This window comes from Dermacentor andersoni, chromosome 7, assembly GCF_023375885.2.
Source record: "Dermacentor andersoni chromosome 7, qqDerAnde1_hic_scaffold, whole genome shotgun sequence".
In the NCBI taxonomy this organism is placed as follows: domain Eukaryota; kingdom Metazoa; phylum Arthropoda; class Arachnida; order Ixodida; family Ixodidae; genus Dermacentor; species Dermacentor andersoni.
Window position 1 is genome coordinate 116,358,502 of NC_092820.1, and position 144,179 is coordinate 116,502,680.

A 144,179-nucleotide genomic window follows, 5' to 3' on the forward strand; every position below is an offset into this window, starting at 1 on the left:
AATCAGTGATGAATCGGGGGTAGAAATTGACGAATACCAGTAATTGGCGAAGCTTGGTTAGTGTGGTCGGTCAGGGAAGGTTTTCGATGGCGCAAATCATGTACGACAATGGTTGAATGCCGTTAGCGTCGACGATATTACCGAGGAACTCGAGTTCGGGTTGACCGAATTCGCATTTAGCGGCGTCGAAGGCAATTTCTTTACTGGCAAGGCGTGAAAACAACAACCGCAAGCGGCGAAGATGTTCTTCAAGGAAATGCTTGCGACAAGAAGGTCGTAAATGCATGCAAAAATGAAGGGCAAGCGTCGGGTGACGGAATAGATTAAACGCTTAAAGGATTGGCCCGCGTTCCATGAACCGAAAGGCATGCGGAGGAATTGCGGATTGCGGTCTTGGGAATGTCTTCTTCAGCGACCGGTAGTTGATTGGCGCGAACGAGATCAATCTTAGAAAAGATCATCGCACCATGCAACGCTACTGTGAAGTCCTGAATGTTTGTTACAAGGTAGCAATCGGGAACTGTAACGCTGTTTAATGTTCAGTAATCGCCGCATGGACGCCAGTCTCCCGTCTTCTTAGGCACCATGTGAAGGGGCGCAGCCCAATTACTTGAGGAAGGGGGATGATGCCAAGTTGCAGCATGTATTTGAACTCCGCGCGAGCAATATTGCGTTTCTCCGGGGACAAAGGCCAGGGTCGGAAATAGACTGGTAGTCCGGAGGTGGCAATGTGATGGCACACGTCCTGTTGCACCGATTGCGTCCAGTCCGGCAGGCGCGTCAAAGTGGGAAACTTGCGAAGGAGCGCGGCGAAAGGTTCGTCCAACAAGGCAAAAATAGACGCGATCAGCGATGTGCCTGGTGATGGCACGCCGGGAACGGACAGCTGGGTTACGGAGTCGGTGAGACGGCGTCGTGGGACGTCGAAAAGGAGTCCGTAATTGTGCAAGAAGTCTTCGGCAATGACTGCACGACGGACGTCTGCAACCAGAAAAATCCAGCGAAACGCTCGTCGAAGGCCAAGGTTTAGTATGGTAGAGCGTGACGAGAAAACTGGTGCCACTGACGGCTTGCAAAAGCGACACAGGTGTCGTTTTTGGTCGGACTGGTGGGCGGGGAGAATGCTGACGTCAGCTCCTGTGTTGTCCCATAGCTCTGTCCGTCACCTAGACAAGGCGATTTGTGTGTTGGGCCGGACAACTCGTCGCCGTTAGAGGCCGGCCGGCCTGTTTCCCTGCCTGGCGCAGGGACGCCGACAGTGACGAGCGTCTCTACCAAAACGGCGGTGGTGGAAGCAAACGCCAGACGTTGTAGCTGATGTTTCATAGCGGGTCCCCGTGAGTCTTAATTTGCTAGAACTACAGCTGTGTGAGTGACGAGATGGCGTGCGTTGATGTTCCGCTCCACAAATGATGCGTTTCAGGCGCTCACAGAAGGAGTCGAGCTCAGATTGCGCTGCCGCAGGTAGCGAAGGGTTTGCAGGGTGGTTGTATTGTCGCCCGGAGACGATGCCGTGGCTGCGATAGTTGCGGTGGCTACTTCCATCACTTTGTCGGCCAAAGCGGCAAGTCCGGTAAGGTCCATGGTAGAGGCCGTCGCCAGGACCATCTGCACGTCAGCCGAGAGTCGTTGCAAAAACAATTCGCGCAACCATGCGTCATCAATGGATCTCGCTTTGTTTCCGAGCAGCTGCCTCTTTCGGTGAAGAAGTTGACTAGGGCATCGGTAGCCGAGTTCTTCAGCGGACAGAAGCTGCTGGATGCGACAACGCTGTGAAACTGCTGTGCGCTGTAGCAGGGCTGCCTTGAGATCGTCTTCGGCGGCGGTAGACAATGGGGAGGTCAACAAATCTGCAACCTCGTCAATGGCGGCGGGCGAGAGCCCTGCGACGGCGTAATGAAACTTTGAGTCTTAAGAGCACTTACCAGCGACTTGAAATTGCGATTCGGCCTGAAGAAGGAACACCGAGGGATGCTGGTCCTATTACTGTGGTAGGTGTACAGAGATGACCGAACAGGAGGGCTCACCATATTCCTAGGAAGGGTTCTGGTCTTGAGCTCTCGTAGTGTTGGTCTGGTCCATGGTCGTCTCTACCACAAGAGCGTATGGCAGTATCATGTCCGGGTCACCAAACTGTGGCGACGAGCGACCACGTAGACCGGTAAAATCTCGGGCTCTCGCGAAGAGGAAATACCGACACTCCTTTTAGCGTAGCATTCTTTTTAACAATCTTTAGAGCGCTAGCCCGTGCCAGAGCGTGCCAGCCGCTCGTGCCTCGCGTAGACACGACCGTCTACGTAATTCTCATGCGACGCCGATGCTGCTGCCGCTACAACGGAATTATGATATCCACTCTATATAATTCAGGCACACCCATGTGTGACATCGAGAAGTTCATGACCACGCACTTCGCATTGGTTAGCTGCGATGTCACTATCCTCGTGGTCCCCATTCGATACTACAATGTGGGCACTTCAAAACCAGAAAAGAAGTGATTCACTGAGATTGGGCAAAAATAATTTTTGAAGTGCTATAGCTTCCCAAGTAACTCAATTAAGTAATAACGGTCGTGTATAGATTCAACTTTGGCCAAGATTCTGTCTAAGGTTGTAACCGAACCATTTCGTCAATATCACAGTAATCACAAGGCTATCTCCACTACCATTCCAAAATGATGAAAATAAATGCATGTCCCCATGTCTAATCCTGTGTGATGTGCTACAGCTTAGCTAGTCATCCATATTACAAAGTGGAACGGCTCATAATATTTTTTTTCTTCTTGCTTTCGTTTTCTTGATTTCGTTTTCAGAAATTAATAATGCCATAAAAGCACTGCCATTCGTTCTTGTCTCTGTGGATATACATAAGATTCAAGTAAACTCTATCTCCGCGCCATGTTTGCTTAGCATCTGTGGTGTTGGGCTGCAAAGCAAAAGGTCGCAGGATCAAATCTCGGCCACGGCGGCCACATTTCGATGGGGAGCTGAATGCGAAAAGACCCGTGTACTTAGTCTTAGGTACAAGTTAAACAGCCCCAGGTGGTCGAAATTATGTCGGAGTCCCCCACTACGGCGTGCCTCATAATCAGATTGTGATTTTGACACTCAGAAACCCCATAATTTGAAAGTCTATTACCCATTCGTATCTGATAGTAGGTGCAAGTAAGGAAATGCTCGCTTCTTACACACACATATACACACAAACAGGTATTCACCACTCTCTCTCTCCCTCTCAAGCATACGGACACACCGATAACTAGCATCTTCGCCTCAACGCACATTTACACGTGCCCACGCATGTACACAAACAGAAAAATGTGCGCACGCACGCACGCACACGGAAACGCACGCATAGACAAACGTACGTATGCTCGCAGACGCGTACGCACACTCGTGCGCACGCAGATTCAAATATATGAGCATAAAGTAGCATAAGTTCCTCAAATTTTCATGCATGCACTCTGTTGCCCTACCGAGTAATTTGTCGAGGCAACATACCATATGTGAGCTGCGTAGTTTTTTTCCTTCCAACTAAATGCAATTTCAGCTTCATGTCCAGGGAGCGAGAGAGAGAGAATAAAATTTATACAAAAGAGCACACGAGTGTAGAACGCCCATCCGCTCTGCAATGGGTGGTCACCTTAGTCCAGTGGTTTAGCTGCCGTTTTCACTAGGTTGATAAGGTTGAGTTAATTCGTCAAGCCAAAAATCGGCAGTACTGCCTTCCATTGCCGTGCTGCAATGAAATTTGGAAGTCTTGTAGACGGCACAACCAGTTCGCAGCCAGTTGCGCCCTCTGGTGCTTCCCAGAGACAGTACAGCCTCAAAAAGACAATTCTACGTATCACTGCAAATTATTCATGACATTAACGAAAATTTGCTTTCATGTAATCAGTGGCCCTATAACGTAAAACTAGCCCAATATATTTTTATTCCAATCTTTTGACGTCAAATTTGTGTAACCGCCAACGCAAGCATCGGGCAGTAACCCGCAGGGTTATCTGAACCCATCAACCAACCGCTCTCCTCGTTCAGAGGAGGTCACTTTTGTTTGCTTGAAAAACGAATAACATTGCCTACACTGAGTAGCTTGTCTTACCTAATTGGCTGACAAGAGGCAAAGAGCACTCTCAAGGGGAGGGGGATTCTATCGGGCCGAGCCGCTGCACTGAAAATGAATAACCGGGTGAAGAGGGTGGTTCCGACGTCTGCGCTAGGTCCGCTTTCCCTTGCTTAGCTTGTGGTGGCAGGTGGAAAATCGTGGCAGTATGCAACGCAAGCTTAATAATGACGCTAAAACAGCTCCTCAGCAAAGACGAGTTGGCACAACGAGGTCGTAAACGTGCCGAAAGTGCTCGGAAACGCTACAAGGCCACGCAAAAAGCTTTATTATACGCAAATAAACCCATGCTCTCCGGCAGGCGCGAGTAGCCAGTGCGTGAGCGGTCGGCGGCAGCCGTCTTCTATTCCTTTCGGAACGGGGCAGCCTGCAGCTATTCAGAAGAAAATTCAGACTTGTTCCGCATATTATAGCATCTTTGACGCGCACACGTCCCTTTGACGTGGTGACATTTTGCGGTTTCGTAACGTCGAGTGAAGACAGATGAAATTGGTGCAGCCCGAAAGGTTTTGACAAATAGCCGAGGGCTAATGGCAAATGGCATCCAGTCAGAAATAACTATTTTTGTTCGGTCAAATCATGCCTAATATGTGTACACACGTCATATCAGATGGGGAGCTATCGCGATTTTTGTGACGTCGCGTCACGGACAGGTGAAGTGGAGATTGCCCAAAAAGCTTTTGACCAATCGCGGAGGGCTGATTGCAGAATTAGAATAGAAAACTTTGGGATTGTTTTATGCTGTAGCGTCCCAGGTTACCCCATTACCAGCTGTATGCCACTACGTTCTAGTAACAAAATGAAGTCAGTTATTTTTTGTGATAAATATGCGCAAAAAGATCAGGTACGTCCAGTGGCAAAAGTCTGGGCACTGCAAAGAAAATTCTATGGCTTACCTTTGTGTGGATGTAATCTTTAAAGTGAATACAAACAACACATAAGCATGTTCCAGTGAGCCCGAGTAGAATATTTCAGCTTTGTGAAATGCCTAAAGAAGTAAACGTTGTGCCAGCGAACCACAAGAGCTCCTAATACCCACCTCTGATCACCCTCTAAGGAATTGGTGCATGACAAAATACAGCCTGAACTTCTACAGCTTTTTGCTTGTGCAATGAGGTTATCATTACATAAACCATAATTGCGAAAGTGCAAACATATTAGCATGCTTTATGAGATGGCAGAGGAGTTGTACTATGCTTACTAGAAGCAACATAAATTGCAAAAATATTCTAGCTGAAAAGAAAATTTTAAGTTTATCAACACTGACTCACAAGCAACTGAGAAAGTTTGTGCGTTTTCATGTTTACCTTTTGAGTATTAGACAAGGCACAGAAGAGAGGACACAGGACACAAAAGCTAGCAATGTAACATTTAAGTTGCTGCAAGGATTCAAAAAAATCTTTGCACCGTATGTGCACCTTTACTGCATAGTTCTTTCAGAAAGAGACGCAAGTTGGAATGCAAATGCACAAAAGCATAACAATACTTGCATAAAAATCGAATAAATAAGAAAGGAGTTTTTGACATTCCTTGTCATCTAGAGAGTATTTCTCTTTGCCATGCAGTAGTGATGTGGTACTAATCAATGATTTTGTTGGTCAACTAGTTGTCGCAGGTGAACAAAACAGATGAAGCATCTAAATCCAGCGTGCAGCATCAGTCGTGTCAATGCATCATCAAGTGGGACAACTACACTTGTCCCTTGAGTGAATTATGGTGCTACATGTTGAGGCATCAGGAAGTCTGGCCCATGCAGATTTGATCAAACATACAGATGATCGAATGAATAGAACATACTACCTCTGATGGACACAAGAGAAATTGATTGGTACCTATAACTAAGCAAGCCTCACTTGCCTGGGTGCCTTTCTCAATTCACTTGTGGACTGTTATGCACACTTATTACCAGCAAAAGATATTGCAGGCAAAGTTTGCTTTGGTACAGATATCAGCAAATTTGTATAGTTTTTGTCAGAGGCAGTGTACTGTATTTCTTCCACATGTGGTCTAATGCACACAGCGCAAATTGACCAGTAACTAAATATGTGCCAATTAAATCACTATAATTCATTAAAAAGACCAGTAGGCTCTGCTGACTTGGTTGTGTATTGGCACAATGAGATTTCAGGGCGGATAAACATTCTCCATCTGTTTTCACCCAAGGTGAAACATTTACGAGAGAAATCAGTGAGGCGTACCACATGAATATTATATGTGAGCCAGCCCAATTATCAATACACGAAGAAAGGCATCCTTTCGAGAGGACAAGAAACAAATTAGTCTGCCCCTGTTTGCTACTTTTACACAGATACCGTTTGTCGTGACTTTAGAGAATGTGTTACAAATATCGCGGGCGTATAATGCGGTGTAAATCGACATCTTGAAACTAAAGGTTTGCACTGGTTTGTGATGAAGAGTTTGTTGTGCTCCAAGAAACAATATTGTATGAAGGTGAATGCGGCATCGTTGTGCTAGAAGAAAGTGATTTTTCATTTACTTTTCATTTCGCGAAACTCGACCAAGACACGGAGAACCTTCAGCCTGTCAGCACACCTAAATCATTTCTACATTAAAATTCTAAAGTTTTGAATTTGTATATGTGAATTACAAAAGAGTCAATGTGCTAATGCAAATATGTGAATAATTTCTTCCCTGCTAAATATTTCTCACGAGAATTTCGCTATCACCTTATTTATTGCTTCGTTTACGAGAAATACACTTTTGTTAATCAGATACTTTTGCTTTATTATATGCAATTTATAACTGTTCCAAAGGTAGTTCTTCCGATTGCTCAGTCTGATTTATTGGACGGTGTATTCACTAGCCAAAATTGCAATTTCGTTTGTTTACGTGTTTAATATATATGTCAAATTGAAATATTGAATATGATTTATATATTATACGAATATTGCTATTTACAATATGTTTACTTGTGTAAATATATACATATTTCATAAATCATCACACTTTTATTGTTTAGTGCTAAGCTGCCTTGTGTTTAGTGCTGTTGAAATGTTAAGTGTCAGTGGCCTTGTGTTTGCTTCACCAAGGGAAAGCAATTCTATGAGTTTAGAGACCTTTCAACGACGTTGTTTGTAAGGCTTCAGTGCTTAGGTTATTCGTGGAAAGGGACGGTGATTTCTCAGATGTCATTTGTTGAAAGTATTTCACTTCTCGGGAGTGCTGTGACGTACGTTTTCGTCGTGCGTCTCTTTCGACGCACGACGAAACCGTGCGTCACAGCACTCCCGAGAATTGAAATAACCGAAAGGGGTTATTTTATTTATACGTGGCAAAATCGGTTACTGACGTCGAAAATGGAGATTCTGCTGTTCCAACAGTAAAGGATGGTCGAGAAGGAATGTTACCATGGAGAATCGTCGGTAGCACTGCTATCAAGCATCGGCTACAAACGCCTTGAGGAGTGAACGCTTGCGCCAAATTTGTGATAGAATTAATTGATACTTCCGAACTTCATATCAAGTTTTGCACTTGCGTTCGTGAATCATTTGAGTGCAACTTTGCTGCTGTAACAGATTCGACGTAACGAACTATTTTCTTGGGAGCATAAACAAATGAAGTTATTTATCTCATCGCTAACACTTTAATAGAACAGAAAGAGGAACAAGCTGCATTACTTGTTTTAATAACAAACTCACAATTTTCTAATTTTTTCGCATACAAAATACCTGCTTCGTTGTAAGGATGATAATGCGGCGCTTTTATAAGATCCTATAGATTGGTTGACAGCTATCATCATTCTGTTAGCTCCTGACACAGCACTGGCTTCTTTATTTAGATGTGATACATACCATGCAGTATATGCAATTAATTTAACTGCTCCCAGATCACACCTATTGTTGCACAAGGACAGAGAAATCCACAAATTTATGCCACATAGCTGCATGTCCGAACGCAATGTCTACTCTCATACTACCTTCACACAACATCCTCAACCATGTAGGCGGAAAATATGACTCCGTCGAACGACCCCAAATTGATCGGAATGCAACTAATTATTTAAAGCAAGGTGTCACACACGTAGGGAGACACATTCCAACCCGTGCTCGAGACCCTACTTAAGAAAGAGCGCATATTTCGATTGAATTATTGACCCAACAAAGGTCGATGCAACCTAAAAACATAAGGAGAATATGGATTTCGCTCTTCTTACTAGGCTTAGCGTGGCCTATATGATGATCGTAGTTTACTGCCGGAAGGACCAGAAATGGCCAAAGAGTGAGAAGGCTTTAATAACAGACTGCCATTGGCACAGTACAATCGATAAACAAGTGCTTGAAACACGGCTGTATAGGTGCCTACGAATATTCTTTGGAACGTACGCAAATGTATTCGTAATAAAACTAGGCAATGACACAATACATATGATATGCAGAAACGACGTACTACGAAGAGGTTATGTACTAAAACACGTCGCTACAAGTGTACTTACTGCCTCACCAGAGCCCTTAAGTACAAGTGGCCGGAAGCATGTGCCATACAGGTCCGTATCTTCACAGCATCAGCCTCTTGTGAGAGAATGCGGTGCATATATCATGTGCTTAAACGGGGACTCAATTGACATCTTGTAAAAAAAGTTTTACGATGCTTTGTGATCAAACATTTGTTTTGCCCCCCAAAAAAAGCAATACTGGATGAAGGAGAATGCGGCAACGTTATGCTAGAAGAAAGTGCTTTTTTCGTTCAGTTTCTGATTCGCGAAAATACACCAAGACATGTAGGCCGGTCAGCCTCTCACCACACCTGCATCATTTCCACAATGATGTTCTAAAGTTCTACATATGTATATGTGTATTACAAAAGGGTGAATATGTTGACGCAAATATGTGGATAATCTGTTCCCAGCTCAGTTTTTCTCACGGGAATTCCAGTATATATTTATGTATTGTTTTATTTATCAGAATTACACTTTTGTTAATCAGCTGCATCTCCTTTATTAGGCGCTGTTCATAGCTGTTTCAAAGATAGTGCTTCTGATTGTTCAATCCTATTTATTGCACGGTGTAATCACGAGCCAAAATTGCGATTTTGTTTGTTTACGTATATTTTATATATGTTATATTTAAATAATTGTTATAATATATATACTACATGAATATAGTTAGCTTGGGTGCTATGATGCCTTGTGTTTAGTGCTCTTGAAAAGTTAAGTGTCAGTGGCCATCTGTTTGCTTCACCGAGGAAAAGTAACTCTATGAGTTTCGACACCTTACATCGATGTTGCTTGCAAAGCTGTGGCGCTTATGTTATTGGTGGGAAGTGACAACGACTCTTCAGATATCGTTTGCTGAACATATTTCAAATCTCAGAGGTGTTGTGACGTACGTTTTCATCGGGCGTCTGGTTCGGTTCTTTTAGTTCGACATGGGAAAATGAGTTGCTGAAGCTCAAAATTGAGATTCTGCTGTTCCAACCACAAAAAACGCCCGAGTAGGGATGTTGCAATGGCGAATCGTCGGTATCAGTGCTAGCAGGCATCGGCTTTTGCAAACCCTTCGCTTACAAAAATTCTAACAATTGATTGATAAATACTAACATTCCCTTAGCTCCTGGTACAGCACTGGCTGCTTTAATTAGTTGTGATACATACCATGCAGTATATGACCAGAAAGTAATTGCTCCCAGATCAAACCTATTGTTGCACAAGAACACAGAAATGCACCAACTTATACTACATAGCTGCATGTCCGAAGGCAATATCTACGCTCATAAAACATCCTCAAGTACGTAAGTGGAGATGCCTCAGTCGAACGCCCACTAATTGATCGGAATGCAACTAAATAATTTAAAGCAAGGAATCACACAAGTGCGGAGACACATTCTAACCCCTCCTCTTGACACTACTCAGAAAAGAGTGTGGAGGCATGTGCTATAGAGACCGCTACTTTCGCCGCATCAGCCTCTCCTGCGGGAATATGGCACATATGTCGTGGGCTTATAACGCAGAATAGATCGACATCTTGAAAAATAGATATAACGCTGGTTTGTGAACAAAAATCGGTTCTAATCCAAGAGACAGTACCGGGAGAAGGGGAAAGTGCCATCGGTATGCTAGAGGTAAGTGCTTTTTTTCGTTCAGCTTCTGCTTCCCGACACTAAGTTGTCACCTCTCACCACACCTATAAGATTTCTACATTAGAGTTCTAAAGTTCTACTTTTGTATATTTATATTAGACCAGTGTAAATATGCTAATGCTTATCTGTGAATAATTTGTTGTATGATGAATCTTTTTCTCGATAATATTACTATAGATTTATTTATTCCTGTAATGGTTAGCATTAGGCAATTGTTAATTTAGTGTCTCTGCTTTAATATGCGCAATTTATAACGGTTCCAACTTTAGTGTTTGTGATAGCTCAGTCTTATTTATTGGAAGGTGCATTCGCCAGCCCAAATTGCGATTTGGTTTCTTTAAGTAAAAATCTTAATACATAATATTATATATGTAATGTAATTGATACGTTGCATGAAAATAATTATACATATATATATATATATATATATATATATATATATATATATATATATATATATATATATATATATGTATTTATTATCACAATGTTTACCTTCCTTCCTATGCTGCCTTGCTCTTTAAATATTAAGTATCACTGGCCATGCACTTGATTCAGCGAGGCAAATTAACTCTATCAGTTTACAGACTCACAAATTTAGCTTTCACCAATGTTGTTTTCAATGATGTGGCTCTTCCATTATTGGTGGAAAATGACAGCGATTTTTCAGATATCTTTTTTTGTATATATTCCAATTCTAAGGGGTGTATTCATTTACTTTTTCTTCGTGCGTCTCTTTATTTCGACACGGAAGAATTAAAAAAAAAACTGACGTTCAAAGTTTACATTCTGCTGTTCCACCAGCAAAGGACGGTCAAGAAGGAAGGTTGTCATTACGTATCGTCGGTACCCCTGCTACCAGGCTTCGGCTATAGATGCCTTGATGAGTGAACATTTGTGACAGATATACGATAGAAATATTTGATACTTCTGAACTTCTGATCAAATTTCAGACTTGCGTTCGTAAATAATTTGAGTGAAGTTCTTGTGCAGTAACGCATCAGAGGTGATGAAGTATTTTCTTTGGAGCATATTAAGTTCAAGGTACTCATCGCATGGCTACCGCTTTGGATAAGGAGATAAAAAACAAACAGAAAACTTCTGTAATAGCAAACGCAGAATGTCCAAACTTTCCGCTTAGGAAATTTCTTCCGTTTCGCTGCAAAGCTAAAAATGAGGTACTTTGCTAATATTATAATATTTGTTTCATAAATATCAAGGTTTCCTTGGCTCCTGATACAGGAGTGACTTTTTAAGTTAGTTGCAATACGTAAGAAGAAGTATATCCAATAAAACTCACTGCACTCAGGCCAAAGCTATTGTTACGCAAGGACACAGACATCCACAAACTTATACCGCATATCAGTATGTGTGAACGCAGTACCTATCCACCAAACATCCTGAACTATAAAGTGGCAAGATATGACGCCGCCGTACGGCATGTAATTGACCAGAAACCAACTAAATAATTTAAAGCAAGCTCTCACACATGTGGAGAGACACATTCCAATCCCTGCTTCTGACACTACCATAGAAAGAATAAACGGAAAATCAGACATCCACCCATTCGTAGCAAGTGCTACAAAGGAAATCCATACGGGTTCCTCGAAAGAAAAGCCTCATAGTTGAAGAAAAATTCGTCCTGGTCCGGGACTAGAACTCGGGACCACCGCCTTTCCGGGACAGCCGCTCTACCATCTCAGTTAACCAGGCGGCTAGCAGATGGCAGGGCGAAGTCGAATTTGTCGACAACACGAGGCAAAGACAAGTGTTTGACGTAGTAGTTTACGTTGTTCTACTAGTTGATGTAGTAGAACTACTACATCAAGTACTAAAGAAAGAGTGCGCATATTTCGACTGACTTACTGGCCCAACAAAAGTGTATACAACCTAAAAACATCAGCGCAAGACGGATTTTGTTCAACTTACCAGACTTAGTGTGCATTAAGAGTATCACTGCAGTTTATTGGAGGAAGGGCCAGCAGAGGCCAAGGAGTGCCAAGGCTATGAGTATAGACTGGCATTGGGAAATGAATAATTATCAGCAAGACGTAGGTAAAACACCGCTGTATAGAGGCCTAACAATATTCTTTGGAATGTTTGTAAATGTATTTGTAATAAACATATACAATGACACATGACATAAGCTAAACAGAAACGATGTACTACGAAGAGGGCATCTGCTAAAATATGTCGCTACGGGTCCTCAACAAGGCCCTTACTCAGTACAAGGCTCCGGAGGCATGTGCCATACAGGTTGCTACTGTCGCAGCATCAGCATCTCGTGAGAGGATGAGTTTAAAATATCGTGGGCTTATAACGCACAATAAATGGACATCTTAAAAAAATGTAACAGTTATTTGTGATCAAAAATTGGTTCTGCTCCAAGAAACAATACAGGATGAAAGGGTTGGTAGCATCAGTGTGCAAGAGAAAGTAGCGTTTGTTCGTTCAGCTTCCGCTTCCCGCCAATCCACCAAGACGCGAAGAACGGTCAGCCTCTCACCACAGCTACATTTCTACAATCAAGTTCTAAATTTTTAAATTTTTATATGGGCATTACAGCAGTGTAAAGTTACTAATGCAAATATATGAATAATTTATCCAATGTTGAATTTTATTTAGGAAAATTTAGTGTAGATTTATTTAGTGCTTTAATTAACTGCAATATGCTTTCGTTAGTTCTCATAGTCTAATACCAATAGATGTTTTAGTTGTTATTCTGAGAAAATACTGATATTTTCAAGCTTCAAAATATTTTCACCATCTGGCAACTTCGTCACTAAAACAACCACACTACTTCATCAGAGGGCGCAGCTATACTGCGTTAATGCAGGAAAAAAAGTGACTCGCCATTGCGGCCCTACGAAAGCGGATGTCCAACTGAGCTGTTGAAAAGCATCACTAAAACTGCTGAAGAGGTGCATGGATTGCTTAATTGCTCAATTGCACCTGTAGCATATTATCCAGCCCGAGGAGAATGTGAAAGTGCGGATTTCCCCTTTGCTGGAATTCCACTGCAACACGGCCAGAGGCAGCACTCCGCCACTGGTCGTGTTTTACTCTTACCACTTCTTTTATTCCTGCTGCTCTGGGAGTCCTAACCATGAGCTGCCTAACCCCAGCAGGGCTGCAACAGCCCTCAAATCTGTTGCTGGGCTAGTTTCTTTTTTCGTATATGAAAGGCTAGTGACGTCACTCTCCGCATTACGAGGCGCCGTGGCCGCGGCAGCTTGAGCAAGTAATGTTTACAAGGAAACGTATGCGGGAAGGGCTAGGTGCTTGGCATTGTTAGCAAGAACACGTTATTGACAAATATGTGGCTTGGATGCTTGTTTTATTCTTGTTTATTATTAAAAAGAATACTTTGCTTTGTGTTGTATACGTGATACAGAAGAATGCACGCGCTTTTAGGAAAAGTCTCATCAACTAGAGGCTGAGATCTTCACTGTAAAATTATTATTGGGGGGGAGGGATGCGGCTTGTTCTATATCGTGTTTCAGATTCTACAACTGAAGGCTATTGAACCAAATAACATTGTTCGGTTCATCGACCTGTGCGCACGCTCGATGCATTTGCCATGATCATCGTCAGTATATTTTATGTCCACTGCAGGACGAAGGCCTCTCCCTGCTATCTCCAATTACCCTTTCCTGCGCCAACCGATTCCAACTAGCTCCGACGAATTTCCTCATTTCAGCGCTCCACATAGTGTCCTGCCGTTCTTGACTGCGTTTCCCTTCTCTTGGTACCCATTCTGTAAGGCTTATGGTCCACCAGTTATCTAACCTGCGCATTACAAGACCTACACAGCTTCATTTCTTTCTCTTAATATCAATTAGAATATCGGCTATACCCGTTTGCTCTCTGATTTAAACCACTCTCTCTTTCTGTCTTGGCGTTATGCCTAGCATTCTTCGTTCCATCACTCTTTGCGCGGTCCTTCACTTGATCCCAAGCTTCTTTCTCAATCTCCAAGTCTCTACCCCACGTGTCAGCACTGGTAAAATGCATTGATTGTACACCTTCCTTTTCAATGATAATGGTCCGCTTCCAATCAGGACCTGACAATGTCTGCCGTATGCGATCCAAGCCATTTTTATTCTTCCATGAATTTCCTTCTCAGGATCAGGATCTTGAGCATGGAAAACATCATGATCATGATATTTGCAATGCTGTACCTCTCTTTCAGAAAACAAGAGTATCCTATTCGCGCAGTCAAAGAAAGTAATTGTGAGCAATTTTAACGCGACGTATAGAAAGTTATACTCCTTTATTCTAATACAATACAAAATAGAAGATATGTATTCCAAATCTAGAACCTGTCTAAGAAATGCGCTTCCTAATCTTTACATTTTCATTAACACAAAAAAACAACATTATAACTGCGAATATGCGCACGAAAGATGTCCTTTGGTTTAATGGTAAAGCAAAGGCTCAAACACATACACTTGTTTACCTATTGCGAATTTTCGCAATGTCAAAACAAATAAAAAAGCAATGAGACTGTTGAAGTGCCAGAAATGATAACTGAAGACATCTTATTGCTAGCGAAAGCAAAAATGAACAACAAGTACATCGAGAAATGATGAAGCACTTGGCCTCCATGGCGCTCGAAAATCGTTTCTTAGTCTTCAGAACATTTGTGCGCTTGTAGTGACTCACGAAAGGGACAATAAATACGCTCTGTAAAGCTAGTGGAAAAAGCACAGTCAGGTTTGTAGAGTTAAGTCATGGCTCATTATCTGAAAACTTTAGTGCTTGCGCTGAGCATCATTAGTCTGTCTATGGGAGGAGGTACTCGTCAAACGGTAAGTCCACAAGATCTCAGGGACTCTTGCATGCTTGCGATGGATCAGCAATAAACTCTAAATCATTGAGCTTTATAATGCTAAAGGTCAATGTGCATAATTTGGTAGCAATGACGGTTTCTATCGAAATGACCAGGATAGGTTACCACAGAACTTCCATTTATTTTGTCAAGATATGGCTAATAACTCCGGCTTATTGTCTAGCCCCACGTCCGTGAAGCATCAAATAAGTTTATCTGCATTGTATACTATGTGATGATTGCCTTCATCAATAATTACCACACAATTACTTTCATGACTCCGTGGTGTCCAGAAAATGCTCATTCCCTTCTTCCAATCAGTGCTTGACTCTTCTTTCCAAGAGTTAACAACAAACGTTGAACTATTGTATCCGCAAACTGCGAGTAATCCGTGGTTTTAATAATGAAAGCAGTGATGCAAAAACGGAAACGAAGTCACGGGATGACACAATAGTGGTGATATGTCTTCAGAGATTGACGGTAACGTCAATGACAATTTTAGGTTCTCCCATTTAACTAAACTGACGCACGTATGCGATACTGGCTTTAAATACACGAGTACCAAAGCCACTCCATTTCATCACATGCAAGACGCATGAAATTTACATGGGCAACCTATGCTCTTACTTTTCGTCCTAATAAATGTAGGTAATTTTCTAAAGATTTATTACTCTTACAAGTAGGTTTTCTGCTCCTGAGGGGAACATCCCTGAAATAACGTATTTGTTGACGATAAAAGCAGGAAATCGTAAGAGCGCGCAGAACAGGAACGCTGCTTTATATGTGCTACAAATGCTTTTTATGTAAAACGTGCGCGAAATACACGTAGACAGTTATTCACGCTGCCAAACCTTTGTAATGCATTAAAGAGACAAACTGACGACGCATCTTGTTTACTGTGCCAGTAGCCAAATATTTAGTAAGCAAATATTATTATTACATATGTGGTTCTGGTACCGTGGCTTACTTTTGTACAACTGGTAAATTGCGTCGTGAACGTCTTCGAAACGTCTATTTGTTATTTTGAAATTCAGGCGACATGCGCAAATGTACCGATATGTGCCACTTGTACTAGCCGCTCTTTGCATTTATTAGTGCAATATGCACCTCTTTTTATAGGTATGGACGAAATTTAGTCGGTCACTCAGCTACACGGATGTTTAGGTGTTATAGCTGCAAGTACGAAAATTTAAACCCGACTACACCGTCGTGGCGCGATGCGTATTGTCATCAGTCAGACTCGCCTAATTGAGACATGTCAATATCTTTTTTGCTGACACCAATCGCTTCTAATGTCGGTGGCGCAAAAACAAAAGCAAAGAAACATAGCCGCAATTGCTGCTATGAAGGTACATCACCGCAGAGCATCACAAATTAACAAATGCCAAGTGTTTGAGGTGGTGTTAGCAAGCCTGTGAGAAAATGACGATTCCAGCTATGCGCATAAAGTTGTGCAATGGTCTCGATAGATAATTAACGTAGAATATGTCATGTTTTCTACAATATATAGTTATAGAGCAAAATTGTCTTACCACCTTGTGAATAAATATTTTAGTACTGTCGGAGCGTAAAACCGTTTGGTAATAAAAAAATCTAGTTAAGCCCCACTGTATTTTATGAAGTTTTATGAAGTTTTTCCTGAAGTTTATGAAGCTGTTCCCTCTAACAAGGAAGTCAACAAGAGCGAAAAGTTCTACCTTGTTTCCGTGAAACTGCGATGCAGGTGTTCCAGCAAAGCCGAAATATGCAGTTTCGACAGTAATAATACAATTTTCTGGTATAGCAGTCTATAGAGGTGTACGTTTATACCAATCTTATTGCTGCAGAAATACAAATTCAAAGTGCTGGTTGAAGCATCTGCAACCTATTGCAGTGCTGGAATGAAGGCTTGAGCCATGATTACTGAGTGGGAGCCCCTGCAACTTGTTACCAGCTTGCTCGAAAACAGCGCTGGCCGCGACCTTACCTTAGAAAGAGTGCCGCGCCAGCTGGAGCGTGTTTATAACCGAAGCTTTGTTTGGCTGATATAAATGCAATGGAAATTGGAAGATAAAAGCTAAACACCTCATTCGTCAAAGTATTGCTATAATGAATTGGCAATGTTACAGTACTTTGGGCACATTCCGAGAGACAAGTATCTCTCTAAGCATTTTTGTGTCTGTTTTCCCGTCCACCTCGGGCACTGGGTTAGTGGTTGAATTGGTAGTGCATCCGGCTGCTGCGCTGAGGGAAAAGGATTTGAAATCAATCGTCCACCAAATACGATTCCAAACAATTCTGGAAAATCTGTACGCACGTGCCGCTCTTCAAGGAACCTCTTTGATGCCTACGTTGGTCATTGTAGATGTCAGACGGGGCAGGAGCCGCTTTTTGAAGCAACTCTTTAATGCCTGCATGGGTCACCGGCAGTGGCGTGCACTCAGCACGAGAAAAACGCTGACGCATACACCCGAGTGCAGAAATCAGGCTCGGCGAAGGCACGTTTAGCGTGGCGACGTACCTGGCCCCACTTGAGAATTCGTGTAACGGAGTCATAAGAGGAGTCGACGCGGAATTCGGCGAGGCTGAACTCAGAGCGAGAATTGTAAATCGCCGGAATCCGGGCGCTTTGAAGGGCAGGCGGATCAAGAACAACACCACGGTGGTGGTGCTGCTTTTCGAGGGCATGAGTGTGCCCAACCGCGTCGCATGCGGCGCGAGCATATTTCGCTGCATGCTCTACCTACGCCATACGGAAGTCTGCTACGGGTGTGGAGGACTGGGAGACCGGGTTGACATGTGTCCCAACCCGGGAAGCAAGTGGAGTTGCAGCTGCGGGCAACGATCGCCGGCGAAAGATCACCAGTGCTATTCGAAATGCACGTTGTGTCGTGGCCCGCACCCAACAGCGGCGAAGGAGTGCAGGGACAAATTTCAAGTTCCCTATACCGTCAGAAGAAGACGGCGGCAGCGAAGCCGACGCGCCGAGCAGCTGCAGCTGGCGACCGACGTCAACACGGCGGGTGGCTGGAGACGCTCGCGTACGCCAGCTGTGCGTGAGCGCAGCACCGAGAGAAGCCGCTCTCGCACGCCAGCTGCGCGGAAGCGCTGCGCAATAAGCCGCCGCTCTCGATCAAGAGGGCGCTCGGTGTCCAGCGTGGGGATCCAGGAGGAGCCTACCTGGGCGGCTCGTGTCAAAGGGAAGAGGAAGAAGGAGCTACAGAGACCCACGGAGGTAATGCGGTCGGCTTCGCCAGAGCATGGTAGTAAGTCGCACGTGGGCTTATTACTTAAGAAAGTTACGGAGCTTAGACAGAAGTTACGCCGACTCAAAGCCGCCAAGGCAAACCCAAGCCCAGTGAAATAAAGGTGAGCGACCAGACACCACAGGTTGTCGAACATATACATCGTGTAGGACTCACTAAAGCAAAGCGTAAGGCCCCCCCTTCGTAACGACGAGAGCGAATCGGGAACGTCTCAGGGAGAGGCTCAACAAAGAAGACATTAGAGGAACTACTCAGAATAAGTAAAGAAAATCAGGAAAGTATAAACTTTTTCTACAAAGAGTAACGGTACTAAAAGAAAAGCCGGCGATTCGGACCATAGCCAAGGTCCGAGGGCAAAGCAAGGCAGTGAATCACTCCGACATTGCTTCGGGTGTGGAGCAAAACATGTTAATGTAGCATCATGGCGGGCGATCATAAACGGCTGGAAATATGGCAGTGGAACTGCGCTAGTTTTCAAAGGCTCCGCTACGGCAATTTTTGGCGAATGAGGCGGAAAAACCGCAGATTTTAGTTATTACAGGAGACATTATTTAACGACCCTACCCTCTGTGGCTTTAACACTGTGTCGATCAGGAACGAGGGAGGCAGAGGACTAGCCACGATGATAAAAAAAATTCTAGCCTTTATTGAACATCTAATCCTATCTGGACGGGGTGAGATGGAGACCCTTTTCGTGGAGGTTATGCCGGACGGGCGTCTTAAGCAGAGCGTCTTTGTGCTTAGTGGCTATAGCCCACCGTCGGACCAGAGACAGACGTTTAACTCCCTGCTTAGAAAGGTGACGTCGATTGCAAAACACTTTCCCCTCATAGTTGCCGGGGGCTTTAACGCCCCTAATAATCCATGGGGCTACGCCAGAGGGACTGTTAAAGGAGAGAACCTAAAAAAAAAATTAAATTATGGGGTTTTACGTGCCAAAACCACTTTCTGATTATGAGGCACGCCGTAGTGGGGGACTCCTGAAATTTTGACCACCTGGGGTTCTTTAACGTGCACCTAAATCTAAGTATACGGGTGTTTTCGCATTTCGCCCCCATCGAAATGCGGCCGCCGTGGCCGGGATTCCATCCCGCGACCAAAGGAGAGAACCTGGCGAGGACCCTGGATGATATCGCGTTTACGGCAATCAAAAACCCAGGCTTCCCCACTGCGTAGGGCACGTCAGTTGCGCGAACACGTGTGTAAGGAACGTAGGTAACGTCGTCATCATCACCACCATGATCAGCCTGGTTACGCCCATTGTAGGGCAAAGGCCTCTCCCATACTTCTCCACCTACCCCGGTCATGTACTGATTGTGGCCATGTTGTCCCTGCAAACTTCTGAATCTCATCCACCCACCTAACTTTCTGCCGCCCCCTGCTACGCTTCCCTTCCCTTGGAATGCAGTCCGTAACCCTTAATGACCGTCAGTTATCTGCCGTCCTCATTATATTTCCTGCCCATGCCCATTTCTTTTTCTTGATTTCAACTCAGATGTCATTAACTCGTGTTTGTTCCCTCACCCAATCTGCTCTTTTCTTATCCCTTAAGGTTACACCCATCATTATTCTTTCCATAGCTAGTTGCGTCGTCCTCAATTTAAGCATAACGCTTTTCGTAAGCCTGCAGGCTTCTGCTCTATACGTGAGTACTGGTAAGACATAGCTGTTATACACTTTTCTCTTGTGGGACAATGACAACCTGCTGTTCATGATCTGAGAATGCCTGCCAAAAGCGCCCCAGCCCATTCTTATTCTTCTGATTATTACAGTCTCATGATCAGGATCCGCAGTCACTAACTGTCCTAAGTGGATGTATTCCCTTACCACTTCCAGTGCATCGCTACCTATTGTAAACTGCTGTTCTCTTCCGAGACTGATAAACACTGATTTAGTTTTCTGCAGATTAATATTTAGACCCCCCCCCCCTCTGCGTTGCTTCTCCAGGTCAGTGAACATGCATTGCAATCGGTCCCCTGAGTTACTAAGCAATACCATATCATCAGCGAATCGCATGCTACTAATGTATTCTCCATTAACTCTTATCCCCAATTCATCCCAATCCAGGTCTCATAATACCTCCTATAAACATGCTGGGAATAGCATTGGAGAGATCGTATCTCCCTGTCTGACGCCTTTTTTATTGGGATTTTGTTGCTTTCTTTATGGAGGACTACGGTGACTGTGGAGTCGCCATAGATATCTTTCAGTATTTGAACATACGGCTCGTCTACACCCTGATTTCATAATGCCTCCATGACTGCTTAGGTGTCGACTGAATCAAACGCATTTTCGTAATCAATGAAAGCTATATATAAGGGTTGGTTATATTCCCCACATTTCTCTATCACATGATTAATTGTGGGAATATTGTCTATTGTTGAGTAGCCTTTACGGAATCCTACCTGGTCCTTTGGTTGAGAGAAGTCCAAGGTGTTCCTGATTCTATTTTTGATTACCTTAGTAAATACTTTGTAGGAAGTGGACAATAAGCTCACCGGTTTATAATTTTTCAAGTCTTTGGCATCCCCTTTCTTATGGATTAAGATTATGTTAGTGTTCTACAAGATTCAGGTACGCTCGAGGTCATGAAGCATTGCGTATACAGGGTGGCCAGTTTTTCTAGAACAATCTGCCCACCAATCTTCAACAAATCTGCTGTTACCTGATCCTCCCCAACTGCCTTCCCCATTTTATAGCTTCCAAGGCTTTATTTAATTCCTCCGGCGTTACTTGTGGGATTTCAAATTCCTCTAGACTATTATCTCTTTAATTATCGTCGTGGGTACCACTGGTACTGCATAAATCTCTATAGAACTCCTCAGCCACTTGAACTATCTCATCCATATTACTAATGATACTGCCGGCTTTTTCTCTTTACGCATGCATCTGATTCTTGCCTATTCCTAGTTAGTAGGTAACGTAACGTGGCCCAATAAGCAGAAGAAACTCGGCAGTGACCACTTCGTAGCGGCTGTAACATTAAGGGTGGACGCCCGACCGGCCAGAGTATTTAGGGTCATGGACCGGGAGGAGTTGAGGAAACTTAGGAAGGAGCGAACGAGTACGTTTTCCTCGTTTGGCGAGGCTATCGACTCCCTCATGCAGGACGTAGTGAGGGCTACTAAGGTAGTACGAACGGAAGCGGAGGTCCTAAGAATGGACCCCCACCTAGCGCACCGGTTTGAGGCCAAATCCTCAATTATGATGAGGCGGAAAACACAAATGCTAAATAGCCGGCTGAGGAAAAAGGTTCCGGATCTTAATAGAGAGATCGAGAGATATTGCGCGGAGCTCAATGAGCTACAATGGGACGAAGTCTGCGCGGCAGTAGACGGGCTCATGCGCTTAGGACGGAAGTGGAACCTCCTCAAGCACGTCCTGGTTGACGCGCAGACTAAGTGGAATCAAAGGCAAAAACTTAGTAAAGTCATACGTAGGCACAAACAGGAGGGAGGTACTGAACAGACACTTTGGAATGCGGTCGTGGATATATACCTTCCCATGGGGCCGACGAAGGAAGAGGATTGTCCGCCGATCGAGCGTGCGACGGCGGACGAGCTGCACGCTCCCTTCACAGAATCGGCGATCAGGGCGGTGCTCTACAATTTAAACAGGTGAGCGGCTCCGGATCCGGATAAGGTTTCAAACAGGCTATTACGACACCTGGAGGCTAAGGCAGTGGAAACTAGATGATATGGCAGGAGGTCAACAGGGTATGGCAGATAGGACAGGTGCCCGACGGATGGAGGCCGGCTACGGTGATACCCATCCCTAAAACTGGAAAGCCCCTTCCTTTCGACAACATCAGACCAATATCACTAAAATTGTATACAGGCAAGGTAGCGGAGCGCGCGATTTCGAACAAGGTTTCCGGGTACGTAGAGCACAGGAACCTCTTCCCACATATTATAGTTGGCTTTCGGTCCGGCCTATCGACGCAGGAGGTTGTGCTAATGCTGAAGAAGCAAATCTTTGATAGCGGCACCCGGTACGTGAGAGGGATTCTCGGTCTGGCTATAAGTAAAGCGTTCGATACAGCGTCACCTCGGTAAATACTGCAGGCCACTGTAGGGATAGGCCTGGGAGTCAAATTCCAGGTCTATGGCAGGTCCTTTCTCATGAATAGAACCGCTACTATTCAAGCGGGGCAGATTAGGTCGAGCGTGTAGGGACTGGGGGCTCGGGGTACCACGCAGGGATCAGTCATCTCACGAATGCTCTCCAATATAGTCATGGAGGGTTTTCAGACAGGCTGGGGGGCCTCAGGGGCATAGGTCACGCACTCTACGCAGATGACATCACGAGCTGGTGGCCAGGGGGCTCGCTAGCGCAAATGGAGCAAGCTCTACGAGCGGCATTGGGCGAGACGGAGGCTTACCTCGAGGACATGTGTCTCAAGCTGCCTCCGAGTAAGTCGGAGTTGTTACTTTACAGATCTGCAAGGCTGGGGGTTAGGGGTCTGAACCCCCTCAACCAGTTACCCGTGGTATTATACGCGAATAATGGGCAGAAAATTCCTAGCGTCGACTCAGTTAAGATCCTAGGTCTGCTCATAGACGCGAGGGGCTGTAATGCCAGAACAATTACTCACGCTACAGGCAAGATGGAGTATATGCTGCGGTGACTCCCTAGGGTGTCCAACCGAAACAAGGGAAAGGAGTTAGGTGAAGACAACCTCCTTAGTATGTATCCCGCGTTTCTCGTGAGCCATATTAACTATGTGGCGTCAGCTCTAGTATGGACCAAAACGGAAAAGACAAAGTTAAATGTCCTGATGCGCAAGAGCATCAAGAGAGTGCTAGGCTTGCCTATTGCCACGAGCTTCGGCAAGCTATATCAACTTGGAATGCACAATTGCATAGACCAGATCATAAAGCCGCCGGTCACTGCCCAGGTGATTGGGGTATCGTCAACCAAAGCTGGCAGGCGAATTGTTGACGAGGTCTGCATGGCTCTTATGATACTGGAGAACCGGCGCATAACACTCACACGGGAAACAAAAGCGCCGCACCTAGTGAAGCCCTTTCCGCGAAACGTCCATCCACCGCATAACGAGGGTAGACGTAAAGCACGTGCAAGAGCCACATTGAAGAAAGTTAGGGACGACAGAGGCTCTGCGTTCTTTGTCGATGCGGTGCAGTACGGGAACAGGAAAATGTTCGCGTTGTCGGTTGCAGACGGGAGCGAGGGTGCTTCGCTCCTCCGCCTCGGTACGAGCGGCCTCCCGAGTATAGCAGAGAAAATTGTGGTTGCACGGCCTTGTGTGAGCCAGAGCGTTCCCAGATTTATACCAACTCGAGAAACGCAATCAGAGCTTCGAAATCGGGTAATCTCGCTCGAGAGGCGGCCTCTATTCTAGAGAGAAGGGCTTGCCCCGGTTCTCATTGTATCACATGGTTCCCCGCACACATGGTGCGAACGTTCTCGAGGGCTTCCCAAACATCAACAAGCTGGCTCACGACCGTGAGCGAAAACTCACGCGCCGCAACGGTCTGGAGGCACCGGTTGGAAAGGAAGGGACTATGCAGAACGATCCATTTCTCATATTTAATGAAATTACTTAACATTGCCAACTTGGTAGGAGAGTTGATCCTCTTCCTCACCCGAAGCTCAGTACAGGTCAGTCAGCTACTCTCAGAATGTGGCCCACGGGATCTTTCCCGTCGTGGGGATTACTCAGTAGGATATACTCGGATGTGGATCCTAGTTGTCCCGACTGCAGTGAAACCTTTTGCTCTATTGCTCACATGCTCTGGCGATGTCCCGCGTTGCCTAACAACCTTCTCTCGAGCGAAACCGAATGGAAGGAGGCCATCAAAAGCAGAGTATTCCGAAAGCAAGCCCAGGCTATACAGAGGGCCCGGGAAAAGGGCGGATCGTCACGGCCTTCTGTCCTCTACGTTGGCATGGCCAGCGGCTACCATGGCCTCCTGTTATGGGGTCCTGACAGTAGCTTCTCAGGATCAAATAAAGCACGTTGTCTGTCTATTCTTTTCTGTGACATGACGGCAACAATGAACCACCACAATGCTTCGTCTCATCGGACCTCGCTGCGTGCTGATAGTGTGTTGATTTAGCTTGTCTCTTTGTATGGTCCGATGTACGACTTTGAAAAAGTCAGTCCACTTTGGCGTCAAATCTTTATACCAAAGAGACGTTCATTTGAGGTATCGCCAGCGGTTTGTGTCCGCGCGAATAAAAGTCAGAGCAAAAAAAATAAATAAAAACGTAGTTACCTTTGCTGGCTTTAGTATCTTGACGTGGATGCTGACACTACGGAGGAGGTTTTGGGCATGTGTTGTAGGCGTTTGTCCCTTGTAGCCCCTCCCCTGCCCCCTGGCTACGCCTCTGGTCACCGGATATGCTCCAGTAGGTGGGGGCAACTGTGAATGAACGTCTTAATGCCATCTCTGGCAGTTGGGTATATGCCTGTGGAAATGTGCCGTTCTACAATGGCGAAAATGATTCTTTCAATTCCTCCAATGCTGATGGCATCAAACCTACGTCACAAGCGTAGCTGAAGCAAAGCAATACGGCGCTTTAGCGGACTGTGCCAGAAATGCACTAGCTATGCGCTGCTTTGCAAAGAATGTCTTTCACGGCAATGCTTTAGCGAACTGCGCATTGAATACACTATGCGCCACCCTTAAATGAACCTTTCGCCCAATCGGGTCATTGAGCTTGTGTCACAGAGTGTGCCGCGAGTTAGGGCACAATGCCCAGTGTTTGCAGCCGCCGGCCTCGAACCCTTCTCCTTTTGGAGGTCGCGCACGAGCTTCCCGCCAGTGCTACCTCATGGCGCACCGTATCCAAAAAGAAGTGGGTGAGAGGACCCTGGTTAGCATATGACGCATCTCTCAGCATTCGCATGCACCTGCGCGCCATACTTTTCGGACGCCACGTGCATGCTGCGTGGGAGTAATGCTAGATGGCCTCAACAGCTTTTGCGGAATCCTTCTGCACTCCAGCCCTCATAGGAAAATGGGTATGATAGTGGCCATGCGATCTGTGGCTATATTGATCAAACACTAAACGCATCACTGTTGACAGCCATCATCAGATTATTTCGGCCCATTTTTTTTTTATTTCGCTCAAAATTTTCGTCGAAAACCTTAATGTAAACCAATTACAATAAGACATACTTGGGTGCGGAATTCAAGCGTTCAGTTGCCCAATTTAGGCCGGAAGTAATAAAAAAGCACCTCCTATTCTGCTTCCTTCCCTGATGTTTTTTGGTGCCCGGAGTAGAATAGCGGTGGTGGCGTAGTTTATTGTTCAAGGCATAATTTCCACTCCAGAAGGTTTTCTTTAAAAAAACACCTTGTCTGGTATAAGCATAACATAGTCCCAGTAGCGTAGGCAATTTTTTTTTTTTGTAGAAAAAAGACGCCCTTTTGGTAATGTACCAGGCCAGTATATATGAATATACGAGAGGCTTATCGATAATCACCATTGTGATAGATGTCGTTAGCGATATATGGGTGCTTTATACAAGACATAATAGAATTAAGTTGCTCGCTAGGACACGCAACAAATAAAAGTCTAAGCAGAAAAAAATGAAAGGCAGTGGAGTAAGTTCAATACACTACAGTACTTCCAGTATTAGCTATGGTGTCATTCCAATAGTCGGTTTCCAGCGTCGGTAGCAGCTGTCGCCAGGAATGACCATAAATAGACCCAGTTTCTGCGGGGATCGAACCTGGACCGCAACATGCGAGCCAGCTACTCTACCACTGAGCCTGCCAACGCTGTTTTATCAGTATGGTGTTTATTACAATGAATGAAATCATGTATGTACACAAACCATTTACAGTAATATTAGCACCAGGTGGTCGTAAGCGATCTCGCCTGCGCTAGCTGGGAAAAAAAGGTGCCCTATAAACGCGTCCTAGCGGGCGAGGAAACACGCAACGGGACATGCGCGTCGGGTAGAGTTGACACGTTGACATTTTCCTTTGTAGTTGCTGTGTCTGTGCGTGACCAGCGTATGAAAGAATGGTTATTGTCAGATACGGTCCTGCTTATGAAGGGGATATACAAAGCGCGACATGAGCAGTAGGTGCCATCAAGGGGCATGTGTGCATGATGAAGCACCTAGTTGCATCTTGCTTTTTGTCGAAGAGAAATTAATATATACAAAACACAAAAGAAGGTTAGAAGTTATATTCAAGTATCCAGGCACTACCACTGCTTTCTTTGTGGCAGAGGATAGCGATGTGGTGCTTTTTGGACGCGGGTACTCCTACTAAGGGCGTCTGGTTGTAGCAGCGCCGTGTCTGGGTCAGACTGGGAAAGTGGCTCAGCAGAACCAGTCGTAGGGTCGGCCACCAGTCGCATTTCTGTGGAATTCAGGTGCTCCCTGGTGCGCTTCATTTGTTGTCCGCTCTCTGTGACTGGACTGTACGACCATGGTGGGCCTGTAGGGACAATGACCACAGCTGCGGGCCATGTTCTGCGTGTGGTGTCGCATACAGACATTGGAGAACCACTGCCAAGCGCTGGCTCATGCTTGGCAGTCCGGTTATAACAGATTCGTTGCTATTCCTTTATATCTCAAAGACAGTTGCGAAGGGACTCTGGTGGCACATTCAGAGGCTCAAAGTGCTGAGGGAGCACTGGCAGTCGAGTTCGGGTTTGACGTCCCATCAAGCCCTGAGCAGGCGACTTTAGTTCTAAATCCCTTGGCATATTTCTCCATTCAAGTAGAGCTTTGTGAAAATGAAACGTTGCAAAAGGGGCATTCTTTGGCAACTTTTTCACCTCTTGAACTACACGCTCCGCCATGCCGTTACGGCGAGGACAATATGGGCTTGATGTTATGCGGACGATTTCTAGATGGGCCGCAAAAGACCGGAAGGAAGCACTATTGAAAGGCGGTCCATTATCACCGCACAGATTTGTCGGAATCCCATGAGTCGCGAAAACAAGCAAGCAGGCGTTATTTACGGCTTCTGTGGTTGATTGACGTAAGTTTTGAATCTCGAAAAAGAACAAGTAGAAATCAACGATGATTAGGTACGTCTGGCCATCGCGGTAAAATATATCAAGCCCAAGGACTTGCAGTGGCAGACTTGGTATCTCGTGGCTCCGCATAGGCAGCCTAGTGTTTCTACGCTAGTACTTTTGGCAGGCTGTACATGGCTGGAGTAGAGATGTAATGTCCGCGTTCATTCCGGGCCAGAACGTTACCTCTCTGGCTCTCATCTTAATTTGTTCTTCTCCTCTGCGGGCGGCGTGTAGCAGACGGAGAACCTCCGGTCGCTTGGCTGTATCAACGACAATTTTGTTGCTCCTGATAGTACAAAGGCGGGCTCCAATAAAAATTATTGAATTTGCATTTGCGGATACTCACAAAACCGAGCAAGAAGAAGCGCTTCTATTCGACCCGGAGGATTAGTTAGTCAGGACATTTTGCTTGCGGATTTAAAAAATAAGCATAACTGGGAGAAGAAAAAGGAATTACTTTCAGTGCGGTCACACAACATTTGAGAGAACGGTAAGTATTTCTGCGCTTGCTGTAATGCAGGATACTAACTGTAAATACGGTCCGCAATTCTTGGGAACAACGCACAGTAAAGTTTAAAGTGTGATTGTGGCTCATTTTATGAACACTAGCGATTCTGCTGAACCTCATTGGTCTTTGTATTGGGGGCGGACACAACAAGACCAGGCCCACTGCGACAACGATGGTAAGGCCATGGCCATATTAGAGCCTTGAATCAGCAGCAATGTTCAAACTACCACAGGGTAATATATACCACCCATTTATATAATTACGTTTCGTTGACGCTCATGCCAGGTTTTAGCGACGTAACAGAATGTAGCCTATATTTTAACACAACAGTTCATTTTAGAATATCAATCATTGAATAACTTTTGTGTTGGTTGATTGGCCACCTTCCTTAAGCCACTCGGATCTTTTGCAGGACACGCACTATTAGGTGAGCGTTGCGTTTTGCATAAGATATCGCGTAATTTCTTTTTTCTGCCCGTCATGTACACACAATGCGCATTCTGGTCGCCGCTTTACACTTGGCTATAAAATTTACACAAAAACGGTACCTATTTTCGCCGCATAATGTTGCCTAACATTCCGCTTATAATCGAAGATGTTGGAGCCTACTTACGAACAAAAAACAGGATCGTTAAATATTCTGCACAGCGCATACTGATTTCTAATATAACAATAATATAATATAATATATAATAATTTCTGTCAAGAATATAATATTGTATTTCTTTGCAATCAAGCATGCAGATGTGATAAATGACTTTCTGCAATTCGTACTTCTATCCCAACTTGGAAACATTTACGCAAGATACACGGGAAGAAAATATCACATAGCTGACAGAAAAATCTGCCGATAGCGTACCACTCGCATTTGCGCAAGTTGGAAAAACGTTTATTGGACGAAACATTTAAATGCTAAACATCAATTTATTTTACGCGAGTCTAATATGCATGAGCTGGCGCAGGGAAGCGGAGTACTCGATGGTATGTACTGTACATGCTAGAACATCAAAAGAAGCAGCCGTACTCTATAAATTCGATGTTCTCTCTATGTCGAACCACAAGCACTGGATGTGGCGAGCGATTCAAATGATATCAGCAACTTTCGGGTATGTGTTATCTTCGAAAAATGAACTTCAAGTCATGTCGTGGAAGGTAAAATTGCCGCAAACGGACCATTTTTCGGAAATATAGACACTAAATGTGCTATTAAAGAACTGGTGGGTGAAGTTCTCATTTATCAAGTCTTGTCATTTGTCATTTTTATATCCAGGCAAAACCGAAGCCACCGCTCCCTGATATTACCCTGGTAAGTCCATTAACGCTAGTCATCTGGAGCTATCAGTTTATATTAATTGAGTTGAAGTAGGCAATGTCTTGGAATACGTGCTCCCTAATAACGCAATGATAGACAACGAGAAAGCCAATAAAGACCAACAAATAATGTCTAAAATACAAATGATGCCCTGCGATTATCTTCATTTGCTTACTCCTTCCAATATCACGTTTTCTTTGCGTTCCTTCCTAATACCGCCTGTGAAGCCACATTGAAATTGACATTGCTGTGATTCCTTTGAAAACCAGCAGATAATGGGCACACGTGAAATGCCATATGTGCTGTCATAAGTACTTAGGGGTACTTATTACACTGATGTTAATATCTCTTCGCGTCATATGAAGATTCTGACGGTAAAGTAAAAATTTGGTACCACAAAACTGCATCAGAATGTAGCGTTTAAATTCCATGGAAGACTGTCTTTGATGACGTTTTCACAACTCTGGATCGCCAATTCAGTCCTCATATTAACAAGGAAATCAGCGTGGTTGTCTCCTCTCACGTTAATGAACCGTTTTGTTAATGTGCGAATGTTCTCCACGACCTTACCTTCAGCGATAACGCAAGTGATATCGCGGTGCTATAAAGGCTCGTTTCTCAATTTATAGCATTGATAAGCTTTAGGATTGCTTTCCTAACACGGGGTAAATACAGCAAGAAGGAATTTCGCATTTGATGGACCCAATATTAGAAAGCAAATTACTACGGTGTTGATCCGAGTGTCTTCGTAATATAACTTACGACGTGCTTCCCGCACATAATGATACCATTAAATATTGAAAACGCACTGCCCTATTGCTTAAAGAAAATATATTTCCTAATTTTTCGCCATAGCGCATTATCCCTCAAACGCCTCTAGCAAACACAGCAATGTTTGGTGTAATGTCTAAAACAGATTTTGTTTTTATATTGCGACAAGCAGGAGTCAATTAAAGGGCTTCACGTGTTACTCCTCCACCTCTTGTTCGCACGTTTTCCTATAAGTCGTCTGCTCACTGGGGATTGCTAAATATCGCAAGGTAAACAACGGAAAAAAGTAGTAAGCGCTCACGCTAACTCTTTTTTCTGGTATTTAGAAGGCGTGAAGGCAAAATTGATCCTCACACAATATGCAGTTAGCTTAGCTTAGCTTATGGGGTTTTACGTGCCAAAACCACTTTCTGATTATGAGGCACGCCGTAGTGGAAGACTCCGGAAATTTTGACCACCAGGGGTTCTTTAACGTGCACCTAAATCTAAGTACACGGGTGTTTTCGCATTTCGCCGCCATCGAAATGCGGCCGCCGTGGCCGGGATTCGATCCCGCGACCTCGTGCTCAGCAGCCTAACACCATAGCCACACAATATGCAGTGGTCATTATTCCAGGATTTTACAGTCGTCTGCTATGGCACGCTTTGATTATTTCGTACTGCTTGCTCATTTGAATTCCACGCTAAAAGTGAACAGTCGTGGCTCTTGGACGTCAGTAGTAAAGGTAACTCTCAGCGTGAAATTTTCTTAACAAACGGAAGTTATGTCACTTTTGCCGTCAGTGAGACACTTTTCAACCTGCGCTGTATTCTGAATAGATGAAGATATGGGTATGATGAATAGATCATTCTGTGTTGTTCTGTATAGATCTTCCTATATGGGCATATCACAGAAATATAAAGTGGAGAGATAAAATGTATGAAAACGATGACATATATTTTAAGAAAGTCGATTATTTTTTTTTGATTGACTATTATTTATTCATCCTTTTGGCTTTATTCGAATAATTGCGTTTGATATACGGTTTTTCATCAAAGAAGTGATTAATCGAACTTTTTGTCGCGTAGTTTACAAAGGTTGCAGTACATGTATCTACATTTGTAGAAAGCTATTTTAATGTTTGAAAGGTGGAACCAAGCTAGAAATGCAATTTTAGAGCACGGGGAGGGAGCGTAGAGGTTCAAAGGCGTAGTAAGGTGTTCACAAGCGTTTCTTCTTTTCCCCTGTTTTGATCAATATGTTTATTTTTATGCTGATGAAGTGATGTCTTCCGAGTGGTCTCCGGTAGTCCGAAAGTGCGTCGATCAGAAATAGTCCAGGGCTAATTCCAAGAAACTATATTTTTGCATTAGAAAGTAGTAATGAGATTTACTTGCAAGAAAATAGCGTGAAACATTTTTGGCGATTGCCAAACATGATAGAGCATGGTGCAACCTACATTCGAGATAAATTCTTATCGCTGAAAAAAAAGACAGATTTTCTGATCGGAAAAAGCTTTACACGTATATGCATCACCGAGTGACCAGAATTAGGAGCGAAATTTCAAGTTTGTGTTCAACTACAATGCAACTACTTAGCCGACGCGAAAGTTTGTGAACGAGTCTGATGACCGTGCCTTCATTTCAAATCCTGCGTAGACCCATTTACTCGCTAGGCGCGATGTTTTGTGACTGACTCAAGTGATCTTGTCCTTGCCCGCGATTGATGTTATTATATAGGAATTTTCTATTTAATATTAAATTCGGCGATTTTACATTCCAAAACTATCATATGACATTAAGGCACGCCGTAATGGAGTACTCCCCATTCAATTTCACCGCCTGTTGTTCTTTAACGCGCACTTAAATTTCTGTATACGCAAGCATTTTCGCATTTGGCCCCCATCGAAATGTGGCCGCCGCAGTAGGAATTGAACCAGCGACCACGAGCTTAGCAGCGCAATGCCATGGCCGCTGGGCTACCCCATCGGGTGGTGATACAGCGGATACGTCAAATGCACGAGTGTTTTGGTATAGCCATATTTAGACGGGGTTGAAATGCAAAAAAAAAAAAAAACACCAGTCTCCTGTGCACTGAGGGCACGGTAATGGTCTCCTGGGGGTAAAGAATAATCCGGAGTCCGCCACAACGGCGTGCCTCATAATCAAATGGTGCTTTTGGCCTGCAATATCCCAGTATTACGGTATTCGATTATGTTCCTAACGTTCTCATTTATGGAACTAACATTAAAAAAAGATCAGACAGTAATTGGAGAGCGCCGTGTTACGCGAGAGGCAGTTAGAGCATCAGAAAACACGTGAAACTGAAGCTGTTCTGCAGGTGGAGCAGTGTAGCATACGACAGAGTCTGATCCACTGACTTTGGTCATCGGAGCTCAGTTCAGATTGCCGCCATCACTCGAACACGAGGCTAATAAATTGCGACACAGAATAATTTTTCATTTATTAAAGACTGAATAGAGCTGGCACTAGTCACCTTTGAAACGATGCACAATCTGTGTTATAATCTGACAATTAGAGGAGAATTACAAAAGTTACATGGCGCTAGAGAATCCCTGTACTGTACAGTTAAACAATAAATAAAAAAAATGGCAGAAGGTTAAGGTCAAGTCCAACTAACATATACAAGAAATTGCAATATGCTCAGGGGAAAAAAATGTTGCGGCTTTAGGATTTTAAGCCACGTGCTGTTTCCTACAAAGCGGAGGAAATTCAAATTGGCTGGGATGTTTGGGTGAAACCCACACCTTCTCTGAAGGCCCGCACAACCAGCATGCGAGAATAGACGCTCAGAAGCTATAGGTTTGCTGGAATCGACATGGACTCCATCGCTATGTCATATACATGCTGCGAACCGGCGAGAACGCTTTGCCACGTCTTTAGTCAACTCAAGGAGAAACAAGCATCAATGACTGCGTTGCTGTAGTATGCCTTGAATTGCGGTGGCATTTGAGGCCTCCGGCTTCCGCTGACGTGGTGGCGTGTGGTAAAACAGAGGGTAAGCCCGCGGCTCTACTTCACTCGGGACTCATAAAAACAGTCGTCAATCGCTCTACACAGCCGCACAGTCACTGCTCGTGCTCCTCCATTCTAGTGCGATTTCAAAATTTTCGCGCCACTCCTGTCAAACTGTGAACATGTCTGTGGACTGTTAACATGTCTGTGAAACTGTGGACATCGAACATGTCTTATGCATTAAGTCGGTTAAATGAGAGGTGTAAATCGATTAACATTAATCGTTTTGCGGTGAACTTTTAATCAATTATTCGAATAATTGTTGATCGATATTACCAACCCTGTTGCACTCAGCAAATAGCTGCGATAAGCAGGCAACGTAAGCGCTCTTGGCCATTGCCAGAGACACTGACTTTCAGCCGGCACTTTCATTACTTGTTAGTGCTTGTGCGTATTTCTCGCCACGTCACAAAACTCAAGAGACAGACAAACTTGTCATGAGGAACAGCAACAAGACCGGACTGCCTTAATACCGCGCCCCAGACACTGCTTCTTCTTCTTGCTCTTCGTGTTTTTTTTTTGTTTTTTTTTTACAATACTGATATCTCTTCTTATCGGCGGCGTCTTCGACACACTACAGACACTGCAATATCTCAGTATATGCGTCGCTTTGTATGCAATTCCCGCCACGTAGTACGCTTGGCCTTAGGCCCCATACACAACTCTCGCATAAATTAAATAACGTTTGTTTTTCCCACGCGCACTCACTGAAATGCGCAGATGTATAAAACTATCTAGGAACAAATAGGCCGGAGAAATGTTGCGTTGAATTTCGTTGAACAATCTTCTGTTGTGCACCATATGCCGCATATATCGGACAGCGAAATGAAGAGCGCTAAAATGACGGCGAGCTTTATTGCTTCCTTTTGAACATGATACCTTCGACGCTTTTATTTATTCGCAGATGTACAAGCAGGATGTATGGGTACGTCTCCATGCAACTACCTCCAACAACACGCATAAACATCACGATTTTTACTTCGAAGAACGGTGTTATTCTGATTATGTGTACAGATCAAGCAATGACGCTTGTGCCTTTAACAGACCGTAAGGCTGTTGCACATCGTTATATTGTGCTTTCTCTTTAAACAAATCATGTTTTTTATTATTTCAGGGCACATTGGAACCATTGCAATGCAACGTTTACCAGGGATGGAGACAGTGCAAAATACAACGCTATGAATGTCAGTTGCATAGGTATGTAAATGGCCGGTGGCAAATATTTTTACTGCATGTGAACAAACGCTATACAGCAACTGCGTAGAAAGCGAAGGTATTTTTACAGCCAGTTCAACGAGAAAATACACAAGGTGTCGCAAACTTTGTAAAGGAAGGTTGCAAATTCCGATTCAAGGAAACAGTATGAGAAACCTACGATGTAGGTTGATTGTTCGGAGAGAATATTAGTTCAAATGCATCATTTTAATAGTTACAGGACTACAAAAATATACCTGAACTCTTCTATGCTAACTACAGTTTAGGCAGTATAAACGAAAGACGTAAAACTAAAGCGAATAAATTTAGAGCGCGTAAATTTGTACACAGAATTGCACAAAACGGGCAACCCCGATGATAAATTTCTACTAAACTGTTCGAACTTTTCATGATATGCTCCCAAAGAATATGTTCCAATCCAATCTCCACGTCTTCTCTAGAGACTCCGAATTCTCTCATGCATTGTGTATCCTCATATATTACTAAAAATGTTATATCTTGCAGACTTTGACAAAGCAATTCTTATTCAGTGCATTAAAAATCACTTGACACAAGCAGGTTGCCTGGCGGGATTTTCTTTTACGTAAGAAAGTATGGTTACGTCATTCCCTGTTTTGTATGCAGCAGTTAGGTGGGCGTGGCCATGGCAGTTCTCGCCACAGTAATCTTTACCGGCAAGCATGGACTGCGTTGTTATCAACTAGGCGGTTCGGATGCTTGTTGTTAGCTAGCTCTTTATTGAAACATATGCTGCCCTGTATGTTGTATGCGTGATTCCAAGGAATGCATGCACTGTTCGCTTAACTTTCCGTAGTGTTTCTAGCCACTGCTTTAAGGGGGTTTGAGCCATTGATGATGATAGTTTTCTATCGACGTTACGCCACGATGAAATCCCGTGATTTTAGCTATAGACAGCTTTGCTGTAATATTGGGCACGTATTTTGTAATTTTTTTAGAGTGCTTGCGAGTCGGAAAATCAGAATTAGCGGCAGTTCTTGCTTGAAGTCTACAAAGAATATGCGTTTAATTCGTGGATTGGGGCCTTAGAATAAGTATTCGGTATCTGGGAGCAGCAATAGAATTTGGTCTGCATTCGACATGACACCTCCCTAATTTGTATGCAGCTTTTGATAATGTTGTTGTTGCTAGCGGTGTTACATCATTTCGGGAAAGCTTTCCGAAAAGGCGGACAATATAGGGATACAAAATAACACGCACTGGTAGCTAAGCAACAACAATAACCAAATTTCCTTTACTCACGTTACCGTACATTTCACTCTTCAGAATTTAAGCCACGCAATATTGAAGCTTTTCTTGCTTGGCAGAAATAGCAACTCTAGCCCAACTGTCGAGATAACCAGGTAGAAAACGTTTTAGAAAATGCGTCAATGTTTGAGAAAATGTTTAAGAGTCAATGTTAAAACTGCAAAATGAAGCCATTTCATTAGACTTTTGGAATTGTTGCATAAAAATTGGTGCTTGTCTTGATTGTTTCTATACTGAACCTTGACTGCAATATATTCCAGTTGAGATTTTAACAGTTATTCAGTCAATATTCACAATTCTGCGCTTTGTTATTACGTTTTCCTGTGCAGGTTATTTCCAGCTTTACACAAACCCGCATTAAATAGTGATTTGTGCTATGTGGTAGGGGGCCATTAGCGTATTGTAGAACTAAAAAAGCCAGTGCCTTCCAATTTGTTAAGGTGGAAGAGGAGCAAAGCTTAGTATGTGGGCCTGTTAATGTCGAGCTGTGCATAGCCACGCCTCAAGCGCCGTATGCGCACAAATCGAAAGCTAGGCGCGGCTAGTCACTCCTCCACGTTGTTGAGCCTCGGAAGATGGTGAGTCATCGGAGTGTATACGTACCCATGCATTGTTGCAAAACGCGGTGCGACACCTTTTACTAAGGAATTCCAGCGCGTAGAACAGACACGCACGTCATCGCACCCTTAGGGCACACATTGCTTCACCGTAGCAAAAGCGATCGTGCGTTGGTCGACGCCCCACCGTAGACGTCGTGGCGGTGGGACGTAGCAGTGATGAAACCTTCCAAGTTAGTGGGATCGGGGCCACATTAGACAGTTTTAGTTACACGTACGTAGAGGCTTCACGTACGCAAACGTGAAAAGCCTACGTACCTTACGTGCACGCCATCTGAAACGCTTTTAGCTACACGTACGCGACGAACGCCAAGAGGGGCCCCGTAGCTCCATCTATGGGGAAATGTGAACACGGCTGTAGCCAATTCAATCCTGTCGCCGTGTTTCGATGCGAACCGTCTGCGCGCTCGCGGCCCGCTATCGCTTGTTCGTGATCTCGCGGAACTCCCGCGCGAAGCTGTCTACGTGCGCAAGAAACGCACGCAAAGAATTGAATCTCACGTACGTCCGTGAGACGCGCGCGCCCCCGCTAACTTCTATGCATGCGCGCTGCTGACATGTAGAAGCTCTACGTACGCAAAGCCTCTACGTACGTGTAACTAAAACTGTCTATTGACCGCTCACATTTTTTTTCCTTTCGCGGTACTGGGGGGCCGCCCGCTTACGAAACCACCACCACGGGGAGCGGAAGGAAAGGAAAGGGGATACGCAAGCGCTTCGAATGCCGACGAAGACAGGGAGGGCGGTGCGATCGCTGACGCTGGTCGAAGTGTACTATATGTTCTTATGAGCTTAATACCTGATGCTGGTTGTATTTGGACCAAAAGATATTAAACTTATTTTTGCAAGCAGGCGGAGTGCTTAAAGCCTGCTTCACCTCCGTCGCGGGTCGGCCCGGTACTGCTCTTTCTTCGGGATCAGCCCACACGACTCTACAGCAGCATGCAATAGGAGCACCCGACTCATACCAAGGCACACTATAAATTATGAAGAAAACAGCTCATTTCGAAGCATTCCCTCCTTCCCGGGCATTATTTTCTGCACCTTCAGAGCACAAAGGCAAGGGTGACAGCGCGTTTCCAAAATAACTTGGCCTCATAACGACGCGATAGTATGCCACATGCACAGAGGTGGCCACAATACAGGCTCTGAGCCAGACCATGCTAGAAGCTCGAAGAATGCCTTCTACTCGCACTCAAGAGAAATGCTTGGTTGCAAAGCCTGTTTTTAGTCGTTCAGAAGACTGAATTTTCGAGTTCTTGGTTTTTGAGATCGTCGGCGTTATTTTTTGCCATTCTGCCGGCACTAGCAGCACAATCCAGTTGAAACACTCTTTGCAATCGCTCGTCGTGTCTTCGACAAGTGTGAGTACGGAACGAAGGTATATGTTGCGGAGCCGTAGAAAGCGTCCCACAAGCTTGTCCCACTGAGATTCAGTACACGCCAAACTAACTATCATCACGGCCTCTTTGCTTTCTTGCTAACGGCGTCACAACTCCAGGCGCGGCGAGCTTGCCTCAATATTCTCCCAGAAAGTAACGAAAATAATTAAACTAATTTTCTAGATACAGAGAATGCGTCGCTAACTTGTCCTACTAAGATTCTGTACACGCGAATCTAACTGCAGCAAACACCCGAGCTGCTTATACCTTGACTGCGTCACAACGCCGGGCGCGGCCAGTGCGCTTGAAAAGTACCGCAAGAAGTAACGAAATCAGTTGCAACAAAGTTCGGACCCAGAAAAAGTGCCAGAACTTGTCCCGGTAATAATGAGTACGCGCGAAGCTACGTCAGACGACCGAGGTGCTTTTCGCTGACTGCGTCACAAAGCGGGGTGCGGCGAGCGGGCCCTAAAACCTCCTGGAATGAGTTATAATAATGTTGGGGCTCATAGAAAACGTCACAGACATATCCTAGTACGAGTCATTAGGACAATATAACTACGCCAGGACAACCGAGCTGTTTATCGCTGTGTCACAACTCTCGGTTCCGTGCCGTAAAAGCAAAATTGCTTTTAATGTGTCGCAGGCTGTCAAACAACATTTCTCACCTTGTCGTAGTCCAATAGTGCAGTGGTGTCGCGTCGAAGTGCAGATGGAACGCAAGAATACACCGGGAGCCCAAGAAACACGCTATATCCAAAAGAGACGAGTCGACGAACAGGCGAACTACACAACCGCAACCGGCCTCGCTTGCTTTGGAGGCCTGTTTGGCGCATGACGCATGCATCTGTCGCGCCTGGCGTGCCGGTAGCTTGCTGCTAGATAACGCAAGAAAAATAAGTCGCAAAATATAAATTCATTTGTACGCATTCTTTTAGTTTTAGCGGGAAAGAATAAAAAGAAGCGTTGTCTGTAAGCTCGTTTCACATTCTTTTATTGTGATGCTCTCGTCAACTAACGGGTGGGATTAGCACTAGGCGTGACGTGTTCCCTGTTTGCAGTTTTCGCCGAGTGTCTCCTCTCATTGAATCTTTTTTTCTACATGGCGTGCGCGGAAAGCTGCCGCAAACGCGAGAAGCGAAGCCTTGCATCGCAAATCACGGATTTAGATCGCGACTGACAGGAGCTCAATAGCGAACGCCAGGCGTGTCCGGCGCCAAAAGCGGAAGCTAAGCGACCTAGGCGTCAGTAAGACAAAAAAAGCGAGAGGCGGTGGTCAAGCGGCTTTGCGTCAAGGGGGCCTTCCGTTGCACAAACAAGCGAAGGCTATGCGGCTGAGGTGGCAAGCTGAAACTGAACAACGACACTGTGGAAACTTGGGCAAGCTGGTGTGACATTCTTTTTCGACAGCGCAAAGGACAAGGACGAGACGAGTGCACATAAACAGCGCTGTGTATGTGCCCTCGCCTTGTCTTTGTCCTTTGCGCTGTTGAAGAAGACCGAACAACGAGCTCGGAACAGGGCCACTGTAATGGAGCAGCAGACGGTGTGCAGCTGCAAACATGTTGGAGAAGCGTTTCGTCAAGAACCCATTCGGTATTTACTGCTCTCTGTGCGATTGGTTGTGGCACAAGAACGGCCTAAAGCCCCTTCCGGAAACGCACTCTAGTGTTGTGACAGAAGCGTTTCAAGCGGACGTGTCTGCATTCGTCGTGTGTCGGACCTGTATGCAGCCTATGCGTCGGGATGGCATCCCAAACTTCGCAACCGAGAATGTATTGCCACCTAAACCTCCACACTGACCTAAGCTCGATATGGTCGCTGAGCGGCTAGTGTGACCAGGGCTGCCCTTCCTACTGATACGTCGCCTCCTCTACAGCGACACTGGGCAGTTTGGCACCAAAGGCCCCACCGAGAACGCGCCAATTTTAGTGGATACTACCGAGGAGATGTTGCAACGTGATGCGGAACAGGACCACGTCCTCTCTGTACTCTTAAAACGCAAGTTCATTTACAACAGCGTGTACATTAGGGGCTTGGTCAAGAAATCGAACCTTCTGCCCTGGTGAACGTTCCTATATAGGTCCTCCCCTATGGTTTTACCTGATCAAAACCACTGAAGGGAACAATTAAGCTATCGTATCATACCCTTAAAAGCGCAGCCTTAAGTGTCTCCCTATCTCTTCTCGCCCTCCTATAGATTTGTACGCATTGATCACGAATATGAAATTAAGAAAGAAGCATACCGCACTGCGAAGTCAAAACCATGATTTTTTTTCTAAAATCTAATTTTTCTAAATCTTTCTAAATATACAGGCAAGCAATGGAATTGCTTGCCTGCACATGTAGTTGTGATTTCTCCTAATGACGCCACTTTAGTCTGCCTGAAAAAATACAAATAATAAAGAATCGTCAAACTTCATGGGGAATGAATGCCCGGCAGCATAAGGTTTGTTAGGGTGTTTCGTCTTGTGCACGTACTTGTGTGATTATTTATTGCATTTAAATAACGAATAAATGTATACCACGTTATTCTTGAATGGGGTTCCAAACAACGTTTTTTTTTCTCCGCGCCATCTTTTACGAGCCGTTCTTAGGTCTTTTTTTTTTTCTGAACGCGCTGGCGAGGGATCTCAACGCATTGTGAACCTTTCTCTGGGCTCCTCTTTCATTTTGTTCTTTTTCTAGGTTGCTAGATGATCTACATTGTAATTTTAATTGTGACTTCAATTCAGGTAACATTTTCTCAGGTTTCTGCGCATGTAACCGTGTCTACGCTTCGAACGGTCGGGTCTCTTTTTTCGAAACTGCAGAAATGTTTCTTTTTGTAGTGTGAGTTGGAAATATATATCACTTATTGATATGTTCTCTGGAATCGACCTATATAATGGTGCCTGATTATCTCTTCTGTACACACCCACGGAATTTCACAATATTATATTTGTGCGAACCGACCCCGTTGTAATTCGTTTTCGGGCTGTGGCTATGTAAAAAATAAATATTCTATAGATTTAAAAATATTTCTGTGGTTTCACGTGCTATGGTCACAATTTAATTACGAGGTACGACATGATGGGAGACTCCCACTTATTGGGACCACTTGCGAAAATAAATAAATCAACATCTCGGTCGAATTTTTTATTTTCATCTAAGAAATGACACTGAGAAAGTTTAGCGCACACTGAAAGAAGACAAAATTTAACACAACGAAGTCGAACCAACTAGCCCGTCTTTCAGTCTTAATGACACAGACGCTACATAACGCATGGCTCTCTTGATCGTTAACCATTAACTGTATTTATCTATTTATTCCTTCATCTGTTCACTACTTATGCATTCTTATGATCCTTTCCGATTAGATCAAGATGATAACCCACCGGTAATTAGGAGAACGTACGAGGAAATCGTTTTTCAAGCCTACGAAGCACACCAACCTGATGACTCCGAATTCGCAGTCCGCTATCCTAAAGATTTTCTTTTCATGTGCGCTGTCTTCAAAATTACCTACTTGGAGGGTAAGTGTACTAGAGCATTCGGATTGCATATTGGAGACACCTGCTTCACTGTCATGCGGCCACCTGGTCGCGCGCGTGATCATTTTGCTAGTGCATCGAGAGATTTATCGTGGCGGGGTCGTTCACACCTTGACGGAACTTCGCATCATGTTCTGGGTCTCACGCGCCCGACAAGCGGTGAACGAGTGCTTAGACAATGCGTGATTCGTGCATGGTTCAGCCTCAATACTTCGGCTGCGCAGGCACGGATCATGCGGGCAAGTCCCACCGTCTCTAGATTACTGGCGTTGACTTTGCCTGACCAGGTTGTGCGACAAGCTGCAGTAGAGTTAATGTGCAGGAGGCGCTGCTCACGTGTGCACTAGTTATGGCAATTCTCCTCGAAGATGTGGTTGGCATTACTTCGAAAGCTTTTCATTGGGACCTTAAAGTGATTCTGTGCAAGACGTGCGTAACATCACGATTCGTGGGCTCAGACCGCTCTACTATACATTTAGCAAAGCTGCACGTGTGCAGATGTCCAGGCTCTAGTAGCTACACAGCGACGAAGTGAAGCAGTATTGAATTCAATTTTATTGACATAACTCAATTTACCAAAAAAATGGAATTGCGAAAATGCACCTGAATTCCTAGGCTGAGAGTAGTTGAAATTAATTTAACTTAAATTATCAAAGAACAGCACGTCAGACAACAACACACTAATGATAGAAACAACAATATTTTTACTGGAATTATAACATTTGAAAAGAAATTGCCACACGCTTATTACGATGGAATCCTATTTCAAACGTTTCCTGCATTTATACAGGTGAATTTCACAACATTAGCACTGATATTCTTGCAATTGTACAAGCAACACTTTCACGTATGTACCGAGCTTAGCATACAACAAGATTATACATGGTAATCAATTCGAAATGGTTAGTTGTGATGAAAAATATTTTTAGCAGTTAATATATTCGGTAGTTCTATATTGCTTGAGGAATGTATTTTCAGTGCTAAGAAGAAATTCGTATGTTTTCTACTTCCAGTGGATGGTTGTTGCATACGGCGACGATATTAGCTTAAGCTTTCTCTTACCAGAGATATTTTTTATTTGCTGAGTGAAGTAGCTACGACATTTGTAGTGGGAACATAAAAATGCGTAAGCAGACTTATTAGTTGGTCCTAATATTAGGATAGACCATTAGTGCAGTTTTATTATCATTTATTGTGGTGAACGGCATGATATTTAGGATTCGGAAGAGTGTTGGCGTATGTGCAGCATAGTTTGAATTTGTCATAAAGCATATTGCTCCTTTTTCGAGTATTATCAGTCGTTCAAGATATGTGCGGTATGTGCGGCCCCAGGTAACTCAACAGTACCTTAAGTTGTTATGAAATATGCTCAAACGAATTATTCGTAATTTAGATATGCCAGATATGTCATGGCATTTGTATAGGAGAAAACAAACTTTACTAAGTTTTTGCAGATTTCGTCAATATGAGACTTCCAGTAAAAAGATTCGTAAAGTAGAACGCCAAGGTATTTTGTAAAATTTACTCGATATAGTGCTGAATTATTTATTATAAGCGTGCATGAGTGTTCATTCATAATTTTGTGTGGTAAGTTAAAAACAACGTACTTGCTTTCTGTGTGTTTAGCGTTAGTTTGCTTGAAGAGAACCACTTTGGGATAACATAAAGCTCCGAATTCCCACAAATAAATGTGTAGTCCGGAGAGTCTTGGGCACATATGAGAACTGTATCCTCAGCATTCGTAAATATTGAAAAGTTTTTTACGACGCAAGCAAGGTCCCTAATATATTTCGACAAAAACATTGGTCAAATAACAGAGTGTTGAGGCATACCTACAGTTTTTTCAAAAAACTCGGACTGGGTGTAAGCTATTCGCACCGTCTGTTTAGTGTTTTGGAGATTATTTTATAGAAATCTAGGCACATTCCAGGAATACCATGGCATTGTAGCTTATTTGATAATATGCTGTCGTTCACAATGTTAAATGCTTTTTATGTCAGGATATACACCCACAATCGTTCTATTGTCATTTAAGTGGTTGTTAAGATAAGATAAGGAAAAGACGGCTGTGTCAGTAGACCTACCCTTTCTAAACCCATGCTGACAGAGTGCAATGATACTTTGATTTTATAGGAAATACATAATTTCTCTGACTATTAGTTGTCCATTGCTAAATTTGTTGCACTTAGGATGAAGATGGGACAGTAGTTTTCTGGAATGTTTTTACATCAGCCTTGTGTGTACGGATTCTTTGACAATTTCCGAAGGCCCTGATACGTGTATGCGTAAAATGATAACAGAATTATTTTTTAAAGGTACCCAAAGGCATTTCGCTGAGTCCTCGACCCCCCAAAAAGGTATGTTCTCACAACCAACTGAACGTTTGGCTGGCATAGCGTTGTCTCGAGTTACAATTTCAGTAGCTGCTATGTCGGTAAATTTTAATATATTGGTATTATGAGGAGGGTATGTAATGTATTGCTCGTTCATAGCCGTATCCATTAACGGAAAAAGAATTGTGCAAAAACAGGTATATAAGGACAAAACGAGGGTGTTTAATGATACTTCGAGACGCTTGAAGTCACGGTGTAAGGGTTTGCTGGGGTGTTAAGAATGGAGTTTATGACACGCCATGTTATTCTGGAGTTACCCGAATTTTAATAGGTTGGTACAGTATTCTTTTTTCTTACTCGATTGAGCATTGTTACTTAATAACGAGCCAACTTGAATGACTGTAGGGAATAATAATTGATTTTGGGCATTTTTACTTTTTGTCAAAAGCATTTCTTCTTAATTTGTTCTAAAATGTGTTTGTTCGATTAATGCTCGAGCCACGACATAATTTGAAAAGCAATTGCCGAGAAGTTGTCGTCGTGAGTGGCTTTCGGGGGCAGCTCCTTAGGATTGTGAAGATGTACCTTCGCTAATTATTCCGAAAGTTGTATTAAACCAGCAGCGATTGATCCATTTCTTACTGAAAGTGGCGCGCTAGTACACTCAAAGCAAACTTGACATTAACTCTCCTTCTAAAGAGGCGTGAATTCTCACACCGTCTTATCTTTTGTCAGTTTGACGTCTCCTGTCTACAACTGAGGTGGTATAACGAACACGCAGAAAGGAATCTGAAGTTGTCAGTTTTTGGATCCAAAGGCAGCTTCTAACTGAACTAACGCGAAAGCGATGGCTTCGTGAATATCTCCTGAAACTTGGGAGCGTTCAGTCACAAGAAGTATCAAAAAATCTCGGAAGAAGGAAACGCCACGTTGTGATTATTCAAAAAGATAAGGGTACCAAAATATAAAAAACTGGTGTTGTGAGCAACCGCATAAATTGTACAGATGCCATCATACGTGCATGCAAAGTCAGAATACCCAGTGGCTTAAAGGTAGTTCGCCTTTTGCAGAGACTGTATGCTTTAGAACTCTTCTCCTCTGTTCCCGGAGCGTGTTAAAACAAAGATGAAGGCAACCACAGGGACTATGGTCTCAGCACAAGCAGGCCACTCATGTTACGAGACTAGTGACTAGTTCCAACGCACAGCATGGACTGTTCTTCGCTATTCTTTCGGCAACAAATCCCGTTTTTGCCCTTTTAACGCGAAGCTGTGTGAGGCTGCACAGACGTCAAACTTGAAGCAGACTGGGCCAGACACAAAACTTAGGACATCTCGCGGCTATTTAGGTGACGCACACTGCCCTTGCGAGTCTCTCAACAATCAAGGTGGCTATAAGTGATCATTCAATTGCAGCTACAGCATCGCTTCGAGAAAATCACTCATGGCCAGCTGTCTGAAAAGGACCTTACACGTTATCCTGTCAACCTCTCTCTACACAGCTGATAATACGCATGTTTTACCGCAGTACGCGTATGCGCGAGGAGGAGTTCTTTCGTTCTGATGCTGACACTCTGGAGGCGTTTTACTCACGAAGAGCAGCACTGTTCTCCCACACAAGGAGGAGACGCTGGCGTCGGCGTCGAGAGCAGTCGCACCTCACGTCGGATCCGCCAATTTTCGGCCCTCGTGCCGGTTCTTTTATCCCTATCCGGACAGTTTCTTCACGAGTGGGTGAAGCAAGTCGTCAGGACCACTTCGATACCCATCGTATACCAATACTCGCCCGGGGTGGCCCAGGAGAGTTTTGGGAAGCCCTTGACTACGCCGTGCGCCGACCTAGGCCTATCCGGCCTAGCTCGAGTGCGGCCGCCCGCACACCAGCGCGCAGACGAAGGGACGACCACCCGGCCACCCGCCGCCGCCTCGTCGCTCATCTCCCGGCTGCCCACCGCCATGGAGATCGCTGTCCAAGGACAAGAGGTGACCCCCGAAGAACTTTCGAATGCTTCCTGGCAGACGCCAGGCCTCCGCGCCCAAGAGCAACGCCGCGCAGCGTTGCGCCTCGCCGCCGCCGACGCAGCTAAATCGCCGCGTTCGAAGCAGGCAAGTGCTTCGCCTCCTCAGCCCCGCCGTCACACTCCACTCCCTCGCCTCCCGGCCGACACGATTCACATCGTCGGCCGCCCAAAAACCCCCGTCGACCTCACCAAACTCCAGCCTTGGCATTTATACACCGCCTTGCTGCAAGCAGCGAGCCTGAAAGACCTCCCGCCCGCATCTCGCGACACGGTGCGGATCCACCCGGTCAACAACACCTTTACGCTCAGCGTCGCGGAATCGGCTCGCGCTCAAGCCTACCTCCGCATCACTTCCCTCACGGTGTCTGGCACCACTTTCGTCATCCACCTCTACGCCCCACCGCTGGACGACGCCCTACGGGGCATACTCTACCACGCCTTCGATGACTTCACGGATGAAGCCATCCTTGACGATCTGCAGGCAAGCAATCCTGCACTTTCTATTGTGGGTGCCCGCCGTATGGGCAAGACTCCCCACATCTTGGTCACCCTCACGGACCCCAAACTACCCCGGTGGATCTTCTACCATGGAGTCCACCTTCGCCTCCTCCCTTTCCACAACAAGGTAGAGGCCTGTTTCAACTGCCGCTCGACTGGCCACCGGACCGACGTGTGCCCCAAGCCACAGCACGGCAGGTGCCGTCGTTGCGGCGACATTCACCCCCCACCACTCGAGGGCTCGCCCCCGACTTGCACCCCCCGCTGCATCGTTTGCAACGGGAATCACTCCACGCATAGTTCCAACTGTAAGCACCGCTACGTGCAGCGCCCTCAACCCCCGAAGCAAACGGCACGCGGTCCTCCGCCGCCTCCGCCCTCCAAGTCGACCAGTGACTTCCCGCCCCTCGCTCTAGCGGCGCCCAAACCATCCTCTAAGCCCACCCAGTCAACGTGGTCCCGCGGCCCCCCCGGCGCTCCCTCGGCGTCCTCCTCGCCGCAGGTTGTCGCATTGCAGCAGGAAAACGCCTCCCTACGACAGCAGCTCACTGCACAAACCGCTCAACTTGCGGCACAGAAGACCCAAATTGAATCCTTCCAAGCCCAACTGCGAGCTCTGGAGGAGAAGCTCGAGGCAGCCATCACGCTCCCATCATGTCTGCTCTCCTCAATCGCCTCCTCCTCTGACATGGATGTTCAGACTTCCGAAGGAGGCACTAGCAAACGCCGCAGACCCAACACCCCCCTTGCATCTCTCCACTTTTCCGAAGAGGTTCAGGCAGCCATCAAGACTACCCTGGTGGACCTCGAAAAACGGCTGGATAGCCGTTTCAACTCGACATACCAGCTTCTCACGGCACAGCAAGAAGCCCTCAACGCCATGCGCACGGACCTCACTGCCTATCCCCCCGCCACGTCCTTCCAATCTCTCCAAGAGCAGGTCGACAGCGTTCAAGCTTCCATGCTCGCAACCATCCGAGCCAAGCCACCGCTCCACGTCCGCACCACCTCATCCTCTGCCGCCCGACCGTCGCAAGCACCAGCCGAGGCAATACCTTTTTCCTCCGCTACTAATCATGGCTGACCGCTCTGTCGTCACCGTTTGGCAGTGGAACTGCCGTGGTTTTCGCCCCAAGCGTAACCACCTCCTTCTACACCTTCAACAACTGGACCCCTCGGTATCTCCTGACGTCATCGTACTACAGGAGACTCACGCCACCACTTCCCTCTCGGGTTACGTCGCCCACGACCAAGTAGCTCATCACCCCCTGCCCCATCCCGTCACGGCCATCCTCACTCGGCGGACGCTCACGGTCAATCGAGCCGATCTGCCCTTCCCTACGGTCCACCATGTCTTTATCGAGGTCCTACCTCAGCGACGTGAAGACCCCTCTCTTTTTATTCTTAATGTTTACACCCCCCCACGCATCACCAAAGACCTGTCGCTCGTTGCTCTGCTCCGTGCCGCTGCAGCGAGAGCAGCCAAATCCCCCCTCGTTCTCGGTGACTTCAACGTCAGGCATCCGGACTGGGGTTACTCCAAGGCCGATGGCCCCGGCACGAGGCTGTGGCAGCTCGCACACGACCTCCACCTCTCCCTGCTCACCGACCCCACGCAACCCACGCGCATCGGCAACAGCGTGTGCCGCGACACCACTCCGGACCTCAGCTTTTGCCGTTACGTGCACGACGCGCGCTGGTCCAATACACATCAGTCCCTGGCAGCGACCACTACGTCCTCGCCATCCAAGCCCGTACCTCCCCGTGCAAGCCGCGCCCACACACGACCCGCTATACGGATTGGGATGCCTTCCGAGCCCGCCGGCTGCACTCTGCCGCACCCGACATCGAGGACCTTTCGATGTGGACCGACCAGCTACTGGTGGACCTCGACGGGGTCACCGCCTCGATCCCCACCACGGAGGACCATCCGGCAATTGACTCCCGCCTCGCCCACCTGTTAGCCGCTCGCACGAGCCTGACCAACCGTTGGCATAAGCAACGTCACAACCGTCGCCTGCGCCGCCGCATCGCATACCTCGATCGCGAGATCGAGCATCACACAACTGTGCTCGCCCGCCAACAGTGGGAGCAGCTTTGCTCAGGGATCTCCGGTCAGCTGGGCTGCAAGCAATCCTGGCATCTCCTCCGCCACCTCCTCGACCCTGCTTCCGCCAAGTCAGTCGCTCGGCAACAATTACAACGCGTTGTCCGGGCCTACCCCGGCGACACACCGTCGCTGATAGCAGACCTGGCCGCCAAATACCTCCAGCTGCCACCCCCTGGCACCTCTTCTCCCCCTCTCGCGTCCTACTCCGGGGCCCCCAACCCCGAACTAGATGCCGATATCACGGAAGCTGAAGTCTACGCGGCGCTACACAAGCTCCGTACCACCTCCGCCCCCGGTCCAGATCGCATTCCCAACAAACTTCTCCGAAATCTTGATGCCCCTTCGGTCCTTGCCCTCACTTCGTTCCTGAATGAGTGCTGGCGCTCCGGCAACCTCCCCCAGTCGTGGAAACACGCTCGCGTGGCTTTCATCCCGAAGCCGGGCAAGAAACTCACAATCGAGAACCTCCGGCCCATCTCACTCACTTCGTGCGTCGGCAAGCTCATGGAGCACGTCGTCCTAGCTCGCTTGCAAACGTACACAGACGCTCACCACCTCCTTCCCCACACCATGATTGGTTTCCGCCCCCACCTCTCCACACAAGACGTCCTCTTGCAACTCCACCACGACCTTCTCGATCCGCCCACCTTCTCGGACACTAAGGCTCTCCTTAGCCTCGACCTTCACAAGGCGTTCGACAACGTCTCCCATTTGGCTATTCTTACCGAACTCGCCACCATCAACCCTGGCTCTCGCACCTACCACTACATTCGCTCCTTCCTCACGGCCCGCACGGCCGAAATCATCGTGGGAGATCTCTCGTCTCCCACGTATGCACTTGGATCTCGTGGTACCCCTCAGGGCGCCGTCTTGTCACCTTTTCTTTTTAATCTCGCCCTTCGCTCACTTCCCGACAAGCTCGACCGTATCCCCGATCTCAAACACACCCTGTACGCGGACGACGTAACTCTTTGGGTCACGTCTGGCTCCGACGGGCACATTGAGCAGACGTTGCAACGCGCAACTGACGTCGTCACGAGTCACGTGCACGCGGCCGGTCTCGCTTGCTCGGCGGCCAAATCCGCCCTCCTCCTCATGCGGCCCCCCGACCGGCGTCGCCACAAGACGCCTCACCCCACCATCACGATTCACGCCAATTCCACTCCCGTTCCCGTCGTCTCGCATCTCCGGGTGCTCGGGCTGATAGTACAGTCAAACCGCCATAATGCTCACACCATCGACCAGCTCTCGCTTTCGGTTCAGCAAACCGCGTGCATGCTCGCTCGTGTCCGAGCGCGGCGCATCGGCATGCGCGAACACGATCTCCTCCGCCTAGTCGACGCTTTCGTCGTTTCCCGTCTCACGTACGGCCTTCCTTATACGCGTCTTCTCAAATCGGAACGCGACAAGGTCGACGTCCTCATCCGCCGTGCATACAAGACTGCTCTCGGCCTTCCCCCCAACGCGTCCACGGCGCGTCTCCTCCGCCTGGGAGTCCACAACACGCTCGACGAACTGATCGAAGCTCACCGCACCGCTCAGGTGCAACGCCTTCATCGTTCGCCGACCGGTCGCTACATCCTCTCTTCCATAGGTCATGACACGTCTTCTCACCCACCAGACCTGGTCTCACTACCGCATGCTCTTCGGGCAGCCTTTTCCATCAAGCCGCTACTCAAGAATATGCTCGCGGGACACCACGACGCCCGTCGCCAAGCCCGTGCGGCCATTCTTCACGCCAAGTACGCCGACCACCCGGCCATCGCCTACGTGGATGCGGCCCGATACGCCTCGCCCGGGGACGCCTTCGCAGTCGTCTCCGTCTCCCCCTCCTCGGCACCCTCGGCACCCTTGGGGCCGATAATCACGGCCGCCACCGTTCGAACGCCCTACGTCGTCGAGGCTGAGGAGGCGGCCATCGCTTTAGCCGCCACCTCGACCGACGCCAGCGTCATACTCTCCGACTCCAAGCACGCCATCTCCAATTTCGCCCGAGGTCTCGTCTCGCCTACCACCTTACGGCTCCTTCGCCCACTTCTACTGGAGGACGAACCGTGTCACATTGAACTGGTCTGGGTTCCCGCCCACTCGGGTCACCCCGGCAACGAGTCGGCTCACCAACACGCTCGAGGATTCGTCGACCGAGCGGTGGGCCCCTCCGCGTCGGACGCCCCGGTGCCGGAGCCCCTGGTCACCTACCACGACATTACCCAGCACTATCGCCTCGAACGGTACGCCTACCCACCCCCACATGGCAGTCTTCCCAAGCGGTCCGAGATCGCCTGGCGTCGCCTCCAGACCCGCACCTTTCCGTGCCCGCTAGTGTATTCGCACATCCACCCTGGTGTCATTGATCCACGCTGCTGCCTGTGCGGCGACGTTGCCTCCTTAAACCACATCCTCTGGGGCTGCCCGGAAGACCCCCCGCCCACCGACCTCGTCTCGCCACCCCCCACCGACGAACAATGGGAGGCCCTTCTCTCCAGCACCGACCGAGACATCCAAACACGGGTCCTGGCACGAGCTGAAGACTCCATCGTGAAGCACGGCCTGGAAGCCTACGTAGCTTAGCCACCCTTATCCCTTACCCCTTCTAATAATAAAGTTGACACTCACTCACTCACTCCCACACAAGTGAATGGGAATGTCACTGCCGCAAGCGCTGAGTATGTGTTCGGCTTCTTACACGGTATACTGCATCTTGCATTTGATAGTCGCTAAGTGATCCCAGCAAGGGTAATGAAGTATCTACAGCCGAAGACAAAATTCTACAGACCACGGAACCGTCGACTACACTGCCTCGCTGCGCCTACTGACCGCTGCGCGCCTAAGTTCGAGAGCGCGTACTGTGCACGTGCGTACTATTTTACCTGCCAGCCTGCTCTTTCGATTGCTTCAATCGCGCGTGCAGCGGAACTCGGGAGAGAGCGCAAGGTGCAACTTCTGCAGTCACCGTGGAAGTGCCCGAGCGATGATGACGGGACGAAAATACTTTACATGTACTGGCAGGGATCGGAGCACACTGCTCTCTACGCCTGGCTGCTAGACGCTTTGCGGTGCGGAAAACATGCTTTGCGTCAATTTTTCTGAAATTTTTTAAGATCGTTTACAGCCGTCTCTGAACGACGTCACACGTTATCGTCTCATTCTCTCCCTACACGCCTGATGCGCCTTTTTTACCGCAGTACGTGTGCGTGTGTTCGGGGGGGCGGGGTGGGGTGAGGGGGTGGTAGAGGGGTTCTGCGCGTAACTTTGGAACTGTTCACTTGAAGCCGTCATTTCTGTGAAAAAAAAAAAAAAAAAAAACATCAGAGCGATGTTTCTTCCACGCTTGCCGTGAAAATTGTGTGTACAGCTCGCGCAATTTATATGTCCAATTCAACGGCAAGACAGAAACAATGCGACATAATCTAGACAGTTGGGTCTTTCTCACACTTGAGCAGTCATTTTTACTTAGTCTAGTCGTGCAACCGGATAAGGCAAAGAGTTTGGCCTCAATTTTTCTTATTTGTGTTGCTCACACACAGCAATAAAAGCTTGCGAGAACTGAATTTCACGCACATTTAACGTCCAATTGTGTGCGATGATCGCATTCACAAAATGTGTAAATGAAAGACACGGCTTTTTGAGATCTCTAAAGCACGCATGTCCTTTTACAAAAAAAAAGTATAGGTTTTGCTGTGTTTCTCTTATACGAACTTCGCAAGCTCCTAAAATATACAACTAATCCTTTACGCGTTTTAAAGTATTCACAAGCACAAAGTTGCAAGAATGACCCCGCTTTTCAAACGGACAGATAATGCAATGGCTGGCAAAAATGACAGTCAACAATTTTTCCACATTACGTGGCGCCAACTAACGTCTAGCTTATGGCATTTATAGTTCCCTTGTAATGGCTTTTGCTTCATTCGCACAGAAAAAAGAGCTTATGAAAGCAACTTAACTCCCTCCCTGAGATGGCAGTTTGCTTAATTTATCTCAGTTTAGGGCTCACGATGACCCTGTGTACCAATTCAATACGTGAGCAATAAGAAAATGTCTTATAATAACAAGAATGGCTTGAATAATTTGAATCATTGATAAATATAGTTTTTCACGTGTGTTGTGAACCAATATCTCGTTCAGCCTGAAATATGTTTATCTTGAATATTTTAAAGTTCCTTACATGTTATACAAATTATTAAATTGGCGTAACTGAATATAGATTGCCAGTACCAACTGATAGGAATTCGAGACAACCTTATCTTTGAACCGTTAATGAGCATAATTTTCGCTGTACTCTACCCTGTTTCCAGATAAGTCTAAAGCTCCCGCAGATTACGTGCTCCGGATGTGGATTGATGGTGATCACAAAAGTACATCTTGTTGGAACGTAATGAAAGAGAAAAGCAAGGAAGCAAGGAAGAATATAACAGAGTGTCCCCTCACTGGTAGTAGTCGTGGAAAGAAGTCATAAACAAAAATTTCAAACGATTAGAAATAAACTGAACCCCAATGACAATTCTGTTATAGTCTCCAATTTGTGCAAAACATTTTACCATGTTTCATCGTGGCGTTCTTTTTCTATATATTGACAATTACTCACTCGATATTCATGACTCCGTAGGAAACACGAAAGTACTTTCCTTACGTGGTACTAAGCGAAAAAGAATCTCGAACAGTATTAAGTAAGCAAAAAAACCATCATGTTCTACGGTTGAAATACCGACTTTTTGAAAAGTCAGGCAAGAAACCATTTGCGCACGCGCGTTACACAACTTGTATCGTTTAGGCAGAAAAATATACATATCCAACAACCTGCCTATATGAATGAAATACATGAAGGTGATTACAAATCATTCACAATCTCCTAACTTATCTTTAGGATTCTAGGTGGTCTAGGTGGGCGACTTTCAAACACAAAAAGTACCTATAGTGCATCGAACTGTCCTTGAAATTGAAACCTCTTTGGTTGCAGTGATGGCTGATTGTTGCTTGTAAGATTACAGTCATTGGCAGAAGAAGTCACGCTGAAATGTAATCAATAACGTCCGTCGCATGTTTTATCCTCCTCTACATTCAATATTTCTTGCTCTTTCCCAGTTACGATAAAATGTTGGGGAGGAAGCTCTTCTTGAGGCGTGGAACGCTTAACTAGAGTTCTTCGGTTGTCTATTTAGATATCTCTTCGCATTTTAGTGGTCAAAACAGTAAAGCCGCTCCACGAACGAACTAAACTATTGTATTACTGAAAGCCTTTCTGTCCGTTGTAATAAAGTCTTTAGACGCAGAGGACGTACAACAGGGCGAAACAGCGTGCTTGTTTACGTATGTGTGTGCGTTGATCGCTGTGTCCCCGTTTTATCCAGTGTTGGTTACGCTACGCCAATATCTTTTAGTAGAACAAATTATGAAACAACAAAAAGGCAAAATAAAATTTTCTGTTCAAATACAAACACAAGAAAGTTTATCATTTGCATCCCCTCTGATTCACTGATCAAAATTTAATTTCGCCGATGCCTGATTTTTCACAGAATCTCTCAACACTCTGACGACTGCACAGTTACTTTCGCCGTGTTCCCGAAATATTTATGATAACGCCCGATATTTTTGTTTAGAAAACAAGATTTTGAAGAGCACGATAGCCCGCACGTAAACTCCACAGTACATTCTTTTTGAATTTGATATGGTTTAAGGTGATCTGGTTAGCCTGTATGCTTTCGTTCTTTGATTGCACATCATATTATATATATATATATATATATATATATATATATATATATATATATATATATATATATATATATATATATATATATATATATATATATAGGGCGTCCCAGCTAACTTGGACCCAGATTTTGAAAAGAACCTCGGCGTTCTTCAGAACAGCAGTCGCGTGGATGTTGTTAGCGTTTATCTGAACTTACAGTACCATTTTTTGCTCGTATGCTTTTCATTAATTTGCCGAGATAAACTAATTACCTTTTTAAATATAGCTTCAAACGTTCAGGCGTCAATAGGAATGTTCCGGGGCTTCACAAATGTTGCCCAACCGAGTTACTTCCAACGAGAGAGACTTAGCGGGGCCGTTTTTATTCGATGAAAACGAAAGCTCGCGTAGTTTAAAAAATACGACGTGATAGCGCGCTCTGTGCGCCCGAATGCGCCGAGATTACAGCGCTCTCATGAGCGATTTGTAAAAACATCTCCATCGCCGCGCTTTTCCTTCATTTACGAGAAAGGGCTTCAACCTTTGCTCGGCTCTGACAGTACCGGCAGCGGCTGGCGACGGCAGTCCGAAAAAGCGCTTCGTCAGCAGCCGCTTGCGCCTGTCACCATAGAACGCGCCGTCATAACTCGTTTATTCCGATATGACGTGAAGAGCAATTGTTTTCCAGCGTTCAAGTGGATGCGGAATAGAAAAAATACACACGACACATGCATCACACATCTGGAACGTGTGCGAGAGAGATCATCATTTGTTACAACGCCACTTTCCTTCCAAGCTGTGCCAACGGCTAGATGCATCTGAGCTCCACTGTCTATTACTGTCGGGGTGCGTAACTGTTTCGATGATTTGTTTGCAGTGCCTAAAGCATGCCGTAGTGAAGCGTGCAGAAGGCAACGTGGTCTTAGCCTTGGGAGCGGCACGGAGCGACAAGTTGAAAGGTGCCAAGGTTGGCAATGGAACAAAACGAACAAAATTGGCAATGTGGGGGAACGCCTAGCGCGGACACAAATATGAGGAGTTACTTGACGCTGAAAGAAACAGGAAGCTTCAAGAAGACACGGCACAGAAAGGGGACCATCAGTGAATAGGCCGAAGGAGACATTTTGGCTTTTATGTCTGCAAACCTTCCTTCCAGCGTGCGTGATGTAGTGGTGAGGTGGGCATTTCAATGTCTTCAGTGTCGAGAGTTCTTAGCAAGGCTGAAATGCATTCGTATCACCTCCAACTGCATGAAAAGCAGCGAGACTTTCAATTGCGGCTTTATTTCTCAAATTAGATCCTTCTGAACAGTGACGAAAGACCGGATTTTGTTGACAAAGTCCTCTGGACAGATGAGGCAAACTTCTCCAGGCATTCTCAACATTCATAATGCGTACTGGAGTGATACGAACTCGCATTGGGTGGCGCAGACCAGACACCAGTACCAATGGTCATTCAGTGTGTGGTGCGGTATGTTTTACGGCAGAATAATTTGCCCCATATTTTTTGACCGCATGCTCACTGCTCCGCGGTACGTGAACGACATCTTGGAAGGCCCCGTGGAAAATTTTCGCTGTTATCTTCCTCTTGCGTTTTTAAAGCGAACTTGATATCACCACGACGATGCACCAGCTCACAGCACCAGTGTTGCCCGAGCCTGGCTTTACGAAGCCTTCAAACGCCAGTGGGTTGGGCGGCATGGACCAGTGCCATGGCCTGCAAAGTCACCGGACATGACACCACTTGACTTCTTCTTGTGCGGGCATGTGAAAGACCGAGTGTACCGCAAACCTACAACCACACCAGACGCGCTAAAGGCAGAGATTGCTGAGGCCTGCGGAGAGATACCATCTTGCGTCATCAAAAAAGCTACATCGGACATGCTGAAAAGGTACCAATACTGCATTATGGCAGACGGTGACTTGTTTGAACACGTTCTCTAGACAGACATATCTGTGAATAAATCTCTACAACCGTCATCCATGAAAAGAGCGATCTGTGTGAAACCTTTGTACGACGTGGAAAAGGCACGTAAGTAATATGAAATGACAACTTCTCTGACGACAAGGAATGGACAGGAGGCTAAAAAGCAACCCTCAGTGTCTCTTTAGAATCCTTCCTTTTCTTACAACCAGGGTAATACACACGACGTTATCAGGCTGGTTATAATGTGTGTTTGCTTGTTGGGGTCTTGCTCCAAAATTCGAACTCATGAGCATGCCAGTTTTCCTCCTCATGCATACTGCTAGCCTTAGAGTGCAATTATCACCGCAGAAACGGGAGCCGCGCTCTATTTCAACTGCCGGCCGAACCCACTGGCGTTTGTCTCGGAACCAAGCACAACGTGCCGCTCTGTCTTGGGCAGCACGAAAGGAGCGAAGCGAGCGATGTTTTTTACAAAGCACGGTTGAGAGCGCTGTATTCGTGGCGCATTCGGGCTCACAGAGCACGCTGTGACGTTATATTTTTTATGCTCCGTGGGCTTTCGTTTTTCCCGAATAAAGACGGCCACGCTGAGTCTATCTCGTTGGAAGTGCATGGGCTGGGAAACATTTGTGGAGCTCCACAACTTTCCTTTTGACGCCTGAACTTTTCAAGCTATATTAAAAAAGGTAATTAGTTGATATCGGCTAATTACTCAAATAATGACGAGCAATACAATGGTACCGTAAGTTTAGATAAACGATAACATACATGTGATTGCTGTTCTGAAGAGCGCATAGGTTTTTCAAGATCGTGGTCCAAGCTAGCTTGGACACCTTGTATATAAAAGTGTGCATGTGTGTGTGTGTATCGGACGCAGGCTAAGACCACCAACCGTAATGTTGGTCAAGACCGGGGGTACCATCGGCCGTCTTTTCGTTTGCATATATATATATATATATATATATATATATATATATATATATATATATATATATATATATATATATATATATATATAGGGGTTTCTTCAAATTTCTGCACGCAGGACCCGACGTAACACATGCAGGAAAGATGCGACGAACATTTTGGAGGACATAGTTACTTAACGTTTACGGCTGGTGGACCAGCGATCGTCAGAGCACAAACACACACACGTATATATATATATGTTGGAGCACCTTTGTTTAACCGATATGATTGGGTCGCCGTCAATAAGCCACCCCTATACCGATAAGCAATACTTCTCGTTTACGCTTATTTCATCGCTTGGAATGTAACGCTACTCTCCTACAGCGCGCGAAGGCATATCACCCTGTATTTAGTAGCTGCACAACCGAACGAAGGCATGATTAGGAGAGGCTAATGCGATGAGAACAGGTTGTCAAACCTAAGAGAAATGGCGGTGTGGTTGCTAATGAGTGTGCATCAGCTTTTTTGCGCGTTTAATTCAACCTCTTAGCAATGAAGCAATAAAATCGTTCGCGAAATGGTTTGATACATTTCAATTTATGCTAGGCGTTCTGTTCACTGAAAAAATCACACATTTGACGCAGGCCAACAGCACGCGAACGTGCGGAATAGCTCTTGGGAAAAGGCAGATATGACCTCCTTGGCCCGTCGAAGACAACAGTTAATTTTTCTATGAGTGTAACGGAAATACATTTGACACCGAAGCATTCCTCAGGCATGTACATATACTGGGAGGATTTCAATGTGGCAACAATGAAGGGGGCTGCAACTGGCGTGCCACTTCGTCACGTGTGCTTTGGCGCTTCCTTTTCCCAAGTCAGCTTTTACCATCATACATACTGTAGCTACATACAAACTGTAGAAGGTGATGCTTAGCCTAAACTGACACGTATGAGCTCACAAAATTGTGTCATTCTAAATATTAATATGTTCAGGCGAGGAAATGTACAGTCACTTTTATGTTAGACATGAGCAGGGCATTCAAATTTCTGACACAAAAACACGGACAATGAACTACGTTTCTTTTTACTGTGTAAGAAGAGTTATGAAAACGTATTTCCCATATAAGGAACCACCGCACTCTTAAGCATCACACTATCTGACAGCAACTAATTATTGTGCAGCGTGATCACCCGTAACAGAGCTTCATATTCTCCAGTAAATAAATATTACCTCAATGTCGAACACAAAAGAGCAAACCTGTCTCCTGACTTGGCATGTTGGTAGTCAAGGGTTCTGTATATATAACCCCATCTCTGCCGCCGTTGTGTACCGACCCACAGACTACGTCGTATGACCACTGCCTCTAATAAACATGAAGGCGGCCTTTTTCGGAAACGAAGAATGAACGGGTACAGAACAAGAAATAAGCCTTACTATTTATTTTATATACTGTAACATTGTATAACGAAGCTCTCAACAAACTAATTGCACAACATTACAAGCATGTTGTTGCTTTGCATACTTTTGATTTATGTAATCGCGATCTCTTGAAGACAATAACAGTTAAAGATCTTAAAAGCTGTAAAGACGGCTTTTACTTCATTGAAAAAGTATCTGATACGCTAGGTGCATTTGTGCTTCGTCTGCAAAAAGATCCACAAGGCGAGGGATGCATGTTTGCATAATGCACGTTTACCTGTGTGCATCACTACTTGTGACGTGTAGTAGCTTATTGGTGACCTCTGTCACCTGCAGTTCCTAAATTCTTGGGAAAGCCTTAAGGTACCGTTGTGGCAGGTCCCGCAGTGGCCACATGAAAAATGAGCTAGTGGGCACCCAATGGTCGTACAACTACGAAGACTCAACGAGATTATCTGAACAATGTCAGAACGTAGCCTACGTGAGTAGCAGACGTCAGCTTATATTGCTGGCGAGGTACCTGTCTAGATCACGTGAGCTCTGGCATCGGAAGAGGCTTAGGCTCGGGTCTGCTCGGGTAACATCTACTAATATCGGCTAGCCCGAGATCTGCCCGCGTTAGAAAACGTTACCACATATACAGCATACCTGTCTCGCCTTGCATTTCTGGACGCCGCAGGCTATGACAAATGAATTCACTGTCGCGAACACTACTATAGAGGCTGCTTAGCGACATCTAAGTGGACAGTACACAGCTTGGCGTGAGCTTTAGGTTTTTTACCAGCACTAGGTTCGTGACGCATCAAAACCGCAGTCTTCAGGTAGTTCCAATGCGAAGCTTTCTTTGCCATTTCCCCTGGCTTTGCCAAGGGTTCTCCTTTGCTCACCGGATATCGCTGTGGGTACACAAAAATATAGTTCTCCGCTGGGTCCCTGTAACGTAATGCCATTCCAATATGTCTCTATTCAATTCTTCTGACATGAAATTTACATAAACGCCGAGACAGTCATCGGGCGGTGCCCCACTGCGTTGTCTCAGCAGCCCAATTCAAGGCCGTTCTCCTAAGTGTTCCATTAATTCGTGCGACGAGCTTTCGCAAAGTCGTTCTAATGGTTGTAACACTTTTGCTGAACCTGTAAACTTATATAACAAACTTCTTGGCTTGATATCCTATAACGGATGCTGTTTATATAGTTGCGATGCCTCATTCATAGAAGAATAAAAATGGGTTGGATCGCATACGGCAGACATTGTCAGCTCCTGACTGGAAACTTACCATTATCATTGAAAAGGAAGGTGTGCAATCAGTGCATGTTACCGGTGCTGACATATCGGGCAGAAACTGGGAGACTGACAAAGAAGCTTCAGAACAAGTTAAGGTCCGCGCAAGAGCGATGGAACGAAGATTGCTAGGCATAACGTTAAGAGACAGAAAGAGAGCGGTGTGGATCAGAGAGCAAATGGGTATAGACTATATTTGTGCGCTTTCATCTTTGCGAATAAATGAACATTAAGCTTGATGGCAGAAGAAATTTTCTGTGACTAGGTTGCTGCGTCATCGAGCCCACTAGCGCAATTTCTACCCGTATGGGCACGGGAATGTTTTCGATCCTGGATGAGGTGGCTTGCAAATGTTTCTTAAGAGCGCTGAGGCATCGCACTTGTGCTGGCTTTCTGCTGTCAGACTGATCACTGATGACCCTTTGTGGCAACACCTGTGCTCCGCAGTTGCGGCAGCTGTGTTGTCTTCTTTTGACCGATCGTCATGCGCCTACAGTTTAAAGTCCAAATAACAAAAACTTTCTATACGTAATACTTGTTCTTGATTTCCTGCCGACGAAGACCTGTCAAGAATACTTTTTCTATAACGTACGTGTGGCACCCTTTATAGGAACCATATATATGGAGAACTCCTTTTTCGGTAGAACAATGTTCCTGCATGCTACTCCTAGATTTCGCGTGTCATTGTCCACATGGATTGACCACAGCTTATGTCCCCGCGAAGTAGCATCCCCAAATGTTTCTTTTAATGAAATCACCTGTAAAATGCCTTTGTACTATTGAAAAATTACAAGATCTACAAATACCCTAAATAGGAAAAGCTATCATCAGCACTCGTCGAGGAGGAGAATTTCCTCATTCACGCGAGCAAGTGCAGCTCGTTACGTGCATCATTATAGAACGAGTCCCTTACGTTTTCTGTGCAAAAATTACGTTTAGCCCATAAGCGTTCGCGAAGTGCTGAGGTGTTTAAATCAGATAATGAAGAACTACGAGAACACGTGACGCGGTGACGAGCGTTCTAGCTTGCAAAGACTCGTACAATAATAAAAAGTTCCTTCTCTTCGTACCATTATCCTCAAATAAATGTACACCACCTACAATTGTAGAAATTAATATTTCATTCTGTGTGCACGTTTCTTGATTGCACATTATCAAAGGCCAATAATAAATCTTTCATTGAAATAGGGACGAAACGAGCTCACTAATTGGGCAGAAAAATGCAGTGTAGGGAAAATACGCACCCTTACGATGGCGGGTCTGTCCACGGGCTCAACAGACTTGGCATACAAGTACAGGGTCATTAAAAGTGGAAAAAGTAAACCAGGAGTCATCACAAAGAACGTGAGAGAAAGAGACAGCAAATAGGATGCAAAGAATGGAAAGAAAGATGACCATGAAGATTTACAAGAATGGAAAGAAAGAAATTGCAAGGAATAATCTGCACGATAACACAAGGGCGATGCGATAAAAACACAATAATGATAGATAACCTTCCTATTTAGTGACAAGCTGGTGGACTAAAAACAAAATCATATCGAAGCAAATATTCGCAAGATTGGAGATATACATGATGTAGCAAAAGAACATCCTAATGGAATACGAAGGGATTAACACACTTAAAGCCAAAGGTATCGTACAACCTGCAGAAGCGCTCAGATTTGCAGTGCATGGAAGCATCAACCGGTCAGCAGTCGTGATAAGCAAGATACTTTTGCAGTGTTGGTGGGGCGGAAAAGGGCAGGGACGAGATTAATACGACCGGGCATGTTTCAGTTTCAGTTTATTATTCTTTTTCTTTTATTATTCTTATTCAGTTTTTTACCCGTTACAGGCGTAGGTACTGGTACAAGGTAGATAGAGAAGTTCTTAGGAAGAAAAGAAGTGGTTAAGCAGACGTGTACAAACATGCTAGAATAAAACATGCATGGTATACGGGATTAACTCAAGCAGGCTAGGCGACTATTGGTCACCACGTCATTCTGAAAGGGACGCCAAAAATCTTCACCATACACCAAAGCGGGCAAATTAGACAAGGTGTCATCCGTTACCCAGAATGTCCTCTCATTGTTTGAAATGTTATCTGCTTTCAGATGTCTTTAGTTTAATCTATTTTCAGATGTTGAACACTGCGATAACAGGTGTTGCAGATTTACGACGCAGAAGGATTTACAGAATGAGCATCAGATGCAGGCAGTAATATTTATGCCTGCTCTTTAGTCTGGTAGAGTCTGTGATATATGTGTGATCTTGGGGTAGTGGCCTGATTAGCCAGTAAATACTGATAAATATTGACGTGCATCTACGCAGTGTCAGTTGCCTAAGGAGGTGTTTAAGTATGGGTAGGAGTCTTTCTCTCTTGAGGTACTCTACGTTGCTGCGTACTCTGGACATTTGAAGTCCGGTGTTGAATGGGGTATTATTGTAGGACTGGGTTACATGATATGAGCAACCTTTTCAAGGTAGGCTGTAGGTGTTCAGGCAAAATTGCAGACAACCTCCTTTCCTCCGCCCTTCCCCCCTCACGGTCTCTTACATGTGCGTGTGTCCGTGGAACCCTACCTTTGATATCGTGCTATTGTGTATTAGTGGCACGAGCATGGAGTGGCACTCTCGTTTATTGCGAAGCCCTTCCGGTTCAGCTCCCGAGACGACCGCGGAGGAAATTCAAAATAAATGAGCAGTTTGTAAAGGTCCAGCGCTTATAATCTAAATTCAGGCGTCTTTCGTAGTATGAGATGTAGATTCGCTAAATACATTTGGAACGCAAAACGAAAAAAAAAATTCTCAGTCATGTTGAGAAACACGATTACAACATTTTGCAGTTGTTCAACTTGCTGTGCATCAATTTTTCATATTATCAATAGGGTATAGGGGATCTCGGGGAAATGGACAATACACTAGACAACAACATTAGAACACACCGTCATTTTAATTTGGTAGTGACGTTACGCGGAGTCGATCATTATTGAAGCACAATTCTGTACCTTTACTTGTGGACTTGCCTTTATTGTTTTGTATTAGAAACTGACACCAAGACATATATTTTGTGCTTTAACGTATTAAACATAACAGCATTGCAAGAACAAGAATCCACCGCATCCTTCTATTGTGGTAGCAATTACAAGGACACTACAGACGCTTTTTGGCCGTCACTGTCGCCGTGATGTTCGGTATAAAGTCTCAAGGAGATAACGCAGTCGTCATGAGTGAGAGCGCGCGTGGGGAGCGAACGATCGCGGCTCCATCACGTGCGAGCACGTGAGAAAAGCAGGGAGGAAACGTACCGTCTTCGATCGCGCGAAAGGACCCCGGGTTTGGAGGGGCGGTGCTGTACTTCAGCAGCAATTTCGCAATGCGTGGCCGCGCACGCTCTATCTTCAAAGCGATCTGTGTCAGTAGGCGAGTATAGGTGCAACGGCGACTCATACCTTTGTGCATGCTGTGGCCACCAGAGTCCTGGATTGCGGACCCACCGTCCGGCCCCGCTAACCCTATTTTCGCCTCAATAAAGTTCTTTCTTCTTCTCTGGTGACCATCCCTTTGAAGCAAAACTTTGACTACGAAACCTATGGGAAAGCTAACTCTCATTCGTTTAGTTTCGTGCACGTGACAGATGGACCAGCTAAACACTGAGGTACAGTGCGAAAGTAGTGTTTCGTGATTAGTGATTTCACTTTTAAAAGAAGATAATGCTATAAATGGAATGTCGTTCGTTCTTGCCTCGTAGACTTAAATATGATTTTAAATAAACCCTAAACCCCATTCATCCACAAGAGTACGTGTAAGGGGAATAACGCTCGCTAGCTCGCTCGCTCCTCCCACGCACACAAACGCAAACACACAGACATACAAATGCTCGCCCGCATTCGCATTCACACGCGCTCACCCGTGCAGACACGTAAAAAAAAATGTAAGCACGTACGTACACGGAACTGCACGCACACTCAAACACGCGCATGCTCGCTCACGTATGCACGCACTCGTGCGCACGCATGTTCAAATAGTGAGAGAAAAACACGCGCGCTCACGCAAATACAAGTACCCACGCACGCACGCTCAAGGTGTGAGCACCCATATACACTGCCTCTCCTTCCCTGTTGCCTTACAAAAACATGCGCCTGCAAATAAACTGAATGACAGTCGCTCTGCAATGACCATTGAAAACTCCTGTTGTTATAAATCGCTTCATGGTTTAAATTTCGCGCTTCTTCAAGCCAATGTGCCCTCTCCTGAGAGGGTGTGAAACCATTTCCTCCTGTCGTGTAACATTACCACCCATCCCCGACCAAAACGCTGCTTTCATGCACCACCAATGTTCCAACTAAGTGACATAAATGCATGTGTTGTTACAAGGGGTGTCCGTCTTGGCGCAGACAGTTCAAACTTTTTTGGTACTCGGCTATTATATAGAAACAAAATTGCTTACAATTTTGCCCATTCAGTTACGCATGTGCATTGGCGTGAACTTCCACAGCATGGTGAAAGTACAATGTCCAGAATTCCCGAGTATGTCCATGCTACAACGCAGGATAGTATTTTGTTACGTAACACAAACACGTGCACATACTTGTTTTTATGCTGCCCACGGAAGACTAAAACGAAATCTTGAGTTATGTGTATCGGCCATCTTGTGGGAGGGTGTCGAAGTCAGTCCTACGTGGCGTTAAATAGAAGGTACCACGAAGACGGCATCGAACCTCTGCCAGCATGACGCGGAACGATAGGGGCGAGCAATTAAACGATTCGGCCATGGCTTGCACCGTTTCCTCAAGTGATACCCTCAGATATTTATAAATACCACGTGAAGTTGCACAACGGTGTTTCAAAAATCGCTTTTGGGAACAGTGTTCCACCTAGTGTAGAGAGTCGAAATCGGCATCAATCGAAAGCTGAGTCTCCGGACTACGCACGCCACAGCGGCTTTACGATAGACGACGTAGTTTCATGAGAACGACCGTTTTTGTCTCAAAAATTCAGTACAAATTTTCGTCGTTTTCATAGGCTTCCATTGCTGAATCTTTAACAGCTCTGAGACCAAAATTCTTCCTCGCCACAGCGTGATTCCTGCATTTGGCTCGTGTTGGTTGTCTTCCAGAGCATGTTTGTCACTTTCCTTTTTTAATAATCGACCTGCCGCTTTTGTTATTCGCGAAAAACTCGCTCGTTCGATTACAAGCGAGCTAGCTTCACGCCGGGGCCACATGGGGCGCTAATTGGTACGTGTCCAGAAAAGCAGGATGTGGTGTTTACAGCACACCAACAACAAAAAGCGACCTTTAATTCCTGCTGCATTTTCTGAGACACCATTGCAGAAAATAGTTACGGGTCTGTTTCTGTTGTGGTGCTTAGTTGTTACTTGTAATTCTCTATACTAGACTCGCTTATAAAAGTTTTTGATAGATAACTTGATCCTTTCAAATCATCACTCATAGCGGAGGCCACTTTTCCTCGAGGGACATGGAGATGAGATCCATGTTGCTTCAAGTTCAATTATTATTCTTATACAGTGAACCCACCGTAAACGACTGCGAATCGAATATTGCACGCCATAAAATAACGCATGCGGTCGTCAGGGATAATGACTGGCAGTTTTTACAGTGCAGTCGTATTCGTAGTGCAGTAGCTCTCCCTTTTCACAGTTGCAACAGGCTATGGATTCCTGCATGGCACGTCGAGCCCACGATATCTGGAAAGCGAACGCCTCTTCGAAGCTGCAGGTAACATACAGAAAAGTTCACTGAATAAAACAAGCGATCCGTACAAATCACTGCTGTCATATTGAACGACGCCAGTGCCCAGTGGTCATAGCACGGCAGAGAATCTCATGGACCGCAGTCTGTCTACCCCATACCTACTGCTGGTCAGCAGCGCTAACTTACACACCCGACCACAGCAGCAGCAATACATTCAAAAAATAATACGTAGAAAATGGGGGTAGGCGGTACACCACGCAACACGGATCAAGACAACTGCTCCTGCTCAATGACGGTACAGACATCTTAGTGACAGACCTTCAACGAACCGGAAATGTAAAGGCAAAGTGTGACGGTCTCTCTTCTATCTCTGGACAACTCGACTCTCTCCAAAACGACCGTGTAAGTGACCGCGGTGTGCCAGAACGTGCATGCACTAGAATGGCCGAATTTATTTGCAATAACAGCACAGATATACTATGACTGGTTGCTGCGTGATTATCATTGACCTGTTTTTAAATGTACTCTAGGACGAAGACCTTTCCCAGTGTCTTCCAATTACCTCTTTCCGGCACTAGCCAATTCAAACTTGCGCCTGCAAATTTTCTCATTTCGTCAGCCCACCTAATTACTGCACTCCTCGACTGCGCTTCGCTTCTATGGAAACCCATTCTGTAATCCTAATAGTTAAGCGGTTTTCTTCCCTAGCCATTGTATAGCCTTCCCACCTCAATTTTTTTCTCCTATTAACAACTAGATTATCAGATATCTACATTGCTCGCTTCCTGCATCTTAACGTCCTGCCTAACATTTTTCATTCCATTTCCCTTGGCGCAGTCGTTCACTTGTTTTCGAGTTCTTTATTAACCTGCAAGTTTCTGCCGCCTAGCTTAGCAAAGTAGAATGTAATGGTTTTAGACTTATTTTTCAATCACACTAGTAAGCTCCCATTCATGATTGGGTAATGCCTGCCGTATGCACTCCAAGGCGTTGTTATTTGTCTTCAAATTTGCGTCTCAGGTTCAGCATCTCCTGTAGCTAACTGATCTAGATATAGGTACTCCTCGACAGGCTCTAGAGGGGCGCTGCCAATCATGAATGCTTTCTTGTTCGCTTGCAAAGATACTGATAATTGCCTTCGTCTCCTATATATTGTTATATGTGATGTCGCCCAGTAAACCCATTAGGCACTCAGCAAACGCCTTTCGTGAAAGTAGTCGATGTTGCAAGGGGCTCCCACACAACGATTAAATCCGTGTGCTTTCAAGGTTCATCGGTGCTTTTTGTATCCTAAGCCCACATCTCGCTACGCTTTAGGCGATTTGCAATAAAAGCATCCCTCCTTAACAACGGCGGTCCCTAAACATGTGTTGTTTGCCTCTTTGCAGTAAGTTAGCACTATCTGCTTCTACTGGAATAAATTAGGAAAGCAGTGAAAATTTTCTAAAGGTAGATAACCATAACCATCGGTAATTATTGTATTTCTTTCGCTAGACGTTCATCAAAATGATTCCTTTAGAAAATGAAATATTTAGTTGAATGCAAAAGCACGAAGTATATGTATATGTACCTGCTAACCCCATTTTCATGCCGGCAGAACCAGAATGCTTCCTACTCCCACTGGCAATATTTGTAGGAAGCTCTACGCTGTGCTCCACACCGACGTAGAACGCTGGCGCCAAAGACAAGAGGTGATAGTATAGCTGAGGACGCTATGTGATATACAGGGTGTCCCAACTATCATGCACCAACATTTAAGTATATATAAATATAAGTAATTGGACCGAACCAAGGTAATCTGTTTGCCGCCGCTCGTAGATATTCAGATATTTTTTTTAGCACTCAGCCTACATACAAAATAAGTTTTAATGAATTATTACAGTTCATAAATAGTATATTTCGATGAAAAGTGTCACTGAAGAAATTGTAGAGTTCCAAATACAGCTTTCTGTGGCTCAACATGCGCCTCACACAGTTTTTTATTTCGAGTGCGAGAGATGTCAATGTATACACGCACAGTTGCCGTGTGACTGGACGCTCGAGGCACGTACTGAATAATTTACTCTGTGCCTCTTTGCGTCCTGACGAACCCGTTGCGGGTGAAAACTGGAAGTGGGGCAGTGCGTTTGCGACATCAATTTATTTATTTATTTATTTCAGTACTCTCAAGCTGTTCATTTAATTCCAGGAAAGCTGAATTGAAGTCCTTTGTAGGAGTAAGCCATAATATCGTAATTCAGAATGCGGCAGATTTGCGCAGCGTGTTCATTTCCTGAATAAGAAAAAAACAGCAAGGGCAGACAGGTGAAACTTTTTTTTTTGCCATAATGAACATCTGATGACACATTCGAGCGCTCCCTTTCGCGCACGCGTTGCATACCAAGTTCCACAACGAAATAATTTCGACGTTCTTTCAATAATGCCCCCCCTAAGCAGGACCATGCGGAAAGATTATTTGATACGGCAAATAGTAAAGAGCTTTCCAGGGAGCAGTGTGCTCCCGTATTTCTCAAAGCGTGGGTAATTGTAGACTAAGAAGCAAAGCTAAAATGCGAGCCCTTCGCAAACATTCGCAAGCGCGTTGAAGCAGTTCTCCACTGCTTCATACTTTATGGGATCCCTAAACCAATTTACCGTTGACGTAATGAGCATGTCGTGTTTATCCTGCCGATATATGTTTTCTTGGCGCACGGACGCATAACGGTGGCCGTCCCACACGTCATCTGATACAGGGTAACCCCACATTATACGCGTTGCTCCACTGATTTATTGTGTTTCACCGACTATGATCCTGTGCTGCTCATGGCTGGACGTGTTACCAGATACGCACAGCATCTTATGTCGTCTTCCTTGGCTGATTTCGGAATAAACAGGCATAGTATTTACTTAAACATCTCATTTGTTGTCTCGTGTTTGGCCATTTACCATAGGACACATCTGATCTTCACAGATATGGGCTTGATGTATTTTCAATCGCCAACTCTAGTGAAAGGCACAGAACCCTTGGGACATTATGGGCTACAAAAACTGTAATGTTTCGAAAAATTTGGTCGGGCATGTTTTAATAAAGAAATATGATATACGCAATGTCATATATATATGACATCGCGCAATACGTACGAGTTCTGCCGTCTCTTGTAACACATACAAGTCATGACCAAAGTGTGTCAGATGCTTGCGAAAAGAACTGACTAAACTATATGCTCCATGCAACTCTTAGAACGTAGAATATTGCATAAATTGTCTCTGAAATTCATAAGTATTGCCAAAGAACAAAAGTAAAACGTAAAATGTAAGAGTTGCCGGGGTTCGCCGATATGGGAGTATTCCAATAGGAATAGTAACCATGCTCTCTCTTTCAACGCGCAATATCATTTGACTGATGCTGTCAGTAATGCCATCGTTTTATCATTAAATTTCGGCTGTCATTGCGCGCGTCAGCCTGTCGCTACACCGCAGTGAGAGAGAGCTAAGTTGTCTTAGAGTATTCGACCGCCCAACACATGCACTGATACGTTGATGAGCATTCTGTGCCTACTTTTATTGTAAACATTTCACAAAGCTTTTCACCATTGAGTACGTGCTGAAACCACTGAGCGGTTGTGTGCGGTCTTTTTTACCCCGAATAACGCTAACCTGTCTCCAATTTGTGCATAGAACATTGGCGCTCAATTCACGGTTGTTGTTTTCCGCAGCCCGCCGCCCTTCGAGACCTCATGTGTTCCTGCCTCGTGGCATGATATTTGTGCAATAGCCTTGTATTTATTGCTCAAGTTTACCAAACCTTATAGTAATGACATCGCCATCAGGTGAAAAAGAGTGAAGAAGATTTCGCAGCTGAATACGTACCGCTGCATCTGTTCATGCACTCAAAACAACTTCCAAAGTTGTTAGAATTGCCGCCCCATCCACTGTACATAAATAAACTACAATTGTCTGCTTTGGAGTCATATGACCAGGCGAAAAAGTGGCCTATGCCGTGTCCTTGAACTTGATCCAAGCTACACACCGGGTTCTCTGGAATTCCAGCTGAAAAGTAGCAGTAACCGGTTAAAAAAACGTCAATAAGCAATATTTGTTATCCCTTATGCAGACATATTAAAAAAATGTCGCAAAAACCTCGATTATTGTATAAGTAAATAAAGAGCTTCTGTGAACAGCTGAAGTGGATGCACTAATAGATCTACAAAACGTTACTGCTCACGTTGGTATGGTGATTGTTGGCGGCAACAGAAATTAGTGGGCATGGTTTGGTAGACGTCCCGGCAGCATAAAGACTAGGACATAAGAATGCGAACAAAACTGGCAGGGTGACGAAGGCTGCATGAACAAGACGGCATGACAAGAATATCACCGCAGTCTAACACACTATGCTCAGACAGCAATGGTGCAAATGGTCGGGAACTTACGTCCTCTTTTCCCACGTCCTATTGTTGTTCTTGGGTACTCGGGTAGTTTTAGTAGATTTGCCTGGGCAAGAGTCAGACAGTGCCAGACATCCCTACCCGGGTTAGACCTAGCCGACGCACACACGCAAAACCCTATACGTATATATATATATATATATATATATATATATATATATATATATATATATATATATATATATATATATATATATATATACGTAGTCAGAGCCCCGACGTAGCTTCATGTCCTTCAAATGACCTGCACGTGTAATGCGGAGGTAATGATTTCGCTTCCCTCCGGTGACAGGCAGTATTTTTCAGTCCAGTCTCAATTCTTTATACCTATTATTTGCAGAATTCTAAAATAGAAGAAATATAACGGGTAACTCCTACATTTTCAATGACGTTAATATAAATTTGGCGGAATATTTTGATTCAGTATTCCAAGTGCGATTCTCAACATTGAGGTAAATGATGCTGCAGTGCAAGCGCCTAAGCGTCATGCATTTAAGATAGCTAATCTCTGCAGCATTCACGGAACTCTAGTGCTAGAACGTAATTTTGGGCGAGGAGTCATGTTAAGATGGTTTTTGCATTCCCTTACCTCTCTTACTTCCCTTTTGTCGTCGTTATCAATGAAAAAAAACCTACGAGATGCCGACCTTATAATTTTCTCTGAAAGGGCGTTTTCAGTTATCTGAGATCAAAAACTTTTGTTGATTTTCGCCAGCACCAACATAGCATTGTTCAGTTGCCTTGTTACCACCAGAACCGACAAGGCCCGAGCACAAAAAATATGCGTTACCACAGAGATGAACTCGTCATCGGATATTAAAACACTGACCGACAGCTTCTCCACCCACTTACGCGAACACCGCGATCACAAGACGGGAATGCCGGCGAAAACCTGCCAATATATGTCCTCTCTATCGCCACCAATACGTCATTCATTATCTACTGTGCTGTGATTTTTTTTTCTGTAATACGTCTGCCTCGTGGATCTCGAACAATATGCGACAAACTACCTATTCGTCCTCTTTGGTAGCTACGTTCCTGCTTTCTTAATAAAAATCTACCATCGCAGCTAGAACTTATTCTGCAGCGTCAGCCGAAGTATGTTAGGAGTTTGCACCTATATCTACAACCCTTCGCCATTAAAACATTGTAGCGCACAGAATTACTAGCGCCTGTACCGGGCATGTTTTCCTCGAACGGAATTGCCTAAAAAATAACGCGTGCCTTTAACGAAGGGCTCTGCCGCCTCGCGCAAGACACCACGTTGTCACCAACCATATAAAATGACCGCGTATGCGTCATTTTTGTTTATCAGTTAAATTCTACCTTACATATGAGCGCCAAATTATGTTCGCTTGCTTTACAGTGGGGTAATGCTGGCATCATCCTGAATACTGACCACCCCACTTCTTGAAGCTGGATAAATCGACCTGATGCAATGACGTAGCGCCTTGGCACCTCCCTTGAGAAGAGGCTTACGCTGGTTAATGATAGATTAAAAGAATTGACACAATGTACAGTGCAAGGCACGCGTCATTTAGCTCCTTCGTGCATCTTGTGTTCTCGCAGCGAATACAGGTATCCAGAGTATTGCAACCATGTATCCCGCCTTTTGGTCAGGATGCATGTAGAGTAGCTTAAGGAAACGAAGCAAGAGGTTAGACAACATATAGCACACCCCCTTGAACAGGCAAGGTTATTATGTATTCTTCAACATTTTTCAAGTAAACAGCATATGCTTCATTCGATGCCTCCGTATTTGTAATTATGGGTCGGAAGTCTGTGTGTATTAGCTTTCTGCCTCACCAACTATAGCCAAAAGAGGCTTCGTGCTCTTACATTTAAACAGCTGGCGATCCGATAACAGGGATTTTATCATGAATGCTATACGTAAAGCACGTGCTTGTCTTCGTTTTCCGTAATTCATTATTTAGCATTAAAAGAATGCAAATAATGAGCGAATCGCTTAAGCTAACACAAGGATAAACCATAAAAGAGTTACAGCATGAAATAAAAGGATACGTAGTAATCACCTACACTGTACACAGTGCAAAATGCAATGCGCTACTGACATCGCCTTCACCACCAGGTGAGAGAGGATGTTTATTACCTCTTCGTGTGCGGCGTACGACATGATAATGCCACACAAATATAGAGTGATGCTTTCACCGTGTTATATAGTTGGTCATTCAAGCAGAAAAAGAAACGCTTGTTATGGCTAACAGAGCCTCGCTTCTCACAATAAACAGCGCTTCTCGCTTCACACATCTTGAATGTTACAGGATCTTACGTGGCTAATAAAACACCACCATCGAGCACATTGCCTTTATATTTAATTTAACAGATGTTATATATATACAATGCAGAAGCTTCATAGGAACTTCGAAGATTTATGTGATAAACGATGGAAAAAGAAGAGAATCATAAGGTGTAGCAATTAGAAGTGTTTAAAACAATTCACTATTACTGAGGTAAGGATGAAGTGCATGCTGTAGTTTTTCCAGCAACAACGAGAGATTTACAGTAATGATGGATCATCACAAGCAAAATAAAAATTACTTAGAAACACGCGCATTAAAAACATAATGTACATTTCGTTTCCTGATTGGCAGATAGTTATTTATTTAGTTATTGACAAAACAACAACTAATCCGTACTGAAAGTTCCAGATGAGGGATACCTCAATACACACATGTCACCTAAAAGTAATCCCGTATTTTATTTTTGCAAAGTTATTAAAAAATGATTCTATGTTTATGAAGTTACTATGAGAGAAGAATGCGAGGCATTTTGCACTCACGTAAGCACCATCGCTGACACTGTCTCTCGGAAGAAAACCTGTTCAGGTTCCCGTTGCATCCACCGAAGATGAACGCTTTGCATTCGCGGGTGTTGGAATCGAAATACCACGATGTAAACGGGCCTCCGCCACATGTGCTGCCAGGCGCTTTCGGCCTCAAGCAGTATTTTCGCGCTGTGTTATTTGCCGCTAGTGAAGTAAATAGAATTAAAAGCAGATGAAGTGGCTAGTTAGGAACCTTATCACAGAGACACAAAAATGTGCTTGCCTGTCTCACCCTGTCTGTTTCACCTTGAGATTTCCGAATTGCACTAACACAACAGAACATTAGACGGCATATCCTATTGGCTACAGCAGGCTCAGTGAATTCCAATTTATAACACTTTAAAGCAAAGCAACAACCTAGAATGGGTATTTACCATTTATTCACTATGGTGTACCGGTACTAAAGTTTACACTCTCTGTCTCCATCTAGCAATACTGTAAATTAATGTACATGTACTGAAAATATTTATAAGGACATGCTGACATCATTGTAAGAGAAGTCACTCTAACAAAGCTTTTTTTCTCCCATTCCGGTATTCTCAACCTTCACATCATTTTGTGTGGTCCATTGTACGTACATCCATATCGTTTAGCACTGTGATTTATCACGCCTCATAAACTTGTGAGAGTGTATTAATTTATAGTAACAGTCAATAAATAAACTCTGTAATGCCAATATAGAAGTCTTGTGTAGTGAGCGAACTTACCGAAGACAGTGACGGCGAAAACCAATAATTCGAATGCATGCGTCATGCTCAATATCCCACTTGATATAATGGTCGCACGGAGTTTACGATATATCTTTCCAGGTCCTTTCGGATTCACTCAAACCATGTGGTGTCAACGCAGCATTTACAAAACCCCCAGGCAGTGATATTCCCTATGTTTGTTTGAGGCATCTCTGTGCATGAAAATGAGTAAACACAATCGGTAGATCAGTTCCACTTCTCGCTAAAAGAATCCCAATCTTACAACTACTAACAAGTTCCTGCTGGGTCAGCAACACGACTCCCATGTTTCGTATTCTCAACTGTTATCTTGTAACGACATCCATGACATGAAACAAATAGAATATAGTTTAAAATACGTGATATTTTGCTTTCGCAGGCCATGATACACATATCTGCCCTCTTGAATTTAAGACAATTGTCAATTAGTGCATTTTCACACATCATTACCTTGCGTACTGGCGACGGTGGCCAACGGCTGCCTGATTACTGGTATTTTATTTTCTGTAATTGTGATTATGAACCTAATTATGCCAGTTTGTGCCAACCTACCTAGCCTATTTCCGCTGCTCTCCAAATAAATAAAACAACTGAGAATTTGCGATGGTTATCGGCGGAATCGCACCAACGTCACACAGGTCGCTCCAAGACGGCATACGGATGCTTTCCAATGGTGCCTTGAGGGATTGTGCTGACATAGGGAATAAATCTCAGCGTTTACACACAACAGCCTTTCCATAGGCAGCAATGTCAGAGGATCGATAAACGGAGGACTTCACGCGGTACCTCGTGCACGCCACTAGATGGTACAGGCTATAAACACAACAGCCCGACGCTTTAACGCTGCGCCACCAGTGCAGTGCCGGAGGGTACTTCAGCAGCGCCCCGTTAGGGGATGCAACGTACCCAGATGAGTAGAAGATAAAGAACCGCTGCTGCAGTACACGGCTCATGAATAATATGTTTTGGGGGTGGATTTACGGCATGTTGCTACATTGTGTGAATGCCACGCATAATACCGCTTGATAGACATCGTCAGACGGTCTTTTTTGCGTAAAGGCTTTTTGTGTAAGCGTGTCGCTATTTGGCTTATTGCCGCATAAATATCGGCGGATATTTGTGCTGGTCACGCCATGGGCACATCAATAAAATGGAAGGAAAGCAATCTGCAAGTGGTAAGACCACGGTATGTTTCTTTGAATATCTGGCGGCTACAATTTGTGAGAACGAATACACAAAGCAAAGCGCGAGTAGCATGTAAAAAAACGTGCCCGACGCAGCTCACGTCAGCTGTTTTGAAACAAGGGAACACGTTGAGTGATGAATTGATAGGTGTGTACTGATTTCTGGAACATATTGTTACGTGAAAGCACTGTAGGTAAACAATTTACACAGTGTATCTAAAAAGGTAGCAAGTACTTGCCGACACGGAAGCCAGGCATCATCAAGCAAGGCACATCGTGGTCCTCGGATCAGGCAGAGGGCGCTTATGGATACGTTCCACTAAATCCAAGTGTCGGCATCATCTTCTGCGAATAACGCATAGCATGAGGCATGTTAACATCAGGCAGCCCGCCAATACTAAGGATAAACAGCAGAGAAAGCGTGGTAAGGCTTAAGCCTCGAAACGTGGACGACGTTCCTGGACAACGGAACAAAAGAGGTTGTGGGGCTGGCAAACACTATCTCCTGCGTGGCGTCAGTCACTTGTCGAAGGACCCGATATGGGCCTGTGTAGCGAGTAACGTGCTTTTCAGACAGGCCGACACGCTGCGAAGGGTGTCCAAGTAGCACGAGTGCACCTGGATCAAAACGCTTGTTTTGCTTGAGGCATAAGAGCAAAAGGCATTTCTGATTTTCTTGGGAAGCGGCAAGTCTAGTACGGGCTATCTGCCTCGGGTAATCACCCTGTACAATAGCGTCACACGCAAATTCTCTAGTCGGACTTGCAGAGTATGAAAGAAATGTGTCCAACAGCAAAGTTGGCTCCCGTCCGAAAAAAAAAAGGTAAAATAGAGAGTATCTAGGAGCATCGTGGCGGGAGGTAGTATATGCGAACGTCGCGTATTGCAATGCAAGATCCAAATCACGGTGGTCAGCCGACAGGCACATTGAAAGCAGGTCTCTTAAGGTCTGATTCCCACGCTGAGTCCGTTTGTCTGGGGATGGTATGACGTGGTGATCTTGTTGTGCTGCATGGAGCAGCAGCGCAGGATATCGTCGATGACTTTCCACAGGAAGGTACGCCCTCGGTCAGTCAGTAATTGACATGGGGCACCGTGTACTAAAATTACGTCGTGGAGGAAAAGTGTGCCACGTCCAGCACACCTGCCCGCCAGCGTTCGTGCCATTGGGTAGCGCGTCACGTAATCGGTAGCGACGGCAAATCATTTGTTCCCGGAGGCCGATGTAAGAGAGAATCCAAGAATGTCCAAACCGACTGTGAAGTAGGGGTAAGCTGGGACACCGGTGGGCATCAAGATACCCAGCAGGAAGCGCCGAAGGTTTCTTTTGGCGTTGATAGAGCTCGCAGGCGCTGACATAATGCCACGCTGAGTGGGGTAGGCAAGGTCAAGTGATGTATAACTAGAAGAAGATCTGGTGCATCAGGGTATACTTTACGCCGATATAAGCTACCATTCTTTGGGGTCAATATGCGCAAAGAGAGGTCGTTGGGAAAGGATTCCAGGTGCTCGATTATTTTCCTTAACTAGACATCCTGACGCTGTTCTTCGGCGACATTAAGGACCTGGCTCACGGAAACGACAGAATCAAGGGATTGAGTTCGCGAAGAGGTCACCGTTGACCGCGCGGTAGCGGGACAAAATGCGAGTTTTTTGTATGCCGCCGTGTAGCTGTTATCTTGCAGGCGCATTGCTTATCGAGTGGGTCAGCCCCTAGGATTCTTCAAAGAGGCGAGCCAACACAGGACATGGTGGTCGGCGACCACTGTAAATGCACGACGAAATAGATAGGGGGGAAATTTTGCAACTTCCCAAAGAAGAGTGCGGCACTCACGTTCTGTATTTGAATAATTTCGCTTCGATAAGGACAGCATCCTGCTGATATGAGCGATTGCGCAATTCGCTTCACGTTCACGCCAGGCACCAGGACAGCGCCTATCCCGTGGGCTTTAACGGTACGTTTTGCGAGGAGTGTGGTTAACCAGAAGAATGTCGCGGCTTGTGCAGCACCTCAGGTAAAAGGCACCTCTTTACGATTTACGAGCGGTTTCGCAGTCACTGCAACATTCGTCATGACCCTTCAAAAACTGGAGCAGGGTCCCCCAAAGCTGCGAACATCTTTGGTAGGACTTGGGCACAGGGAAGCCATTCACGGCTCAAATTTTTTCTGGGTCAGTTTGTACGCAGGCAGCATCCACAATATGGCAAATTATCGTAATTCATCGATGATCATAAAGCTAGTTTGATCAATTCACCAAAATCTGGAACTGTGGAACACGTCAAGAATCACTAAGAGGCGTTCGGGGAGTGTTCGAAACACAATCACGTTGTCCCAATAACAAAAGCACATTTAACAATTGAATCCATAAAGCAGAGCTTCCATCAATCGCTCCAATGTGACTGAAGCATTAGACGGACTGAAATGCATTACCTTGACATAGTAAAGCCCAGATGGTGTTAGAAAAGCCGTTCTCTCGCGGCTCATGGGGTCCGCAGCAATCTGCCAATATAGCGATCGGAGGTCAGTAGAAGAGACGAGGCACCAAACAGATAGGGCATCATCAATTAGTTGTAAGGGGTAAGCATCTGCGTAATGTTGTTGAGGTGTGGATTCTTCCTCATTCGCCACTACTTCGCTTCTACTGGGCCACCTCCTATGCGGTCTACCTCCAGCCTACTCCTCCGGTCGAATCCACTAGGCCCTCCCTGCCGGGCTACTCTGATGCTGCTAGGACGTCCTTCTGCCTTTCTCCCTCCTACCCTCTCTCTCTTTTAATCCCATCTCCCCACCCTGCTGGCACTGAGCCGTGCTCCCGCATGGGTTGCAGAAATAGTGCTAGCCTTTCCTCTTTCCCCACAAGAACCACTTCTCTCTCTCTCTCTCCACAGAAAATCGCAACAATCAATCGTGATTTTTTAAAAAAAACAACAAGCGATGCATAGGGACTGGATGATGGCTCGATTATGCCCTTCGCAAGCATCTTGTTGACTTCCTACTGGATGATGCTTCCCTCAGACGTAGACACTCAATAATGAAGCCGGTGAACAGGGCTGGCATCGCCTGCGTGTATGCGATCCGCGACAACGAACGCCTGACCCAAACTCGGTTTCAGTGTGCTCAGGCGGAAGCTTATTGGCGATCATGCTGCGAATTTCGCCGCTTCCATGAGTAGTCGGCGTCGTAGTACAATTTGGAATAGATGTAGCAACCAGTACAAAAGCTTGTAGCTGAAAGTCTGGCAGGGGCCAAAGGGGAGCTACAGATAGCCTCCGTGGAAATACTTGCTTGATGAAGCCAAAATTCACAAGTGAAAGACTAGTTCCATTAGGCACAATGCTCAGGATCGCGTAGGGTGAAGCGATAGCGTGCATGAGCAGGACGTCAGTAAGATGCGTCACGTAGTTGCTATTTGGAACAACTGGCAAACATGAAAATTCGACATACTTCAAAGTTTTAGATGGTAGGCGAAGAAAATCACTGCAATGTAGGCGAGCCGCAGGGAGTTGGGCCACTGTGTTCACAGAGGCGAGGCAGTTCAAGGTAGAGAATATTGGTGGAGTAATCCATCAGAGCGGAATGGGCAGAAAGGAAAGCAAGTTCAAGTATGAGGTCGTGAGCACACTGCGCAAGGTCCTGCAAAAATAGCTATGGCCTAGCGACCAGCAATGGCAACCCGAGCTGTCGCACTGTCAACGACACGTACGACACTGGTCGTGGGAGGTGTAAAGATTCTCTTCATGCGGCGACAATAATTGGCACCCATGATAGAAACGTGCACTCTAATATGAATCAAAGCTCTCATCATCGTGGACATCATCATCGTGGACATCAAAAGTGTTCCGGTTGGCACTAAAGGAACATGTGATTTTGGGTCAAGGTCGACAGTGCAGCTTAAGCTCCAGAAGCTGCACAATCTAGTTTTCTGGCGAGAAGCGACGCCTAAAGGACGGTGACGAAACGCGACGGCGACTCGGCGAACGAGATGGACGGCGATGCGGTGGAGGCGACCTGGCGTAGCGGCTACATCCCTCGTAGACATTGGGTGAAGAGGATTCGGTGCGGGGCAGATGGCGGCATGCACTGCGCAAGGGACCAGAGTGGTAAATGGGCTGACAGCGGCAATAGCGAACAATATGTCCAACCCGGCTGCAGCGGAAGCCGATAGGTTTATCATCGGATTTTCTCCATTCCGACGAGTTTTTGCAAAGATGAAGAGCGCACGCTCCGCAACGAGGGCTGCCAGAGACTATCGCGGCATCAGGAGTGTTCATCGCACAAACAGTAGAGAGGATGCCACTGTTCACAAACTCCTGGCGAACAATCGCCTTGATCAATCAAAGAGCCGGATTGAGCCGGATAGTTGATTTTTAAGACGGAAACGCAGCCCCGAGTTCTCGGCATACGATGCGCTTTACATCGTCTGATGGGGTTGGCTGGCAAGGAGTTGCATCGCAGGACGACGGTGCAGCGGTATTGTGTAGACGCTCTTAATGACGTGAGATGCGCCGGCATTTCTCTTAATCTAGTTGACGACACTCTTTGATCACACTGCAAACAGTGACCACGTTGGTGACGATGAGCATATTGAATGCATCGTTTGCGATACCCTCCAAATGTCGGCAATCTTGAAAGCCTCGGGTATCTTCTAGTCAGCTTTTAGACACAAGGCCAATAAGTCCTGCATGTACGGCAAGTAAGGCGAAGTTGACGTCTGCCTTTGTACCACCATTTGTTTCTTGGCGTCAAGCTATCGACCAAACGGGTTGCCGAAAAGGTCACGGAGCTGCTTTTTGAACGTGTTACAGCTGGTAATATCGTCCTCGTGGGTCGAAAACCAGTCGCAAGGTGTTTCGCCGAGGTAATATGTGACGTTGGCCTGCATTACTGGGGGCGAGGAGCTGCGGAGTCGCCATCTGGCGAAAGTGCCTCGCTTGCGCAGTATCAGGTATAACGCGGCGCGCTTCTCATAGGTTCGGCTTTCGGTGATTGATAATAACACCATTCGGGAGCTGTCCTCGACATTTCTGTAGGTACTCTAGAAACGAAGGAAGATTTTACTGTCAGAATATTGGTATTGGGCAAACAGGAACCAGCGAATGGGGAACAGACACTGTCTCTTCGCCGAACACCACAGTGAACGCTCACTGTGCGCGGTCGCTGCGTTGGACTAACCCGAACATGCTTCTTGCCTGAAAGTTCGGCAATCGCTGAGAGCGAACTATGCGAAATATGTTCTTATAGCGGGTTATCGGCATAACCAAATGGAGCGTAACAGAAGGAATCCTCAATGAAGCGATCGCATGGGTTCGCGGTAACGGAGTGCATGCATGGGCCCTATAACGTAAAACTTTTCCAATATGTTTCTATTCCGATTTCCTGACGTCAAATTTGCGTAACCACCGACGCAAGCACCGGGCAGTCACCCGCAGGGTTGTCTGAACAGACTAATCAAACGCTCTCCTCGTTCATAGGAGGTCACTTTTGTTTGCTTGAAAAACGAATAACATTGCCTACACTCAGCGGCTAGTTGTATCTAATTGCCTGACAAGAGGCGAGGAGAACGCTCAAGTGGAGAGGGATTCACTGGGGCAGAGCCAGTGCACTGAAAATCGATAACCGGATGAAGAGATGGTGCTGGCGTCTGCGATTCGTCGGCTTTCCCTTACTTAGCTTGTGGTGGCTGGTCGAAAATGCGGTGGCATGCAACGGAAGCTTAAGAATGACGCTAAAACTGACCCTCAGCAAAAAAGAGTTGGCTGAATGAGGCAGTAAACGTGCCGAAAGTGCTTGAAAACGTTACACGGTCACGCAAGAAGATTTATTATATGCAAATACACCCATACTCTCCGGCAGGTGCGAGTAGCCAGCGTCTCAGCGATTGACGGCAGCCATCTTTTATTCCTTTCGGAACGGGGCAGCCTGCGGCTATTCCGAAAAGAATTCAGTTTTGTTCGGCATATTAATGAATCTTTATCGCGTACACGTCACTTTGACGCGGTGAATTTGTGTGGTTTTGGGACGTTGCGTGACAGGCAGGTGAAGTGGGTGCAGCCCGAAAACTTTTTACCAATAGCCGAGGGCTAATGGCGAAAAGCGGTTGAATCAGAAATAACTTTTTTTCTTTTTTCTGTCAAATCATGCATAATCAGTGTGTACACATCATATCAGATGGGGAGGTATTGCGGTTTTCGCGACGTCGCGTGACAGACAGGTGAAGAGGGGGTGGTCGAAAAACGTTTTTGACCAATCGCGGAGGGCTGATAGCAGAATTGGAATAGAAACGTTTGGAATAGTTTTACGTTATAGCGCCCCATGTCCGTGAACAATGTTTCACTTTCGCTGCTAGGGGCATTTTCGCACCATGCCGTGAGCTTGAGGCCTCAGCATATGACCATTTGACAGTACACAAGCAACCATTGTTGCGTTGACATTGCCATAGCTGTTCGAAAATAATTTCGCTATAACTAGGCACTTCGACGCCGACTACGGCGATGTCCCGTCGCGACGATTCAGTGTGTGTTTATTTTATTGTCTTCCAGAGTCTTGCACTTTTCAATATAATTATTTGGCAAATTGCGTTGTACTGTATATTTATCGGTTTTCTGAGCGAGCATTTACCCGCTGCTTCTTTTTCTTAATGCAGTACATTTCATTGGTCTTATTTTACCGCGGCCTTTCCATTTCAGTGAACTTGCCAGTATCTACCATTAACCAGTTCATAGGCCAACGCTTCATGACATTAGCCAGGTTGCGTACGCGTGCGAGCGTCTCAGTGCACGCTGTCTGCTACTCACCGAATATCGCAAGCCCGACGCCGTATTTTACTCCATGGAGTTTCCTACAAAAATTACTAGAGGGAACTCTGGCGCTAGTGTCTACGGGAGCTGCAACGAGAACGGCTGTCCCAGCATGGGAATTATGGGAAGTAAATGGATTTGCCTAAACTTCGTCCTTTTTGGCTTGAAACGGCTTTGTGACTTTTGAAACTCGTCCTTTTCGACAGCATATTCCATAATAAATAATAAATAAACATCATTAAAATTGCCCTACGGCAGGATTCGGACACAGGGATTCTAGTACAGAAGCCTGATATTGAAACCATTGAGCCACGGACGCATATGTCTACAAGCGAATGAAACGCCCTTATGAATTTATCGGGGGCGTGCCAGTGCCTAGAGACGCTTGGCGCGTTTCGATTTGGCCACCTGGACAAGCTCAATCGTTGCAATTAATAGCAATTGTACGCGTTCCCGGCGTCTTCTGCACTTTGAAGAATATTGATTGCGCTGAAATATACGACAATAAGATTTATATAGCCTAATATACAAAGCTACAAGAACGTCTGAATCCACAAGCACGAAGATCAGACAAATCCATGTACTTCCCATCATTCCCATGGTAGGACAACGACTGCAGCGCCAGAGTTCCCTCTAGTAATTTTGTAGGAAACTCTATGTTTTACTCGCGGAAGTGTTTGCTGCAAACAGGAGTTGCAGCCGATGGCGGCTTGCCGGTTCTGAGTTTCGCGTTCCAAGCTTCACGCAGCTTTTTGTCCTACGGATAGGTCTGAAAGCTGACACTGGGCTCCACTGTCTACGTCCGGCACTTCGGCACCGAGCAGTAGCCTACCAAACTGGACGCCTTCAGACGCAACTACTACCTAACACAGCGATTTCAAGTACTGTCAAGCACACACCCGAAGCGGAAATACCTCCCCACTTAACCAAAAAGACAGCACAGCTGGGACATTAAGCTTTCGTTTTGAGCTCGCTTTGGGGCTTCCGAAGCAGCCGACGTGGCCGCTATGTCCACGTGATCCCTCATACCAAGTAACGCCGACGGCTGCACAAGCTCTTCCAGTGGTGGAGCTCGCTCCCAGTAGTCCGATCCCTGTAATTGTGTTTGCTGACACGCTCGTACATGCTGAGCCACTCAACCAGGTCAACGCTGTATGCCCTGGAAAAGGTATCTGGATCGCGGAGCTGTAAGAGAGCGAAGAACTAGGCGGTGCTCTTAAACGTAGCTGGCGCGACGTATCATGGCCTGGGGGCATGGTGGTAGATTCAGGGTGGCGTCTGCTGCGAAGTTCTATGGTCCGATGAAGTAGCACGCACCTTCATCAATTAAATGGTATGTGAAAGCATAGTAGGTGAACTATTTACATGATGTATTTACAAGGAGTAGCAAGCACGAATAAAAGTGTCAAGAGGCTCAAGGACGCAGGCATAGAACACAATAACAAGTGAACTTGCTTTTGCAACATGTGTGCATGGTTATGTTGATATGGAAGTCGGTCATAAAGTAACATGATAGTTTCGTAGCGGAAAGATGGTCATGTTTCAAATAGCTGAGTGGTGCACGACTGCGCAAAGAGGGTCCGTCGGGGGAAAACACTTTGTCCATTGCAAACACTGGTGAAAGCAAATCAGACTATCCTGACTAAGCTTTCGGTGTGTTTTAAGACAGTTCAGTATGCATCAGCCGTGAGGAAGCACTGCAGGAACATCAGTTTCGTCAACGGACTGAGTTATATTAAAGTGCTTGAGGTACCATGAGGATGCCGGCATCCTAGTGGTTTCAAAACAAGCAAGCCATGTTCTCACTTCGCTACTTACGCAGACTTACGTATTTGTCTTCAGCAGACTGCATCCTCACGATTTTTACTTTTATTATTTTGTTTTGTACAGCGCTGACCAGGCTTAGTCTTCGCGCTTACTTACCTGCATTCATAAATAAACGGCCGTATTTTTTGCACTTATTACATAGTAGGGGGGAATAATTCTTAAATAATGCCTCTGCAGAATCGCTAAACTAAGCAGTGCACTCCCCATCTGTTGAACAATGTAACGTTTGCGCAGTCGACTCGTAGCAGACGTTTCCATTTAATATTTGCGATATGTTGATATATGTTATTAACTCAAATGATTCTTGTTGAGGCGAAATTCGCAACTCTCTTATTTGTGAGGGCAATTTGCTAATTTCTTTTTTGCGAGCCGCGTTTGCGAATATTATGCTCAACCTTACTATTGGCTGGAGTCTCGTACTATGAACACTTCTAGCTTAAGAACGTTATCTTGAATACGGCATTCGCTTCATTGCACCTAACTGTTTCTGGAAAATTGATCTTTCGCGGGCTATGTATTACATGGCATATTAGGCACTGTATCATGGAACCGCAATGTCCTAGAAGTGTTGCCACGGTGAATGCGGGTCAAATGATTACAAGAGGACAGTATGAAGTGGAATGCTTGAAATCTTCACTATATTTATTCAAGTTGATTCGAAGTAGGTTCGAAGCCTCATGGCTGTTCCTCGCACGAAGACGTCGAAGCCGTATTTGGTAGCCTGTTGAACTGCTGCGAAATGCGGATTATCTGTTCAAAATTGCAGCACTCTTTGACGATCGCGCCCACCGATTCATAGCTCTAGCAGATAAGCAGGTTAAATGTGTCATCTTCTATGCGCTTAAGGATTTGGCCAATCGTATCGCTCTCGTTCATGTCATTGTAAGCTTTTTGTCAGCTTTACGGCAGAGCGTGAGGACATCTTTATTATATGTCCCGTAAGATTCTGTTGACGTTTGAGCACGGGTCGACAGCTCCTTCTTCAGCGCCAGCTGACGGCCAAAGGACTTTCCAAAGAGGTCTAGAAGCTTCTGCTTGAGGAAGTCCCAACTCGTTAAATCGTGTTTTTGGGTTTTGTACAATGTTAGCGCTGTGTCTCGGAGGCAGAATATTCCATTCACTAGCATTAGAGTTGGTCTCACCGATTATTTTCGCTTACACGCTAATACCAGGAAATCCAGTCTTCAGCATCCGTACCATTGACGCCATTGAAGGTGTCTGGGTCTCGCGGCTGGGACAACATCGCGGAGGTCAGAGTCTGCAGTCTGCAGCACATGAGGTGGTCGGTTGGTCAATGTGGTGCTTTGGCTGTGAATAATCGTGTCAGGGCTCACATGGCGACTGCTACGGAGCTCCCTGTTGTTGCCCCGCACGTCGAGCAAAATATTTCGATTCGGAGACAAGCACGCATGCTGTTTATGCAACGCAAATGCTGAAGGCACCAGCTGGCGCTAGAATATGGCGGCTGATGCGCCCCAGCAACAACCCTTTGTCGTCAGCGTCTCTTGTGTGCACGTCGTGTTTTGCATCGCGACAATAATTTAAATATATTTATTGTTGGCGTTTCTAATTCCGGAGTATATATTGTTTAGGCAGGCGCTTTAATAAATGAGGGATGTAAGCTTTTGCTTTATTCGGTTTTCTTAGTTAAGTTGCTGACCGTACTTTAGTGTTAGTAATGCCTTCAGCAGGAGGAATATTCTCGCGATTGGACTTTTGTCCAGAGCACCGGTATAAGGAACGTTACCTAACTCGCACGATGTGAAGCTGATCCTGACACAAGTTATGTTGTGAGGCGACATAATAGTTTGATAGCATGCTTTAGTTTGATGGTGTGAGAACAAGATGCTGTTCGCTGATGCAGCGCATTGAGAAAGAAATTTAAAAGCAATTGCAAGTAGTGTTTGTTCCAAATTTGGAGCATTTGACATGGTCGCCGCGCCGCTAGTTTACTATCTAATTGTGAGCAGGCAGCCTAATTCCATTACAACTGGGTCGATTTGTTTCCAAGTCATGCATACAGATTAATGCAGGTGACATGGGACAAAAGAAAACCCTCGTTAAATTTCAGAAACCTGTTTGAAGAAACGTAACATAGCGGTATTAGTTGGTATGTACTTCTCACGTTTCATCGGGGTTTGAGAACTCCTACGGGTGACGGGTTTCTGTTGTATTCCCGACTCTGCACTTTACCTCGAACACTGCATACTGCGAGCATCAGACGCACGCTACGTTATTACACAGATCAGCTAACTATAAAGAGAAAGGTGCGACCCCACTCACAAACGGAACTTTCATTTCTTTTTATCGCAAGACCCAGGACCAGGTCACTCAACAGTTTTTAACCTTGTTCTGTCTGTGCACAATATCTGTATTTCAGTATTGAGGGCATGACAGACGTTACTGCCTATAAATTGTGTGATGCCATACAATATACTGAAGCAGGAGTGGCAGTGCGGAGTTGCTTATATGAAGGTTAAAAACAGTCAAGTACCTTACATGCAGCAGGGGAGCAACGTCACAAACAAATGCTTGACCCTTGCGGGGGCCCGCTACGCATAAACGCTTCCCTTGTTTAACCTTCGTCTTGCTTGAAAGGCTCTTAATCTTTAAAAACGACTTACGTGGCTCGCAGGGTCAGCGGAACCACCTTGCAGGCTTGGTCGATGAAATCCTTAACACCAATTTAGATAAGGTAATGCGAAGCAAGGGCCCTTTAGGCTTCGACGAAACACCTCGGTTCAACACCACCAACATGTAACATGAGTCAGCGCCGGGGTGCATCAATTGCTGAGTCATTCCTGCAACGGGGGGCCTATTTACTACAGGAAACGCTCCCTTAGCCTACGTTGGAGTTTCATGAGAAGACTAAAAGTATTGAAGGATCCCGGTGTAGTCAATTTAAGCAATATGTAGCCAATGTTGAAGAACCATAAGCTAATCCTCCGTACTGAAACTCATGACCTAATGCCAGACTCCGCGTAGTCAACTTTTATAAAGCAGTGACAAGAGGCAAGCATTTTTGCTAAGCACTATCCGCAAATCAGACGAATCTAGACTACAACGTGGTTTCCGAGAAGGACAAACCGGTGTGTCTACCGGCTTAACCAAGAATGCGTCTGATTTACTGTGCTTCAGCAAATATTTTGCAAGCATTTACGGACTGCATATTTACTGAACAAATCATTTTGAGTAGTTGCCAGTGGCCTGTGTACTCGCAGCTGACGGCATTCCATACAGTTTAATTAAGTAGTGCTACTAGGCAGTCACATCCAAGCACTGTGCTTTATAAGACGTTTTGACATAACTACATCTTGCAGGTTAGTATCTAAACTTCCCGCCACCCATGAGAGTGCCAGTAACATTCCCGTCAGAAAACTGCTTTCATCCGGCAACAAGGACACCAACGACTATCCTTGCGACGCACCCCGGGCAGCTCCACGTAAAGAAAATACCCAACCATCTGTTGAAAATTACAGTGTGCGGAACGCCCCCCACAAGAGCGAAAATAATCAATTCACCAGCAGCAAATTCAGTACAACTTGGTGCAAGGCACGCACCAAGAGCACCACAGAGGTATGCAACGCAAACAGATGTCAAGATTCAAGCTATCATCGGCGTGACACACACTGCTCATCGGCCCCCTCACCTCGCTACAGCTTCCTAAAAAAATCCGTCTGGTCTCGCTATGACTCAAGAACCATTGTAGAATGAGTACGTTAGTGCCATCATCTTAAGGAACTTCGTTAGCATTAGAAAAATACTGCTCAAGTTGCATTCACTGCGAACATCGTGTTTGCGGATTCGAGGAGTACGCGAACTCTTCTAATGAACAGAATGGACTTATATTATTTCTTGAGTATTGACCTGCCTTTGACAGCGGAATATCATCGAGTGGTAGTCGCCAACAAAGTTACCTGAAAAGTTTCCTCCCCGTTATGGGATTGTGCCCGGTTTAGAGGATCCTTTCACGCCGGTAACGTTGTTGCACTCTCGCGAGCCAACGCGCCCAACAGTTCTTCGTAGCCGTGCCTTCATAGGCTAATGTTTGAGTGCTTGCCTTGGTACACGTACTGCACGTAGTGTGCATTACTAGAGATTTTAGCCGTTTTGCATCGAAGGACGTGCCCATTTACAATTGCGAAACGGTAAGGTGCCTTCGTCGTTTCGTTTAGTCAAACAATTTCGCTGTCAGCTGCGTGCTGCCACAGCTGCGTGCTGCACACGCCCTATAACGTAAAAATATTCCAATGTGTTTTTATTCCAATCTCATGGCGTCAAATTTGCGTAACCGTCGACGCAAGCACCGGGCGGTCACCTGCAGGGTTGTCTGAAGAGACTAATCAAACGCTCTCCTCGTTCATAGGAGTTCACTTTTGTTTTTTGGAAAACGAATAACATTGCCTACACTGAGCGGCTTGTCTTATCTAATTGGCTGACAAGAGGCGAGGAGCACGATCGGGCCGAGCTACTGCACCGAAAGTAGGTAATCGGATGAAGAAGGTGGTGCCGGCGTCTGTGATTGGTCCGCTTTCCCTTACTTAGCTTACGGTGGCTGGTAGAAAATTGCGGTGGTATGCAACGAAAGCCTAAGAATGACGCTAAAACGGATCCTCAGAAAAAAAAATTTGGCAGCATGAGGTGGTAAACGTGCCAAAAGTGCTCGAAAGCGTTGCGCGGCCACGAAAGATGTTTTATTATACGCAAATAAACCCATGCTCTTCGGCAGGGGCGAGTAGCCAGCACCTGAGCGATCGGTGGCAGCCATCTTTTATTCCTTTCGGAACGAGGCAGCCTGCGGCTATTCAGAAGAAAATTCAGCTTTGTTGGGCACATTAATGCCTCTTTAATGCGTACACGTCACTTTGACCAGTTGAGTTTTTGGTGGTTGTGTGACGTCGCGTGACAGGCAGGTGAAGTGGGTGGAGCCCGAAAACATTTGGCCAATAACCGGCGGCTAATGGTGAAAAGGCGTCGAATCATAAATAACTATTTCTCTTTTTCCGGTCAAATCCTGCATGATCAGTATGTACACGTCATATCAGATGGGGAGCTATCGCGGTTTTCGTGACGTCGCGTGACAGACAGGTGTAGTGGGGACGGTCCAAAAAAGTTTTTGGCCAATCGCGGAGGGCTGATTACAAAATCGGAATAGAAAAGTTTGGAATAGTTTTACGTTTTAGCGCCCTGGGTCCCGATTGTAAAATAAATCCTGCCGAATGTGGCAGTGAATTTCGTGTGCGCTAATTCAGCACACGCTGGTGGCGCACGGTTTTACAGGTCTTACGTAGTTCTGTTGAACCACATAATTTTTGACATCGACAATGAACTTCTGCATGTATTCTTTGCATATTGATTAAATAACTTCTTCTTCTTCCTGTTAAATACTTCCGCGTTCGGCGCGACGCGAAACAATCGGTGCCGTCCTGGTGCGCTTTGTACAACGTGCGTGTGTCATTGGTCTTCGGAAAGGTTCCTTCGCATGTGCCTAATAAAGATATCGACGTTATTGTGCAGTCCTGCGAACAAGAATGTTTTCTTGGTTGCTGTCACACTGAAGTTCATGCGATTTGTCAGACGTTGCTACATTGCCTATCGCGAAAAACACAATACGAACAATTGGGCAAGAACACAAGCATGGACGCATCGCCACTCCATCGACCAAAACTGAAGTCTACTATTAATAAATAGTCTACCATTATTAATATTAGGTCTAATAATAATGAATTCTACTATGAATAAAAAGGTGATGTACTTACGTGTAGTGACCTTGAACAGAAGATTGGTGAAGTGCTGTTCCTATTGTATTTTCGTATCGCGATGACGATTCTGTTACGCTGGGACTTCGGTTGCCTCGGAGAGATCCTGTGGCAACGCTGTGAGCTCTGTCTGAGTGCACTTTCTTGTCGCGAATGCCTACGTGGCACGGTATTCAAAAGAAACAAACGCCGACAAAGACAAATTCGGTGATAATATATTGCCTACGTTGTGAAAAATACTGCATGTACTGCGCGGGAAATGAAAAATAAGGTTCCGCTAGAACCCGTCATGCGGTGCCCACAAATAGTCCTCTTGGATTGCAATCACAATGTTACAGAAGAGAAAGAATTGTTCTAGAGCTGCAAGCGATCGGTAAATCTTTGTCGGAGAAGACGCAAAATAAATAAAAGAAGAAAAATTGTTTGGAGACAAGTCGGCTTGACTCCTTGTATTCAGACAAGCCGGCCCCTAACAATCGTTTTGCCGCGTCTTCTATGTTTCTAAGCCCAGTACTTGTAAGATGAAACCCCATTTATTTTATGCTTTATTGGCATGCTTGGTTTGCGTGGAAGGTAAGGTTTAACGCTTCAGTTTTCTTGCGTTAGCCGTCTCGCCTTAATAATTTCCCGACGTATCTTGACCGCCAGAACTATTGTTATACAGTAACGAGGAGGCCGCTCAATCGCCGAAATAGTGTGCCGCGCTTCGTTTGTTTAGTGTGCGACGCTCCATCTCATAACTGATTTTCGGACGCAATATGGTATTAAGTTTACTTACTAAGTTTAACCATGCCGATATTCCAGTGGCTATGACATTCCCGTATTGAAAATGATGTCATCGGCCTAGTTCCTGAACGTAAGAGCGATCCCATGAGGGCAAAATTCAATAACTCTCTATAGTGCGCTTCAATATAGGTGGAAAAATCCCCATAGCCTCACTTCAAGTCAAAACACACAACTACATTAGCTTCCATAGCCCGCTGGTTGCTTGTAGAGTATTAGCGTAGTCAATAACCAGAGCTCTAACATAACAAGAGCTTGTTATGGATGCCTGGCTTTATGTGTACTCTATACTATATTGGCTTAGTGATGATAATATACTACTTGGACCTCGCAAACAATATTCATCAGGTTATGATGTAGGTAAATCGCAAGCGCAAGCCAGAGAGTACACAAAGCTTTTCGCTTTATAGTTCTTGTGTAAAGAATGGGCGTGGGTGACTTCTTCCGTTGCAAAGCTCAGATAGGGAGTGATCGGCTTTAGACGAAATTAAAGTGCGCTCTTCCGATAAAGTGCAAGGTGCGCACTACGCACAATGTTGCCATGGTATATCATTGCGCGCCGTCATGACTTCCAGTTTCACAATTTGTAAGTGAAAACATGTACAGTCTGGTTTCACGTGTATATATCGGCACTATAGCGGGAGGTACTTCCTCTCTGTAAGTGAAGTGCGGAGAAATATTACTGACAATTACAAATGCATAGCCCAATACACCAGCTGAAAATGAGGCAACCTATCCATTTAGTGCGGCCTTTTTCTATGCACCCATGGCGAAATGGTTGCTCCTATGCAAGATTACATTATTGCAGCTTCTTGGTGGGACATATTGCCAACATGCTGGAACCGCAAACTTGTTGGTAACTGTACTCAGAAGATACCATCATGGTACTATAGTTACTGGAGTGGGAGATGCAAAGGCTTCCTCTACAGTGGATGCGGCGGCAACACCAACCGATTCCCTACGGAAGGGGAATGCCAAACTGCTTGCACAAGTAAGTAGATTATTATATGTGCCAAACGATTCGTGCCAAGTTCAGAATTTCATCCTTTGAATAGGCGGCACACTATTTTTTGTTTTGATACTTCGAAAAACAAATAAGCAAGAAGGATATAAATGTGTGCCATTATTTTTTGGTTATGTATGGAATCAAGACACACATATCAAATACCTGCGGGACAACATTCGAAGCTTTTAAGATTTTTTTTATTTGTTGAGAAAGCACATCTTCTAGCTTACTAAAACCCTTCAGGCACACTACACTACGCTGCACACCACTAAGTAACTCAAGTTATTTCATGTTCTGTCGATGACCCACAATTTTCACTTTTGGGCACTCTGACCAGTTCCGTTTGCGTGTCATTCTTGCCTATATCATCATATGCGAAAGGCACAGTGTTTCCAGTTGGGCAGATGTGTGGCAGAACGAATGTGCCTTCTACACTACAATGACGACCGCGCTTATGCGTGAGCACAACCTGCAACGCAACATTATGTGTGCTTGCATTTTTGCAAATAAGTGAACTTTTAGCTGATGGCAGAAGAAAATTTGATGTGAGTAGGGGGGGCTGTGTCATCGAGCCTACTAACAAAATTTCTACCCGTATGGGCACGGTAATATTTTCGATCCTGGATGAGGTGGCTTGCAAATGTTTCTTAACAGTGCTGAGTCACCGCACTTGTGCTGGCTTTCTGCAGTCAGACTGATCACTGATGACCCTTTGTGGCAACAGCTGCGCTCCGCAGTTGCGGCAGCTGTGTTTTCGTCTTTTGAGCGTTCGTCATGCACATGCTGTTTAAAGTCGAAATAACACAACTTTCTATTCCTAAAATTTGTCCTTGATTTCTTGCCGACGAAAAACTGTTAAGAATACTTTTTCTATAACCTACTTGTGGCACCCTTTGCACCCAAACAAAAAATAATTGTTGAGGCATATTGACAAACATATGATTACAAGATCTTGCAGTTCTACTTGCTGTGCATCAATTTTTCATATAATCAGCAGGGTATAGGTGATCTAGGGGAATTTTTGATAATGTCCCTAGAAAACAACAATGCAAGACAACGTCACTATAATTGGACAGAGACGTCACGCGGACTCTATCATTATCTGTAGCTTTACCTGAGGACTTGTCTTTGCTTTTATTTCAAACTGACACCAAGGTCCATATATTTCTTGCTTTAACGTATTGAACATACCAGCTTTGTAAGAACATGAATCCACCCCATCTTTATATTATGATAGCAATTACAAGGACATTACAGGCGGATTATGGCCGTCACTGTCGCCATGATCCATATAAAGTCTCAAGACGATAATGCAGTCGCCAGGCGCAGCATGTTGTAGGCACTAGTGAAAGTGCGCGAGGGGAGACAGCGATCGCGGTTCGATCACGTGCACGCAAGTGAGGAAAGCAGGGGGAAAACGCGCCGTCTTCCGTCGCGCGAAAGGCCCCCGGTTGTGGAGGGGATGTGCTGTACTCCGGCAGCAATTGAGCAATGCGTGACCGCGCACGCGCTATCTTGAAATCTATCTGCGTCAGGTAGCTGAGTATAGGTGCGAAGGGGGCTCACACGTTTCAGCGTGCTTTGTTCTCGCTGCTAAGTTTTCGCTGAAGCATCACACAACAAAAAGGTAACTGCCGCGCTTCCACACGCCAGTGTTTTGATAGCGAGTGTCCGCGGTTATCGAGTGTAATGTGTTCATGTCTGCCTGTGCGCGCTGACATCATGCTAGTTAATTTAGATAATAAGCTAACCAGTGCAAGATTATGCACCTAATAAACCTACTATCCTCACATCGTATACCTTTGTGCGCATTTGCTATCGCAATCGGTGGTTCAACTTTCGGCCGAAACTAAGACTTTTTTTTTCACAAAAGAACAAGACGCACACCGACAAAATAAAGCTTTAACAGACAAGAAGTTTCGGCTTCCATACGCAAGTCTTGTTTAGAATGGGGCAACAAAGTAGAAATGCCTGTATAAGTACGTTCTAACACGTGACGCAATCACCGCGAGTAGGAAGGCTGTTTCTTCGCTTCGATTGAGCGTGTGTCGTTTCGATTGTATCTCCAGGTACTCTAGGTACAGGTGTGACGTCCAGTTTTTTTTCTGGCCAATTATAATACATTTCAACCAGTCCGTACTGTACTCAATCGCGGCTGCGTGCTCTGCCAAAGCGTTTTACGCCACTCTATTCTTATGCACGTGGCTCCCCTCATGTTGGCGCAGCCAAAATTGTCCGTCTCCCTGATGCAGACGCTATCAAAATCTGCACTGCGGACCTTGTAAAACAACGCCAGGAAAGGCTCCTTTTGGCGGATTGTCCGTTTAGCTCACGAGTGGTCGCCATAGTTTGCACACAGGAACTTGAGCCACCTCAGCGCCGTGTTAACGGAGCATGCGTGCGGGCGATCAAATATCGCTTATTCCGGGCACACAAGGAATGTTGCAAGCCGAAATATCTCGCCTTTAAAGTGTTCTTTGGTCCGTGCACGGTTTTTATTTCTTTTGTGAGGTACGTTTCATCCCGTCCAGACGTGCTACCGTCCAACTCCAGGTTGCGCGCGAGCACACACACAGACACACGCCATATATATATATATATATATATATATATATATATATATATATATTCACCCGTTTTCAACATTCAAGATTTTATGTGTTATATAGTGCAATATTGCACATGGCATATAAATACAGAACGCAATCTCAAAGTCGCGAGACTAAGTGTGAGACCTCTTATAAAACATTACATCAGATTGTAACATTTCGGTGCAGATTCATAAACGCAGAAGATGGTGTTATATATATATATATATATATATATATATATATATATATATATATATATATATATATATATATATATATATATATATATATATATATAGGGCGCGAATTTATATATTCGCGCCCTTTACCTCACTAACCCGTGATATTATTCGGAGGCACGCCACCGTATGAGGTCGCCGCGGAATAAGTTGTACCACCCCTCCGTCCTTTAATGCACAGTACACAAGTGTCTTTGCGCTACGCCGCCTATCGAAATGCGGCCCTCGCGGCCGGTATTTGATCGCGCGGCCTCATGCTTAGCCGCGCGACGCCAAAGCCGAGAAGGCGCCACTGCAGGTGAACCTGTAGCACCCACTGTCGCCGCTACGCGCGGGCAATAAAGGGCGGCGCGCTCTCGGTCGGCAATGCCAAAAAAAAAAAGATATGAGGAAAATAAAATTGGCTGGTGCGTGCTCGTGACCCAAGCACGGCACGAGCTACGCTGCTCCTCTGATCATGGTTATCACGCGCTCTTCAACCACAGGATGTGCGAAAAGTGCCCGAGATGGCCAATCTTAAGTTTGCTAAGTATATTTTCTGTCGTATGAAATGTGCACAGGATTGAGCCTTCGCCCCCCCCCCCCCCCTATCTCTCTTCTGTTTCCGTTTTTATTTCCGCCGAGAGCCGCTCCAAGAATTACCGCGTTCATTAGGCAAGTGTACGGTATTGCGATAGATATCGACAAGACAATATATGAACATCTCATAATTAGCCTACAATTTACTAAATAAATTTGTTGTTGGTCATCCTGTCTGTCACAGGCCGCGTTCGACCTAGAGAAGTTTGTAGCTTGAAGCCGAAAGCTGGACTGTGCCATGAATTTCGTCCGTCATGGTATTATGACGTCGAGCATGATCGATGCCGTGGTTTTATATACAGCGGCTGTGATGGGAATTTGAACAGATTTCCAAGTTGCGAGAAGTGTATGAAACGGTGCAGCGGTAAGTCATTGAAATATTCCATACCTCATTCACCTAACTTGAGTGAAAGTTAAATAATCTCTTAAGAATATAACCATAATTGTACAGAATATATGCAAATTAAGTGACGTGGATGACTCACCTGAAATTGTTTTATTTTGCTCTCTTTGTTTGTTCTAGAGACATAGCACACGTCGCTTAGAAAGGTGCTCGCTTTGTAAATAATGCGTGCCATCGCATTTGTATTGTCAACTGGGGCGTCTGGTATAATCATTATTCAGGGTTTAGGCAAGGACGAACGCCAACACGATATATTAGGGCGAAGAGTGCTCTTCGAGATAAAGCCTAACGTTCGCCAAACGCACTGATCAAACACACAACTAAACGCTGCTTTATCAAGCCACAAACTTGGAATAATGAATAATGCTGAACTTTTTAGGTGAGTTGTGGATTGCAATTTTTATGATGACTTGAAATGGAAGAAATGGGAAGGAAATGTTCCTAGAAAACTTGCTAAACGAAAACAGGCCCTTGAGGCTTCTTTTAATGCGAGAAGCCACGGAAACTTCATTATACATAATGAAGTTGCCAAAACTAAGAGCCGCGAGTATGCGAAGTATGCGAAGGAATACGTTTACCTAGGACAATTACTCACAGGGGACCCTGATCATGAGAAGGAAATTTACAGTTGAATAAAATTGGGTTGGAGCGCATACGGCGGGCATTATCAGATCCTGAGGGGAAGCTTACCATTATCATTAAAAAGAAACGTGCACAATCAATGCTTTCTACCAGTGTTATTATATGAGGCAGTGACTTGGAGACTGACAAAGAAGCCCGAAAACAAGTTAAGGACCGTACAAAGAGCGATAGAACGAAGAAAGATAGGCTTAACCTTAAGAGACAGGAAAAGAGCCGTGTGGATCAGAGAGCAAACGGGCATAGCCGATATTCTAATAGACATTAAGAGAAGAGAATGCATCTGGGCAGGTCACGTAATGCGTAGGTTAAATAACCGGTTGACCGTTAGGATTACAGAATGGGTGCCAAGAGAAGGGAAACGCAGTCGAGGACGGCAAAAGACTAGGTGGGGTTATGAAATGAGGAAATTCGCAGGCGCAAGTCGTAATCGGTTGGCGCAGCACAGGGGTAATTGGAGATCCGAAGGAGAGGCCGTCATCCCGCAGTGGACAAAGAATGCGTTGATGGTGATCCGATCAGCTTTCAAACGAGAATGGTGACATACTTACTCTTCAAACGTTACGCGTGCTTCCTTGTAGCTGCGAGCATTCTTTGAATGTAACAGTGTGGATAGCTGCAATCCTAATATTTTCTAGAAGCGTAAGGTTATTTTGCTTGAGAAAGTTTATTTTGCATGTTATACTACATATTTACAGAAATTCTGGGCTTGACACTTGCGTACTTGCGATAACTAAGGGTGCATGTCCATCAATATGGCAAACTGTTACTCGTATTTTGGTGCTCCTTTCTAGGCAACAACAACTCAACGGAGATATGCCGCAGACGTACAGAAGCATTTCGCAAGAGACACAATTTGGGGCTTCAAGAAAGCGCCAATACTTCATTGGGAAGATTGGAAAGAATATTTCTCGGATAAAGCAATCAATTAGGCAATAAACTTCAAAAGGCATTTCTATGACCACCAAGGGCAATGTTAACAAATTATTGTTTGCAACAGCTTATTCGCTGTACATAAGATATACACCTCTATTCACTGACACAGATGAGGCGACAGAAAATAATTCGCAAAATAACCACTATAATTGATGCGATCTTCTACGTTCTTTGCCGCGTCCAGTGTTTGCCCCCTTTCTACAATACGATACGTTAAGTTTTGTTTGCGCAAAAAAAAAACGTTTTTCTTAACGCATCTGCAATGATGCAACCACATTTGTTAAACTATGAAATAAGCAGGCAAATACAGGGTCATGTGCTGGACATTTGATCCATGACAGCCACCCATCCGGTAAGATATTGCGAAATCCCTTCCACACACATCTTTACGCTTCAATGACGAGCCGAAATAAGGGCTAACAGTGCGCAGCACTACTATTGGCCAGGAGCTGGCACTGCCAGTTACGGTCATTTCTGTAGCTTTCGGTCTGCCGCTATACGAGACATTTTTTTGGCAGATAAGGAAGATTTCGCCTATTGAAGTCGTACTTCACACCTTCACGTATGAATCCAGAGTTATGGACTAAATTTTGCGTAATTAAATAAGCAATCACTTTTTAAGAACATGACCATATAACACAAACTGACAAAAAATATTGCACAGTCCATCTTATTGAAATATACACGACGCGACGTTTTCGAAGAAAAAGAGGCAATATGCGATGCTACTACATAGGACAATTAGAACATGTCAGTATTGATGTGGCATGAAGTATATAACTTGACGCAAACGGTTATGTTTGTTTAAGCATGTGGTATACACACACAGCCGCATGTGACAACACAGGTCACAAATGTACTGTGATGCTCTGTTTATGTTTATATATTACAGCGCACACAACTATGCTCAAACGCAAACGTCAGGTAATGCGGCCGGACCCTATGGGACGTTGGCGCCGCAGTGACATGAAAGTAACGGAGATGTTTCTTGCTTGCAGAGGCAGTATTTGCGAAGGATTGTAGAGAAAGACACCAAATACATTTTGGTGTCTGTAGCCATTAATTGTGTCAGAGTGGCACATACTCTGTGGCACATACCCATAGGCATAAAACCGCGATCGGTGAAGTATTAAGCAAAACTTAAGAAAATAGAAAAAGCCATTCGTCATCATGCGCTATTTGATTAGATTGTTAGCGAGAATCACGGTGATGCGTCATGAAATTACAGATGTTACCACGACATTCCACGCAATGTGTGTTTTAGATAAACCTAGGAGATGGCATTGAACGGGCATCTTTTATGCCATGAGTGACCAATTATTTGGGCTGAACATAAGTGCGCCTGCTTCCATGAATTTAAGTGTTAGCATGCAATGACAGTATAGCGTGGTTTTCTGGAGCTTCGATGAGGCCTGCGTATAACGATGCCACACATTATAAAAGCGTTGGCTCAGCGAAAACAGGAACCACTAGCGTACAACTTTCTTGGCATATGAAGGGAGAGCTACGGGCGCGTGGCTGCGGCACATGTTTTACCGCGCCAGGTGGTCCGGCAGCGTTTGACAATGCTTTTGGTGGCTCGGAACAGGCGCTGAATCGACGCAGCTTCCACGTGTCACGGTTTCGCTTTTGCCCCGATGCGGAAAGAAAAAGCCGCAAAATAAGTAAACTTTTGCGCTCAGTGGTGCGTTGTCTATTACTTAACTGCTGCTAATAAGGTGTTTAAGTCCTCTGTTCCATGGATTAAAACGCGAGAATACCTTCAGAAGCGCTCTTATCGTAGCTTTCCCCTTCATTGCCACAGAAAGTTGTCCGCGAGTATAGCAAGATCAGCAGCCACGCAAAGACACGGCCGTATTGGCCATGAATGAGTTGCTTTAAAATTGACTAAAACCACACTAACATAAAATCGAACGCATTTGCTGCATTGTACATGAATAGTCACGGTTCGATAAAGCGTTCCGAATTTTGCGTGTAGAGACTCAAGCACCGCATATAATTTATTTTACTTGCAACCACGGTGCACGTAAAACGTAAACGAACGTGCAAACTCTGCACGTTCGTTTCCGATTTCTGGACCGTTGTGTAGTTTGATACTGCCCTATCGCACGTTAATGCTGAGCACAGAATTTCAAGTATAACCTTTTGCAACTAGCTTCAGCTTTTTTTAATGCTGCCTTTGCAGTCAGATATCTTCTGATATCTGAAAACGTACTTGCAGGCCATGTTTAGGAGCAGGTGTGCTTTGAAATTATCTCTGTTTGTCATTTGGCATTTGTCGAGGCACTGACTCATAACCAACAGGGGGAATCGGATAAAAATCCGGTGGTTTCACGTGTGCTAATAATAGTATTTAACAAAAATAAAGTCTCCGTAGCAGAGCGTCAGGTAAAGAAGGATAAACCTAGAAATTGTAAAAAACTAATGCTCAGAATTTAGAGATGCAATAGTGTGACATTAAGAAATGAAAACACGGGGAATGCGGGAGATGGAAATTCAAGACGATGAGCAAAACGAGAACAACGTGAAAGCAGGAGCCAACGTTTCGACATGTGCTCTACGAACATGGCTACGCTTTCATTCGGCTTTTGAACCCTACTCTGACGGGCTTGCTCTTCTCACTCTTTTCTTGCGGGACTGCTGTACGTATCGCGTATCTGCTACTGAAATTCTTCCCAGGTGGTGATGGACGGCTCGTGGTTAGCGAACCATGTTCGGGCAGAGTTCTCTAGAGCGAAGTACACGTTCCTTAACTTTTTATGTTCCTCCCAATAATTGACGTCAGCCACACGATCGAAGTCATCGAGCCAGTCTTACACGTCTTCAGAAGGCTCACCATGGAACGGCCACGGCCAGCGTGGCGTGTAGAGAACCAGCGACGCAGGAGGCTGTCCCGTACCTTATGTCTTCTGTGTCTGGCTTGTGGTTGTGGTGGACATCCTCGGCAGATTTGGAAGGCCTTCATCCAGAGGCAGTCTTTGAAGCCGTCGGCTTTTGCATAGGTTGTTCCCTTTCACTTTTGGGGGGCGAGAGTACATAGATGCGTACCCAGCACCTCCACCAGTTTGTCATAGACAAAGCCACAAAATACTTCGGCCGACGCTATAGATCTTTTATAAAGCTGTCCTGGCACCTTCGTCGTTGGCTTCTTCTGGGAGCAACTCAACATCCCTAGCATGTTGCACTGAATTGCACCGAGTGGCTGTCAGTTATGTCAAGGTCATGGCAATATGTGTGCGTGCGTGTGTGCGTGTGCGTGTTCGTGTGCGTGTGCGTGTGCGTGTGCGTGTGTGTGTGTGTGTGTGTGTGTGTGTGTGTGTGTGTGTGTGTGTGTGTGTGTGTGTGTGTGTGTGTGTGTGTGTGTGTGTGTGTGTGTTTAATCAAGATGTTTAGGCAAAGCGCCATCGTACGCACACGTGGGAATTTTAGAAAGACCAAAAACCAGCAACAATGTTTTGAAAATATTTATCTGAAACAAACAAAAGACAGGGGTCGTTTTTTGAAATGGCTCGCATTAGAACTGGTTCGCTCCGACTCTTACGTGATTTGGAGAAACAGTGGAACTTGCTGGCGCGAAGGAGTCCAATCAACGAGCGGCGTTCTGCCGGAGGCGCGATACCCTTTCCGGCTCGAATAGGATTCCGTTTATCCGGGGCTGAGCTTCTTGGTGCAGACCGTTTCTTATCAGAGTTCCTTCCACACATCCCACAATTTCGCATATCTTTCCACTGTTGTGGCTTTCCGTTGCGCCGTGGAAGAAAATCTCGGCTTTCCTTTTTCGTCACTTACAACTGTAATGACCTTGGCGACGGCTGTAATATTGTGAGTAACTAACGGTTGCGATAGCTTGCTTCTTTATTCCATGACGCACTGCAGAAAACTCTACACTGGCAAAAAAGGAAAACTCAGCGCGCATCACACTTTCGTCAGAGCATCAATACTACTAAATCTTATGGTACGACAGATTCTTCTAGCTCCTCGCAAAGCCGTCGCACTGTCTTTGGAGACGCTAAAGCGCTCCAGTAATTCTTCCTCGCCCATGTCGAACGGATCGCGTCGTTGTCTTTCGCTGGCGCTCGCCAGCAAAGCAACCCAGGGAGCCGCCATTGCCGTCTCTGGCTCCTCTCATCGGCCAGTGCGAGACGACCTAGCGGCTTGGGCTGCCTTAGCAGCCCTCGCAGCCACGTTCGTGAGTGCCTGCGACCCTCGAGCGAACATCTCCGCCGTTACGCTCGTTGCAGACGATGGTTTCACTCTGCAGATAATGGAAAACCTCTGTGACGGCAAAAAAATTTTGACCACGCCCATCAGGACAAGCGAAAACTGAGCGCCCGCCAAGGGTGTTCGTGAAACTGAACCAGTTTCAATGTGACCCATTACAGAATTCGGCTCCAGTTCTAATGAAAGCGAATGAGAGCTACACAGGTTTGAACATAGCTAACTCATTTTGATTTACAGCTGACACGGGCTGGCTTACGCAACGTTACCCACAGTTTTTAGATATGAAGCCTACGGGATCTCATGTATGTTCGAGTGGGGATCCAAGTATTGTGCAGCCGTCTTGTTTCTACCTTCCCACACACAATACGTTCCTCTACAGAAGAAATGCAGCTGTTAGGGCTTGTGTTTGCGGCTCTTTCCGTGAGCCACTCAACCAGGTTTCTGAACTTCGATGCTTTGCACTGCATTCATGCAACTGGCTTTGATCAAGTCTCCGAAATCAATGTGGGTACCCTAAGGAAGAAGTAGAGCCTAAGGCAACCAGCATCGAGAAAGAAAACAGCTGTGATAAAATCAGTACAAGAAAATTTTGAATTTTAAGTATACACGTGGACGCTGGGTGGATGACACTTTCAAATGAGAAAAGGGCGCACCTAAAAGACTCCCTAGGTATCGGGGGGCGAAAGGTAACCAAATGAAGAAACGCAAACATTTTTCATACGGGATCATGAAGGCAATGGCTTTGAAGGGCATGACACGTTATTCTAAGTTGTGATAATGATACATTATTGTAAAGATAACTAAAGGGTACGCGCACTTCATATAAATGCAGTGACTGAGAAGTCAGAGTGTAAAAACAATTATTGTAGTCAGTTTTAAGGCGAGAAAAGCATAACAAAATTACCTTAACAGCACAGAAGCAGGATCTGATGAAAGGCCAATACAACTGATCAAATAGCAGCTTCCAGAGGGCAACACGTAGCTTAGTTGAGGCCGTTTAGTGAAGCTCTGGTCTATTTTAATTAGGAAAGAGTGGATTTATTCCTCAAGCTTCGGCCCCTTTTTGTGTGCATCAAGTAAACTGCGCCGTACAGCTTTACCTAGCACTCTATTGCATTTTATTGTTCCCCCACGAAACTCAATTTTAAGAAATGCAATTAGGGCACCAATCTAAGGCTCAACAAAAAACAGTTGCATATGTATGCGGATATGAGACGTGATACCAGAGGGCATAGAATCTGCATATACCAGGTCTCACACCCTTGGGAAGTATTAGGGGTCTGTTTGAAATCTCACGACAGCGCTAGAACGCAGAACAGCGCTCCACGTTGCAGGTTAGCTAGCTGTCTCTGTGGCTCTGGTTGCGAGTGCCGACACAGAGTTGCTGCAACGCCATCGCCGGGGGAATTTTCACTGAGAACAGCCAGCTATGACTGCGTCCGAACGAAATAACAGCATGCGTGGGAGCATCTTCGCGTCTGCTTTCACCGTAGCAACCGTAGAAACACCTATCTGACCTCTAACCTGTCGCGCTGAAACAAAAATTGCGGATTGATGTATGAAACGTATGTATGATTGATACTTGACTGCCCGATACATAAGTAAACATGGAGTTTATATTCATGGGTCATTACGTTTGAGAACAAATCTTGGGTTACGACAAACCTTGGATTATATTTTGGTTTTGCGTGGAGAGTTTGCGTTGGTGAGTACGCTTCGTATGAACTATGCCAGCCTTCACCTCCACGCCAAGACTGTTCCCGAACTCCCTTTAACAGCTTAGCTGTAAAATTGCGGCTGTAACTCATAAGGCTATCTAAGTAGTTTCTATTATTGTGCTGAGTATGCTTCTGATACCAATAAAAAACACAGGCATTACGAATGACCTTTTATTTGCCAGTGCATACCCTTTAGGAACCCCTTGATTCCCGCTATTGCTTTACGCCAGACTGATCATTCAGTCCAGGAGTCCGCTTAATATCAGATCAATAAGAAAGCGAAACTATGCGCGATGGGAATATAAGTTCTTAAGCTGTTCGGCACTTCATAAAATAACATCGCCTTTTAGCAAACTGTCGACGCAAATAATGGCATGACATTCGTTTCGCTTGGTTGGATCGCAATGTTGATCGATCAGATTATGCGCAGCATGTCCTTTGCCGCTATTAATAGTTTTGTTGAACTAGGACTCGCCGCTGTGAATGGTAGCGTCGTGTGACTTCGCGATAGATACCTTGAGGAAGTGGCTTCCCGACAAAACGGGCATGATGAACACTTCTCCATGTGCTCTTTTTTTTAACTTGTCGCAGTGAAAACCTACGTTCAGCATTGATTGACTTCTTCAAGTAATGTAATAGATAGCGTGAAGAGAACTTCAATTTTATTGGGAAGTAGAAAAACAAGTAAAATATATTGGTAAGTCTTCCTGAAAGCGCCAAAAAAAGTAGGTAGAAAAATTCATGGCTAGCCAATTACCTGTCGCAAAATAGTGTGCCCAGGATTGCACATGACAGTATATCCGAAGATTCTAGAATAATATATTTAATCTGTGAAATCGTTGCTCTCGAAAAACACGTTTACCTTTCAATATACAGATAACGCCCTGAAAGGTTCCCAGTAAGGGCAACTGCTGACGCCGCGAACTTCACAAAGGCCCTCAACTTTGATGTTCCGCGACCTTTTACGAGTGTTAATGCCTCTTTGAAAGTTTAGGCACATTGAAAATCATACCCTGCTTGAAGATTTGAATCGAAGACTGAAATTATCGCGTCTCGGTTCAGTAACCAAGAAAGATTCCACCAGTATCGTTAGTAGCATCTCCTTGCTAAGTACCACTCCTGCACTCTGTCGCAGTTATCAATACCTGTGTATTAGTGCTGTTATCTGGATAAGAAATTACCGCCAATAGAGCGTTCACTCAGCGTTCCGTTTGCTGGCGCTTTCACCTTATATAGAACCATTAAAACATCTGCTTAAACCTAAACTCCGATGACTGGAATGAATCAATGCTGCGATTACTGGCTCATGTCGCTATACATAATAAGCGAATCATTATATAGAAGTTGTGACGTATCAGTTCAGGCAGTCTTTTTGTGAGCCAGAGAAACATTGTGATGGGCCCCCGGCTCAGTCGCCGTTGAGTATGAGTACTCACAGGCACGGAATAAGAAGTACAGGTGTATGGTCATCATGACATACAAATTGCAAAGAAGCACACAGTGAATGCCCACATTACTTTCCGCAGGACGATATTGGCCCTTCTAGCCACAGTCTAAAGTTATGGGGTACGTTATTTGAACGAGAAGTGCTTCGACCAAGAAACGTGGATAACTTCGGTGGCCCAGCAGTCATGGTCACTTCCGGCATTAAGAAGAGTCACTCGATAATTACCGGGATAAGTATTCTACTGGTGAGCGTACGGGCCGATGAACCTGAACTCAAAATTTTCCCACCAAGCCAAAAAAGTCATAGAGTAAAACTTCGTCACCAGGCCAGAACAAAACAACGTCATGAGAAGCACCCTAATTATTCTTGGGGTCGTGTCATATAGCTTCGGCGTTGACACGGAAAGGCTAGCGAGAACTCACGAAGCGAGAACCATTTTCTTCGAACGAAGCAGGAGATAAATTAACGGATGCGGGGAAGAAGGAAGCCTCAAGAAATGGTAAAGGCGAACGGCCGAAAACAAGGCAGAATGGCAAGTAACCGGTTATGCGTTAAATGGCTGAGTTATAGGCGGAAGTGGCGAGGGGAAAAAAACGAAGTTTCGCCCGAAAGGCGAAGCATCGAATGCGACAGGAAATCAGTATACAGCCGTAAGAAGTAAGGATAGTACTTTTACCGGCCGTATCAACTTGTGAACATTCGCTGAAGCTTATCACGATCCCGACGAATGCCGTTCTTGCTCATAATATGGCCGAATACCTGAAGTGTCTCACTTGCAAGTTGTGACTGTTTGTTTCCTAGCTGAAGACTAGCTTTTAAGAGGCAGGTAAGTACTTTGGCCAGACTTTCTAGTAACTTATATATTGTGCAGGTAGCATAAGGAAGTCTTCTATTTTAAACCACAATGAACGGTGTTACTCATATATTCAAACAATGCTGAAGCATTACCGAGACCGAATGATATGAAGTATACTCGCGAAAGCTATCTAGGGTTGCAATCTCCGTTCTTTTTCTTTCTCGATCATGCACGTGAGACGAGGAAGGGCACACGCATGATGCTGAAATATACAGATTAGGAAGAACAGTATAATAAATGCCCACATATGTTCTAAAATTGAGCAGAGGCTTCAAAAAGGCAGTTTCTGGAGAACTTTACTTAACGTTTCATAGGATCACTAAACATTACGTAGAGGGCCCCTATGTCGAAAAAAAAAAGGAAATTGGCTTTGTGTGTTCAAGGCGTGATAATACTGTTGAGGGAAATGTTTACCATTTTGAATGCGTAGGTGTGCAAAAAAATGTTTTGTGTAAAGCTACCCTCACTTAACAAGTTACTCCCAGGTTCCATGAAGCCACTTTCGGAGCGAAAAAGAGCCGAAGGCGTCTAATCAGGAAGTTCTACAATTTAGGTGCACCTATCCAGCGCTGGATGTAATATCAGCGACGAATAAATGGTTCTGTCTCCTTGGCAATCTTGCCTGACGCCGCATTCAATCTTTTCAGTGACTAGTACTTTAACCTTCCCCTATTATGCTTTCATACGTCTCGGATGAAAAAACTTTATTCGAAAGAGGTAATGCATTGTACATTGATATTATCATTATGTTTAAAGGGCACTCATGAAGGCACAGTACCATATTCGCTATGGAAATTAGGCATAAGACGTTTGAACGCTTGATCCAAATGTAAGAACGAGAGAAAGAGTGTTCCGTATTAAAGTGCAGATAACTTATGCGTCAAGGCTAGGTATTTGAGTTATCATTTACCTGAGCTACCTGTTTGGAAGTGCCTCTCACCTTTCCTCGGAATGGTCTCAATATTTCGGACGCAAGTAGTCTTATTTTATGACGTATACTGCACCATTTAAATGTTGTCAAACGAATTCTAGCACTATTCACCATACCTGTCTTAAACGAAGTTATAATTTGGAACGGAGAAGTTATTTGAAGCCCCAATCACTAAGAGAAGACGGCAGCTGACATTATTTGATATAGTGTTGCTATAACGAATATGTGTGCGTGGAGGAAGCTATGCTTCTTCGGATATTTTAGAGATAATAGAAATAAAGTTATAAATAATTTTTTTATGGAATGCAGATCGGACAAGGAGACCAATTCATAAACAAATCAGCAACATTGCGGAGATACACCGCATAAATGCATGCCTTGAAGCTGGGAAAATGAACAGAATTCAAGCTGATTTTGAACAAAAGTGCCTACTCGCAAAAACAGTACTACAGTACGACATTTCACCACGTGGAAGCTAGAGCCGCTAAACTGCCGTCAGTGAGAAGTGAGAAGTATGAATGATCGGATAGAGGAATGTATCAACGAAAATGCCTTACTTGCCATCAGCCATTCGAAAAGCATTTAACAGAAACAAAACGAATCGCAGAAAAACCAATAGAAATTAGGCACAGAAAGGAGAACCTTAGGATGATGTAATGATAGTAAATTACAGTGTGTTACCTGTGAAGATCCACGATATGATTAGGAGGCACGCTATAATGGACGCTTCATATTGTTGCGTGTGGAAAGACACAGACAGAAGAGGCTATTTACAGGCTATTTACACTGGAGCCAGGCAGCCAGGCTGACACTCGCTCGCGCCAAGCGCACCGACCAACTTCGTCGTCGTTCTCGCGGCGGCTCATTTCTTGAGCATCGCTTGAGCATATCGTAATACTACCCCCCGGCGGCAAAAGCACCGTCACGGTGCTGTTAAATATCCAAGGCGCGTGGAGAGTTATAGGGCTTGAGTCGGGCGACGTGGACGATGTCCCTGGTTGTCACAGCGGAGGACGTAGTGGGCGTGGCTAAAACGATTTCATAGGTGACATCGGTCACTTTGCGGAGCACGCGATATGGGCCTGTGTAACAAGAAAGGAGTTTTTCACATAGGCCAACTTTACGCGAAGGTGACCAAAGCAACACGAGGCTGCCGGGCACAAAATGGACATCACGGTGACGGAGGTCCTAGCGTTGCTTCTGCTTGTCTTTGACCGTTCTTCTTCTGCCTCTGCTTCTGCTCATCGACCGTTTTGAGCACTCTCCGGCCGATGCTACTCTACGCCTCTTCGTCCTCCGCGACGGTACTCTGTACCGTCGTAACCTTCATCCGGACGGCTCTGAGTTCCTACTTGTAATACCCCGCACCTCCACCAGAATGTTGCGTGTGGAAAGACACAGACAGAAGAGGCTATTTACAGGCTATTTACACTGGAGCCAGGCAGCCAGGCTGACACTCGCTCGCGCCAAGCGCACCGACCAACTTCGTCGTCGTTCTCGCGGCGGCTCATTTCTTGAGCATCGCTTGAGCATATCGTAATAATATATTTTGTCAACATTGGGTGTTTACGTGCACCTAAGAACATGTTCGTTTTATCAGTTCGACCCCGGTCAAAATGTGGCTGCTCCAAGCTGGAATCGAAACCCTAAAATTGTGCTTATAGGTTTAACGGTATGGCGTTAAGCTACCGTGGCGGCTATTATAATGGTTATACTGCAGTTCCTTTCCTCACAGCATCAAAGGCGCGAGCGGCACTCCGCCTACGTCACTCCTTGATCAGCCAGACCTAAGCGGCGCTTTACAAGAAGCAAACGAAATCAGCCGAAATAAGCCAATACACCAGGCTACCTCATGATAAACATGGCATATAGATTGCAAGAAACCATGAAATGGTAATGTTTTTTTCGGAAATGCCCGATCATACTTGTCTACTTGCCTGGATCTCAGGATATGCTTGTTACATTGCCCCTTAGTATGACTGTGAAGAAAAACCACAGCAGCAAAGTTGTCAATACCTTAACTAACTTTTTATTGGGCGAACCTGTGCCCACAAAAGCAAGTTACACTAAAGCACAACGAGAGCGGCGAACACAGTCGGCGATCGTCGTATATCTGATCTGCCGATCAAGTGGGTTTTATAGACGGTTTCCCTCACGCGATAACTGGAGCGAGATTGCGCCCCCAAGAAACTTGTGGTCACGGGCCTTATCAGTCTAGTGCGCCTGAACAAAAAGCGCGTTTTTAAATTGTTTTACTGGCGGAAAGTCTAATTTTAAGTCTCCACATAAAAGAAATGCGCATTACGCCTCAAGATAAATACATAAAATTTTTTTGTAACTTAGGGCAACACTCACTTGTAAAATTCTTGTTATGTACAGAGCAAAAGTATTATAAATCTCCAGGCTTAGATTTTAACGCACTCGCGCGAGTCACTATCGCAGCCAATGGCTTTCTTTTTCGCTAAATTTAGCGGGCTACGTCAATGAACCAAACAGGAAACCATCCACAGCCTACACTCTAAATTTACTGACTTTGAGTCATATCTTTCCACACAACACTAAACGCCATCTGTCTTTTTCGCATTTCCTTTCTTTAATGCTGCGAGCCCAGTACTACCCTACAACGAGCGGCATGCGCGTTATCAGCCTGGCATAGCGTTGCCGACAGGAAAGTAGAGTGCGCGGCGTTTTCAAGAAATGAAACTCAAGCAAGGCACATGATGATTATTGTTGCGTGGCAGATATGCACCCCAAAGGGTGTAAACTTTTTTAGAGGTTTACACTTACTCCAAAAAAACTTTACACACTTTGAGTCGTGTTTTGCCACACAACGATAAACGTCATCTCTCTTCTCCGCATTTCGTTTCTTTAATGCTGCGAGCCCGGTACTTCCCAGTAACGAACGGCATGCAGGTTTCAGCATGACATAGCATTGGCGACAGGAAAGTAGCGGGCGCGGCGTTTTTAAGGAAGGAAACACAAGCAAGGAAGTTGGCAATTATTGTTGTGTGGCAGATATACACTCCAAAGGGTGTAAACTTTTTGACTGCTCTTAGGCAAATGTACACTGTTTGTTGTGTATATTTGCCACACAACCATAATTGTCATCAGTCTTACTTGCGTTTCCTTCCTTGAAAACGCTGCGTTCGCTACTTTCTTGTCGAGAATGCTCTGTCATGCTGATAAGGGGCACGCCGTTCGTGACTTGGAAGTACAGGGCTCGCCGCGTTAAATAAAGGAAATGCGGACAAAACAGATAACAATTATTGTTGTGTGGCAAAAGGGTGTAATTTCGCTTCAGAGTGCATGTTTGTAAACAGTGAAAGGGTCCATACGTGAGCCATCAAAGTTCAAAGAATAATCGCTGGTGCCCATGTGTCTTCTAGAAAGTACTGCACAATTCACGTCACGCATACGGTCTAGTGACATCAAGCTTCGGTAACAACAGAGAACGCATAGAACTGTCAATAACATTCCAGTAAGTTCCAATCATTCAGCCGCGTCAGGAGCTGAGGAATAACTTGTGAGTGGCATGCTTTCCCAGAGAACATGAAACATAAGTACACGTGTCAATATCAATAATCTTGTAACCGTTTCCTTTTAACAATTACCGAGATTACTAAAGCTCAGTGTTCTGCAGATAGGGGACTCCAGAGCCCATGTGTCGATATAAAAATTCTTGTAACCGCTTCCTTTCAACAATTACCGTTATTACTAAAACTAAACATTCTGCAGACAGAGGACCCCAGAAGCCATTGTTATAGATGTATCAAAAACATGCGGATCTCACATGCTGTGGAATAGGTTAAAGCGATATATCCATTGCTGTTTGTGAATAGCGCTGTTCCTATTTGCGAAACATTTGCATATATATGCAAGTATATAGTGGCCACTGGAAGAGTACCGTTGGTATGGCTATCAACCACTGTGTTTTCACTTCATAGGCGCCACTTATTTCCTAGCTTGCTCGGTTATAAACCTTACGCACGGCATCATTTACTTTAATGTTCCGCACTTCCAGCCGGTCTTGCCCGTCTGCACCTTGGATGCTGCGCCCTTCATCGACATGACTGTAACTGCGCAACCCACCCCTGGCCCTCCCTTACGCTCATTGGTGACATCGCTTGCTGTCAGCTATATCAAAAGCCCGCCATTCCCGTCCGCCTTCAGGGGATACGGGAGCAGTCAAATTGGCATGGCTCTCAACCACTGTGCTTCACATCGCAGGCGTCACTTGCCTCCTGGCTTGCTCCGTCATAAACCTTAACGGACGGCTTCATTTCCTCCATTCTGCCTTTCCAGCCGGCCTTGCCAGTTTGCACCTGGGACGCTGCGCCCTTCATCGACATGGCTGTATCTGCTCAAATCACCCCGGGCTCCCCTTTACGTTCATCGGTGACGTCGCCTGCTGTCAGCTACACAAAAAGCCCGCCTGTCCCGTCCGCCTCCAGTGGGCACGGTAGCCGTAGCGTTGGCATTGCTCTTAACCGCTATGTTTTCACTTTGTTTTAGCTTCGCATGTTTGTGCTTCCTTTTCTTTGTACGCTAAGAAAAGCGATGACCCATCTTTTCTTCGGCTCCCAGGCCCACGATAATTTTGTGAAACCGCTTGTGAGTGTTTTAGGACGTTTGTTTTGTTGTGCTCTGTGGATGTTGAGTTGAACCCTGGCCCTAACATCCGCTCTGAATCTGCGCTTGACACTAAGTCCTCACCAGACGACCATTCTGAACAGATGAGCATAATCTTCAAGCTCATAAAGGACATGCATACGTTCCTTACAAACGTCAGAGTTTCAGGCCGAGATTACTGCTGATTTTAAGGCCATAAGAAGTGGACAAAGATCACTTGAATCAAAAGTTTCTGGTAATATGAAAACACTAGACGCACTAGAAGAAAAGTCGCAAAACGTTGATAATGTCAGCCTGAAAGTTTCTCGCATAACGGAAACAATTGAAGAAGTTAACATTCGCAATATTCTTTTTGATTCTCCTTTAAATGAGTTGTAAGATCAGTCGCGATGCGACAATCTAATTTCGCACGGTTTCCCTGATAATGATGCGACATCGCAACAAATAGAATCGAATATAACCACGTTATTCGGTAGTATTACTGACCGACTTCCTGCAGACGCAATCCAACGTGCGCACCGCCTAGGTTCGTATACGCCTAATAAATTCCATCCTATTATTGTGAAGTTTGCAAAAGACAACACCAAAGCGAAACTATTGTCTCTGCGCAGCCAAGTTAAGGATAAGAACATCAATCTAATTGAGGATTTTTTTTCGTTGCTACACCAACCGCGCGAATGAAACTGATAGCATTCGCTAAGAGCCAAGCCTCTTCTGAACTTCTCAAATTGCAATATGATTAGTTAATCCTGAACGGAAAATCTTACGTGTACAACGCCAATTAAGATCAAATTGCAGAACTCAAGCCACGTAACGATAATGTAGCGCATGAATGTCCTGTTCCACCACGTCCTCCGATTGAGGACAGCACGAAGGGCAGCGTTTCATTTTCTTCATTTACTCAAGTTTCAGTTTTACGTTCTGACGTCAGAAGCACCTCCAACAAATACGATTCTTTATCTTCTGCAACTGACACATGTTCTGCAGAAATGACTGCGCTTAATCAAATGTGGTTGCCTGCGCATGTCACTGACGCAGAAGTGTTTCACGGTGCTGTGCCATTTCGTGTTTATCGCTGCGGTCGTACTGCGCGCAGTGGAGGTGGCGTCCTTTTGACAATTTCAAATGACATTCCGTGTTCCCGTGTCTGTACGAGCGACGATCTTGAGGCTCTCTGGGTTTCCGTAACTCTTGGTCACAAGAAAATTATCATAGACGTGTGCTATCGCTCACCCTCTGTACCACATACGTTCTTCTATGAACTACACAAAAGTATAAACCTTGTTCGTACGCGATTTCCTTCATCTTCTTTCCTACTTGTGGTCGATTCTAATTTTCCAAACATAAACTGGAACGATCAACCTTCTTCACTCTCACCCTTTTAGGCACAAGCTAAAGAGTTTTTAGACTCGTGCTCAGTTGTTCTTTTCATTGTCACAACTAGTAACACAGCCTACACGTGTAGCTTCTAATGTTCCAAGCACCCGTGGCATGGTTTTGACATCCCGCCCTGATACAGTCTCGCAGATTACACAGCTACCTGGTATAAGCGATCACTGCCTACTTCCATTTTAAATTGACACTTTAACCCCCAAATCAAATAAAATCAGAAGAAACATACATACTTAAAAAACGCTAACTTTAATGCCATAAATAACGAATTAACTACGTTCTTCGACACATTCCTACAGAATTTTGAAAACAGTTGGCTGCAGCACAGCTGGGACATGTTCGGCGCTAACGTTCAGTAGCGCACAGGAATCATCTGAAATGTACATTCCATTCCGCATCATTACCTCCAATTCTGATGCTCCTTGGTACAATACCCATCTTAAGCGCCTATGTAAACTCTACCAAACGGCTACATCACTGCGCAAAACATTCGTCAACTGATACGCGCTGGTCTGCTTATAAGCCCGCTTTCGACACTTACGCAACTGCAATAAAGGATAAATCTAACTTTATATCTAGCGTACTTCCAATGATGTTAAAGGCTAACGTTAAAAAGTTTTGGGGTGCAATCAACACCTTGCATGACGAACACCTAACTCTGGAAGACCCATTGGGTCTATACTATAGAAAAGTGCGTTGCCGGCCTTAATAATGCATTTGTGCTAAATTTACTGTCCCCTGGAATAACCGCCTACCTCCTACTCGCCAGTACGATTCTGTAGTTATGCCTCTCTGCTTACGGCATATCATACAACGCACAACTTACACCATACAACAGAAGTCACAGGTACATGGGAGTCGTAATTGACAGAGACCTGTCTTGGACTCCGCCCGTGAATTATGTGAAAAAGCGGCTTGCTGCTATCTGTCACTTGTTCAGATTCCTTGCAGGAAAATGCTGGGGAGCATCTATACAGGCTATGTTACAGCTTTACGTGGCGTCGTTCATTGGTTTCCTGCGATACAGCCTGCCTGCAATATCCAACACCTGCAAGACTAACCTGCGTACGATTCAGAGTATTCAAACTCAAGCCCTTAAGATATGTCTTGGCTTACCACGCAGTGCATCAGCGGCTGAAACCATTGCCCTTGCGCAGGATTACCGAATCACGACGCACATTACCGTTGAAAAAATGCGTATGCATCTCAGACATTATGCTAGGACCGCTTCTCACCTGGCGAGCCTCACTGCTGAAAGGCTCTGCTCGACATTTAGCGCAACTGCCAGTGCACATTGTGCGTCGTTTACTTCCGGGTACGCACCTGCGGTCAAGGCAGTGTTTTCTCCGCGGTGTTTGAGCCATCCACAAGTACGTATAATCATTCCAGGACTACAGAAGAAAACAGATCTACCGGCCCCTGCTTTAAAACAGCTGAGCTTACTTCTTTTGCATGAAAAGTACAGCAACCACGTGCACGTCTATACCGATGGATTGACTACGTCTTCCAGTTCTGGTTGTGTGGTGGTTATACCAACGCGAAGAATAACACTGCGGTTCAAGAATTCGCATCTCACGACCTCAACGGCGGCTGAACTAACGGTTCTGCGCCGTGCACTCGAATTAGTTGATTCTGAAAGACCTAGAAAATGGGCTGTGTTCTCTCACTCAAAACCGGCATTACGATGTGCGAAGTTGACTGAACAGTTGACTTATGAAATCGTGAAACTTTATCACGTTCAACCATCACGTCCAACAAAAAGGTCACTATGTTGTTTTTCAACGGCTACCTGGCCATTGTGGAATAAGTGGCAATGACACTGTCGATAACACTGCTCCCACAGCGCACCAAGAAGAGCACAGCGTTCCAATTCCGCTTTTGAGGACAGACGCCACAAGCCAGCTTCGACACCTGGCACGCAGTCTTCCACCAACCGAGTGGAACTCGCCACACTTAAGACTTACACGACTGCATCGATTAAACCCCTCACTGCAACTCCGACCTTCACTCGGACTTCCTCTACGTGAAGCTACGCTTCTCTGTCGCCTTTCGTTAGGAGTTGCCATCACAAAGGCATTCTCTACATTAATTGGAGTGACCGACAGTGCAGCATGCAAGGTCTCCGGCACCTAAGAAATTACCGACCACCTGCTGTGCCACTGTCCACGATATGCCCCAGAAAGACAAGAGCCCTCTCGAAAAACTGGACAATCGACCGTTTCTTTGCAGGTGCTGCTGGAACACCACCACAATCGCTCGTCGGCCCATAAAGCGGTGAAGGCGCTCTTGTGCTTCTTAAGGACGACGGGCTTGTGTGAACGTCTGTGACTATTAATGCAATTTCTATTAGACCACACGCGTCAGCGAACTAACCGCTAATTTCCTTCTTTTCATCCCTCCTCTCTCTCCCTGTCATCTTTGTTTTCCCATTCCCAGGTGTAGGGTAGCCAACCGGAAGTTTTTCTGGTTAACCTCCCTGCCTTCTGCTTTTCTCTTTCCTCCTCCTGTAGTTATGCCTCCAGTGATCGTGGATACGGCTGACGTTGCCAAATTAATTGATTCGCTGAACCAACACACATCGCCACACATTGTGGGATAACACTGAGCAACGTTTGTAAACACACGCCTATATCTACCTAGAAGAAATGTTACAAAAATAATGAGATATACAAAATGTATTGCCGTCTACTAGGTGCTATCTCCAGAAAAAAAAAATCGAAATTTTTCATTGAACAGGTATTCCACTAAAAAAAAATTTAATTACAAGCACTACATTTGGGCGTGCCGGGCTGCTAAGTCCGTCGAAAACGCAGCATCCTCAGACTAGCTCCTGCTCGACTCGTGGATAAAATGAGAAGCAGACACAGCGGAATCACGAGGTCTTTCGAAGGGTGCGCGCCGTTCGCGGAGGCAGCCATTCTTGATTCCTACTTTGACGAACTAGAAACTTCGGAGGACTTTCAAAAATATCCGCCTCTTGAAAAACAAACTGAACTGCCACGAAATCAAAGACCACCGATGGGGCGATGTGTGTCCATGAGGTAGGTCTCGAAAGCGGCGTTCCAAACATTCGATGGCAGCCAACCATTCTTGCTTCCTTCTGCGACGATCACGAAACGTCGGAGTGCATTGAAAAATCACCGACTTGCGGGAAAAGAGCAAACTACTTAGCAAATAAAGCCATAGTTCTCCTTCTTCACGTCCGATGGCGCAGTGTGTCCGTCAGTGGGTCGGAAGGTCTCTCAAGCGGTCTCTTAAACCCTCGTTAGCGGGCTAACGATACACAATGGACGCGGTATGGAACAATTTATACGTGCAACTGGCAGGCTTCTTTTCGCGCTGCTTTTCTACATCCTGCACATTCACAACCTTATTTTTCTCCCGTTCTCTTTATTTGAGTGATGAAAAGCCTAAGCGAAGAGTGTTAGCCCGTGTTGAACCTGCTCGCCGTTTCATAAATTTCTTGTTTCCCAACATGTGTTCATAACATTTATGATGTACTGCCACACATATTACAACACATCGAGACTGCTGATTCATGCCGCAGCATGACAAGTCATTGTCGTTTTGGTTCTCCTCGCTATTTATGTTGACTGAAGCACGAAAGGCTTCTCCCAGCTATGGATAGCTATACTTGCCTTGCTATAATCGCCTCCGGCCTACGAGTGTAAGTTTCCCAATCGCATCAAGACTCCTAATCCTCCGCCACGTAAAGCAATGTGGTTGCCCGTAGCCTCGGGATAAGACATGCCACACCTACGCATCTCTTCGCCTTATGAAACAAACTATAGCGCACGTGTCGGATCTGCAACAAATCGATGCCCTACATGAGGATGTCAGCACACATGAAATACCCAATATTTACAAACGTTTGTAACATTATTGTATTGAGCTGCGTTACTATAGTCAAACTGCATGAGAAATTTTTGTCTTCTCAATCTTTCACAGGTGAACCGTATAATCAGGACTCCGAAGAGTGGTACACATGCTGCGATAAATGCACATACATGCCTTGAAATAACAAATAAACTTCAATAAGCGGGCAATGACCTACAGCGCATAGCAAACAGTATAGATTATTGCAGGACATCTCTGTGGATCGTTTTGTGGTCTTGCCATTATGTAGTTCTATTTAATGTTGATTTGGTGGATAATCTCAACGCATTATCGCTTGACACTCCAGTGCAAGGCTGTATTTTTGTAACAGGTTGTATTTTAAAGGTTGCGTTTTTTTGTGACAGGAACAAGAACTTGTGAAATGTGAATCAGGAGACGCAGTACTCCCTTAAAAGATCAAGATTCTCCCTGTAGTGACGAGGCAGTCAGCAAGCTAGGCCACAAAGCCAGCTCTGAGATCGTGGCTTCATATGTTAACTGCAATGTGCTGACATGTATTGCATTTATGTTTAGTTTGCTTCTATGTTCTAGACGCGAATAAGTAGGAAGAAATATACAGAATGGGGGGGCATTGCGTGAGTTTGGTCTTCTTCGTGGTTACAGAGCTAGGAGAGATGTACAAATATTGAACACTTCTCTCAGTGGAGCAAACAATGAGCAAAATACACGCTCTCTTTAAAGCAGAAAGAAAAAGAATTGTTGGGAAAAAAGCTTCTTCGTGCAGAAAAACTATTTAAAAGCTTTCAGTTCTTTTTTTGCATACTACCAGCATCGAACTAAAACTGTAGCGGCGTATGCGTTTCAGTGACATTTTTCAAAGAGATGTTTGACATTAAAAAATAAAAAGAGAAATTCCAAGAAAAGACGGAAAAGTAAATTGACGTGCGAAAGGTCCTCTGGAACATCACCTCTCTTTGAATATGGAATAAATTATTACAAAAAAAAAAAATCCGTTACAGCATATATTAAAGCGTCCGTGGCTGCGACGTGCCTAAATTTCAGTCAGCAAGGAAGCAATGCGTTTTTATCTATTGTTTTCGGCGCTTCATTTGTCCGTATCGGTGGCCACGAATGGCGGCTACAACACAGATTACGACGATTATGACGCTACAGAGAGTGTAGTTACGCGTAAAACAAAAGCAACGGTGCCAACTGTAATGAAACCTAACAAAAACGCAAAGAAAAAAGAAGATTTTACTGATATACTAAAGGTAAAAATCAATCCTGTTGTTTCTTTTTTGTATGTCTTGTGTCATGGTGTCACGTAAGCTTTTTATTTTAATATTTAATTCTTTTATGAGTGTTTCCAAATTACCAAGCGTATATGAGATACAGTATAGTCTGGTATACGTAATAGTGATCGTGATCGACATTATTTATGCGGCCTCTTGCAATTGAATAGTCCATCTTATCTCACACACCTAATTGCTTGTTCCTAAAATGATATTCATTTCGTCGCGTGAATGAGTTTATTCATATATAACAGAGGCAACACCTGCAGCACGTGATAGCACTAGTCGTCACACCATTTCAAGCAGTACTTTCATTCACTGATCCACTGGTCATCAAAATAAGTGATTCTAGCGCTTGATATCGCGCTATGTCTATTTTCAAGTTTAGAAATCGCATAACCTTTGCTAGGTGACAGTCAGCATTTTAAATATTTCTATTACCTTAATGTAGGCGTTATCCTGATCTTCCCCATTGTTTCCTCCAAGGATATCGTTATATTAATTGATAGCTCATACCTCTGTCATAGGAAGTCTTTTTGTCGAATTGTATCAATATTTGTGTGGCGCCTATATGGCGAGAGTTGATGAAACGCTAAGGAACTGGCGGAGCTTAGGATACAATAATTTGTCATTCTTTTCATAGATTCAACATTCTTTTTTGCACAGCTTTCTGTTTCTTTATCTTCCCTACCCTTTCCAGATATATACTGCATTTTACAGAAAATGTGCTTCCGTTATAGATAAGGCATTCATATAGCATAAGAAAGACTGCTAGTTTTGCCAAGTCCACAAACTTGCAATCGCTTTGTTTAATGATTATGTGCAAGAGACCCCAGATACAAACATTCTCATAATTGAGTAGCATAACTCTGCGTGCTTTCATAAATGCTCCTTATAATATACTCACTTCACGTAAGATGCCAAGTTGATATTATTGCTAGCTCAACATTTTTATCAATGCTAATAGTCATACGCTCTGGTTAAGGTACGTTTGCGTGAGTTCTCCAGCGATGGTAGCGCGACTTCAGTTCCTCGAAAACATAATATGCGTTTCCTAGAGCTTTTCTTAAAAATTAATTATTTACCAGTTTCATATTTAAACAGAATATGGAGCCAGCTATGGGTTCAAATGCTTCATTAGGGTAAGGGTGCGAGTCATATGGGGTAAATGGTTTGATAATTCTGGTATAATTCCTACCAACTGAAATTTTAGTTTGAACTGTTCCGAATAAACAGTTCTTGTCAAAGTTGTTCTGTGATTTGGCAAGTTCATAGAAGTGTGCAGTTTCTTGTTTTTTTAACTGAGTGCTTGTATTCTTCATTCACCAATACACTGTTGACCAGTCCTTGTATGACAATGCGATGTCTGCTCGCTATAAGATTTACTAGCCTGACGAACTGTATCTTTGAAAGGCAACTCCACGCTTCATCTTAGAGGTTCCAGATGCCGCAGAAAGTGTTGCCAATATTTGAACAGGCAGGTCAAGTTTAAATTCTGTGGGCCAGTGTCCGCAGACGTTTACTCAATGGCAACTCCATCACGAATATTGGCCCATTCGCATAGTGTAGGCTGTACCTAGATATTGTCTAAGTACATAGGCACATTGTATTAATGTCAATAGATGGTAAAATACTAAAACATAAGCGCACGAAGCACAATTCAAACACTATTGGAATAGAACTGATATGTAAAACTGCAAGGTGCCTTAGCCCATAAAAAGCCACCGCCAGTTCCCAATGCGGAACGACAGAACCTTTGAGTACACCAGATGATAAAGGAACGTAGTCAGAGGCACGATTATTAACAAGACCAAGTTGACATCGGTTAAACAAGAATTCCTCGATCGAAACCAGTACGTAGTGGTCCAGGCTTAACTGGCTTGACTGTATTAGCATTCGTTGATGTGCAACTTCATCAAACGCTTTTGCGTAATCTGGGAAAATGGCGTCAGTTTGTGTGTTGGCCTCGTGGATAGTATGCAACTCATGAAGGAAAATCGCCAGTGTATGTCGCACGCGAAGTCCTTTCGAAAATCATGCTGGGACGAATGAACAGAAAATTATTTCTATCCAGAAATGCTATGACATGAAAATAAAGGACATGGCCAATTATTTTGCACACGACACTTGTTACTGATATGGGGCGGTAATTTAGTGGAGAATCCCTTTTTATCAGATTTGTAGACAGGAACGGCCCTCCCCACTTTACGATCACTTCGCATGTGACCTACGGAGTTACATACTGATACTTATGGCTTCCCGTCACACATACGTTATCGAGGGACAATGCCTCCAGTGCCACAGGCGGTGCTCTTCATCATGCCAGCGTTTTGAGATGCGTGTCTGGGCGCTCTTTCTTTCGTCAAGCAGGATTCGCCTTAGGTAAGGCGACGCGCGAATATGTAGTCCAATGTGCTCCATGAGGGCGCTGCGTCAATAAGATGCAGTGACACTGTCGGCGGGAGTGACTTTCGCGAGGTCACATCAGTATCCGGTGCACCCACCTTAGTTGCCGCCGGGTTTCCGCAGGTGAGCGTGCAGTTCGCAGGTTTACAGCGAAAGAAGAGCAGTATGCAGACAATCTACATCGTAGTTGGTTCCATAGGAAGCTCATGTTTTCATAGTTTTCCTGTTGATGAAAACCGACCCATTCAGTGTGCCGCGAATGTGTCAGGGGAAAATTACATTCTAACGCACGATCCCCAATGACGCTCCAAAGATTTTGAAACGGTTAAGTTTCTGTATCTTCCGTGGCCTGCATTAGCCAACAAGTGTACGTAGGCACGTTTAAAGCTGGTAATTACAAATTTTCCTACTCGACTATCGAAAAGCTAGATTACGATTAACCTGGAATGTAGGTGGAGCGAACACATGCACTTCAAAGCACGTTACACTAGTAGATCAGATAACCTAACGAAGGTTCACATAAACAGTCTCCAGGGTCACAGCCGCGTTTATTGCTGTGGACTTTATAACCGCGCCTACACATGTTATTGGATTTTCGCTTTCGAAATAAACTATACATAGCTCGTGATTCCAGCTATCATGAATGAAAGCGCAATTTCGGCAATGCTCTAGTCACAGGTGCACAAGACAGGTGGTAATATTCAGCGTCGTTCTTGTCTTCCCAACAATAACACGAACGATTTCTGTAAAGTTATAACAAAATGCGATTTTATATCGGGCGTCAGCCAAACGACCAATTTCTTGGACATGAATGCTTAATGGTCTGAGTGATAGGACCACCGCAGCCATCAACACAGACTACAGAGGCCTAGACAGGCGGCGTGACTGCAGGGGTGGTTCCTCGCCGATCCTTTCACCCAGTCGAGGCCATCACTTTTATCGAAGCTCACGGTGCACAGAACTCCATTATAGTTTGTCTTTAAGGCGAAATAGTAATGAATCGGACAAAATATGTCCCATGTGCGCCTCTTCTACAAATGAGCAACCACTACTAAAAAACAAAATAAAATGTATTCTGAGAGTCCTAGGCGTCGAAATGACTACATTAACACGTGTGTGTGTTAATACACTTGTGTTAATACGCTTTTCACAAGCTCGCAAATGCTAAACGTAATCGGTTGGCACAGGACAAGCTTGCATGCATCGCAAGTCTCTCGAATGTTATCTCTATTCGTTATCTCGTATCACGGGACCTTGTCTAATGTGATTGTATGCTTAACACGAATTGTGGAGTACCTTCTCAAAGGCACGTGGCACCAGCGATTACGATGGAACCTTCTGGAATTCATGTATAAGAACCGACCCACTGATTAGGTTTTCGACGATCGCCGACACTGCTCGCCGCTATCCTTGGGCTCGAGTGTTACTTGTTTTTCTGGCCATATTATAGCCCATTAAAGGGCTAATATTATATATCACAGCTTTGACACCACTTCATCCTTCACCATGACTATACAACGTGATAATATGAGTATAAGGCAAGTCGTAGAGGAGGACCGGGCCATAATTTAGACCATCTGGGCTTCTTTAACGTGCGCCCACATTCCGGTACACGGGTGCATTTGCATTTCACCCCTATCGAAATGCGGCCGCCGCGGACGGGATTTGATTCAACGATCCCGGGCTTTGAAGAGCAGCGCCAAGACCTCTACCACAGCACGGCGGATCGCCAATGCTAAACCACTGGCGTGATCCAGAGCTGCGATCTGACGCCGTTTCGTCTCGCATACCGTAGGCGTGAACCTATCGTCGCAGTGACGTGGCTCGTCTAAATCGCATGTAGCACTTTTCGTTTCATAATTATACCAACAAAGACGAGAAGGCCAATGGATTTAAGCCCACGCCAGTCACATTGTCAAGAAATATGAACACTATACCGAACGGTGGCCGGATCACAAGCGTCTTCAACCATGCCTGTAGCGCTCAACGAGCTAAGAGCATCGACATGATCGCCTTCATTAAGGCAAAAGCCTTAAGTGGCTCATGGGTGGGAAAATCCACTGTCTGGCGTTATCGAAAAAGCGACACTTCGGCATTGTGGCACGAGAATTCAATGGCACCAAAATTGATGGTGCCAGCATTGATGGTCGTACACTCGACCTGCTTTATTAATTAGGGTGAACGGACAATCTTTGGCGGGAAAAAACAAGTAATAGAAGGTAACAATGCATTCGAATGAGAATGTCAGCAAATTTACTTATTGTATTGTTAGCCCGGGTTCATACTTTCTCATTCATCCTCTTTAGCATATACTAAAGTCACTGTCAACTTTTTCAATAGCGGTGAACCGCAAACACCTCCGTGTAAGGTATGTTAAATGCACGTGAAAGAGGCCCAGGTAGTGAAAATTATTCGGGAGTTCCCCACTAACCTCTGCATCGTAATAAAGCCGTGGTTTCAGTCCGTAACATCTATACTAAAAAATAAGAAGCCTTCCGAGCGTACAAGCAGGTGTGGCGAATTTAAGTGTAACTTACGCGACGGCCCTTCACTGTCCGTGAAAACTCAACAGCGCCTACCGGTATTTACAAACAAGGTGTAGGTCCATAATGGCAACACCATCCATGGAGATGAAGCACAGTGTTAAATATTCGTATTGAAGCTAAAGCTTCTGCTTCTGGCAAGACGGTCAACATGATTGCAGATATGCAAGGTTTACACAAACTAGAGCCACAAATTACAAATTGTACAAATTGGAGCCAGGGGCAGCACCTCGCCAAAACCCAGAACAACCAACGCAACCCGGTATACTAGGTGCAGAATTAACTGGACAAGCTGAACATCTATCTGCTGATCCCTGAACTGAGAGCTCCCTACTCTAACAACACCTATAAAATGAAACGTTATAATTATATAAATATTTGATAACATTACTACTGCTTATATCATGATCATGTAGCAACAATCGCTTTTTTTCTACACACTATATAATAAACATTGTTTATACTCCACGCTAAAACACCTGAAATCCCTTTCTATATAGTAATACAACTCGTCAACGAAATATTCTCGTGGCTGTGCAAAGTTCTTTCGCGTCCTGGTTTGTCCCCGCAGTAGATTCTTAAGCAGCTCCTTAATTTACTGGCTATTCTTTTTTGCTCGACTTTCGTACCAATGTTGCGTTCTCTTACTCGGTTGTGGAATGAAGTTCCCTCAAGTTAAACTTACGATAGCTTCTATGAAGATACGCATTTCTTATAGAATTCAGCATATAAAATAAAAGTTTTTGTTTGCTCACTGAGAATTTACTTTCAGTTTCTTAACACAACGGAGAAAATATGGGTATACAAAAGCACTCAAAGAACTAATGATACATGCAAGGTGGACAAGATTGAGGACGTATATGAGCTAGGTGCCTTCATGACCAGGTACCACATATCTGAAGGACATATGTAAGTTTTTCATAAAAAGATAAACTGCATCATTATATATAACAAGAGTTTCCCTTGCGACTAGGAATAAAACGTATACTGAAGCCAAGTTCTCGTATCATTGGGCTGATCAAGACACCAGCCACCCTTACAATGAAATGACAGTTCCAAATGAAGGCAAGTAAATATGTGTTGATCCTTGGTATCCTTGGCTAATTAGTGCACTCTTTCGCCTATATTTTCGCCTCACTGAAGCTCAATACTGATTGAAAATAACATAAATGTTAGTTAAATACTTAAATGGAAACACAACAATTCAAAGGGAGAAACTTCCCTTTTGGACTAATAGAAGTACATTTCATGGATGACTTACGTCATTGGATATACCTATCATAATTATTTTCATGGCCTAAATAATATAATATTATGGTACTATAGTCAGTCTTCTTATGTTTACCCTGCCGCATTCAGCTTATTAAGGAAGAGATTCACAAATAAAATGCCATATTCAGCCGTCTATTATGCGTGATTTCATTTGGAGTAGAACAGAAATTTTATTAAGTATGAATATCAATCACACTTGATGCATGTTTCAAGTAGTCCAGTAGAACTAGAATGAAAGAAAGCGATTCATCCTTCTTTTTGTACTTCGGAACTGCATAAAGCCAACAGGCAATGACAAAAGGTAAATAAAAAGGGTAATTGGTAAATAAAAGCGTAAAATTTATTACAAAGGACAAAAAAGAAAGCAGAGAAAGAAATAACTGGTCGCAGGTGAGATCATACCTGTAGTAAGCTGCGTTTTCATCTATTTTACATCTTATTAATTTAGCATTTGTACACTTAGAATAAGTAACCAAGTGATTGCTGCGAGGCTTTTCTTGTTTCATTGTCTGTTAGCTTAATGTGGTTTGACTTCATTTGAGGGAATATATCTGGCTTGTTGGCTCAGTCATGCTTTCGACTGCATCGTTACCACCTCTGTTAAATGAATACTTCTTCAAATGAACACCTTTCGTATAGGTCTAATATTTATTCTACTATTTAGTCCTTAGAGGGATTACTCTACGTGTATCATTTTTCAGCACCCTTGCACTTCTGTGTTACGTAGGTACGTCCTAGAAATTTAAAAAAAAAAAAAGCTTTGGCTTGCCTATGCCAGGTTAAACAACAAAAAGGAAAAGAACACTTCCCAAGTAGAGTTAACGCTTATAAATAAAGTTAAAATCTAGCTATTCGGAAAGGCAGAGAGAGAGAGAGATTATGGGGTTTTACGTGCCAAAACCACTTTCTGATTATGAGGTACGCCGTAGTGGGGGACTCCGGAAATTTCGACCACCTGGAGTTCTTTAACGTGCACCTATATCTAAGTACACGGGTGTTTTCGCATTTCGCCCCCATCGAAATGCGGCCGCCGTGGCCGGGATTCGATCCCGCGACCTCGTGCTCAGCAGCCTAACACCATAGCCACTGAGCAACCACGGCGGGTGACGGAAAGGCAGAAGCTTAGGATACTGTAGAGTGATAACAACACAAGAAAGACTATTACCTCCTGGGAATACTAAAATACCTTTTATAATGCATAATTGACAAAAACATATATGCCAAAAAATAAACTTTTCTTTACCCACGTGGATGGCAATGGGTTAGGCAGGGCCCCAAGAACGGGAATTGGGTGAGATACAAGGTACCAGACTAAAATCCTAGGCATACAGTGAAATTACAAGAAACGCGGTCGTATGGATAAGAGAGCAAACCTGAACAGCCGATATTGAAGTAGAAATTAGAGGAAAAGAATAGAGCTGGGTAGGCCATGTAATGCGTAGCGCCGATAAGCGGTGGATCAGTACATCTACAGAATGGGCACGAAGAGAAGAGAAACGAAGTAGATGACGGCAGAAAATGAAGTGGGGTGATGTGATTACAAAATTGCAGCCAGAAGTAGAAATTGCTGGGAGAGGCCTATGCCTTCTAGGGTACATAAAAATAATATAGGCTGCTGTTGATGACCATAGAAATGATTATCATAACAAACACGCGGACACGCTTTTTGGCCCATCCCCCTGTATGGGTATGTACCACAGTATCCAAATTATCGTCATAAAGAATACGTGGCGACAATCTGAGAGAACTGGCTCTTTTTTGCACGATATAGTTGTTTGTGCGATTGTGGCTTAGCCTTAATTTATATCAACGATCTTCCTAACCAAATTGCAAGTTCCATTTGTCTATTTGCTGACGACTGTGTTATATACCGCAAGATTGAAAGCACTAACGATACTTTAACACTCCAGGATGATCTCAGTAACGCTGCAGCACGGTGCAAGCATTGGCTAATGGAACTAAACACTTCTAAATGCAAAACAATGAGAATTTCCCGTAACCAATCAGCTTGCCCCGCCTACATACTTAATAATACTCCCCTTGACCCAGTACTTTTTTACAAATATCTCGGTGTATATATTGCTAACAATCTTTCATGGAAAAGACACATCGAATACATCACGTCGAAAGCTAACCGCATGCTAGGCTATCTCAGACGTAACTTTTCTTTAGCTCCACCGAAACTAAAACAACAACTCTACGTCACTTATGTCAGGCCTAACCTCGAATACGCATGCTCGATATGGGACCCTGGCCATGCTACTCTAATAAATATCCTTGAAAGTGTTCAAAATCGATCGGTCCGCTTCATTCTTAACAATTATCACCGCACTTCTAGCGTTACTAACATGAAACTTGCTCTTGGCATTCCCCTTCTCTCTTCCCGAAGAAAATTATCTCGTCTTTCGCTCTTTCATAAAATCTACTATCATAACCACGAGCTCAAGTCCCGGTACATTACACCAGCATCTTATGTCTCCGCACGTATCGATCATCGCTTCCAAGTTCATGTACCTGCGCAGCGCACAGTTACCTACTCACACTCGTTCTTGCCGAGAACATGTCTTGAGTGGAACCACCTGCCTGCGTCACTAGTCGCTATCACTGATACAGACCGTTTTCGCAGAGCACTCTCAAACGAATTATAAGCCTACTTCAAAACTGCGTCACTATCACGTTGTCACCTATTGCTATCGTTTCCTTTCATTGCTATTATTCCATGTTTTCGTTTTTTATGTTCTTGTTACTTGATTTTTAAGTGTTTATTTTTGCCTTGTTACTTTTGTGCTTATTTACTTGTTGTTGCTGTATATTAATTGCGGTATAACTGTTCTTCACTTCTCCTTGTATTTATTTTATATGTACTGATATTCTAATGCCCCTCCCCTCTATAATGCTTCTTGTAAGCCCTGAGGGTAATAATAAAGAAATAAATAAATAAACAGGTATAAGAATAAACGCGAAGGTTTTGTAAGATTCTTCTGAACTGCTGTCAGGACCGGGAGTTTACGGCATTAGTAACTGATCAATGGCAGCCTTAACCTCCTCTTCTATAAAGGACCGCTTAGTACTGAATTGTCTTCGTCAGTTAGAAGAGTTATTGTAGACGTAATGAACAGTTGCAGCTTGGTATTCTGCTTCTCAATAACATGACTGAAATGCACCGAATACAAGTCTTCGAATACAAACACCATATCACTCATAGTACTTGCCTATGCCCCATTCGAATACAAATCACTAATAACTTTCGCAAAAACATGGAGGTGTAACGCTTAAGATAATCCTAATGAGTTTAAAACTTGGAGGCCTTACCACAGTCTTCAACAAATAATCACACATCATTAATATCGGAAAGTAGTCACAGAGAAAAGGTATGTTCTATTAAAGTTTGTAAACAAATTACATTGTAAAACATTGACTAGAAAATGTTCGCAATATTTCGTCGAAGCATTTCCGGGTTGCGATATTAATCCGGATTGGTGCTCATTAAACATGCCCTATAAAGCACCTTTCCACACACACTAACCTACACGTCACTCGTGCTGTTCTTGAGTACTTTACCACTTATGAGGGACGTGCAATGCTTCTAAATGATTTCCCAAAAATATTTAGCCGGTTCTACCAATCCTTTTTACTTTTCCTTATAGAACATGTGAATATCGGTTACCCAGTGAGAAGTGGCATTCGGCTCTGTTATAGTCATCGTAAAACTCGCTTTCCTGTGAACGGCAGCCTCATAAATCCCATCCACACACTTTCTTTTTACAACGGAGCTGTATACTGCTAGGGTACCATAAAATTTCCGTGTTTGCACAAAAAAAACTATCACCATCTTTGGAAGAAACCCCGAACGCGCCCATACCACCGTAAGCCCACAAAAACTGCAATGGCTCATAGCCCCATAAGGCATAGGCTACAAACACTCAACAAAGGGAAAAAATATTGCGCATATTCTTTCTAATCACACATGTATCATACCGAACAGCATGTTTAAAACTGTCTTCATCAATGGCGCACACCCCCGTAAACAAGCAAAAAAATGCAATGGCTCACAGTCCCGTACGGTTAATGCTACTCATACTGCGTGAGCTACTTGCGATCAGACTACCCTTGTGATGTCAATGTAGACGTGTCGGGACCGCAAAAGGAGCCGTTTACGCGTTCGTGGTGCACACATATTGCTTGCGATGCCGCACCGATCCGGCTTAAGCGATACGTATATCCTGGTGCGTGCACCGCATTGGCATTATCAAAAAATGTGTTTCCAGTTGCGAGTATGCAGGTAAGTGTATGTCAAAGCGACTACAAAGTTATTGTGATGGTCAGTAATAAGTCAAAAAGCGAGATGCAACCTTGTATTTAACCCAAGTTTTCTTACCAATGTGTTTCCAGCTTCGCTGGTCATCTTCCTTCACCCGTCGGGATGGCCTTGAATTTTTAATGCGTTGCATATTGCAATCACTCAGTTCAGCCCTTGGGCGCGGCCGGGCAGCCACCATTGACCTTTAGCGCAACCACGTGACGGGACGTCACGACAGCCGGAGGTAAAGCTGGGCCCCAACACAATATGCAACGCATTCTTGGCTTAACCAAGCTAAGCCTGGCCGTTTTTTTCAACAAGAATTTTACTTGTTCCAGCTCTACTTCGCCTTTACTTAAGATATAAGCCTAAGATATTAAGCTGCAGCATTGTTAGTGGCTTGAATGTTCTTTGTAATCAAGTAAAAGTGCTAGCATACTCTGATGATATCGCATTCTTGTGCAATGACAAGCCGACCATCGATAAAATATCTTTTTATCATTGAGAAGTTGCGTACAGTCTTCTGCGCGCAAGTCAATACTCATATGAGCTCAGGCTTATGCCTTGGATCTCCAGCCATTACACCATTACCTTAGGCTGGCATTGAATTGTTTTGTGCGCCAGCGGAATATCTCCTGCGTGCCTACAAGTTAGGTCCACACTACGGAAGAGAGCAGGCTCCAAACATTGAACGCTACACAACTACATTTGTCCTGCAACGTCTTTCACTATTTAATTGAGCAGAAGCCTGCAACAAGATTTTGGCAACCAAAGCTTTTCTCCTTTTATGTTCTTCATTTGCGCAAAACTATACATTTTCAATTTTCAAACAACTTTTTGAACATATACATGGCCTTGCAGTTTACAACTCATAACATCCGATAACATTTATCGACAAGTTTGTGCTGGAGAGTTAGGCTGGGTGCATTTGAAAGAGCGACAGTTAGTCTCGTGATCTCGCATTTTTCGGGATAACTCTCACGCGATAATACGAGCCATCGTGTTTCTGAGGTTTCATGCGTGAGTATTAGTTTTAAATTGCTTTTGTGACTGTTCCTATTTCTAAGGAATTTATTTCACTGGTTCGGCTAAAAACATTTACAAACATGTATTACTGATTTTGTTCCCGTCGCCATTTTAACTAACAATGTTCATCAGACCACCAGGACATGACGTACTTCAAAACGTTCGCAAAATGCCAGTTCCGCTGTTTACAAACACAATGTTGTTACAAATTACACACTGAAACCTTGCCAGTTGCATCATGTCTTCGGAAAAAGAATATTTTCGTTTCGTCAATTACCTGTCGCCTTTGTAGCATGCCTGAAAGGACTGAGCACTACTAATTAATTTTGAAGCTGCGAGTTCATTATGACATGTCCTCCATAGAAATTTGGAGAAAGACTGTGTCCTAAACTCTCACCGTATCCGATATTTCTTTGCGTTTTAAGACGTACCCATCAATCAGTTTTTACAGATGAGCCTGCATAGCTTATAGAGGACATTTGACTCAAGTTAGTATGTACTAGGAGGTAATTTACGATTAAAATAAATCTCAGCCGGATTAGTGCTTACTGGTTAGGTTCTAAGGATTACGCCTCCCTATATCACGCCACATGGGCGTGCTCCAAGGTGAAGGCCGCGCCACGAATACCCAACCCCACACCCGAGCAGTGGAAGGCCGTGCTGACTAGTTCGGACCCTCGTAACCAGCAGCAACTGGTGCGGCGGCCCCGGGAGACAGCAAGAGCCGCAGGAGCCCTGGACTAAGGGCGCCACCCGCACAAGCAGGAAGACACAAGCAGCTTGTCCTTTCCTTTTTTTAATAAATGTTTCTCGTCCTGCTCCTCCTCCTACTGGTTAGGTGTTTACCTTCTCCTTTTAAGTTTTTCTTGTGAAGGAAAGTTTTACTTGTATGACGTCTTCTTTGTATGTACTGCTCTTTGGCCTGTCATTTGGCAGGATCGTCTTTTGATCACAATATTGTAAATAGTTCCTGTTGATACATAATTTTATTCAATTTCATAAATATTATGTAAAAAGCGATTGTGACCTCATAGAGCACCGGTCTGCAGGGCTGGTGGCCAAAGTACCAAATTTACAGCCAGATGCGCTTATTCTTTAGGGCCGAAACAACAGCCAGCCATGTATTCTCGGCGTGAACACGACTAATGACAGAGTGACCGATTGACTGACCGACCAGTGCAATACCATGAGAGAGTTGGCAAGGAAATCCTCCCTACAAAACCATTACGAATCGGTGAGCAGACAACAAATATGATAACTGTGACGCAAACAAGACCGGCGGGCGGGAAAAATGGTGCTCCCCTAGTTCCCTTCCGTCCTTTGTTTGCGCCAAAGCAGTCATATTTATGGTCTGCTCAGCAACACGAATCCACTGGCCCAGCAACTTGTTCTTCTATATTATGTATCGATCGTGTTGTAAAACGGCGAATTTCCTTTGATTTTTGACAGAGTAATACCTTGCTAAGCGCCTAAGGTAGCAATTGACCCGGTGTGAAAACATTATTCTTTTTAATATAGGGACCTATATAATTGTAATTGGACACTGGAAGTTAGACATATATATCTGCTCTTGAACCAGCAGCCGCATCATGTCATAAAGTGTTAAAGAGCTTGTCTTTGTACGGGTATTGTTTATCCCATTGTCTAAAACCTGGTCTTTCAAGCAACGTGAAGTCGGCCCATCTCCTCTACGGGTCAGCGTAAGTTTGGAAGTGAATAACTTTCATTGAAAATAGCATAGTATGTGGCCTTTCTCGAGCAGCCAGCAAGAAGTATCAGCTTTGTTGAAGGTTCACAGCATAACACTGAACAAGCTAGCTGTGCTTCCCTTCCGGCACTCATCGCACCCATTCTTTAGCCTTAACATATACCCGAAAATCGTCAGAAGTGAACAAGGTATTGGTTATAATGACTAGTGTTGTCCCAAGAAAGCCGACTTCGTGACCCATGTTGACAAGTGAAACAAATGTCACCTCAATATACCCCCTCGCCTTGTTGCGTGGCAGTGTCTATATTGTTCACCATATGTGTATCGGGATAGCGTTGAATCTATATCGCAATGGCACAGGCGAAATTTGCTCAACAATTCGCTCCATATGGTAATGTGCCTTTGGCACATTACCATATGTTGACGTGGGTGACGCCTGCTAGCCCGTTTCAGCCAAAAGCATAAATTGATGAATCAAGATAAAGTGCTCAATCTGCCCCATTGCTAGATGTCTTTAGTGATAATATTATCACACTGTCACTGTGAAACTTGAAGTACCAGCAACGTACGGATCTTAGTTCGGGGGAAAGACGAGCGCTGCATGTACTTCTGCAACACTACGCTTACGTACAGCGTAAAGTGGTAAGCACGGAACAACATTGGTGAATAGTGCATATTTAGTTTATTGGCGGCAAGACATGCACTTTGCAAAACAGGGCTAACCACGTTATTCTGAACGGAAAGCCCAAGACGAAACTCATGCCTGCAGTAAACTCTAGAACGTTTTCTGCACTGACGTAGCTAGCGGTGCCTTTACTGAACCCTGAAGTTTACCATTAAAGATTCTGGTAAGGCATTTAAAATTTAATAAAAAGAGAGAGAGTCTTCAAGCTGCAGACGTCAACGCTGTCGCCGTGTAGAATTCAACTTTCAGTGTGACTCGCTCCAACTTCTTCATAAAGAGCATCCTACATGGAAACAGCATATACGGAAGATATATAGCTTTTGTATTTCGAGGAAGCTACATCGAATAGTCCCGCATCGTGGATTTGTCCGTGACGGTGTTTGAAATTACTGAAAGCAAAATATTTTTACAAGTAGCAATAAATTGACATAAACTATCGGGCGGCCGAATGAACGATTCAGCCTCCAGATTATATTTAGAGGCGCCCATTTCCGTGTAAAACCCGACATTTCAAGATTTTTTTCCACTTCGAACACGTTTAATCAAACTCGCCCTTCTGTAAAGCGTAGACGCTACAAAACCAGTGATGGCTGCTCAATTTTAGCGTACAAGTAGTCAAGATATGTCATAGGAATAATGTTAGTGTATGAATATATTTTTGCTTCTTTCTTGCACTCGACCAAAAATTGGCATACGTAAAAAGATCGGTGCCTGCAGACCTCATGAAAATAAGAGCTTGATGTGGCTTCAGTAGCCCTGCTTAGTACATGGCTTTTTAGTATTGCTTTGATCTGAGACTATGGCATACGGTTTGCACTACTCTCGAGAATACAGAATCCTCAATAGCAACATTGTAAAAATCCAACCGATCCAACAACACTGTAGAAATGTAACCAATCCTAGATCACAGCATGCGTACCCGGTGGGCTGAGACCTCAATAAAACACACTTGGTAAGTATATATATATATATATACATATATATATATATATATATATATATATATATATATATATATATATATATATATATATATATATATATATATATATATATATATATATATATATATATATATATATATATATTCGAAGGGAAACCATTGAATCAATACTTACCAAGTGTGTTTTATTGAGGTCTCAGCCCACCGGGTACGCATGCTGTGATCTAGCATTGGTGACATTAATACAGTGTTGTTAGATCGCTTGGATTTTTACAATTTTGTTATTGAGGATTCTGTATTGGCGAGAGTAGTGCAAACCGTATGCCATAGTCTCAGATCAAACCAATACTAAAAAGCCATGTACTAAGCAGGGCTAGTGAAGCCACATCAAATATATATATGACAGAAGGTTATAGGTTACGTTGTGGGTCTGCATACCCTGAAAAAAATGTCGAAGGATGCGGTCACTAGTGAAAATTGTCCACGTTGTTAAGCTGAATATGGCTTGGGGAATGGCGTGTTTTTTGTTTTTTTTCTGCTTCTGAGACGACCTGCACGACACCAAAGAGGGCGGTATGAGAAGAATTCAGTTAATTTTACTTAGAAATGTTAGCAGATGTAAATTCCTTTCAAGCTCAAACAGATCCCCCGTGCTCCCCCCCCTCCCACATTGCACTCATGCGCGATCATCTGCTGTCTTTCCTGTTGCCGGTGAGTACGATCGCAACATAGGGTTATCTCCCTTCTTGTTGCAGACAAAACGTTATACTGACAGTTTCATATGAATCAATGGCCCAATCGACAACGTGGTGGCGGTAATCCTCCGCTAGCATGACGGCTTGTGTTTTGGTCTAACAAATAAAGGGCGCTTTATTGATATAATTTATGGAGATATGCTGCGGAATATCTAAGTCATTCTAATCTGTTTTCTCGGTAAAATAGCTATGGCGATACCTCTTTCGTATTATAACTCAAAACAGTTATATTGAACCCAAACAAAATGTTGTATTAATGGAGCGACCTATTTTGGTAATATATGGCACCATCGCGACAGCCTCAAGCTTACGCCACATGATGTTTGTACACATGAGAATAACTTCAAGGTTAACAGAATCCACTACATTGATATTGATAAAAAATTTGATCCCTCGCATGCTAAAATTGATCATGTTCTTTATTATTTCATTTTCCTTTTAGAAGTTTTGAACCCTTTTGAGACATTAGCATACCAGAGTGACGACAACGAATGCGGAGTCTTTTACATGAACTTCCACCGTGACTATACCGGTATGTATGTACATGATATCGAGGGTATTTCGACTGATTTTCCTGTAGCAATCAACAACAATAATGAGTTTCCTGAATTATTGATGTTTATTAAGCATGATGCAATTGGAAGCATACTTCGTCAATTTAAAATAAAACGTCCGCATATATCCCTTCGCTCCGCGTACAAAAAATCACTTTGAAAGAACTTGACATGTTCAGTAAACTAAGCAGTATCATCAATATTATACAAACGATATCCCAATATCAACAGCTAATATTATCGAAATAAAAGGAACGGCAAGTATTCATTAACCATGTTCTTTTACCGAGTCCTCAAAATTGCGCTCTGGAATTGAAAATTCCGTAATCTGTACAAGACGTTTACAAGGAGACAAACTAAAACGTTTATATTTTTCCAAGAAAAATAGGTCCCAAATAGTTTTGGACGGAACAGACCTGTGACAAAAGCGAATTAAAGTGACCTAAGTAGACGACACGCTGCGCTGACTCCCAATTGATATATTTTAGCGACACAAAAGCAGTTCATTACCATGCAGAATTCATCAGGGCAGCTAGTTATGTTAAATGCACAAAAACATACGCAGGCTAGTTCCATCTAACGATGCATGAGCACAGAAAATGCCTATGATCACTTGTTTACAGACATGTATCTAACCTTTTTATGAGATGACAATAAACGTGGCACACGCATCAATTTTTTTCTGATTTGTTAACCCTTTCAGGGTCGCTGCCGTACATTTACGGCTGCGTAATCAAGTCACAAGTCGTTATGGCCATGCTACATGTTTGGCGGCAACGAAACACTTGAGAAAAACGCCTTTTACGAAAGAAGTGCCTCCGTGCCACCCGTACATCGCTCAGGACGTGGTACAACATTTCATGGTCACTAATTATTGTGCCCTCTGCCCCCAACAGTTTCCGTTAAAACTGATACTTCGCTTTGTGGTGGCTGCCAGCGCAAGAGCTGTGGATTATTCTCGCTTCGTCTAGTTTACTTATGAGGACTCTCACTCGCACTTGCGCACTTCTTATTCGCAAATATTGCGGGTATCATTCGGAGTTGCGGGCATCAAGACACCGGATCTCTCTCTAGTTCCTTATCGCTCAACGCCTGTCTCCCGTAGGCATGCGATCATTTTCTTAGCCGGTGAATGCTCTCAAACCGGCGAAACTTCTGCGCATACGTACAATTTTGCCAGAAGCGCGAGAGCTGATGCAATGTCTTCTAGATATATGCCAATTTATTGCTACAATTTCCTCAATTACTTTGTCCTTTTGACGACTGTATACCACCGAGTTTGCTAGCATACGCTCTCGTGCCATGTCTTGGTTTCGTTATGACGCACGTCCCTGTGACCGTGTTCTGTAACGATCAACTTCATTTTCCATTCTTCTGAATTTTCATCACTGGTTCGGACGTGGCTTGAAGGATATGATCGCGCCCTCAGCACGAGCATGAATAAAGTCACACGCGGGAAGGACATTTTCAAAATTAGGGCTCTAGCTGTGTCAAATCAAATTAAATGGTGGAAGTAGGTGCGCGAAAATCCCCGCATTTTCAGAAATTGTTTGAAGAAGTTGGCTCCGATGTGTTCAATAATTAATTGTTTATGAGACTGCATGCATATAAATAGCATCACTATGTTATCAGTTAAGAAATATTGCCTTTTTAACTACGTCACCCTGAATTGTTCAACTATACAGTCAAAAGTGTGTAAGAAAAAAATATTTATGCACAATATGGTAACTTCACATGGGTAATAGGTAGGCTGTCATTCTTCATGCCTTATTTAGTAGTTGTTCTCTCTCTACTATTTCTCATATTTTTTATTCAAGCCGGCAACCGCACAAATCAACGGCTTGCCGTACATTTATCTATTTCGTCCATGTATACCTTTCCGCAAGGCAATAGAACAGAACGAACCGCGACTGGCGCTTCTTAATACATAATATTTCATGTTTTGACTTCCTATTAAATTTTTTGTACACAATTCTGACAACCGGTTCAGTGGGGTGACGCTTGCTGAAACATGTTCACACTGGCCTTTACATTTCACATTAACAGAATGGATAATGATTTAACGTTCTTTTCTTGGTCACTTTTTGATTCCGTGGTTTGCAAAGTTGTTGCTTTCTTTCATCATCATTGGCATGACTCAGCTGCGTTCATGAAACAAATAACCATCACCAGTCAATCTCACGACTTGTATTTTAATGTTTCCTATTACATCTTCAAAGGCGAATGGTGAATGAACAGGCTTATGTAAGGATGGCTTCGTAATAGAAACGACAACGTGACAAAAGCAATGAACAGGAATTTGGGAGCTTAATGTAAGGAGAGCGGTTAGGGCACTAATGTGGCAAGTGCGAAGAAGTAGCAAACAAGAACAAACAAAGTAAATTACTGAGGAATCTATTGGAACATACACAATTACAAAATTCAAAGGAAGATGTCTAAGTTCGCGATTTGATTTTGCAACTGCTAATCAGTTTGTAAGGCAGTCCACCCAATAGATTCGTAATGAAATTCCTCCTCAAAGGAGACCGCCTCATGCCTGTCTTCTTTTGGGGATTTTGACAATGCTTTTCAGCGCCATTACATGTTTTTGTCTTTAGCAAAACTAAATAAATCATAAGTAAGCGCCGCGTAGTGTCGTGTTATGTTACTCCAGTCGCGCTGCTTTTCACACCGTAACATCTAAATAACCAGCCAGCCTTTTCCTTTCTGTGAATAATTCGTACGGGTGTGCGTAGACGGAAAATTTTAGGTACGAATGCAGTAGCCTTTGCTACTCGATTAGTATTTTATTCGCTATTTCAATAACTGAAATAATTGAATAATGTTTACTTCCAATTAGCGCTAGCTGTAGTCTTGAAGGGTAGGCAATGATGGAAGTCAGCCCTGCACCAAATGATTCTGTAGCAGCGCAGCAGTGGTTACAGTGAGCTGCGCCATTTGGTCGGTGAATGCACTCGGATGATCGCTTCTTCTATATAACTTTCAGTCATTCCAAATAACTGCCTCAGAGGTAGGCAACCTATACGTGAATTTTCTGTCTTGATTTAGGAAACGCCCCTTGTTATTTCTTATTTTGCACGATGTTTCCAAAACATTAAAACATTGTGAGGAGTTGTAGCCTCATCCTTCCTTTCTCGAACTAACTCAACACTCATAGCGCTTGATATAATTGCATGCTCTTTTATTTTTTAAAAGTTTGCGATTTTGATGTTGTACCAGGTAATTTAAAAAAAATACTTTTCATCGAAAAGCTTTTCAGTGGATGGGATGTTCATTTGCTAATGGCATAACATGCATTGTATATGCATGTACGTCAGCCGTATTGATATTGTCAGTATGGCTATTCTTTTACCAGGCGAATTATACCCCATGTTTACGTTTTACTACGTTTCAAAACGGGAGAGTTCACATTCAAATGAAAATTCGTGGGCATATTTTCTCTAATAATTCTATTCTATTTAATTCGAACAACTTACTATTTATACATCCCTAGTATTTTGTAACTTTGTAGACAAGATCATCTTCCTAAATTCAATAAATATACTGATAGAAAACGTGATTATAATATTAGCATTCCTTAAATCGTCTTTTTTTATTACTCTGAAAAGAGCACGAAGATGCTTCTTGAAAACTTGAAGATTCATACTTGAACATGAAATATTTTCTTTTGAGGACTCAAATATACACAATCACTTTTTCGTAGCCTTTGCTTGCTTTGTGACGTAAGGAGTCGAAGGGAAGACAGGCTGAGAGCGAAGAACTTGGCAAGCTGGAGGACGAGAAGCAAATGAGAATAGCTGTCTCTTCTTTCTCCAGGCCGATATAAAGGAGTGGCTATTCTTAGCGTAAAACTTGACCTGTTTGCGTAATGTGTTGATGTTGTTAAATTCGACTTCGCCCTGCCATGTGCAAGCCGCCTGACTGGTTCAGGTGGAAGAGCGGCTGCCCTGGAAAGGCGGTGGTTCCGGGTTCAAGCCCCGACCAGGACAAATTTTTTTTTTAACTGCGAGGCTCTTTTCTTCCGAGGAACTCGGATGGGTTTCTGTCAATGATTAGGTTGTCATTAGTTGCACTCTACGAACCGGAGGGGTTGGGGTGACAACACAACCATCCCGCCTGCATTTATGGATGGTTCGACTACTGACCGGTGATAAAGTCCACACCTGATTAACCGTTGACCTGAGACATGAGACGAGAGGCGACGTAAAAGCACACGGTAAATTTAATAAAATAAAATCATGCGAGCGACATGATAAAACCAAAAGAATACGAAAACTGCAAGCAGAGGGTGCATAACTTCGAAAATGTGCGGGTCACACACAACGCAAAGCCCACCATGTGGGAATTTCTAACACCTAACACCTTATTTGTGTCGCAGTAAACAACAATTACGCGACACAAATAAAAAAGAACACGCAACAATAAACGCGGCAAACGCTACATTAACAGAAGATACAAAAATTAACGCGCGATGAATAAGTAAATAAAAAATTTAACGCGACTAAAGAAAAAAGCCCGCCGGAAAGTTTTGAGAGGAGGTTGGACCACGCGGTTTATCTGTGGCGGGCTCGCCGACATCCCGATCTGAAGAAGCGTCGAGCTGCTCGCTGCCGAATACCTTGACGGACTTGCACCGTCTACCGCCGATCTGTCGATCTACTGGCGAAGACCTTCGGCCGGGTATTTCAGCCTGCCGACCCCGTCTTCCGCTGTCTCTCGGTACACGACCACGCCGCTCCGTCGCTCAAGCCACTCTGCCCGCTCGCCGCGGCTAGCTGCTCTCTCGTCGTGCTGTGGCGACCCCGTAACCAACCGGTCCGGCAAGGTCAGGTAGAATGGGGAGCTTACTTCCCCACCATCGTGTAAGCGGCGCTGCGGCTGTGGCCGCAATGGCGGCCATAGACGCGGGAACACACTTTGAGGCAGTTTCCTTAGTATAACTTGGTTACCTTTGGGTGGAAGTCTCAGTTGCCCTTCAATAATTACTTCTCTCCACCTTGCGGGCTTCTGCAGTACTATTACAACAATATGATCATGTAAATTAGAGAAGGATAACAACATTGTTCGAAAGTATTTGGGAGGTTCTTTTGTCGTTGAACTGCACATAGCACATTGAACGCAAATTTAGGCTAATGAACAGGTGAGACGCTTACGTTCATTATTGACGCAGTAATGCTTTTTCTTTCAATGCTCCAATTTCTTTCAAGTATTGCATCAGGGACCTGAACTCACGCCATAAATAGTACACATTAAAGCTCGCGCAAGGCAGTGCATTAAGTAAAGTACATTGCTGCTATGCTCTCATAGGCAAGAATATACGGCGGAGGTGATCATAAGATATATGTGAGAATGTTTGAGTAATCATTTTGTTTATGCGTGCTCCCTTGCTTTGCGATTTCAGATCCTGCTGCCTGGACTGAGCTGAGATTAAAAAATACATCGTTGCAAATGGGACCAGATATGAACTGTCTAAAAGCTTTCCAAGACTTTTCTCAGCATCAAATTTCAACTTATAACTACACACCTCAATGCCAGTGCATATTCCTTGCTGAAGCATAGTAAAGTAGAATAACGTGAAAAAATAAAGAAAAATGTTGGGCTTGGACTAATTGGGACAGTTGAACGCAGGATAAGCAACCAACTAGAAGTGAGTTTCAGTCCGAAATCCCGGAACTTCGTCATGGAAACATCTGCAACATGAAATCTAATACTTAGGCAGCTCTTAGAACCAAGGGGCTGGTTGGTACTGCATACCTTGAGGCAAAGCGCCGACAGACACGAGAAGAAGAGAAGGCAACGAACACTCAGCCCTACTAACAACTCAATATTTATTTACATGGGTACTATGATGTGTATGTGTTAACCATGTGCAATAAAAATTCAGTTCTTAGAAGCGCTGCATTTTGGTTGCCTACTCTTTTCCTCGGGTTTTTTCGCCCTTTGCCTCAAGCAATACAACGAGTCATGCACTCATATTCTCCTCGTTATTTCTATGCTGCATTTCTTTGGCTGTACGAGCTATATTTTGCTTGTAACGTCTGTTTTATATTGCTGACATGAGTGACCTCTGTCCCAGTGCGGCTGCTTCTGTTTTGTATTATTTATATATTTTATCTTCGTATACTGAAGGCCGTTGAGACCCCTTTGGTCATGGGTTCAACCATCAGCCGAAGAACAGTAACACAAAATGAAATTTCAACAAAATTTATAAAAAGTGTAAACACAGAAACAGAACGAACTACGCAAGATAAGGAATATTTCATATCCGTTATACATGCACGGATGCATAGATTACAGAATGAGGGTGTAGACGAGCCGTATGTGAAAATACTGAAAGATATCTACAGTGGTTCCAGAGCCACCGTAGTCTTCCATAAAGAAAGCCACAAAATCCTAATAAAGAAGGGCGTCAGGCAGAGAGATACGATCTCTCCAATGCTATTCACAGCGTGTTTACAGGAGGTATTCAGAGACCTGGATTTGGAAGAATTGGGAATACGAGTTAATGGAGAACACCTTAGTAACTTGCGATTCGCTGACGATAGTGCCTTGATTAGTAACTCAGGGGACCAATTGCAGTGCATGCTCACTGACCTGGACAGGTAAAGCAGAAGGGTCGGTCTAAAAATTAATCTGCAGTAAACTAATGTAATGTTTAACAGTCTCGGGATAAAAACAGCAGTTTACGATAGGTACGAGGCACTGGAAGTGGTAAGGGAATACATCTACTTAGGGCAGGTAGTGACCGCGAATCCGGATCAAGAGACCGAAATAATCAGAAGAGTAAGAATGGGCTGGGGTGCTTTTGGCAGGCATTCTGGTATCATAAACAGCAAGTTATCATTATCCCTCAAGAGAAAAGTGTATAACAGCTGTGTCTTACCAGTACTCACAAACGGGGCAGCAACCTGGAGGCTTACTACAAGAGTTGTACTTAAAATGAGACGACGCAACGAGCTATGCAGAGACAAATGGTGGGTGTAACGGTAAGGCATAAGAAGAGAGCAGATTTGGTGAGGGAACAAACCCGAGTTAATGACATCTTAGTTGAAATAAAACAAGAAATGGGCATTGGCAGGGCATGTAATGAGGAGGGAAGATAATCGATGGTCATTAAGGGTTACGGACTGGATTCCAAGGGAAGGGAAGCGTAGCAGTAAGCGGCAGAAAGGTGGACGGATGAAATTAAGAAGTTTGCAGGGACAACATGGCCACAAATAACACATGAGCGGGCTAGGTGGAGAAGTATGGGAGTCGCATTTGCCCTGCAGTGGGCGTAGCCAGGCTGATTATCGTGATGATTATGATCATGTCATACATGGGACAAGCTATTTCAGAGTGGGGCAGTTTTTACACAGGCGCCAGCTAGTTTGCCATTGCAGAAATGATTCTGTGGAAACAACGATTACTTATGGGCGTTTTAGTGACTAAGCTTCTGGCGAATGGTATAACTGCGATTAGGCCTGTGGGTGTGCAATCCTATATATTTAGGCATTCTTGCAAACTTACAAACTGCCTGTACATGTTTTTACTGATAGTATTACAATGAAGACAATCATTTTCGATTACTAATGTTCTTATTAGCTTCGTTTTTTACTTATTGAAACTCTCTATGATGGTTCATTTGAGCTCAGTGCCTGGTTTCCACGCTTTTTCTTTCTTTAATATTTAGTGGTGGTTGGGCAGTCAAAGCCTGCTACAAGGTGGGCAGAAGGTCGAATAAAGTTTACTTCACTGGGAAGCTCTCACTGCACATCATGGCTGTACCTTCTCCACGTAATTATCCCTATTGGATGCGCGCCCAACCTTGTGCTTGTTTTGGAGGACGCGGTCGATGCCTGCAGCACAATAATAACAACGAATGACAAGCAACGGCCTCAAGTAATGACAAGCGCCAAGCAAGCGAGAAGAAAGTGCAGAGAACAAGAGGATGATATCGTGAGGCACGCTTGGAGCAACGGGAGGGCTGCAGAACCCGCAAGGTTGGCAGCAACATGGCTGTGCTGGTTTGTGCGGCGCCACGAGGCGGACCCCGGTCAGCTCTAGCAGGCCGCATTGATGTTCACGAAAAAAGGAATGTTAAGTGGAGCAGGGCGAAGCAGGACCGAGCGACACGAAATGGACGAGGACGAGCGCTTACTTTGAAGCGAGATTTTATTTGTCGGCACAGGCGGTTGTGTGCCGAATTCTCTCGAGCTGTTGTGCATGCTGCGTGGGCCACACTAGCAGCTATTTATACGATCGCCTGCGGGAGCACGCCAACAATATTAGGAAAGGAAGTGAAGTTTTTCTAGCCCTACATTGTATCGCGTGCAATTGGGTATCCGAGGTCGAGGAAACAAAAGCAATTTTCACGCACATCGACCACCGCACGTGTATCATTGTCGAAGTAGCTAGAATGGCACGTGAAGAATGACTATGCGTAAGTAAGTAATCCGTGGCCGTGTTGCGAAGGCAGTCGGCATTTCTAGACAACGTCGGCGCGAACTGTGAGTGATAAGTGTATCCCTGTTTTATCTCGCATTTTGGCATCTTCTTCTACTTTTTTTTTCATGTGAAATTTCTGTAGCAGTAAGCGATGATGCCCGTTCTCTGCATGTCTCTCTGTTCTGCTTTTCACTGCGCCACTTAACATTATGGAAAACGAACTAGCCAAAGCCAATAGACGTTGAAATCGGGCTGTCCATTGGGAAAGGATGCACTATCACCGAGCTGAGTCAGTTGAGTGGAGAAGAGTGGCCCGTTGGGTCAGTGGACCCGTGCGTGATCCGCAATACCTGCCACGCCGGCCGTCACTGAGGGCCCCATGTCCGGCTCTGCTGACTTCTGCCGAAAAACCTAGGATATACCCGTTCGTCGACAGCACTTACCGCCACCACCATCAAACTTGGCGCTGATGACAGCGTCAACAGGGATCACTCCGTTCCGTTCACTGGCGCGTATTCGAACCCTGTCACGTTCTCGTGGACGTCCGAACGCCCCGGAAAATCTGTCATTTCCCAATAACTATCACAGTATAATTTGCCGTGTCGTTATTGGGCGTAATCAGCCATATACGTTACGAAACTGTGCGCAGAATTGGGGATTGTGTTTTCAAGGTGTGAGAATTCTGCTTAGGGAAATGTTTACCATTTTGAATGCGTAGGTGTGCAAAAAATATTTTGCGTAATGCTACACTCACAACAATTTAGTCCAAGGTACCATGAAAACACTTTCGTAGCGAAATAGAGCCGACAACGCCTAATCAGGAAGTTCTACAATTTATGTGTACGTATCCAGCGCTGGATGTAATATCATCGACGAATAAATGGTTCTGTCTGCTTGGCAGTCTTGCCTGGCACCGGCTTCAAACTTTTCAGTGACTGGTATTTAATAACCATTGCCGTATTATGATTTCATGCCTCCCAGGTGGAAAACATTAATCAAAGTAGGTAATGCATTGTACACTGATATTAGGGCTATATTTAAAAGGCACCCATGCAGGCACAGCGCCATATCCGTTGCCGAAATTAGGTACAAGACGTTTGAACGTTGGATCCAAATGTAAGAACGAGAGAAAATGATTTCATTAATAAAGTGCAGATAACTTATGCCTCAAGGCTAGCGGCGGTATTTGAGTTGTCTTTGACCTTAACTACCCGTTCAGAAGTGCCTGTAACCTATCCTCGGAATGTTCTCAATATTTCGGACGCAAGAAGTCTTATTTTATGACGTATACCTCACCATTTAGATATTGTCATACCAATTGTAGCAGTATTTACCATACATGTCATAAGCAAAGTGACAAATATAAGCTAGAACAGAGAGGTTATTTGAAACCCTAATTACTACGAGAAGAAGGCAGCAGACATTACTGGGTATAGCGTCGCTATAACGAATATATGTGCGTGCAGAAAGCTAAGCTTCCCCAGATATTTTTGAGGTAATAGAAATAAAAGTAGAATTACTTTTTATGGAATACAGATCGGACAAGGGGACGAATTCATGAACAAATCAGCAACATTGCGCAAATACGCCTAATGGATGCATGCCTTGAAGCTGGGCAAATGCACAAAAGTGACGCTCATTTTGAACAAAAGGTCCTATTCGCAAAAAGCAATACTGCTTTTCAGTACGACATTTCAACTCGCGCCACCTAGAGGCGCTAAACTGCCGTCAGTGAGAAGTACGAATGATTGGCTAAATGAAAGTATCAACGAAGAGTGCCTTACTTAACAACTGTCATTCAAAAAGCACTGAACAGAAAACAAAAACAAATCACTGAATAACCAAGCAAAGTTAGGCACAGAAAGCAGAACCTGTTGTAATGACAGTAAATTATGGTATGTTACCTGTCCAGATCCACTATATAATTAGGAGGCAGGTTATAAGGGGCGCTTCATATATTTTGTCAACATTCGGTGTTTACGTGCACCTAATAACATGTTCCTTTTATCAGTTCGGCGCCGGTGAAAATGCGGCTGCTCCAAGCAGGAATCGAAACACTTATATTGTGCTTATAAGTGTAACGATATGGCATTACGCTACTGTAGCGGCTATTATAATGGTTATACTCAATTCCTTTCCACGCAGAATCAGAAGCGCGTGCGGCACTCCGCCTACGTTACTCCTTGATCAGCCAGACCTAAGTGGCGCTTTACAAGAAGTGACCAAAACCAGTCGAAATAAACCAGTACGTCATGCTACGTCAAACTAAACATGGCATACAGATTACAAGAAACCACGAAATGCTGATTTTTTTTCAAAAACTCCCCATCCTACTTGTCTATCGGCCTGGATCTCAGGATAAGCTTGTTAAATTGCCCTGTAGTACTGACGGTGAAGAAAAAAAAACACAGCAGCTAAGTTGTGAATACCTTAAGTTTTTATTGGGGAACTTGTGCATAAAAGAGCAAGTTACGCTCAAAGCACAACGATAGCGGCGAACACAGTTGGCGATAGTCATATATATGATCTGCAGGTCAAGTGCTTCGGTTTTTATACGTGAGTCATCGAATTACCCAGTGCAATCACTGATCTCCATGTTTCTTTCGGAAAGTATTGCGCAACTCGCGCCCGCATAGCATCATGTGACGTCAAGCTTCGTAGAAAACAGATAACGCATAAAACCATTGATAACATTCCAGTGGGTTCCAATCACGCAGGTGCGTCTTGAGATGACTTCTTAGTGAGTGAACTTCTTAGTGAGTGAAATGCAGTCCCAGAGAACATGAAACACCAGTAAACGTGTCAATATAAATAATCTTGTAACTGCTTCCTTTCCACAATTACCAGTATTACTAAAGCTCAATATTCTGCAGACAGGGAGTCCGAGCCCATTATTTTACTTGCCTCAAAAACATGCGGATCTCACGTGCTGTGAGATTAGCCTTAAGCGATTCATTCATTGCTGTTTGTGAATAGCGCTGTTACTATTTACGAAACGTTTGCAAATATATGCAAATATATAGTGAACACGGGAGCAGGTCCGTTGGAATGGCTCTCAACCACCGTGCTTTCACTTCGCATGCGCCACTTGTCTCCTGGCTTTGTTTGTCGTAAACCTCACCGCACTGCTTCATTTTCTCCAATGTTCCACATTTCCACCCGGTTTTGTCTGTTTGCACCTTGGATGCTGTGCCCTTCATCGACATGACTGTATCTGAGCAAATCACCCCTGTCTCCCCCTTACGCTCATCGGTGACATGAAATGCCCGCCTATCTCCTCCAACTTCAGTGGACACGGTAAGAGTAGCGTTGGCATCGCTCTCAACCACTATCTTTTCACTTCGCAGGTTTGTGCTTCCTTTCCTTTGTATGCTAAGAAAAGCGATGACCCATGTTTGCTTCTACTCCCGTGCCCAAGACTGTTTAGTGAAAGGGCTTGTGAGTGCTTTTAGGGCGTTTGTTTTGTTGCGCACGGTGGACGTTGAATTGAACCCTGGCCCTAACATCCACTCTGGATCTCCGCTTGACATTAAGTCCTCGCCAGTTGACCCTCTGAGCAGATGGGCACAATTTTCATGTTCATAAAGGACATGCATACGCGTTCCTTACAAACATCAAAGTTTCAGTCCGAGATTACTGCTGATGTCAAGGCCATAAGAAGTGGACAAGAATTAATTGACTCAAAAGTT

General features: G+C 44.6%; 1 protein-coding gene, 1 long non-coding RNA gene and 1 pseudogene across 4 annotated transcripts; 2 read left to right on the plus strand and 1 right to left on the minus strand.

The window, feature by feature from the left end:
- Positions 1-17,711: 17,711 nt before the first annotated feature.
- On the plus strand, positions 17,712-95,576 carry LOC126534923 (uncharacterized). The gene is made up of 9 exons (XM_072289508.1): positions 17,712-18,260; positions 29,079-29,114; positions 33,811-33,953; positions 34,021-34,103; positions 40,746-40,901; positions 43,235-43,276; positions 89,964-90,146; positions 93,755-93,934; positions 95,407-95,576. Exons 1-9 carry the CDS (start codon positions 17,712-17,714, stop codon positions 95,529-95,531), a joined length of 1,497 nt encoding a protein of 498 aa, XP_072145609.1. The 3' UTR covers positions 95,532-95,576.
- On the plus strand, positions 36,755-36,935 carry LOC140219648 (U2 spliceosomal RNA; annotated as a pseudogene).
- LOC126533764 (uncharacterized) lies at positions 66,933-88,672 on the minus strand. Of its 3 annotated transcripts, XR_011895808.1 has the most exons (7): positions 88,373-88,672; positions 85,238-85,414; positions 74,228-74,333; positions 72,784-72,977; positions 72,032-72,220; positions 68,657-68,836; positions 66,933-67,079 (listed from the first exon to the last, which is right to left on the minus strand). It is a non-coding gene; the product is annotated as an uncharacterized lncRNA (long non-coding RNA). The 3 variants fall into 3 exon arrangements; XR_011895807.1 differs by lacking the exon at positions 85,238-85,414 and having other exon boundaries at positions 88,373-88,666; XR_011895809.1 differs by lacking the exons at positions 74,228-74,333; positions 85,238-85,414 and having other exon boundaries at positions 88,373-88,662.
- Positions 95,577-144,179: the final 48,603 nt, after the last annotated feature.

Coding starts and splice junctions, on each gene's coding strand:
- LOC126534923 (XM_072289508.1), top strand. CDS start 17,712: ATGAGTGTGCCCAACCGCGTCGCATGCGGCGCGAGCATATTTCGCTGC. Junction 40,902..43,234: donor CAAAATTACCTACTTGGAGG/GTAAGTGTACTA, acceptor TATTTTTTAAAG/GTACCCAAAGGCATTTCGCT. Junction 90,147..93,754: donor ATGCCAAACTGCTTGCACAA/GTAAGTAGATTA, acceptor TGTCTGTCACAG/GCCGCGTTCGACCTAGAGAA.